The sequence below is a fragment of the Zonotrichia leucophrys genome, chromosome 14 (assembly GCF_028769735.1).
Source record: "Zonotrichia leucophrys gambelii isolate GWCS_2022_RI chromosome 14, RI_Zleu_2.0, whole genome shotgun sequence".
NCBI lineage: Eukaryota > Metazoa > Chordata > Aves > Passeriformes > Passerellidae > Zonotrichia > Zonotrichia leucophrys.
In genome coordinates this window covers 13,595,744-13,715,262 of record NC_088184.1, presented here as the reverse complement: position 1 = coordinate 13,715,262, position 119,519 = coordinate 13,595,744, and the positions used below count along the sequence as shown (strand labels likewise).

The 119,519-nt window shown below is 43.8% G+C and overlaps 2 protein-coding genes across 3 annotated transcripts; one reads left to right on the top strand and one right to left on the bottom strand.

Moving 5' to 3' along the window:
- The first annotated feature begins 5,877 nt into the window (after positions 1-5,877).
- On the top strand, positions 5,878-9,542 carry TNFRSF13B (TNF receptor superfamily member 13B). Its single transcript, XM_064726121.1, has 4 exons — positions 5,878-6,016; positions 6,815-6,931; positions 7,484-7,681; positions 8,543-9,542. Exons 1-4 carry the CDS (start codon positions 5,878-5,880, stop codon positions 8,815-8,817), a joined length of 729 nt encoding a protein of 242 aa, XP_064582191.1. The 3' UTR covers positions 8,818-9,542.
- Positions 9,543-13,226: 3,684 nt separating this feature from the next.
- Positions 13,227-104,833, bottom strand: USP22 (ubiquitin specific peptidase 22). Of its 2 annotated transcripts, XM_064725993.1 has the most exons (14): positions 104,571-104,833; positions 71,641-71,773; positions 61,076-61,189; positions 60,487-60,531; positions 55,762-55,863; positions 37,302-37,471; positions 30,540-30,687; positions 24,554-24,659; positions 22,174-22,332; positions 20,687-20,813; positions 19,261-19,352; positions 17,760-17,822; positions 15,757-15,906; positions 13,227-13,838 (listed from the first exon to the last, which is right to left on the bottom strand). In XM_064725993.1, exons 1-14 carry the CDS (start codon positions 104,694-104,696, stop codon positions 13,796-13,798), a joined length of 1,578 nt encoding a protein of 525 aa, XP_064582063.1. In that variant the 5' UTR covers positions 104,697-104,833; the 3' UTR covers positions 13,227-13,795. The 2 variants fall into 2 exon arrangements, with proteins under 2 accessions (XP_064582063.1, XP_064582064.1); XM_064725994.1 differs by lacking the exon at positions 60,487-60,531.
- Between the last annotated feature and the right edge of the window lie 14,686 nt (positions 104,834-119,519).

Here is a 119,519-nt window from a genome sequence, read left to right as displayed (position 1 = left end):
TGCTGGGTTTTGGCGAGGAGGCTGTTGCAGCCCCACCCTGCTGATGCAGCTCTGGAGCCTGGGTCACCCAGGGCTCACCCACAGCCCTGGCACAGCCCCTGTGAGGGTCAGAGCTGGCACAGGGTGCCCAGACCCCGGTGGGCACTGAGCACCCTTGGGTGATGCCCCAGGGGTGGTGCCAGGATGGGGAGCAGAGGGAGAATGGAGCAGTGTGGGGTGCGAGGGGGGCTCTGAACCCCCCGAATTTGGGGGTGCTGGAATGGAGGTGCCAGGGAGGAGCAGGAGCCAGCCCGGGGCTGCATCCCACAGGGACCTTTCCCACCTGGGCTGGATGGGCCTGGAGCAGCCTGGGCTGGTGAAAGGTGTCCCTGTGCCTGTCGGGGGGGGAACTGGATGGGCTTTAAGGTGCTTTCAAACCCAATCATTCCATAAATTGTGATTCCCTTTGGCCGCGCTGGAGGATTCCGGGTGCGGGGACAGCCGGAGCCAGCGGGAGCCGGGCTGGGCTGGCCGAGGGTGCCATCTCCTGGGGACAGACAGACAGAACAGAGCGACAGACACACAGAACAGAGCAGGGGACAAAACAGAGCCTGCGGAGAGAGCCACAAACCAGATCCTGGGAACAGACACACAGTACAGAGCGACAGACACACAGATCCGATCCTGGGGACAGACACACAGAACGGAGCCTGGGGACAGACATACAGATCCTGGGGACAGACACACAGCACAGAGCGACTGACACACAGAACAGATCCTGGGGACAGACATACAGATCCTGGGGACAGACACACAAAACAGAGCAGGGGACAGACACACAGATCCTGGGGACAGAGCCACAGATCCTGGGGACAGACACAAAGAACAGATCTTGGGGACAGAGCACATCCTGGGGGCAGACCCCCAGAAGAGATCCTTGGGACAGAGCCACAGACCAGACCCCGGGGACAGACAGACACACAGAGCAGACCCTGGGGACAGACAGACACACAGAGCAGACCCTGGGGACAGCCGTGCCCAGGAGCTCCGGACAGCAGTGGGGACAAGGAGCCGCACCCTGGGGACACGGGGATGCCCTCACGAGTAGCAGTGCCACGGCATGGACACGACTCTGCAGAGCCCCCCAGTGTCCCCAGGGCCACACATGGCCCGGTGACAGCGGTGGCAGCCCTGCAGTGACGCTGGGTGCGCCGTGAGGTGACGGTGACAGGACAGGGGAATGCCCCGGGACAGGCACAGCCTGGCCCCGGCGCCCCGCGGGGATTTGGGGTGACAGAAATGAGCCCTCGGAGTGGTCTGAGCTCAGAACGAGCCCTCGGAGCCGGCTGCGCTCAGCCCGACCCACAGTCGGCAGTTTCGGCCGAAAAAGGCTCCTCTTCCCCTTCCCCCAGGGCTCCTCTTCCTCTCCTTCCCCCTCGGCCCCTTTTCTCAGCTCCTGAAGGCAGCAGGTGTGTGAGCAAACCTCCTGCCCAAGGCTCAGCACTGCCAAAAGCAGCCGGGCTGAGGGCAGGAAATCATCCCAGCAAAGCTCAAGAAGGGGAAGGCAAAGCACCCCTAAAACTCCAGAGCCAAACACTGCCCACCCTGTCTGCCTGGGCTACCTGCAGCTCTCCTTGCAGCACTGCCACTGGGGCAAGAGCCCAGCACAAAAATAGATTTTGTTGTCAGGAAAAAACTGGGCTCTGTCACCCCAGAGAGAGTGGGGCACCTCCAGAGCCAGGTGCAGATGGGCCCTGAGGGATGCAAAACCTTGTGGGGGATGCAGGGGGATGCAGAGGGATTCACGGCACTGAGAGGATGCACAGGGAGCTGCTGGTTTGTAAGAATCCTCGTTGATGCTCTGGGGAAGCAGTGAACTCAGCAGAGGAAGGGTTTAATCCAGAAATCCAGAACAAGGGGCGGTGGTGGCTGCCCAGAGCACAGGAACAGCCCCAGGCAGGGCAGGGTGGCAGCCACTGCCTTGGCTGTGGGGCAGGAGCTCATGGGGCACCTCATGGAGGTGCTGGGGAGCCACAGAGCCCTCGGAGGCTGCAGGAGGGGTGAGGGTGTCTGGGGCACTGGGGGTGAGGAAGGGGGCACGCAGCCAAGGAAACGGGGCTCCAGCCCAGCCAGCCCCAGGATTGCACAGCTGAGAGCACCCTGCCTGCTCCCTGCTCAGCCAGGAGGGACAAACCACCCCCAAGTGCTTCTCACTTCCCTCCCGAGGGCTCACCAGGGTGGAAACTGCGAGTCTCTGCTGCTATTTACAGCGGAGAGTTTCCCCTGCAAAACCCCGAGAGCAGCTCAGGCTGGGGCCGCCTCGGCAGGGCCATCTCCTGCTCTGTGCCACACTCACCAGCTCAGGCAGCGCCAAAATCGGGATTTCCCTCCCAGGGGAGGCTCAGCACAGCAGTGATCCCGTCCTTTGTGCCAGGTACAACATGTGGCAGTGTGGCACTGTCCCTGTGGTGCCTCCTCTGCTGCTCCTTGCTCCAAGCCCTGGGGTGCTCAGGATGGTGCCAGAGCTGCTTCCCACCCTCCTTTAGGATCTGGGATCTCACGGGCCACATCCATGAGGTGCTGGGCTCCTCTGGGCTCTGCTCCCCCTGAGCAGGACCAGCCTCCAGTGTCCCTGCAATGGGCACGGCAGCCAAACATCCCCTGGCCTCTCCAGCTGCACGTGGCGAGCACAAATCAGGAGATTTGAACCAAACAGAAGAGCCCTTGGTGCTGCTCCACGAGTGCTTTTAGTAACAGGTATTGCTGCTTCCTTCCTCCTCGAGCTGCTTCTGCAGAAAGGTCCCTCCGGGCTGAGCTGAGTCACGGCTGTGCCACACTGCCAGCACCTCGTGTGCTGCCAAGCCATGCCCAGCATCCCTGCAGGAGCAGGACAAACCCCTGGAGCTGCCAGCAGGGCAGAGGGGGCTCTTTGCCCCTGTGAAAACGAGATGTGCTATTAATGAGTTGTTAGTGTGCTATTAATGAGTTATTAGTGTGCTATTAATGAGTTATTAATGAGTTATTAATGCTCTGTGCCCCCAGCCCAGCCAGGACTCAGCTGCCCATACAGGGCATAGCACAGCCCTCCTGCCTCCCAGACATGGAGGCACCTGAGTAAATCAGTGTTTAAGGCACCTCACCAAAAATAAAAAAATCAGTGTTTAAGGCACCTCACTAAAAAAAAAAAAAAAAAAAAAAAATCAGCGTTTAAGGCACTTCACCAAAAAAAATTTAAAAATCAGTATTTAAGGCAACTCACAAAAATAAAAGAATCAGTGTTTAAGGCAACTCACACGTTCTGTGAAGTGTGAGCAGGAGACACGAGAGTGGCTTGCACTGACCATGCTGGGGACATGGGGAGGATGGAAGTGCTTGATCCTGGCAGGGTAAAACTCCTTTCCTGGCAGGGTGAAACACCAAAACACCTTTCCTGGCAGGGTGAAACACCTTTCCCTGAAGGAAACACCCCCGTGGCACAGGCTGCAGTGGTGGAACCACCCCTGGAGGGATTTTAAAGGTGTTTCAGGGTGGCACTTGGGGACTGTGGCAGTGCTGAGGACATGGCTGGGCTCAGTCTGAGAGGGTTTTTCCTACCTTTATAATTCTGGGATTCTGCTGATGGCTCCCACTGCACAGGGCCCTCTGCAATGTGCCCACCTGGCCCTGTCCTGGTGACACACCAGCCCACAGGGTCCCCACGCTGTCCCCAGCAGCCCAGAGCCAATGCAGGGCTCTGAGTGTGCAGCCAATTTGCATGGAAGGGACGGGGGGAAGCCCCAGGAAGTGCAGAGCCAGGCATTAACCAAATCTCTCTAATAATAACCCTGGGCCAGGCAGGGCTCAGTGCTGCAGCTCCAGGGCCATGGCTGGAGCCCAGGGGGAGTAACCACTGCTGAGAGCCACATGTGAGTGACCCGTGGGGGGCTCTGGGGTGGGATGGGGGGTTTGGGGCCAGGGCTGGGGCTGGGGATGCTCCCAGGGCCAGCAGGGAGGGGAGTCTCTGTTCAGAGCTCCCACCCTGCTGTGGGGCTGGACGGGGAAGCACAGAATGGTTTGAGCTGGCGGGGAGCTGAATTCTCATCCAATTCCACCCCCCTGCCATGGGCAGGGACACCTTCCACTGTCCCAGGTGGCTCCAATCTGGCCTTGTCCCTGTCCTTGTCCCAGTCCAACCTGGCCTTGGGCACTTCCAGGCATGGGGCAGCCACAGCTGCTCTGGGCACCTGTGCCAGGGCCTGCCCACCCTCACAGGGAAGAATTTTTCCTGATAATTTATCTAAATCTACCCTCCTTCAGCTAAAAGCCATTCCCCTCTGTCCTGTGGTTCCTCTAAGCTTGGCATGAGGGGTGTGTGGGGGAATTCGGAGTGTCCTGGTGGTTGAGAGGCAAAGACTCACCTGGCTCTGCTGGAAAATCCATGGCTGAGAATTCCGTGCTGGGAGCACCACGTGTACCTTGGGACTCCCCAGGGAGGGGAAGGTCTGTCCTAGAAGAGACCAAACATCTCCTTGGGGGTGTCCTTGGGCGGGAGGTGCCCAGGCTGCAGCCCCTCAGCTTTAACACAGCCCCAGATCTGTTCCCATCCTTATCCCATGGGAAACCCACCCAGGCCAAGGCTGGCTCAGCCCCCTGCCATCCCCAAGGGCTCCCTGCCAGCCCTGGGGCTGCTCTGGGTGCAAAGCCCAGGTTTGGTCTCAAAGCACCCGAGGGGAGCAGTGGCCTGAGCCTCGCTCTGCCCTGGGGATGTCTCTTTTATATTTTATATAAAATTAAATAAGTCATTATTTAATTTTATAGCAATGTTAATTGAAAGCCTGGGAGTGTCTGGGCAGCATCCCTGGCAGGGCAGAGAGGATTTTCCCCTGGGAATGGGGAGGGTTTCTCCTGTGCTGCCCCAGGTAGGACCCAGCCCCTCTGCAGAGAAGGTTCTGGGTGGGCAGGGGCAGCACAGATGTGCAAAGTGCCCAATCTCAGTCCTGGAGAGAGATCCTGCCAGAGCACAGGGGATTTTCGCTATAAAAATCAAAGTTTTGGCCCTGCCAAAGCAGCAGCTCAGCCTGTGGGCACACAGAGCTGACAATGCAGCTTGGGGAAGCTTTGAGCCTTTGGGGCCATCAGCACCAGCATCTCCCACCCTGCAGGAAAGAGCTGCAGCTCCAGGAGGCTCAGGGAGGGATGAGGCTCTCGGGAGCCCTCTCATGAGCAAAGGGCTCGTGGCCAGCAGTGCCCCCTCTGCTGGGTTTGAGCTTCCTGCAGCTGCAGCCCCTGCGTGTGGCACAGCCCAGGGGCTCTAAATTCCTCTAAATGTGACGTCTGGGTGGTTTTTGTGCTGCTGAGAGCTGCTCCTGTGCCCCTGGCATCACATCCAGTGCACGAGGGCAGCAGAGGAGGGGACAAGCAGCCTGTGACAGGGACAAGAGCACGTCCACCTCCAGCTGGCACTGCTTAAACTGGTGCCTGAAGTCTCCTGGGGACATTTCCCTCCTTCTTCTGTTCTGACATTTCTTATTCATCAGCCTGGTTTCACTATGACACCAGAACACCCAAGAGAAAGGGCGGGAATGACACACAAGGTGGTGATTCTGGTACTTTCAGAAAAGCCTGTAAGGACAGCAATAGTCCCCAGTGCTCCTCTGGCAGGTGCAGGGACCCCCAGACCCCCAGGGCACAGCTCAGGGGCACCTCCAGGCCAGGCTGGGCTCTGTGTGTGTCCCCTGGCACTGGCACAGGACACACACACAGAGCCTGAACAGCAGATTGGGCTGTGTGCTCCTGGGCCCAGAGAGGCTGAGGCACAGCCAGGATCCCCCTGCAGGGTCCCAGCCCCAGAAGGGGACGAGGTGGCTGCAGAGCTCCCCATGGTGACCCCCCACACCCACCTGTGTCTCTCCTGCAGCCATGGATGGGCCACGAGCGGGGCAGGATGCCATGAGGAACTGCACTGACCACGAGTACTGGGACACCCTCGTTGCGCAGTGCATCCCCTGCAGCCTGGCCTGCAGGCAGTCCCTGGCCAGGAAGTGTGATGCTGTGTGTGGTGAGTCTGGGCTGCCGTGCATGGGAGAGCCAGGGATGGGGCCAGCCTGGGAGGGAGCAGCAGAGCCCGGTTTGAGCCCCAGGGCAGCCTCAGAGCCAGCTCAGGCCAAATGCACAGGGGGATGTGACAGCTCCCCACGGATGGGCTGGGGCTGCAGGACCAGGGGCTGCAGCTCTGCTCCCTTCTGGGGTTACCAGGCTGAACTCCAATCCTGTTCTCTACTGGGGAATTCCCAATTCCACCCTCCAAAGGCAGGGATGTGGATAATGACAAACCCCAGCCTGGGACAGGGCCTGAAAACAGCTGGGGAGGAGGACAAGGGACAAATGAACTCTGGTGCCCAGCCCTGTGCCAGCACCCTTCCTGGAGTCACAGGCTGAGGTGGCTTCACCCCTCCAGGGCTCACTCAGCAGCCACAGGTGAACATCTCCTCCTTGAGGACAGGAGATGCCATTCCTGGCTTCCTGAGGCAGGTTTTGGTGTGTCCCAAGGCACTGTGCAAGCCCCAGGGCAGCAGCAGCAGCAGCAGCAGCAGCCAGGAGCCCCCAGGTGAGCCCAGGCTGGCTGAGACCATCCCCTCCCCTCAGCTGCCAGCAGGGGCCTTTCCCCAGCTCTCCACCCCAAATCCCGGGTCTGTCCCCCTGGCAGCCCCACAGGTGCTGTCAGTGCTGGGGGTGCAGGCAGATCCCCCCTGGGCTGCCAGAGCAGGAGCTGGGCTCGTCCTGCCGTGCATTGGGGTGGGATGGATGTGCTGAGGACACCGTGGTCATCTCACTCCCCTCCTCTCTCCTTCCCCAGAGTCCATGGACTGCAACAACAGACCGGGATTTTACTACGATGATCTGGTGAAGAGCTGCATCAGGTGCAGCTCGGTGTGCGGGCAGCACCCCCGGGAATGTGCCCCGTCCTGCGAGCGTGAGTTGGGCAAGGGGCACCAGAACCCCCCCTTGTCTGGAACTGGGGCTGGGGAAAGCAGCCAGGGCCCATTTCCCATTTCCCCCATCCTACCCTGGCCTTCGCTGGTGCTCACAGCCTGGGCAGCTCCCGGGGCAGGGGGGAGTTGGCAGCCGTGGGTCCCACCCGGCTGAGCTGCCCCAGGGAGGGGCAGAAAGAGGGGACAGGTAGAGCCCCAAGATCCCCAAGTCCTACACTGGGGTTGGGGTCCTACACCCACCTGAAGATGTGGGAGGGTGTGAATGGGATGTGGGAAGGGATCTCCTCCACCTTACCATGGAGCCCCAAGATAAACAATTCCTTCCCTGGGGTTGAGAAGATCCCTGAAGATGTGGGAGGGTGTGAAAGGGGTGTGGGAAGGGATCTCCTCCACCTCACCGTGGAGAAGCACCAGCGGGCAGAGGGGACACGGAGCTGCTCCCAAACCCTTTCCCAGCGCAGGGCACAGTGCTGGCAGCTCCAAGGGCTCGGCAGAGGTGTCTGAGGTTTCCCGTCTGTCTGTCCTGCCCGCAGCCACGCCCGCGGCCGTGCTGGAGCCGGAGCCGTGCGCGGAGCAGGAGCCGTGGCTGGCGCTGTGGCTGCTGCTCGGGCTGTGCCTCGCCAGCCTGGGCTGCTCCCTGCTCCTGGGCTGGAGCCACCTGCGCAGGAGGGCAGAGCCCGGACACTGCCAGCCCAGCGCCCCCTGCCACTGCCGGGAGGACCCTGCCAAAGGTGGGTGACACCGGGACAGGGGGCAGACTGGGGGGCAGGCTTGGGCTGACAGAAAAAAGCAGAGATGTTTCCTAAAAGGGAGTGAGAAAAAGCAAAAACAATGAGAGTGAGCATGGGAGAGGAGCAGGACTGAAGCCCTGTGCCCGATTCTCCACCCTGACCCCTCAGTCACTCGCTCCCCAGGCACAGATTCCCTCTTGGAGCTGCTCCACGGGCAGCAAATCTCCAGTCTCCATCCAGAGGCTGAGGGGACAAAAGCCAACCCCCTTCCAAAATGAACACCTGAAAACAACCCAACCCCCTTCCAAAATGAACACCTGCCCCAGAAAAACCCCACAAGTTTTAGTTCTGCAGCCAGAGGGGCTTCACAAGTCCTTGTGTTAGGGAGAAAAAGAGAAAGGATAATGTGGAATAATTCAACATGGAAAAGGTGGTTTCATTCTTCCTCCTTTTCTTCTCTGCTGCCTTTCCAAAGAAAAAATTGCCTACTTACCTGTTTCTGCACACACATCACACACACCTATGTTTACATACACCCACCTCAAAGCCATCAATGTCAAAAATCCCTGAGGAAGACCCCATGAGCCAACGTGACACCTGGAGTCACTCCAGGGACCGCCCCTCAGGCCATTCCTGTCTGCTTTGCTGAAGGACACAGGGATCAAAGGGTGATTTTTAAGATAAGCCACCAGGTTTGGAGAGATTCTCTGGGTGTTCCTGGTGGTGCAGTGAGTCCATGCTGGGAGCTGGGTGTCCTCTCCAGGTCCAGGAGCAGCTTTTCACCGGTTCTAGGGCAGCAGCCCAGAGCATTCCCAGGTGAGAGCTGCTCCTGGGCCCCTCAGCTGATGCATTTATTTGCAGATGGGCTGGTGGAAGCCGCCAGCGTTGCTGAGGGATTCACCAGCATCAGAATCCCAGAGCCAGTGGAAACCTGTGGCTTCTGCTTCCCTGGACATGGCTCTGCTGTCCAAGAGACCAAACCGTGTGCCAGCAGCTCGGGCCACGCTGGGGACGGGGCTGCTCCCTCCTTCTCGGGGATCTGCAGCACGGGCAGCGCCGGGGCCCTGCCCAGCCCTGAGGACGGCCACTTCAAAATCATCTGCTCTCCTGCCCAGGAGAAAACACCCATGGTGTGAGCACAGAGGGGCTCCAGCACGGGATCACAGTGGGGGGATGCTCTCCTGCCCCCAAACCAAAGCTGCTTCACCCTCTGTTGCCTGGCACAGCCTCTGCCCAGCCCGGGCTGCAGGACACAGGGCTGGAGGCTGCACAGAGCTGTTTGCTTCCACTCAGGAAAACAAATTCCCATTTTTCTTGTGCACTCCCAGTGAGAGAAGTCACTTCCCATGTGGCAGCATCTGACTTGATCCTCCAGCTTGACCTGGGTGCATCCCAGCCCTTGGGGACATCTCCTGGGGGCTTTTCCTCCTGGTTCCACCACCAGCATCCCTGCAAAGGATCCCTGCTCTCCTCTCCCTGCAGATTCCTTCATCAATCAGAACAATGTTCAGCACAGCTGAAGACATCTCAAATGTGGAATTGGATCCAAGGATTTACTGGTGAAATTGATAAGGAGCCAGTGTGGGAAGCTCCAGTGCCAGTTCCCAGCCATGGGTGATGGTGAGGCTTTGCCTCAGGACCAGGACACGATGCTGCACATGAGGAGCTGGGACAGGCACCAAAACCCTCAGTGGAACTGGGTTTAAATATGAAAATTCATCCAAGGCTGAGAACTTTCTACAAGACTGGATTTATGTATATCTGACCTGGGTTATTCTGAAGAGCTGGTAAAAGTGAGGAATCAGCTGGAGATAAAGCTGCTTTGAGAGAATATTTTTATCTAACCTGGCTTTGAAAGCTATCACGGAAAAATAGGGGTTTCAACATGTAATTTGAAGTTCTCATTTCCACTAAAGGAGACTGTAAGATTTTTTTTTTTTTTTTTTGCAAAGAATCACTCCTGATAGGAGCCCATCCCTTCCACTGTCTTAAACTAGAGCTTTAAACTTGAAAGAATAAATGTAATTCAATATATGCACACCTTGGAAAGCAGGTTTTGCACTTACCTTGGGGCAGCACCAGCACATCCTCCCCTGGCAGCAGGGCTGGCAATGCCCCCAGCTCTGTGCCCCCTCTGCCCAAACTTCCCAGCAGGGACAGGGAATTCAGGAGAAGGAAAACCCTCAGCATCAGCCAGGGCCTCCCCAGGCTGCCCCTTCCAGCAGGGGAACACCTGGATCCAGGCCAGCTCTGGTGCCCTACAGCCCTTCAGGTGCCACCTCCTGGCCATGGCATTTGCACAGAGATTCAGAACCTTATTTAAAAACAGGACAGAATTAGTGAACACGTGCCACCAGTGCTGCAATTAGGGCATCCCTAAAGGATCAAGAGGTGTCAATTATTCAAATGAGGAGGATTTTAGGGCCATGCCTGTGCTATGAGAGCAGGAGCTCACCCTGTGTGGCACCAGGAGCCCCAGCTGGCTCAGGAGGTCACTCAGCTCACACCCAGGGCTGGGACAGGGCTGCTCCTCCTGTCACCGTGTGGTGTCTCAAAAATTGGGGAAAACACTCAGCAGAGGCCAAGTCCTGCCCAGACACAGGAGGGGAGCATCCCTCACCCTCCCCTCCTTGTGGGAATGGAACTACAATTACCAGCACAGTAAAGGTAACAGAGAGCAACTGGAACAGATTAGCAGGAAAATAACAAACACCCTTAGCTGGAGAGCCAAGAGGAATCAGGGGATTTGGGCATTTTACAGCAGCTCTGAAGGATCATACCTGGAGACATCAGTTCCAGTGTTGGAGGGACACCATGAACAGGACACAGCAATTCCAGATGGTCAAGTCCAACCACATTGGGAATTAAGGGCACTGATTCTGAGCAGGATCCCCTGCCCAGGGTTTAACCAATTCTCACATTTCTGCTTTTTCCATCAGGCACCAGCATCAGGCAAAGCTTTATCTCTACTCCAGAGGCTGAGGGACATGAAAATGTAGCTAAAAGCACTTTCTGGCTATTTTTGTGTCCCCTGTAGAGCCGTGTTCACTGCTGGCAGGTAACAGAACACACCCCACCGTGAGCCTGCACGGCTGCACCACTCTTTGTTTCCAGTCATTTCTGCAAATGCCTCCTCCCAACAGACCCAGCTGTGCCGATAGAAAATGTCCCTCAAAATAAACAAGTCAAGCCCAAAGTGCTCCCCTGGATGAGGAGCTGTCAGTGCTGGCTGTCAGCACTTCAGGGAGCCTTTGCCTCACCCTCCCTTGGGCTGCTCCAGCGTTTTCCTGCAGGCGATGCTGAGGGAGTTCCAGAGGAACCTCCCGGGAATGATTCAGTGCAGGAGCTGCAGGGCTGAAGGGGAGAGGGAGAGAGGGCTGTGTGTGAGAGAAAGCAGCAGGAGGGGTAGGGCTGCTCGTACGCCAGCAGCTGCTCTTCCATTTTTATAGGAAAAGGGAAAATGCTGTCCCCTCCTCTCGGAACCGGCGTGGATTTACTGCTGCTGGAAACAGAACCTGGTGTGACTGGGGCAGGGACACGGGGGGTGGCTGCTAGGGGGGAGAGGGGGTAAGAAAAGAATAATAGACCTTTTAATACCCTAAGAATTCTGCTTTTGAAACCAGAAAGAGAGCCTTGAAAGCTCCCCCCGAGAACCATCTGCGCCGGTGCAGCCGCACAGAGCAGAAGCCTCTCCACCAGATGGGCGGGGAGGAAAAATTAAGGGTGATTTATACGGCTGCCTCGTCCCTAAACAATTTGTTCCTGAAGGCTTTAACAAAGCCGGCTGCGGCAGCTCCGCCGGCTGAGCGTGTGCTGTGCAAAACACAATTCATTAAAAGGGCAGCCAAAGGCTCAGAGCGACAAAGCGAAGGCAGCGCTGGAGTCATCCTCATCCTCATCCCCATCATCATCGTCATCCTCCTCGGCGTTTGCCGCGGGGTGGCAGTCCCGCTCCGGCCGGGATGCAGCGCAGCAGCGCTGGGGATGAGGGCTGGCTCGTTGCTGCCTTCCTCCGCAAGCTGCTGCATTATTAACCAGCACGGAGAGCGCCGCACCGGGCCGTGCCCGCCCGGGGAAGGAGGGGCCCCTTCCTGCGGCTCCTGCTCAGGAACGCTCGGCTCAGAGCGGGCGGCACCGAGCACAAATGGAATGAAATTGTTACACAGGCAGGAACGCGATGGTCTCGGCAGCGCCGGGCACCCCCGCACCACACCCAAGCTCTGGCTCGGGATGTTCCATTTGTCCTCTCCTCCTCCGTGCCCTGTCACAGATGTACAAAACCTCCTCGTACCGTTCCGGTCTGTGTGCAAATCAGAAGAATTCCACCTGTTCAGCTGCTCCTGTAAGATGGTAACTTTAAACCCAAACATTCAATTCCCTTATTTTCGTGTTTATCAGACTGTGTGAGACACCTGTACCTCATTCCTAAAGGCTTAGATCCCTCCCTGCCTTCCCACACTGGCAAAGCAGGGGAATGCCGGGCTGGGGATTTATTCAGAGATTAAAGATCAGAGCAGCTGTGGCTGCCCCTGGATCCCTGGAAGTGTCCAAGGCCAGGCTGGATAAGCAACCTGGGAATGTGGAAGGGGCTGGAACAAGATGATCCTGAAAATCCAACCCAAACCATTCTGTGACTTTTGATGTGACACCAATTCATACGGGGCCCAGCTGACACTTCACCCTCTCCACACGGGAGAACAAAGCTGGTTTTGCTCTTAGCTCTGTTCTGAAGGTTTCCTCTCCCAGGCTGCAATTCCACCCCCAGCCCGAGCTCCTGAGAGTGAGATCCAGCACGAGCAGCTCCTGCTGGTGCCTCCCCACAAGACAGAAGGGCAGGAAAGGCCCCAGAGCTGAGCTGAGAACACCAACACACAGACTGTGCCACTGCAAGAGGAGAAGAGCACGTGAAGAGTTAATCCATGTGGGAGGATGCAAGGAACCAATACCAGCCTAGCACATACCAGGAAAATGTGTTGTTTACTTAGAGCACTGCAGAAGGGCTCAATAGCAGCAGATCCATCCCTCAAAGCTGCCCCAGCAGCGACCATTCCCAACAGATGGTACATTTTTCACCACTGAGGTTCTCTCAAGTGTCAGTTATATATAAATCCACCTTTGGAAAGCAGCAGGGGGGATAAAAAACCAAACCAAAACCAGCAACAACAAAATAAGCACTTTTGAGAAATTCAAACTTATTCACAAGATTAAAAAAAAACCAACAAAACAAAACCAAAAAGAACCAAGACCACTCTTACAGTATAAACACACCAATTCATTCATTTTTACTGATGGTTGCATTTATGAATTTCATTCTCGTGAAAAAAGGGAATAAAAGGAAAAAAATTAAGAAAATAGCTATTTATAGAAAACAAAACAAAAAAGGGCTCAAACAACAGAATCTGTGCTGATGCTTTTGGATGAGCAGTCCGATGGCATTGAACATTACCTGTGCAAGCAGGCATGCTTGAAAACCTGTCTGAGTACTGCAGCTTCAGTCCCACAATCCAGGATTTCTTTTATGGTTGTTGGAAAAAAAAGAGCCTAATAGTTTCATACTGTATTTATTTAATAACTAAAATTCACAAATAAAAAGATACTTGCAAAGTCCTTTAGTTGTCTCATCCCCTCCTCCTCCACTCTACTGCTTTCAGACCCATATGCATAAAAAAATGGGTTTGGATTTTTAATTTTAACTGTTATATGATTGGTCGTTGGAGCTGAAGCACCAAATGGAGAAGATGCTTTATGGAGATGAGGGTAGAATCCTTTGCCTTCCCACACACATTTTTGGAGGAACACAGGAGATGTACCAGTGCCCGGACTCCTCTGCTCCCATTTCCCCCACCCAGAGCATTCCTTTCATTTTATATTTCCTCTGTTAAGTGACTGACTGCAGCCTCTTTTCCCCCTTTCTGTCCTCGTGGGACTGCACACACGTTGGACATTGTTCATTTCTCACTCTCCAGGCTGTGAGTCAGTGTCAAGTAGGTCCTGTTACAGCTCAGTGCGAGTTGGTTTGTAATGGGTCTTTTCATTTCAGGTAGGTTTGTGTGTCGATTCAGAAGGCTTGAGTTGTTTCTTCCTTGTTTACATCTGACAAGCTGCTGGATAAGGCTATTCATACTCCAGGAACTGTTTGTGATAGAACAGCAAATATCTGCAAGAGAGCAGAGGGACAGTGGCAGTTCTGTGCCAAAGCAGATGAGTTTCCATTGATGCAGCCATAAGACACGAGGGCTGTTAATTCTGGTTTTCTTTTCAATTTGAGGCCATTCCAGGGATGAGAAGGAGGGAAGCCAGCTGACATAATTTTACCAGCAACTCAGGGAACTGAACAGCTGTACACCAAAGAGGAATCCCATGGATGCCCCATCCCTGGAAGTGTTCAAGGCCAGGGCCAGGGCTTGGAGCAACCTGGGATAGTGAAAGGTGTCCCTGTCCATGGCAGGGGGTTGGAATGAGACGAGATTTAAGGTCTTTTCTTAGCCAAGCCATTCTATGATTCTATGAAAGAGTCAAACCTTGTAAAATCTACTCAGGACCTGAAAACTCTGGAGGATTGGATTCTGTTGGTGCTCAGACAGGCAGCAACCATTTAACACTGATGTGGCACAAAATAAAGGTGCTTTAAGGTACAGCTGTTGCTTCAGAGTCACACTACCAGAGATCAGACCAGGATTACTGCAAACTGCTCCCATTTACTGGAACAGAAGCAAAATGAAGCAGCAGCCATGTGGGTGAACACTGATGTCCCAGTCAAACAGCTGATGTGTCAATCTGCACTCAAATCTGGTGTTTTAAAGGATGAAGTTCCTCCTGACCCTAATTGCTGTGTGTGCACTGGTACAGCAGGGAGCCCAGCCCCTGAGCAGCCACACAGAACAAGGGGACTGATCTCCACACAACCCTTACCCACCCTGACACAGCCTCAGAGCACTTCTGAGACGTTCCAATTGTTATAATTCCATCCAAGCCCTATGGATTCCCTCACGAGATGCAGAGCTAACGTGTCAGCCTTTATCTGAACCAGGGAAATGCATCAAAGCTCCAACCAGCCTTTATGGGCAATAGCTGTGTTGTACATCCTCTCCTCCTTGCCTCTGGCAGGTCCTTCCATGGGCATAACCCCACCTGAGCACCAGGCATGTGTTACTGAATTACAACAAACTCATTTCTCTGCTCACCTCAAAGCAGAAGTTCCCTGTCAAGTCATTTAACACTAAAATTCAGGTATTATAGATTTCTGTTTTTACTTCCCGATTGAAGTTTAAAAAAAGGAAAAACGGGGAAAATCTATTAAAAAAATTACAACCTGAACATTGTGCCTGCAGCAATCCTTGAAAATGTCATGAATAATTAAAATAAGAATGGTAAAGACTTATCTCTGCAGTACCAAGTCCACAGTGGAAAATGCAAAATGAAGACTTCAGATTTTAAGTTGCTTTTTTCTTGGAACATACACCAGTCCCCAGTGCTTCCCTCAAATGAGGAACACCACAGTGCTTCCTTGAAAGATACTGCTCTGTCCTCCCAAAGCTTGTGTAATATAAATATCAGAAGCCATAATGTCAATCTGAGATTAATTTAAAGCCATGAGCTAAGGAACAGCTCATGTTCTCTACCTGCCTCCCATAGAGCCTTGCTATTCTGGGTCACAGCACTTCCTTCATGGCTTTTCTTCCAATCTTTTACACTCATCATAATCCAAAGGTTCTGCAGGCACAGACTGGAGTGTGTCAGAGGTAAGCACTGCTCCTGCACTGGGAGATCACATCACTTTGGTTTTCAGAATCCCTTCCATGAGCAGCAGTGTGGACACGAGCAGCAGTTCCAGGCATTGCAGTCACCTGATGTCCCTTGTCCTTCCCCTCCCTTTCCTTCAGCAAATCCAGGGTTATAAAGCAATCATGGATAAATGTAACCGTGCAACCTCCATGCTGAAGCACTGAGCACTACAGGGGATATTCAAGAGAGAAATTATCCTTCTCTATGATTTAAAAGGGTTTTTTTAAGTAAGGAAAACCCAACAAAGGTGAAAGTTTGCCTTCCTTTCCCCTTCCCAGGGCACCACTTACCCTTCACTGTCTAGCACATCCTTAATGCTTGCCTTGGTGATAATGGCATCATCACACTTGAACCACTGGTCCTTGTGCTGCCTGATGAAGCTGGTATAGTGCCCACTCTCCAAGGTTCCCTGGTGATTAACTACTGCAAACAAGGAATACCTGGGACAGGAAACAAACCATCAATATGTGCATCAAAAGGGGGAAAGAACAGACATTTCAGACAGGCAGAAACTTTTGTTCATAAGCACACATAGCAATGGTAAAGGATCTGATCCACCATAAAACAGCAGCTCTAACACTAGCTGGGAAGAGGGTGGCCTTGCCCAGGGAAAAAAATAAACATTTTTCTTTTCCTGTCTTGCTATTTATGCAACTCTCCAGTTTGGTGATCACTGTCAGCTTTACCAATACTGGCTACCAAATTTGCTTCTAAAATAGATCAATAATGGTGCATTCCTGAAGAGGAACACTGATTACTTAGTCTGACCTTCTACTTCCCTGATTTACTCTAGTGAACCAGAAAAAATGCATCTGAGGTATGGGAAGGAGGTAATCTTACATATTTCTAATGATAAACTGCTGAACTGATTAACTGCCCTTAATCTGCAAAGCCTGTACTTATTTTGAAATACTGAATATATTCAGCCTCAACTTCCAGCTCTCAGATGCTGCTGTATATTTGCCTGAAAACCTGCAGGCCTACCTCTGTTCCAAAAAGGATACTGATAAGCAAGTTGCTCTCTTTTTTTTTTCCCTTCTCTTTTTTTTTAAAGTGCAAGACTGAAGTCTTTGGCTCTTTTGTTCTAAGGTAAGATTTTGTTTCCAGTCTTAAATACACCAGTGGCTCTTTTTCAAGCATTTTCCACTCTCTTTAACTCTTTCATAAAATGCTGCCCTCACACTTTGTGTGTGATACAAGCACAGCTGCACAATGGTAAAATAATCTCTCTAATCTCACTTGATATTGTCCTACTCAAGTTGAAAATTCACAGAACTCTTTGACACAGTGGTGCCACAACAAGGCACCTATTCACTGACTGCCTACAGAGCCACTGATTTAGAGCCACCCTCTCTAGGGGAGCCCTTGAATCCATCTGGGAGGGACAGCACACTTCAGTCCCAGCTGGAGCCTTCTGACACTGCCCCAGCCCTTCCCTGGCACCCAGATCCCTGAGGAATCCAGAAGTCTCTGCTCTCATTACCTAAATCTGCTTAATTTTCAACAATTTCTCCAAGTTAAGGCATGTGTAAAGCACAAAAGTGATCAGCTGTGTTACCTTCAGACTTTTCTAGCACTACTGAACACCCCGCATTTAATGTCTCAAGCTGTAGGCCCACACAGAAACACCTGCATGGTGACACCTGCACTAAGACCTGGTTAGTTTGATTTTACATCTTTGTGTGATCTCAGTTTCTTACTGAAACTTTTAGTGGCAAATCAAGTGCCTTGAATTTAAATACACAACAGCAGCAATGGAAACTGTAATCTTATTTAACTGAAGAGGTAAGGTTTGTGTGACAATTTCTATTCCCATAAAGTAATGGATACTGGCTTCAGTTACATCCCCTTTACTTTCTTAAGCAAGGCCCACACCAGTCCATCATTTATTCAGACTGGAATCAATATGTGCCCAATAGACCCCAGGATTACTGGGATCATCTACTCCTGACTTTGAGTGTCAGTGTTCTAATTACTTTCCTTGGTCCTCTGGAACTCCCTTTGCCATTACAATAGGAAGAGGAATATTTCAAGGCAACACCCATTCCTTGTAACAAACATTGTGACCACAGCATTTCATTTTGCCCACAGACCATTTGAGGGTCTCATCTCACCCTCAGCTCTGGAACAGAAGGGCAGGAACTGCAGTGAGTGAAGCTTTGCTTTGCAACATTCCAGACTTACTGTGCTGTCAGATATGGAAATGCACTGGCACTGCAGGGTATAAAGCAACACTATCTCCTTCTAGAAGGCAATACCTTTCACAATAGGAGGCATGGAATGTACCACTTACTTATTATCATTGTTTAGACTATCCGTCGGCTGCTGGTACTGCCCGTTCATTCTGCTCTCTTTACTGCAACACACACACACACAAAAATCCAGTCACTTAAAGCAGTGGCTCCCCAAACCCAGGAAATTGCTCTAAAATGACACACAGCCTCTTTGCTGAATCCAGGTCCTTATTCCAGCTGAGCAGCAAAGGGCTGATTAGGATGCTAAAGATGCTTTATTTGCTCTCACAGCAGTGCTACATCACAAACACCATTTCTCCTCCTGGTCAAGGCTCCAGTGCTGCAAACACACATCTGTTTACGTCAAATGTTTTATCCAAAAAGCTTCAAAACAGGTTAAGAAAAGATTTGTATTTGAAACCCGGGAAATTATCTAATTACATCAATCCTTTATCTTGTAATGGGTCAATCATCTTGGCTCTGACTTCTGAATCCATTTTGTGTTTTGACAGCAGCAATAGGATTATGCTGTTGATTTCCTAGCTGGTGAAATTCAGAGTACTGAGTTATGCCTGCTGATTATCCCATCTCTATTCCATTATGCTGGATACCTTTCATCAGCAGAGCCTGTTCAATCCAGGGAGAATTCACCAGAGAGGAACAAGGAAGTCTCAGGAATATATTGGAATAAACCATATATTCTTAATATAACAGTATTTAACAGAGCTTCAGGGCTCTTCTTTCCCTCTTGGTAGAAGCATCTACTTTCTTTCCTGGGTAATAAGGAGTGCAGGCAAAGCTTGAAATTATAAGTAAAATTTCAGCATCAAACAGACTCTCTCTGTTAAGAGACACCATGGTTTGGGGCTTTCTGCACTGCTTCAGATATAAATTAAATCTGAATATCCTCTTGCATATTTGCATGAATGTCTGACAAATAATTTTTAATTAAGCTGATTAAACTCCTTTCATAAAGGTGCATTTATATAAATGCCACGTCTTCCACAAACCTGGGAGGTGGCAGAAGTCTTGCTGTTCCTATTTTAATCTGAACTATGTTTTTGCTTCTTGCAGCATTCTCTAAACAGAAGCTGAAGGTACTAAACAAAAACCCCCAGATTTGCTTATGTGCAGGAATAAAAAGGAAGGATTTTTATAACTTGAGGAATACTGGTTAGGGCTTAGGCTGGCTCTGTTCTGGCCAACTGCACAGGATGGCAGGTGGGTGGGCACTGAGGAGATGGGACCAAAGCAGGGATCTGAAGGCAGGATGGATCTGGGTCTATAAATTGAACAGGCAACCAGAAACATAACACACATTAATTAAAGAACCCCACCACAATGTTTAAATATAAATCCTTTTCAGGCACATGAAACTGAACAGTTTATCTAAAAATGGGTTTAGAGAAGCTACATCTTCCGCAGAGAAGCTCATGGCCCAAGTGCCACCACAGACCCTGTTCTGTACCCTCAGGAATGCTCCTTGTTTTGTGCTGCAGGTGTGTGAGGTGGGAACCAGTTCTGCTCAGCTCTGGGGGGGGTTCTGGGCTGGGAACCCACCTGGAAGCCATGAAAGGTGTCATGTCCAGCTCCAGGGGAAACGAGACATACGTAGTGATCTTCCGCCTCAGTTTGGCTGAGTGTTCAAACCGCTGCAGGCAAAGGCAAGAGGTTTCTTCTTTAGAGAAAGGGTAAATTTTATCTCTTTTATAAATGTCCTAAGCTTAGAAACAATAACATGAAAGCACATTAGCAGTCACTAGACAGGGACAGCCCCAGAGTTTTCCTACCAGCTCTGTGGGAATGTCCATGTAAATAACAACACATTTCTAGCAGGAAAAAAGCCCACCATTTGTGGGCTCAATGTTAACACAGTATTAATTAGATTATTTACCTTGATATGTATGCATACAAACCTATTCCCACCTGACATCACAGAAAAGATATATTAAACAAGGAGAGCACACAGAGCCTTTACCCAAAGCAGTGTTCATTTGCACCAGGGCTATTCAAACCCATGGCTGCTGCCTACCCTGCCTCACAGACCTGGTGATAACAGAGTTTGCCTTCAGATTCACACTCTGATCCACCCATCCCATCATCTCAGGTGACAGGAGTCAAGCCTACACAGTAATGCCCATTCAAATTAAGGCAAAAAATGGTATCTACTAACAAAAAAAAGCCTTGTGCCTCAGCCAAAAGGGGCCTGCAATACCCACCACCCTCTCCTCATCTCCTTCACTGAACATTAAATTGGATCAGGAACAAATACCAGAAAGAGATGAATGAGTTTCTATATAAAGGCAGCTTCCCTTTCCATTTCTCAGAATTTTTTCTCTATTTACACTTCAAGTTAATTATTTTTCAATTGTGATGCTGTAACAATTCCCTAGCAACAGATCCAGATGTGAAAAGCTGAGATTTCTGTAATTCTTATCTTTTGTGTTTCTCTCTTGCGTTAACACACAAAATGAAATTTGCATTTTGCATAGACAGGACAACACAATTACTTAGGAAAAGTAATTTATTTCCCAAAAAATCGTCAGTCATTTGGAATAAGACAAATACTGAACTAAGTATAGCAAAGGAGTGGAGCACATTCACCTTGATTTGCCTCAGAACTTTTCCATGCTTTCCCTTCAATACAGTGGCAATCTTTCAGTGAAAGTGTAAAAATTGTGCCATGTAGGATGAGGGGGTGTAACTGGAGATTGGTTTCTGTGCTGGTTCAGCTTTTGGACCAGCCTTCCATTCTGTCTCTAGATTCAAGCTGGTTAAGCTCCCCCAGACACACTGCAAAGCTACATCAGAGATAATGTAACACTATCTTAATAGAAAACCTAGCTGGCACGGCAAGATGTTCTTTATATTAATTTATATAATAAAAGTTTAGTCAGTGAAAGCCAGAAGACATGTCCAAGAATTCAGCTCATCCTCTCAGAGAGGAAATCACATCCTCTGCTCTGTTGGCCCCCTGTGAACTTACTTTGAGATGAAAACAGGCCACAATGGGTAACTTCTTCATAGTGAGTTGTTTGGTAGATTCTTGGTAGCTATGGCAACCACTACATTTGATTTTGGCACTGCTTCCTAGATGTTCTGGCCTTGTAAACCTAAAAAAATATTGAAAAGCAAAGGAATGCACAAAACAATCAGATGGTTTTTGACATGTGCTGGAAACGCTTTCACTTGTGGGCCACTGGCACCACAAGAGACAAGAGTCAGTGGGTTTCATGTAATTTTGGAAAAACCTGCAATCAAACCAGAATAATGTAAAGTGCCATGGCTCAGATATCCAAATGTGACATGGATCATTGCTCTGACTTGCACTGAAGTGAATCAGTGGCTGAGAAAGGAGCTCAGTGTCAGTTCATCTCCTACAGCAGAGCAGCTCATTTTCATACAGAAAGCAAAGAAAGATCTTTTGTTTTCAAACCCAAAAACATTGATATGGAAGACACTCTTCTGCAACACACTATCCTACCTTGTAGCCCTCCAGGGCTGGGATCAAAGCTCTGAGATGGAAAGGCCTGTAAACACAAAGTTCTTTTGAAAATACAGATACCCTTCTAAAAAACCTTTGTTGACAAAAATCTCTTTCAAAATTTTCAGACAGAACTGCTCAAAGGAGCCATGGGAAGAAACCATTAGGGAACAGGGAAGTGCTCACAGAAAATGGACTACCTCAATGTTCTCACTACAAACTAAAGCAAAATCCCTCTTTTCCAGAAACTCGGCACAGAAAGGGCAGGACCATGGACTTTCCTTTCTCAGTCCTTTCCTCCAAGTTTAGATTTTCAAAAGGCAAATCAACCATTTTAGCTTTTAGGAACATAAGACAATTGTGGCCTCCTCTGCTCTGAAACCAATTGAAGATGAGGAATGGGAGCTTTACCAAGGATTCATTTGTCATATTTGCACTGAAAAGGCAGAAAGGTCAGAACAAGGAAGACTTCATTTACTTCCTCATTTTGGGACCCCTCTCCATGAAAGGGACCACTGACCCATTTCAAGGAGCAAACTGCACATGCTTAATGGCTTTTGAACTAATTACCATATGGAGTGGAGAATGGGATGTATCAAAGTTATGAATATGCATTTGTATTTCGGGTATTCAATACTTGTGTAGATAAAAGGACTCTGTAACCAGCTGTAAATTGTGTATTTGGGAGCTATCCCACAATAAACCCACACTTTCTAACTAAATAGTTAGAGAGTTTTTGGATATTGGTACTAGATCAATATCCATATTGGGAATGGGATGTACCAAAGTTATGAATATGCATTTGTATTTTGGGTATTCAATACTTGTATAGATAGAAGGACTCTGTAACCAGCTGTAAATTGAGGTGTGTATTCAGCAGTTATCTCACAATTAACACACACTTTCTAACTTTAAACTGTTAGAGAGTTTTTGTCTGTCCCAGCTGGTTATCAGTAGCAGATCAATATCCATATTGAATCAATCAGTACCTTCTCAAGCAGTCTGTGAGGGTGGTGGTGCCCGACACGTGGCTTTCCCCGTTGACCACGCTGCCATCGCTGCCCGGACTCAGCGGCCAGAAGGGGGTGGAGGAGCCTGGCAGATCCAAACTGATGTCCCAGAAAGGGTCTATCGTCGTGGAAACGCCACTGGGGGGGACACAAATGGTTCCACACATGTCACCCTCATATTTTCTGAAAAATCCCTTGGCCAGGATTTTGCTCCTGGGAAGCTGAGAAGCCTCAGAAAAAAATGGAAACAATAATTATCTGAATCACTTATCCTGTGTTTTGCTGCTTTGGAATGTGGTTGGAGACTGCTTATAACATGTGAATTATCTTGATTTAATGACCAATCACTGTCCAGCTGTATCAAGGCTCTGGAGAGAGTTACAAGTTTTTCATTATTATCTTTTAGCCTTCTATCTGTATCCTTTCTCTATTCTTTAGTGTAGCATAGTATAGTATTCTTTAATATAATATAATATAGATCATAAAATCCTACATTAGCCTTCTAAGAACATGGAGTCAGATTCATCACTTTTGTTCCTCCCCACATTGGGGGCCCCAGAAAATACCACATACACACCTTTAAAGGAAGCCAAATGAACAGTTTCTCTCTCACTCTGGGGTGCACTCCAGGTGCTTAATTTTAAGGACTTTGGGATCTCCATCACCCCTAGAGGGCACTCAGAGATGACAGAAAATAGAGCTGCTCCTGAGTGTTTGCCCACAATGGATCGTTTCCCTGCATATTTAAAAGCTGTATGTTTGGGGAAATGTAGGTGATGTATTAAATGCAAAATAAAAGTATTTAAGACATTCTGCCACTCACTGGTGCCCTGAGACTCAAAGCATTGATGCTCTGAGACAGAGGCACCACTGACCAGTATAAACCAGTTAACATCTGTGACAACAGATACATGCCATCCAACTAGTTTACAAGCTGGTTGGTCTTGTCTGCTCAAGACATGGAAGATGGTGCTTGAGGCTACCTCAAAAAAGAGGCTTTAAAAATACTCTTGCTGTCCAGCAGTGCACTGAATTCAGCTTTGCAGTTCCTCTCAGCATCTCCTACAGCCTTTGGGATTTGAGAGGCCAAAGAGTAACTGCACCAAGCAGCAGCTCGTGTTCTCCATCAGAGTTCTCTAAAGACAGCTGAAGACAAGTCAACAGCCAGACTGTGGAAAAAGCTGCTCAAAATTTTAACTGCTATTGACTCAAATATTTTCTTCCAGCATCCACATTTTTAAGAGAACTTCAGGGGTTTAGGCTTCTTGTTATGTTTATTTTTTGAGTTCTCTCTTCCCCTAAAACCAGTGTCTTTCAATCTGCGATTTCATTAAGCCTTCAATATTCTGCCTTTTCCCTCTGCTTCATTTGTGCAAAAGTTGTCAATTTCAAAAGGAAACTTCTTTTGTCAAAGTTTCATCAATGTTAATATTGTGTCATAACAAATCAAGCTTTGCATTATCACATAAGGATTCTGTGGCTCTACCAGGCAAAGAACAAAATTTCCTATGTTTTCCTTACAGTAAATCTTTTGCAAATCCCTCCAGGAAACTGAGAATAAAAGCAGATTCAAACAAGCCCAGCCCATGTGCAGGACAGCAAGAATGTGAGGCAGAACAAAAAACAAGAACTCTGACTTCTGCACTATGGCAACACCAAACATCTCCAAGGAGAATTCAACTTGTTCCAGTACAGAGTAGGACAATAAATACATTTTTCCAAACTCTTGTAAAGGCTTTTTTTTTTCTGGTACCTGAGATTACATTAGGCATCAGCCTCTTTGAAACCTCTCCTGATAAAACATGAGGCTCCTGACTGAAAGAAAATGTGGAAATGTGGTTCTATATCAGAATTTTTTTCAAATGTATTTGCAATGATGTATTTTGAAATTACAAGAGATCTTGGAAGCATTTTCTTTATGAACTTGGAAAAAAAACCACCTTTTCCGGACTAGTAAAAGGTTTGTGTGCATAAGCCTGCAGTACTTCCCAGGCAGCTTTTTAGTTATGTCTTAATACATGGCAGTTAACTGGTATCTGATTGCATTTAGCTGTCAGAATTATAGAATTAGAGAATCCCAGGATGGTTTGGTTGAAGAGACCTTAAACATCATCTCATTTCATCCCTTGCACTAGACCAGGCTGCTCAGAGCTCCATCCAGCCTGGCACTGAGCTCTGCCAGGGATGGGGCAGCCACAGCTGCTCTGGGAAATCTGTGCTGGTGCCTCAGGGTGCTGCACCAACACAGTTCTTGTCCTTCTGGAGTTCTGCCAGCATTTATTGGTGTTGAAGAGAGGAAAGGCTCAGTGCACTGCAGGAGGGGTGCAGGTTTGGATCAGGATCAGGAGAAGTGACTTACTGGCAGACTTGACAGGTAACATCCGACTGCAGTCCGCCTGTGAAGATTTGGTCTATGATGCAGTTACAGTGGTTGGGGTTGTTGGCCTTCTTCCCATTATCATCACCTGCAGGAATGCAAACACAGGCTCAGAAGTCAAAAATCCTCTGAGGGAACAGTGGTTTGTCTTGGACTGTGTCTCCAGTAACTCTTTCTAACTCAAACTTATACTGCAAGTTCACAAGGATAATACAGAACCCTGCAGAAGTTGTGCATTGAAGAAAACAAGGAAACAAGATTGGAATTCCTTGAAAAATACAGAAGATAACCAAAAGGTGACTAAATGTAGAGGTGAAGCTTTAAGCCATAGCAGTTCTTAGCCAAACCCTTGCTCAGGGTTATCTCCCTTTGCAGAGGTTTGCTTTGCACTGCCTGGCATAAAGATCAGCTCCTAAGACAAAGGAGTTGCCAAGGTGGTTCATGAAAATTGATATTTAAATTTCACACCAGCAAATGCTACTTTTTTACTTCTATCCCAGTCATCTTCTGTGAGTAGAATGAGGGGAGAGAGTTTGTTAAAACCATTCACCCCTAGCCCACTGCCTCCATCAATGTGCACCTTCCATGCAGGTTTTCATCAGCGGGAAAATGAAAAATGTCCTTTTCTGAAGGGAGGAGGTAATGCTGTGTCCTCCTCCAGCTTCTCCAGAGGCAGAACACATGGCAGTGAACACATTCCCATCTCTGAGGCACCACACACTGTCACTGCAGGGCCCAGGAGGAAAGTGTCATTTTTAGGACTTGAGTGCTGAGATAAGCCAATTAAACTTTCTCACAATAACCAGAGTATTAAATAACCAGAGTATTCAACACTTCTGCACACAGTTCTCAGCTTCCAAGCCCTCTCCCTCCATTCTCCAAGGTGAAGTAGGAATGACACCCTTTTCCCTGGATTTCCAGACTGTCCACTGCTTATTTTCCTTGGGCAGGACAGATGCAACTGGGCTTTGCAATCACAGATGCACACACCAACTACTACACAGCAGCAGCTAATTATTTTTTAAAATACATCTCAAGATGTTTTTCCATCTCCTTCAACAGCAACTGCTACAACAGAATTAAGTTTGGAGAGGTTTCCCAGTGTATTTAACTTACTGGGAAGTATTTGATTTCTGAAACTGAAATGCTAAGACTGAAATACTGAAATACTCCTCAAATCTCTGCTACTTTTCAAAACCAATTATTTTCTACTCAAGAATGTCCAAAAAAACCACCTGAAGAAATGAAAAGTTTTTAAAAGCAGGGCAATAGACCATTTCCATGTATTTAAGGTGCTCTAGCTGGAGTTTTCTTGTAGTAGGAACAGACAGAATTTTTTTTTTCCCAATGAAGCTTCAGAATTATGCTGAAAAGTATTATATAATAATCTGGCAAAGGTTCCACTGGATACTAAGTGTGGAAAAGCAGTCATAGGTGATACCTACTAAGCTGCAATGGGCCACTTGAGTTAATTAGATTCTAAATGCCTCAGGAAAGTTCTCCCTCAGCTGCCAGATTTAGGCTTTAGAAACTTTTGTTTGAATTGCCAAGAAAAGCACATTGTTTCCTTAAAAAGACTCTTGAAGAAAATGCTCTAAAATTAGATTTCAAGTGTATGAGGTTCAAGTTGGGGGTTATCACACCCGGTCTGAGGTGTTTCTTGATGGGAATTTCAGCTAAATCTCACTGAAGGTAAGAGCTTTTAAAGGGCTCAATTATGCTAAGCTAATGAAGAGGGCATACAGGATAGAGACTGGGCAAGGCATCCTTCACCTACACAAAAAGCTTCACTTATATTCACAAGAATTAACGAAAAAAAATTCAAAATAGAATTAACTGGGTTTTAGTCAAAGCTCCACTTTTCCTTTCTAAAGAGCTACCACATCCTTGTAATGTGCCCATTTCAAACATTGTCTCTGCTTTGTTTTGAGGGGGCAGGAGGAGGAAAGCAGTGCTGAGAGCTTTTCCCTGGATCACAGGTACCATCCCAGCTGGACACCTTCAGCAGACAGGCATTTCCTCCCACAGAGAGAGCCGAGCTCTCCCTTTTCAATTACACAAGTCAATTAGGATCAGTGATGAGAGGGTCTCAAATGAATATCCTGCAAGCTTGTTCCCAGCTAAACAGAAGGGTATTACCCACTCAACATTATTTCCCATGACATTTGGTTGGAGAGGAGGGAAAAAAGAGTAAGATTACCACCTACACACACTTGTCAATATGGAACAGATGCTGAGGGGAGGTATATTATGCAGCTGAGAACTAGAAGCTGCTAGATTGTTGTGCTCAAGTTAAGGTTCCCTTCAACATTTCTGTCTCCCAAATGAGGTTTTAATTTCAGATATTTTTTTGGGGTTTAAATCCAGTCCAGGGAAATCAGCAGCTTTTAAGAATGGTCAGCACAGGACTAAAAGCAAACTTAAAAATACACCAATGTACATATTAATGTGATTATGAGAATGGCTGAAAATTGAGTTTAGGAGTTTGCACTCAACTCTCAAAAAACCCCACACAGGTTACTCCTGTGTCTGTGAAATCACTAAGCATGTTAATCTATTTCAAAATAGGTATTTAATATACCACTAAAGGTAAATAATACACAGCAACAGTAAAAACAGCTTAAAAATACACAAGTTTTTAAGACTGCATTTGGTTTTGATATCAAAATACAAGTTTTGTCTCAATCTTTCATTCTGTATTTTAAATGAGAAATGGGAAGTCAGGAATTGTCAGATTTTAAAAGAGGTATTTATCAAAACAAGACATTAATGTTAATATTTCTGCTTTGCTTTGGTCCCTGGTGTTCTGAAGAAGTGCTTGTTATTTCTGACAAAGCAGTGTACACACAAATCTATATGGATCAGAGCAGATGACATGTTTCACAAGCATATGCTCTATCAATTCCTAAGAATATCATACAGAATTCACAGAGCAGGGCAGTGTTTTCCTCCCAAATCTCAGTACACCATTCTTTTTCTGCCTTCAGATTTGTTTTGTAGCACTCCTTGTTAAAGGTGAATGCAAAATGCTTCAAGAAATCCAAATAAATGAGGAATAATCAGCTTTAAGGTACTACTCTCCCTTTTTAAAAACCACTGAATAAAGTCTGGGATAAAAACACAGATTACTTCTATTTTTTATCTCACTTTTTGAACCTTTGTTCATCTCTTGAGTCCTGTTGCTCCTGCAAAAGGTACAGAAACCCCCACAGCAGTGATGCCACTGGACAGAACAGTAATTTCTGACTTGCAGTCTTGATCCTTTTAAGAGAACAGTAATTCTGGCTTGAAGATGTCTGAGACAAAGGTGGGAAACTAAAAAGTGTCTGCATGATTGGAAGCTCACTGGTGTGGAAGTTTGTAGAATCAGAATCTCAAATTTATCCCAGAGCATTTGGGATAAAGATGCATCTGTCATGTTGACTAAAAGCTGACTTAATGCTTTACAACCTGGGCAGAAATACAGATTATTTACACAATTTCTTCCACTAAAATACTACTTTCCTGTTAGATCACCTGCCTCCAGCTGTTGAAATGAAGAAGGGATGCACTGCACAGGCAAGACACACTCAACCCCTTTTATTCAGCAATATTTTCTATTACTCCAGCAGCTCAGAGGAGCCCATTGAGGGTTTAGGACGTGCCCTGCCCAGATGCCACAGCTCAACCCAACAGTGGCAGCACATCCATCACCCCTCAGACAGATTTACACGGACATCAGAGAGGTATCCTGGCCTTCCAAAACTCCACAGATGACACTAAAGCAAAGTATAGATTCAACCAGCATTTAAAACACCAACCAAATCAAAACAAAATTACCTGGGCTGGCCTGCCCACGTAATCATCTCAGGGCACTTGTAGGATTACAAAACTGATCTTTAAATGGGCATCAAAATAATGTATTTTTCTTAGTTTAGGCAGTGACAAATCAACAACAAATATTCACAGCTTTGTCTTCACTTGCATTAAGACATTTCCTAGACAGCTGAGTACACAGAATGGAAAAGGGATAAATGACTAATGGCAGCCAAACAAACATCACTGGGTATTTATACCTAAGGAATACTTTCATTTACTTTGGTGCCTGAAGCCTTGGTGATCATGAATAATGTCCAAAAACTAGAGCAGAATTTCCCCCATGACTTTTATTTTATTTCACTGTGTGTTAATTGTAAAACTTCATTACTATTGACTGGAAGCTTTAAAAGCTTTTTTCGTTCATTAAAATAAATATTTAATATTGGCAGAGGAGGCATTATTTGCTTATTGTAGCTGTAGGACATATTCTCACTATTAGTAATAATATTTTTACATCTCCACTCTTCACATGCAAGTGTGTCTGTGTGGATACACAAGTGGGAAAACTTTCTCATTACACTGAAAACTAGTTCATTCCAAATGTGGTTTTGCATGACTATACTTGAAATTCTGTTTTAGATTAACTTGTTTGGTTCCCACACAACTGCTCAACCACTTATTTAAAATTACCTTGATGTGGTATAGATTATTTACTATGATTTCATAAAAGCCTCTCTATTTCTTCAAAAACAGAAATTTGAAAACCTGGCAGAAGAGATATCAAGGAAGATTCTTAAAGTCAAACCACATTTTTTTTAAAGTCTTTTCAGATTCTTTATCAGTTTGAGAAGAGCTCAGGGACCTTTACTATTGCAAGTTTTTCTTTTTACAATTCTGAGGCAGAAATACTACTTCATTAATTAATGATGTGTAGAAGAAATATGAGCATTATCTTATATCAGAGATGATGAAAAAAGCTTCAAGATTTGTTAGATCAATGGTTCAGAAATTTAACATGAACAAAGAAGTACTTCTGTTTGCAGCTGAATTTATTCAGTGTTAAGAAGTCAATATTTGGTTAGATTTTGTTCCTTACTGGACTTCCACACCAGTTTAATTTGGATTTTTGAAATCCAGTTAGTGGTTGTCAAATGACAGACATTAATTTAACTGCATAGGAACTGCTCTGTGTACTCCTGTCCCTAGCAATACTTTTTTTGGAGAAGATTCTTTTGGAGGCACCAATTCTGGATGTGAACAAGCCCATCTGCTGCCATGCAGGGCTATCACAGATAAAAGCAAGATTCCCAATGGTTCAGAGAAGCAGCAGCAGCCTTCCCTTGGACAGCCCTCTGATAAGCCAAAAAACTAAACCCTAAGTGCTTTTCCTTGAGGAAAGCTGAGTGTTTAAATCTTCTTTTTGATAACCAAGGACTTTTTGTTTGTTCTGTTAGTATCAACTCTTCTACTTTCCCTTGGAGGAACAGTAAAAATTTCACTGCTGCAGGAAGTGAATCAAGTTAGAGCAAACATTGGCAGATTGGGAAATTTTCAGTTCAGCTAACAAACAGAAAATAAATCATTTCATATGATATTACAAAATCAAGACTTAGATACTTCATATCAAAAAGTATGACACTGAATATTTTTATTGTATTGTACAATTACATATTGTTCTATACAGACTAATAAAACAAGATACCACAGCCACCCATTGCTCTTCCTTATTCACATTTCTGTAAGCAATTTGGTATCAGAAATACAACAGAATCATATTTAAGCAGAATAATAGTATTAAGTATTAAGACATAACCTCTCCCCTATGTTATTTTCATCAGTCCCATGACACACTGAGTAAGAGTTCTAACTACTGAAAGTATAAATAGAATAAAATGGCAATTTAAAAGAAAAAGGCAGTGACTCACAACCAATAAGAGAACATCATGATGGTGATTCAAACCAATGTACAGACTTGTCTGCTTCTACCTCTTGGTACTTTTTGACAGTGGGAATGGTTTATCTATTTCTAAATATTTTAAGTCTACCGAACATTTTTAAAGGAATTTGCTAAGAGTGCTGCACTGGCACTAGACTTGGTTTAAGAAGAGATGGTTCTACCTCCTTTGGATGCAATAATCCTGGTTGATTGGAGCCTCAGGACAAGCCTTACCTTTGCAGTGTCTGTGTAGCACATCTAATGCAGCAATGAGGAACTCGTGTGCATCTTGTTGCTCGTACCCTGCTAAATGCCGTGCGTGAGTCCATACCAGGTGCAATAACCTATATGGAATGTGAGGAGATCGGTGCCCAGAGTAAAACTGCTCAAAGCAAAGAGAAGGACATCACTGTTAACAGCTTGCACAGCCTCAGTGCATTGCATTATTAAAAAGTCAAATGAGAGCAATTAGTCAAATCAATTTAAACCGTTTAATTCTGATGGCCTTAATAATAAAGGGTAGAAACAGCTTTTGTCACAGACTGCTGGAGAAGTGATCTCAAAACTGAGCAGCTCAGTTTTCTCCCCTGAAATTCCATCAATTTGTGATGGATTAGCCTGAAAAATGTGGGGGTGCAGGGAGTGGGGTAGGCAGACACAAACATCACTCACAATTTGCTTACTGATACCACTGGCTTTTATTAAAATAGCCTGGGAGGAAAGAAAGGAAAAAAAATCCTGCATTTGAAAAGGAGCAGCAATTTCATTCACAAATTACGTGAATGAAATGCCTCCCCTCATTTCAGAACAAACACTGAAGATGAGAATATTAGATGCTGACTGTCAGCCAATCCCTGACCCGTGGCAACTCTGCATCCAAATGCTGAGCACACTCCAATTTTATGGAAAAATTTCTAAGCAGGGCAGCTGCCTCATGCCAGTACTGGCCTTTCACTGTAAAAGGCTTTAAAAACAACTTTATTGAGCCAGCTGTTTGCAGAGCTGAAGGTCCCCATTCAGGCAGTGATGCCCAAAGCCAGCTGCCATCCCTGCTCCAGCAGGGTGTCCCTGCCTGGGAACCTGGTGCTGGACCAGCTCCTGCATCTGCTCCTTCATCTGCTGCAGCCCAAATCTGATGAGCTGGCTCCAGAGTGACTGAAACTGCCCCAGGTGATTGTGCCAGAAGCACATTAGAGAGTGCACAGATGAATTATTCAGTCAGCACAGCCTGATGTGAAACTCTGCTGCTGCTGCTGCTGAGGGTGACACAGCTGGGGAGGGAAATCAGCACAGGGCAGGAGGACACTGCCCACAGAAACTTTTTTAAATTAAAAACTAGCCAGGTCCCACTTGAAAAAACCCAAACAAACAAAAAAAACCCCAACCAGTCCACCCCCAAAAAACATGTCAAAAAGCCACCCATGCTAAGGGTCTGTGTTTCCCTGGGTTGAGGTTCAGCCCTTCCTTATCCCTGCACAGTAATACCAGTTCCAAAAGCAAAGCAGGGATGCTCATGTTGTCCCTGCAGGAGTCAGAAAAGGCCCAGAAGAGTTTATTCACTTGACAGAGTAACATTTCATTTTTAAGAAGTGAACATTTGTGAGTCATTTTGCCTTCCCTCACCTTCAGCAAAGGTACCTGCCAGTAAATGCTGCCTGCAACACCACAATTATGTTTTCCCAAGATCCTATCAAATCCATGATGGTTTCTTTTCAGTTACTCTTCCCAAACAGAAGACAGTAAGGGGCAAATACACAGAACAAAAACCAAGATTTAAACCCCCAGCAGTATATAATTCTCATCCTTATTGGAAAAGTGAGCTTCTTTCCCCAGCCCTGAATTTCTCCCTGCACAGTCTCTGAGCATTTTATGTAAGTCCAAGCACAGGCACTGTGCTACAAACCTGCTGAGAGAAAACACTGTATTTTAAGGGACAGATTGGCAAAAGGCAGCAGAATCTTAATCTAATCCTCATATTGGTAGAGTTTCCTACATGATTTTAGTGTGTTTCCTCCCACAGAAATTTCTTCCTCACAAGCTCCACTTTTCCCCATCAAGAAGCTGCACCTCTGCAGCCAAACACCACAAATGCTCCTATAAATACAAAGATCAATAGTTACTCTGATGCCAACAAGGATGACACTGAGGGACTGGAGCAGGAGTGTGGTAATTGAAATCTGCTGATGCAGCTGCTGCTCAACATAATTCAGGGAACTGCAGCAATAAAACTTCCCTGTTCTGTCACTCCTTACAATTAGTCCCAGAGCTCTCTGGTCATTTTAACCACCAGCACTCCATGTAATTACTCCACTGCAGACACAAGACCTGCCAGCAGATTTTACATTCTCTGCTGCCTCAGTAGGATGAGAAAGATCTGACGTGAAGCTTTATCAAATTATTAACTATTATCACAATAAACTAGAAACCTGCCTGGTAAGAATGTGGGGTGGGGGGAAAGCTTCACTGCTCAAATAAGTATTAAATATAACAAAGAATCTGAGCACATTCAATAACAATATTTTAACTGGAATGTATAAAACATCCATCCCATCTCTGTCATTTCCTTGCTGCTGGGAAAAGCAGCCTATCAGAGCAGTTCCAGTCCACAAAAAGGAAAAGAGTCCATGTAAGTTTTATTCCAACCTTTTCACTGAAGTGTGCAAATATAAACAATGATGTATCTGCAAGTCACCTTTAAAACACAGCTGTTAAACAACTGTTAATGTTCCAAACACAATTTAAACTTTTTTTTGGTTTAAATTTGTTTTCAATTCAGCAGTATCAGTTGTTTATGTTGGAGAGAACTGGCTTGAGCAATTTCAATGTGCTGGGTAATACACTGCTTAATTGCTATTCCAGGAAAAAAAAGGGAGGAGGGGAAAAAAGGAACAAACCAACCAGGATTCAAAGCCTCCATTCTTACACAGCCCAAGTAAAACTAATTTTGTTTTTCCACTTGAAACACTTGCTGTTGCATTCTAGAAAGAATCTATGGAGGAATTAGAAGACTATAGGCTTTGTAATCTGCAGTATTGTTACAAAAAATATACAGAACACAGTGAGGTTTTAAAACAAAACAAGACCCCACTGCACACATCTGTACTTATTTCTCCTCCTCCTGCCAAAAACATGCACAGAAGTTTCTCAATTATGTGAATGAGCAGATTTATAAATTTGATTTATCCCGCACATGTATCTGCTGAGCAGTCTCTGAGCTTTGTAATTATGAGTTTATAGGCAGAAATCCTGTACCAGGTTCAAGTCCAATCTGAGAATTCAAAAACTCCTCTTGGAAACTGGTTCTCAGTAAAGACTTTACATTTTCTGGCAATTTACAACGGATGAAAGGGCTAGGGAACACATGGAACTCATGCAAGAGAACACCTTCTGGAGGCTTCCCAAAGAACAATGCTTCAAAGAATCACAAAATACATTTTTCTTGCATGAACTCTGTATGTTCTTCACTTCTTTCAGGGAAAAGTACCAGATTTTACTAAACCAGCACAAACTCTATTTTCCATGACAAAATTCAAGCTTCTGTCTATGTCAAGGGCCTAACTGCATTTTCTCCCCTCTGGTACCTTTGTTGTAACTTCTTTTATACAGAAGTCACTTCCACAGTAGCATCTTCAGATATCAAAGCCATAAATCATCTCCTCCTTTTCCCTTTTGGTGCTCACTTCTCAACTCTTCCCCTGCTTGTGCTGTGTGCTGTGCTGGGCTCACAGGGATGAGTAATGATGGGGAAAAGGAAGAGTTTGTTCCTTCCACCTCTGAGTGGATGCATTCTGCTCCACTCCCATTCCATCTATTCCAGTCACAGAGCACGAGACACAGATCTAATCCCACCTTCCTGAGTGCTCATTCTGGAAAGGATTTAGATAAACCTCAGGGTGTGGGCTATCCTGAAATTCATTTTCATTGGTGAAGCAAAACTACAACACAAACACCAGCAGGTAAAAAGGAGTGCCCCAACCCTTTCAGCCAAAAGGCTCAATGAATGGATTGTGTGTGTTCCATCTTCCCCCTGCCCAGATTCACCACTATCTGTTACTCCCAAATCCTTTTCATTCCTTTTCTTATACAGTGTAAGTCATGTCATGATTCTATTGAGAAATGGGTTTCATGTAGCACAAAGAAGAATGTTAATTGATGCAGTCAGATATTTTTAAAACAAACAGAGCTCAATGCTTGGTGTGTCTGCCAGAAAAGCTACCAGGAAAAAACACCTCAGTCCTGAGAACCATCTGACAGTCATTACTCACCACCAACCTACTTCAAGGTGGAAGAACTTTGTGGCTTCCTATTTATCACAGAGAAATCACTCAACCTATATAACTACATGATCTTAAGCAAAAAAGAAATAAAGTGGGATGGGTAACTTCTGTTTAAGAGGCAAAAGAGCAAAACTTGCTTATTTATATATAGTAAGTTTTATTTAATGTTCAAAACAGTCTCTCTTTTCCTCCCTGAGAGCTCCCACTCAGGCACTCTGCAGATCCCCTGGCATTCCATTTGCCTAAGATCACACCTTCAGAAGAGAAGGGTGGAGGGGAGATGAAATTAACCCTTGCCCTGATTGTTTGTCCCTGGGTGAGATGCTTTGGGATAACCACACCAGCTAATCCTGGTGGGAAAGCTGTGTAGAAACAAGACAGAACCTGAATCAAAGTTTCCCTGGTAATTCAATTACAAAGGAATTCTCAGCCATAGCACTGAGATCTCCTGGTTTGCCTTCCTCTGCCCAGACCTCAGCTCTGCAAAGGCAGTGACAGAACCTTCATTACAACCACTGCATAGAGCTGGGACAGTCAGCTCCAAAAATTGCAAGATTTTTGTTTTAATTCTGAAAGCAAAGAAATTAAACTCACTGGGAACAGAACTGTACAATGGGCACTGACAGAGCCAGAAGCACAACAAGGTATTTACTGCTTGTGAGTTCAAATATACCAAGTTGGTTACAGACCCAACAGCTTTGCTTAGGAGGATTAAGCTCCAGTTTTACTTCTAGGAGGTTGAGTCACTTTCTGTGTCCTCCCACAGCACATGGCTGCAGTATTTAATGTGAAATAAGGACAGGGACTATTGCTGTCTGCACAGTCTGGTGTCACAGATATGGCTGTTCCCTCATCCATACACCCTCATGGTGCAGAACATTTAATTAATAGAACTAATGCAAGTGTAGGCATGAATTTGGACTTGAAAATGAAGGCTGAGCTTCCCAAAGTTGTGTATGAAATTAAACTTGATTACAACTGAAACTAACACAATAACACAAATGCTGTGTTTAAGCCCATTTTGGCCTGTTCTTTGTTCCATGCTCACAGTGGAGCAAAAGGCATCCTGAGCCATCAACAGGGCTCCACACACAAAAATGGAAACAAAAATCATTACCTAGAGAGTCTTGATCTTTCCTGCAGCCTCTCAATCTGTAATGTAACACTCATTTCCCCTTTCCCAAGGGATTTTTTAAAAATGCATGTGTAAATAGAGTGTGGTGATGTTCAACAGTGTGAGACTTTATATCACTATTTGCTGAAAGGATATCAAGAATATACTAGTTCCTTATTTTTAAATAAGGAAATAGGTTTCTCTATTAACAGTCTACAGAAACTGGTATTTCTATACCATGACTGATTTTTTTATCTAGGCATTGTGGTATTTCCCCACTTAACTGCACATCTGGTTTCAATAATCCTACAGCTGCTACCTATTGGTCTGCCTGCCTTTTGTTTTTACCTCCTTTCCTGACAGGCTCAGAACAATTGAAAAATAGAACAAAAAATAAGAAATGTAACATACAGCTAATGATTGATTAGCAGAATGAAATGCTGCAAATCCTCAGAAGTCTTGAGTATAAGCAGAAAACAACTTTTGTACTGGAACAACTAAAGGGGCTTTACCTTCTTCTATGTATGTTTAACTCACCTGCAGTGACCAAAAAGAATCATCTCTGGCAAAAAAGGCACCAGAGTAAAATCAAATTGAAAATCACAAGATAAAGGTAAAGCTATTTTAGGTTGGTCCCTGTCAGAATGAACTTCCATGACAGCAAATCCACAGAAAACCTGCTCTGTGTGCAGACATCTCCAGCAATTTTGAATGCTCCATGACAGCATGTACACTACAGCTCTTTCTGGTTTTTTGGTTGGTTTTATTTTACTTACCAAGAAAGCAGATCTACCACTGAGGAACAGGCACAAAACTGGATTTTTTTGGGCAACATCTTAAAACTAGGAGTCCATGTCCACCCACAGTCCTTACAATACTGATGTGGAATTAAGACAGATAACAAAGCTCTTGGACTATTTATTAAGGAAAAGCCTGTGCTCATCTCACACAAAATGAAGCAGACCTATAGAAAAGACACACTGCAAAGCCAAGTTCCTGAGTGGGAAAGGGAGAGAAGTGCAGCTTGTACAGGGAAGACACAAACTGCAGCAACACATTCACTTCTCTTTATCCTCCTTCTTGGCCCTTACTGGGTTTGCACATAAGAGATGACAGAAAAGATGTTTCTGCTGGTGAACAAGCACTAAATTGAGATCTTTAAAATATTCATACAGACCTACATAATCCAGTACCTTAAACCACAAGGATGTACACTACTGCTTTATTCTCACTCCCATTATCACCTGAAGAGCTCGTGACATATTTTCCAGTTACAACTTGCACCTTTAATTAAAGCACACATTCATCTTTAAGACTAAGGATTCCCAGATCAGTCTCAGAAGAACAGGCAGCACTGTAATTATTTCCCATACCAGCTTTGCCTAAACAAGGGTGACTTCACAATAGGACTTAAAAGCCATTAGTTTCCCTTTCAGCAGCTGGGTGTTTTTGACAGCCAGGTCTCAATCTTTACTGCTTTGTTACTACATTTTGAGGGGAAACACCACTTGCATTCCCTTTATATCTGCAAACAGAACACAATTCCTTTTGGGGTAAGCAGCAGCATCTGTGGCAAGGTGATGCTTTGTGGCAAACAGCACTCACCTCCTGAAAGAGCGTAGACATTTCACAGACCAGACATGAGCTGGGGCTTTGCATTTCACATTTGTGCCTGTCGGAGAGGAAGAAATCTCGCAGCAGTGGAGTGTGGGTAAGTGCCTGGACAATACAGTTCATAAAACATGTGTTCCCAAGATTGATTAGCCCTCGTAGACCTATAAAGACAGAAAGGGGGAGGGGATGCATAAGCATTATCAAGTTAAAAAAAAGGTAGATTTGCATTTTTATACACTTTTCACAATATTGCCATGGATTTACTGTCTTACATGCACAGCTCCAAATACAGTTTTATACTGGTTTAGGGAGGCTATTGGTAATTTTGTTCTCAAGTCACAAGAAGCTGCAGAAGCTTTCTGAGCTACACTAGGATTTTTTAAATTCTAGGAAATAAGGAAACCTAGAAGTTCAGCAACACCAATACCATTATTTTGCAATGGCTGTTGTGCCACATGTCACCAAAACATGTCCCTCCCCAAGACTGATACCAAAGTGCAATGACAACAACTGCTAAGTCAGTACAGTAAGAAACCAATACATTTAAAGAAATCGGTGAGTAAGTTTTCAGATTGTTTAAAAAGCTTTGCCCCATGCAGGTCATGAAGCCAGAACAAGGTTTTTGTACTGTTATAATCATCATCTTTCTAAGACAGGCAGCAAAGGAAACAGCCCTGACAAACCAAGTCAGGCTGTGCCATCCAATGCAGACTTCAGAGATTTTAAACCCAAGATCTGAACAGAACAACTTTAAAAAAAGAAACTCTGAACAACACTAATTCCACACTTGTTTTAGGTAAATTAAACATTAATCTACAGCATACATCAAAAAATTCAACTTGGCATAAGAGGATTCATCACACCTTAAGTCAAACGTTCAGTAATGCCCAGAGACGATTCCTTGTGCTCAAGATGCTTAAAGGAAAGCTCTTTTGTTGCACAACAGAAGAGAGGTTAGGAGTGGGGAAAGCTTTTCAGTCATTTTGCAAGGTCTAAGTGAGAAGAAAAACATGCTCAAATCCTTGAGTATTCTTCCAAAATATTAACATAATACCACCATACAGGAGCACTAAACAAGAAGAGCATCAGGTGGCCAAGAATGCTTATTTTTAATCAACAACTTACTTTGAAATGAGATAAAATGCACCGATAGATACAACTCTGGTATTGATTTAAAATCAACACAGTCCTCTTCTGCAATAAAAATAGGATTACTACAGAAACATTGAAAGAAAACACAACAGGATTACTAGTCACAGAACGAGGAATTTCCTTGTCATTCCATGGGATGAAAAAACCTCTCAGCTGGCAGTGCTGTGGTAATGAGAAGCGGTGCAGTTCCCGTGCAGTACAGCAGATAGTGCTCCAAGGGCTCTGTAGCATCCTGCAGCAGGAGGGGGTGTGGTCCAGTTGCTATGTTACCACTGAGAACAGGCACCACAGCAGCCTGAGCTGCACCCAGAGCTGAAGGCAGGGACACAGAGCACTCCTGAATCCTTCTTCCTGTACCTAAAGCAACATCGACCTGCTTCCAACAGCTTCCTGTTCCTTCTGTGTACTCACAGGACAAAGTTCCTCATTATATTACAGTGACTTCTACTGGGCAGAAGCTTGTTGCAATTATTTGCTTGATTTTCATGCTGGGAGGCAATAAGTGTGTGCACAACATTAGCAGAGTGTTAAATAGTTAATTTGTTGGAGCAGCTTGAAATACTGTGTGATGCTTCAGCTTGGTCCACAATCCTATTTCAATTCCCAGTCTGTGTCTCTGCAAACAATGTCACAACAGGAGGGGGCTCGTGCTGTGCAAGTGGAGAAACATTTTGGTACATCTTGCTTACCTCTCCCCTCGTTTTCTGCCATTTAAAATTGACTGGATTTATTTAAATCACAGGCTGTGCTCACAGGAGGTTGGAAGGCTCCCTGACATGCATTTTGAGAAGCAGAAGATTCTATTCTCTCCCTATTTCTCCCTCTGGTTAGCACCAGATTTCAAAGCCAGCCTGTTCAGCACAGAAAACTAGAGGAAAATCAGCAGTAAATCTAGAGATTCCCCCTAGCACTTTTTGGTGTCTAATAGAGCAGTCACAAAAGCAAACACATAAAGGCAGCTTTTTGGAATCATTTATTAAGCATCATTTATTACATGCCTGTGGCTGGACCGTCTTTCCCTGTGACCACAAGAATCAAATCTTCCTTAAAGTTGCCACCAGGATGCATTCAGGCATCAAACTCAGAATGCTCTTGGCTTGCTCTGCTTGCTTGGTCTTTGCTGTCAGTTTTTCATGGATCTAAATGGAGCAATTCATGTGCTGGGACTTCACTTGAATGAACCAAGACAAAGCAACCTGCAAAACAGACAAGGCTGAAATGTGAATACTCCAAACCCCAATAAAAATCAGAAAATGGTGATTTCTAGCAAAACATGAGAACTTACTCAGTTGAAAAGGGAAAAAGGAAAGCAGCACACATCAGTCTTATCCTTGTGGGAGCAATGACTGCAGCTGCTGCTCAGTCTCTTAAACTGGTATTTGAAATGAAACAGGTATGAGGAACTACAGCTCAGGTACTGCATAAGTAATTGCAGCACACTGGAAAACATCAGAATTTGATGTAGGTAAACTAAGGAGCTGACAGAACTCAGAACAACACATCCTCCTGTGCTTAACTTTTATGGGGAATAATGAGTTTTGTTGGAAAGAAAAACAGCTAAAAATTAAAGCCTCTACAGCACTCGGGTCAATAACACAGTGAGAATGTAAAAGCTTTGTGCCTGCCACACCTATTCCCTCCCCTTTAATAAAGCCTGGCAAGGTTTTGCTGGAACAGTCAAGCATTGCAACATGTGGGTCATAAATTAACAGAAAAAGAATGTGCCAAAACCTCACATGCAGCAGTCCATTTGTGCTAGAGCACCAACAGTGGTCTCCACCAGGCTCTAATCAGAACACAGTGTCACAGTCTAAGGATTGTCAGCAGGCTCCAACCTCGACTAATAATAAAGCTCTGGTACTTTGCAAACTTCTGCTGTGCTTCATAGCATTGTCTTTATTTCTGCTTCTTATGAATTGTTTTGAAATGAGCAAGGGCAACCTGTGAGATACTCAATATTTTCTACACATGCATGTGTGTTGTTGTGGTAAATGTACTTCACAGGAAAGAAGTTTTAGCTCTGAACCATGCTGATACAATTGTAAATATTAGAATAAATTAATGTTGCTGAGAAGACAAAATTGTCATGTATGGTATAATCATAAAAGAAGGAAATATCCTTTAATCATCATCATGGAATACAAACAGTACTTTCATTCTGCCAAAAGCTGGGCAGGCAGAGCATAAGCAAAGGCAAGAAATCTACTTTTACAATGCCTTGAGCACAGGGAAACCCATCTGGGAAGTTTTGTACATTTGGTCTCAAGATTGGATTCTGGCTGGCTTACCTTTGTCAGCTTCAATTCTTCCATCTTCTTCCAGGAATGGGTTCTGTTCTTCCAATGCTCAAAGCAGCAGCTCTGCAACACTGGGCAGCAAAGGTGGTTGGGATGCAGGGAGATCCAGAGCACTGGTCCTGCCAGTACACCCACGCAGGGGAGATGAAAAATCCAAGACAAGATAAGGAAATTCCACTTCTCCATGAAATGCAACTCTACAGCTATTAGAGGTGGGGAAGCAGGGAAATGAGAGGACCACACATGAATAGAAAATACAGAAAACCCAATCCTGCCCTCATGGAGGAGGTTCTGTTTGCCTCTAAACCCAGGCTTCGGGCTGGGGCTGGAAAGAGCAAACAAACCAGTCTGAACAGATGTTCCCATGCAGAAACCTGGGATTTAGTGGAATGAAGGTTCTGGAAGGAAGAGCAGCAGTCACTGGACAATGCAGCTTGGTGAGACAACCAGGAGATGATTCAGATGCAGTGAAGCACAGCCAGCCTGAGATCCTCTCTACAGGAAGCCCAGGTTGGCAACACCTTAGAGCAATCCTTGTCCCCTAGCCCAGCTCCCCATCTGGTGTTGATGCTTCCCTGCAGCTCCATCAGACAGTGTCACAAGTCACTGCAAGCTGAGCAAGAGCTCACTGAAATATTTAAAGACAGTTCAACATCACACTTGGAAACAAACAGTGCAGCACAGCAGTGAAGATTTCTAGAATAATTTTGGGTATTCACCCCACGTCCATCCAACAAGAACTAGCAACAACATTTAAGAGCATCTTTCTGAAAGTATTTCAGAAGAGGTCTACCCTACTTCCCAGCACCTAAAACTACAACCAGATTGTCTCTCAGCTCTCAGGTTTCAGGTGTAGAACACATCACACATGACCTGAATGGAGCTGCCACAAACACCAGCCCAGTCAGAGCCAGAGCTGCTGTTCCACCTGCATGCCTGGAGCAGCAGTTGTGCTAATGGGGTTAGTGACAGCAATTATTTTCCAAAGCTAATCCCTTCTGAAATGTTAATACAAAAATACTCATTTCAGAAAGCAGCAGTATACAGATATGTGAAATTACAAGTCTACACAGGAAAACTCATCACATTCTGTGACACCAATGATCACGTGAGTGACCAAAAAAGCCCCAACCATGCAGTTTTGGTTAATTTATTCCCCAACACTTCAGCTAAGCATCCTTTCTCAGGGACTGGAACCCACAGCAACTACAGAAGCAGGAACACTGAGGCAAATGAATCAGAACTTTTTCTTCAGATGTTCTTACAGAACATTTTTTACAAGCTTACCAATAACACATTTGGGTATTAAATCGTTTTGGCAACTGTTTGAGAAAAAGCTACAGAAACTTTTGCCACAGCCAAATTAAATGTAGAAATTTCAACCACATGATCTTAAAGACTAACTGAACAATTCAACTACTTCCAGCAAACACAGAACATGCAATCTACCCAAAATGAAAAAAAGCATCTTGGCAGGGAGAAGAGGAAGCAGAAAATATTGGTTCATCAGTAGATCTTTTTCTCAATAGAGTAATTTTGACAGCAACACCAAGCAAGGGATTACATGACAGATCAAAGAAGTGGAGATGAACACTCAGGGCAATAATCCTCCCTTGTCGGGTTACTGCTGAACCAGGTGAAAACATGCTCATGCTCCCTCTTTTTGATTTTTGTGACTTGACTCCTTTTCTCCAGCTATTCAGGGCTGCCAGGTCAGTCAGTGCTCAGTTTGAATCACTGTAAATCCCTTTGGAAACAAACCACCTTCCTGAGCTGTTCCACCAGCACCACCCAGCCAGCTCTCACCCCCTGAGCTATTCCATCACCAACAGGCACAACCTGGAGAGCTCCACTCACTCTTCTGCTCTACAAGCCTGTTAAATCACAAGTCAGAATACAGTTCTAGAGCAATACATTTTAATTTAGAAAATGAGATCTGCAATACATTTTTCAATTTTTTCTACATATGTTATATTCTACACATGAACATTTCACTGTATCACTCCATTATCTAAAAATATCTCTTTAATAGCATATATATGTGTGTGCATATCAAGATTCATAAGTCATGTTGAATGCTGCAGTTTTGGGAGGCTGAGAGGATGAAAGAGGACATTGTATTTAGATAATATTGTGATGAAAATTTGAGTTTCTTTTTCCTGTTTTAACTATAAGTAAGTATTTTCATTTGTCACTGACAGGACTGAAATAAAAAACAGCCCCTTCATCTATAAGCTCTAATAATCCAGAAGACACTGAGTCCAGAAGCAGTGAGCATAAGACTATGAAAAATAACTCCTGTAAACAGAGAGAAATAAATTATAGGACTATTTTAGATACACTTCATTGTGCACTGCATCAAAACAAACAAGTTTAGCCACCCCTACACAGCAGAAAGGCAAATAAATCAGAACAGGCCTTCTAGAATGAAAAAAAAAAAAAGTCATCATAGGAAAATAAGTATTTGAATTTTAAATGAAACCCCATCTTTAACTTTCCCATTTCCAGCTAAAAGTTTCTGGATCACTGCATTTTTTCTATTGCTTTTGAAGTAAAAGATTGCTCAATAGCAAAAAATTTGCTTATGTGTACAAAAGGAAACTGTCCATGAATTTGTATCCAGTTGGGAACCCTGGAGTCCAAACTACAGGAGCTGCTACACTGGAGGGAAGAAGAATATGCCATGAGTGACACATGTATTGCAAAACCATTAACTGTAGAGAGAAAACAATATAGTCATTATTCCTCCTTGGATGGATCAGCAGCACCAGAAGACAAGGGCTGTTTATAAGGCTGAATCATCAAACCCCAAAGTTCTCAGTCTTGGTGTGTCACTGCCGTACAGAGCTGGAGGAATTCATCCTCATTACTGCCCTGTGTCACTGCTAACACAGCTCTGCCCCGAGGCACAGCCGGCTCAGGCAGACTTTTAAAGGAGAGATCCAGACACAATTCACACTCTACCTGAGCAGCTGACAGCCCAGAGCCAAAAGGGGAATGTGGCCCAGCACTGAATGCAGGCTGGCACCTCAGCCAGCTTGGCATGAACTCACTTTTCCTAAGGTACTCCTTCCTCACCAAGGGTGGTTTTGTTTTTCTAAAAGAGAGTTAATTTCCCACCTTCCAGATTTCAAGTGGTTCAAAATAAACAAAACAACACAGCCGTTCATATTTCCCAGTCTGGAAGAAAAATCTTACCTTATGTGTTTTGATTTAAATCCAATGCTTAAAAGCATGTTCAAGTACTTTATTCAGGCTCATAGGGCAACTTCAAGTCTTTTTTTGGATAATTTCTGGCATATTTGTGTGCAACTGGGCAGTTCTGGAGTGACCTCAGCATTCCTAGGAGACTTTCCAGATTTATTCTTTATGTTGTGTTAGAACTGCCATTCAAAAGTGAATGTTTTTATTCTTTTTCCTCCATTGAAATATCCATAAACCCATGAAAAGTTACCAAATGGCAACAACCCACCAGGAGAGATGCACAGTGAGATTTGCAGCAGTTCAGCAGCAGAGATTAATGCATTTCCTAGCACATCCATGAAGAGGACCTAGTTCATCCACACCACATGGAAACAACAGCACTTACTGAGGCACCAAATATGTTTTTCCAGCATTTAGTTTGCCCCCACCCCTCTTAGTTGACAGGGAATTGATTGCATTCACTATTCTCATTCAACAGCTTCAGTGACATCACATAATACACACTTAGAGAAGGGACAAACCACATCAGGACAGTGCAAATGTAATTGGAAGACAAAACAATAACTCAAGAGCAACTTGTTAAAGGGGAGAAACTATCTGAAATCAATTAAATTCAATAAAAACAATTGTGAAGTAGGAAACGAGGAAAAATTAAGCGGACAAACACAAAATAAGGAGCAATGGCTACAGTAACTCAGCCTCAACATCTTAATCTTGAGCTGTAGTTCTACAAACAGCATTTTGGAACTTAACAGGAACAGGAGAAGGCCTGGAATTCATTCTGCTCTGGTGACAGGTAAACCTCAGTTGCATGATGTCTGGAATTGAGCACCCATTTTAAAAAGAAATTATGCAAAGTCAAGAACACGAGCAAAAATTTGTACGGAATTAATATTTGAGACTGGAGAAACAACTGAAAAATCCACTGGCTGAGTTAATTAATTAAAACCAGATAGTGTTGGTGGAGGAACAGCCAGGCTGACAATTTTCAAGTATGTTACAGGCCACTACAATGAGGACTGTAATTAACTCTTGTGACCTACCAAAGCTATAATAAAAAAAGACTGAGCTCACAAGAAGTAAAATTTAATTAGATATTAAAAATAATTGTCTCAGCTAGAAAACACTGCAATGAGGGAGTTTGGGACTCTGAGTTGTTGGAGTGGTTCCAAAGGCAGCTCTGGCAGCCCAGGGCACCTAACTCAGGAGAGCTGTTTGATATCCTCCCCTGTTTGTCACCCTGAGACTGCTCAGCCACTCAGACTGGCATCACAGCTGGTACCAAGCACAGCCCAGCCCTGGCAGGAAGGTGAGGGCTTTTCCACAGCCCAGCCCACCTGATGCCACCTGCAGAGGTGGTCACAGAAAGGGTGAACTGAACTCACCCCCTGCACACAGCAATGAGTGTCTGAGCAGCTTCACCCAGCTCACAGCAGAGCAGGACACACAGACAGTGCCAGAACAAGAGAGGGATGCAGGAAGTGCCAGAGCCTCCCAAAACCAGCCACCCCTCACCCCCTCTCCTGTAACAAACTCCCACTGCAGGCAGGTGGCTAAAAGGCTGAGCAGGAATGAGATCCTCATTCCTGGATCCCTACTCAACCTCGTGGCTCTGGAAACCAAATTTACCTGCTCTGCTGCCACTCAGGCAAGGCTGGAGAACAGGTAACAACTGCTGCTGGAATGAGGGCTGCTAACTCTCCTCAATGTTATTTTTAGACTGCATAGGTATTCTGTGCATGGGCTTCTGCATTTGTGGCACAGTGCATCACTCTCTCCATTTAGTAATGCACAAGAAGAGTCACAGGATAATGCAGAGAGATCCAGGGGGTCTGGAATTCATTACCTTTGTGTCACACATGCTGCTGTGTGTCAAGGAAAATTTAAGTTTGCACCTAACAAGAAAGTTTAAAATCAATTCTGGAGGAGCTCAATGGAGTCCCTGTATTGTGCTGCACCTTCAATTAAAATCAACTCCATAACACTGACACAACACTGGACCCAGGGTTCAGCATAGGAGATATGTGTTTGTAACTTATTTAAACAAAGAATTTCTAGCAATGACACAGAAACAACCAGCAACAAAAGGAGATGAGATTCAGGAAGGTTGTCCTTTGCCAGATTTAGGAGCAAAATGACATCTCTAAGCAATGACTACCAAAGATGGCATTACTACAGATCCTTCCCCAGAGCAACAGCTTGGCCTTTCCACACATCCTGCTCGGACACATATTGTTGGAAGAACCTAAGGGCAAGTGACATGGTTGGAGCAAACACATCAAACAAGTTACCAAGAGCATGAGCCAACACCAAGTGTACCATTTTATGTTATTACTGCTCAGATGAAACCTCAGAGCCAGAAATGACTCCTGAGGGTGCACAGTGTGCCAGACACACAAAGTACTCTCTATACTCTACTTCCAACATATCTTTGAGCCAGTTCCCACACTGATGATGCCAGAACAGGAGCCTTCCCACTGCCCAGACGAGCTCCCATTCCCTGCCTTAGGGCACATCCCTGAGATTTCATTTCCTGGGGCTGCTCTGTGTGTTCAGCAGCGTGCAAGCACCGTGTTCCTGATTCTCTGAGGGCTACTGCTCAGCTAGGATTGGTTTTATTCCTGTTTCTCCAGGCTAAGAGCACTTCACACAAGGCAAGTGATCTCCTTGGATGGTGTGGGCTGTGAGGTTACAGCCTGTCACTACTTTGCAGTGGCTGCATGCCCAGATTGAGACCAAGCACACAGACAGGACAGGAGCACTTGATGTCCTTTAAGTTCTCCTCCTTCTGATTTGGTGGCAATTGGCTCCTGTGTGCACACCCTCAGCTTGGTAAAATGAGTCAGCAATCCTAAAATATCTGGCAATCCAAACAAACAAACCCCTTAAGGTTAATTTTTCATATGGCCTGTGTAAATAGAGAAGCTGTTTCAAGCAAGACAAGGGACTGCAAGTATCTCTTCCCTCTGAATTTGAATTAAGAAACATGTTTCCAAAACAAAATAAAGTGAGGGGGTTTGACCAAGCCACTGAAAAGTGCATTGAATCTTGCACTAAAATCACAGGAAACAGATGGAGAAGTTCTTGAGATGACACCTGATCTGGTCCTATACCTCAATGCAGAATTAAAAGTACTTGTATTATTCCTGACAAATGTTTCTCTGAATTGTTCTTAAATCTCCTCAGTGATGAGACACTGCAATATTCCCCGATGCCTCCTGTATTCTGAAGTGCTCCAGGGTCTGCAGCAACATTAACATGGAAGATACACACACAACAAGACCTACAGATAAGCTCCCCTAGTGCTAGAGCTTCTGAATGAGAATGAATGTAATGCTGCAAACAGCAACTGCTTTACAAAAGCTCCAAAAATGAGGCAGGAGACAACTTGTCCAAGATACTGGGTTATCACTGTTTTTTTCTATCTATATGGATTTACTGTCTCCCACAGCAAGCTTAAGTTTAAAATAAATGTGGGGGAAAGGAAAAGGGGAGTTAAAGGAAAGGATCTCTGCATTGTGTGAGAGTAGTTTGAAACCTTTTGGTAAATCATTTCACAAGATGAGGACCCAGGAGTACCCTACAAAAAAAGGCTTTTTTTTTCCTTTCAAGGTCATGGAAAATGCCAGTTTTTATATCTGTAATTTTGTATTTCAGCATTTTTATTGACCATCTGCATTGTGAAATTGTTTTTCTCTCTCAGGTGTCAGGAAGAAACCAATGCAGCATGTTCTCATACCCAGAAACCTACACAGCATGTAATCATCCACAGCAACAATCTCTGTTTGATTCTCTCAGCTGAAATGAAGAAAGCTGAAAAAGCCATTAAATTCTGCAGTAGAACTTGAACCAAACTTCTCTGAATTCCTGTCCTGGCATATCAAGACCCACTGAACAAATTTTGCCTGTTGTGCTTCAATTTGATCCAATCTCTGTCAAGATCTCTGAGCATTGAGAAAACACTGGGGAATGTACACACAGGAGAAGGAAACATGTCACTGGAAATAACCACATAATCAAATCTATTATTAAATATCAAAGCATTATATGATCTCTGTAAAATATGAAGATCAGTTGGCTGGAGGAGAAAGACAGAATCATAGAATCCTGGAATGGTTTGGGTTGGAAGGGAGTTTAGAGATCTCAAAATTCCAACCCCCTGCCATTCATTCCACTGGAGATGTGGAAGCATGTCACAACAAGAGCTTCAGAAACAAAAAGGCACCAAGTCCTGAAAAGCAGAAAGAACAACATGAAATGTCACATTTAAGCATATGCATTGAACAAAATGCCTTCATTTGCTGCTGAAGCCAGAGACCTCTCAACTGTGGTGCTTGTTGTATATTCAGATACACAAAGCTGAACAAATTTAAAGTTGAATACAGCTATGAAGAAGCTCTCAAAGCAACCAGGAGCTGCCCTGTCTCACAGACCTTATAAAGTTCAAGACACTGAAGTCCTAAGAACCAGAGCATGGAAATAATGATTATTCCCATAATTGCTGGAAGGTCAGGAAGAATAGACAGAAGACATCCAGCATCAAAAAAGTAACAGCAGCAGGCAAAGAACAGGAAATATGTTTGTGAAAATGCCTGAATGATGGATCCAGAGCTTTTTGACACCGGCCTTTAACAGCCAGTTAAGCTGTAGACCCTTCAAGGTGTTTACCTCTGGCAAAAGAAAAGCCTTTACACAAAACAAAACACTTCAAAAGGTGGCACAGAATAAAATATTCTCTTTGCCCTCCCCCAAAGCAGCCAAAGTTAAAAGCTCAGCGAGCTCTTGTGCACAAGGCTTGCAGAGAGAGCCTTGTGCAGATGGCACCCATAAAGAACAAGAGGTACTCCCACCAAACTGACAAAATAAAATTCACACCCGCAGCCGTCCTTTCCCCCCAATATCACACCATATGCTGCCTACAAGTTTTTACCCTTCCTCCAAACAGATTTCACAAATTAATAACTTAAGGAGCAGGCTAAGTGCCAATGAAATTAAATGCATCCAAATATATTAATATGCACAAATTATTGTTGATGAACTGGCACAGAGCTCGTCCAACAATCCACAACACACAAACCATGCCACATGCTGTTTATGCATATTCCTGCTTGCAGCATATACTGTATCTACCTTCTGGCCACATAAAGCCAACTCTGGAAGCAGACAGGAAAGAGCAGAATGGAAGGTCAGAGTAAATATAATCCAAAAGCAATCCACAAAAGAACAAAACTGAGATGGGGATGATTGGCCTTGTTGAAAACGCCACGCTTGCTGTGCTGACACCGAGTTAATCAGGTGAAAATACAGTGGTAAATCAAGGTTTATTCAAATTGGTGGCTAAAGAGATCTGTGGATGTCCCATCCCTGGAAGTGTCCAAGGCCAGGTTGGACATGGCTTGGAGCAACCTGGGATAGTGGAAGGTGCCCCTGCAATGGCAGGAGATGGAACTGGATGAGCTTTAATGTCCCTTCCAACTCAACCCATTCTGTGATTCTATGATATTTTAAACATAAGAAAATAAAGATTCTCATGTTAAGGACACAGCTCTGCCCATGACAAGACAACAGGCACTTGTCTATAACTACTGCAGCTCCATGGGCTAATTCTCAATTCCATATCTGTAACAACAAATACCTTATCTAAATAAGCTATCTGTTCAGAGGGCCATAATGAAATTCTGGCTAAGTGCTGCTGTTGGGTTTTCCTTGGTAAGAAAATTCAGATTCTGATTAAAACCCATTCAAACACATTACAAAGTCACTGACACCAACTGCATTTTTTATTGAAAGGCTGCTGTTTTGACTGCATACTGAAGTTTACATAATGACTTAGTGAAGAAAACATGGCACAGGAAAAAATTAACTACCAGTAGAGAAAGAGGTAAGACAACTGAGTCAGCAAACATTTTACACTTGAAATCAGCATCTATGAGGGGAAAGAAAAAGAAGGGCTTTTTTGGGTGCTTTTATTCAACTTGATTTAAGTGATGAAGTTTCACCTGAAGAAGTGCAGAGCACATTTTAGAAAAATCAAATCAAAACACTGTCTGTAAACTAAAAATAATGTGTCTGGATAAGTAACAACCATAGATCTACTTCTAAAAAGTCCAGAGCAGGAAAATCAGGTTTCAGTTAGAAGTCTGGAACATGATCCAAGCCCTGGATCAACAGCCTTGTCTTCTAAGGAATTTCCCATTGTGCAAGCACACACAGGATATCTTCCTTTGCCTCCAATCCCCAAGAGCCACCTAGAGTTACAAAATTAAAGTATTTTCTATGCAAGTAGGAATGGCAATTTTCCAAGACAGGATAACTGAAAAATTCAACCCTAACTGCAATTTTCTGATTTCACATACAATTTGTACAGTCTGCAGGGGTTTTAGCTGATGTGAAAAGAAAACATCAACAGAATGGCTCATACACTGAGTGACATCAGCTCCTGATTTTCCTGAAAGAGGGTCTAAAATTCAAACAAATATTGAAGTAACAAGATCAGAACCCCCCTCATTCCTCACTGGAGCTGGCCAGGTGGCAACAAGGCATTCTGAGGAAGTGCTGTTCATCAGTCAGCTCTTCAGATGCTGACTGATCTCTGTCTAACAAAAGTGTCTGCAACAAAAGTTTGCTCATTTTAAGCAGGAAAATGCTGCAGGGACTTCACTGATAACTGTGATGTTCCTAATCTTATTCAGGAACAATTAAATCACAGATAATCAACTGCTGTGCAGATAAACCACACACAGTGACATGACTGCAGTGATGCAAATTGCTTTCTGGCACCAGCTTTGGAAAACCAGGTGACAAGTGCCCAGACAGTCAATACACAAAAAGGCAACTGCAGCATCCACTCTGGAACTTCTCCTCACAAAGCCTTTTGCAGAGGAAAGCTTCTATTTTATATTGATAAAGAGCTAAATTTAGGAAGTTTAACAAGATTTTCAGACAGTACAGCTCTACAAACTTCAGAGAGCAAATCACTACTTGTGTTTTAGAATTCTTAAAATATTCACATCCTTCTAATTTTTCTTGGGAGCTTTAAGAGAAGAGGGCTTTTAAAATTTATTTTTAGGATCAGCTTTATCAATTTTAGACCTAAGAAATGTATTACACAATGGTCAGACATGCTAAGCTCGAGACAAAGTAAAACAGGAACAGAATGCTCTCCCTATTGATATGAAAGTATCTTTTTTTTTTTTATTTTACCAATCCAACCTTTTAAGAAACAATTTTTCATCAAGAAAACCATTTTAATAATGAAGTTAATATAAAGAAAGCCAAAGAGGAAACATTCACCTGAGTAGTCTTAAAGGTGGTTTTCTTTCCTTCATCATACAGCAATCTAAAGGAATTTAAGAATCAGAGATTTCTATTCAGGATGCACTTTGTGCAGTCATAACTTCAAATATCAAAGTATTACTGCTTACAAATCAGTAATTTAAATTTAAAGCCATAGCTAAAAATGTGGTGCTGTACCAAACCATATTTTTCATTCCACTTTTCCACTTGAGCTACCTTAAGTGCCATCCAAGGAGAAAAAGCACACCTGAGCACTGCTGCATTCACAAAAAACATCCAAGTACTAATGCAGCCTTCAACACTTCCAACTTAGAGAAGCAAAAATGCTTCAGCTGGCTTGTCTAGAGAACAGAAATATTTTCCAGGTCACTGTTTCTCTTCCCTTGCCACCTTTACACGGGAGCTCTGCAATATTTATTCCATTTATGCTGCTCTTTGGCCCATCAGCACTGCAGCTGCCAAAGCCACCTCTGATGCCAGGCAGTTTTGGTTTTGCCACCTCTCCGTGCCATCACTCCTGTGAGGAGGATTTGCTCAGTCTCCCCTCTGCCTTTTGGCAGCCCTGCAAACGGGAATCCCGGGTGGCTGCTGCTAATTACCCATGTGCATTGGGAGTCTAATTGTGCCCATTGTTAATACACCCATCTTTAGCCACAAAGTCACTTCATATGCTAATCAGAGAGCAGCTGATCCCAAGCTAATATTTCATATACTCAGGAGAATGGATCTGCTGGGGGTATTAATGACAGCAGAGCAAGATGAGCTTGGAAAATAGTTCCCAAAAGATATTGTATCACTTCTGGTTCAACCCCCTAACAAATAATTTGCTTGTGAATGTGGAGCTTTGTCCCTTCCCTCCCCTGCAGAGGGAGGCCACTTTACAGACAAGAGGAGACTGAATAAATCAGATTTTTTTTTCTCTTACAATGTAAGAATCTAATTTAATAGCTGTTAAGTCATACCTGATTTTTCCATGTAAAAGTTTTTGTGTTTATGGGATGCTTGAAACATCAGTTTCAAGCTAAAATCAAGATGAGCATTTCTATGAATACTGAATAGTCCAGGACACTACCCAGGCGTGCTGCTAAGAGCAAAATAAAATAACTTGGGAAATTTCTATGTTCCCCACAATATGCCAACCCTTCAGTGTGATCTGTGGAAAAAGCTGTGGCAACACAATGAAAAAAATCAACATTCAAGTGTTGGAGGCAGAACAAGGTGTGAGAATGTCTTGAGCTGACAGAGCTTCCACAGAGCACGTTTATGGTCTGAGTGAGCGTGACATTCCTCCTGAACCTCCTGGAATACAGAAGCTCCATCAAAATGTCAAGTCAGGACAGCAGAACATGCAATGTCCCACACAAAATCCACACTGCAAGGATTTCTCATCATGGCTTTTTGCCTGTAGGACAAGTCAGTGTTTCCACTTGGTTAGCAGTGTGTTCCAAGTCACTTTGAAGGTCCTTATGTGCAATATTGGGAACAACCCTGTACATCCCAAAAGACAGGAATCAGCACAGTTTCCACAGCCTGCAGAGGTGCCCAGTGTGAGTTCTCATTTCAAGAGCAATTTGCTCAGTGGCAAAATAGAGATTCAAGTCAAGTTACCTGCACTATCTTCTTACTAGATGGAAAAAGTAGCTATGAGATGGAAACACAGCATTTTAAAGAGAATCAAGGAAAAATTATGGATTTCTGTAAAGTTTTTTTCCTCATTTTTTTGAGGATGTAAATAAGTTCCTTCTTCAATGGGTTTCAAATTGTCACTCAAGTAGAAAAATCAAAAGTTGTGAGTTTTGCACATTATTTCCTCTAGTGAACTCCCAGTTCAAGTCTCCATTATAAGATATTCATCTCATGTCTGAGTATTCTTCAGTTTTAATTCATGGTGCTGATCAAAGACAAAAGATCCTGCAGCTGTACAAAAGTTCAAACAGCTCAAAAAGCAGCAGACACATCCAGCTGTTTTGAGAAGCACCGTGAGATTGCTACAAATCTGGGATAAAAAAATTCCCTTCATGGACCCAGAATGTTCAGCCATGGAGTAAACATCCACCTAAATGAGTGTCATGCACATAATACAGAAGTGACAGGCAACTGCAACAAACATTTTGTACCACCTAAGTGTGGTTTAGATAGGAAAAACATCAAATTTAATGTATTTTATTGTCAAGGCTCAAAATCATATGCAGATCCTTCAAATACAAATTCTGTACATCCTTTCAAGACCACACCTGCCTAGGTTTCAGTCTCTTGTCCCATGTATTTTGGCTGTAACACTGATAAATTGTCTTATACAAATGCTGAAACAAATGTTGGCACAACCACCATTCCAGGTCATGGCAGAGCAACAAAATGTTCCACACCCAAATGATATCTGTGGATCTCTGGGGTAGGACAGAAAACCACAAACCTCCCCCTGGCCTTCCTGTTAAAACAGCTTTGAAAAGAGGATTTTATGCATAAAAGGCAGCTGGTTATGTTTTAACAGACTCTTGTGTAAACAGAAGTGCTCAACAGATGTGCAGTGCCTATCAGAGATGGTTATCAGCACCATTTTCATTTCCAGAACCAATAAAACCGGACATCATGCCTATTCTCTGAGCCATTTACCTACCTCAGAAGATAAACTGGATTCACTAATATCTGCTATGGGATTGATAAAAACCTGATGTAAAAAGAATTGAGTATTAGAAAAAGAGAGAAATGAGACTGTCCAGCTACTGCAGCATTTCAGTCTGCAAACAGGCTCTTCACTGATCTGAAACTGCAAACAGACAAGTCAAAGTGAGGGAAGGGAAGGCAGAAAGACTCTGAAGCAATTTATATTTAGCAGCAGGTTAGGTGGAGAGAAAAGGCTCAAGGACAATGGCAGGTCTTTTCTTCCTTGAGCTAAACCCCCAATGCATTTTTGTAAAGAAAGCAAGTCTTCTGCTTTTAACTGCAGCCCAAAACTGCATTATGGCTCCTGGGTGCTTTGATTTTTTTCTTTACTTTCTAAATCTCAGCACACAGAGGCAGCTGCAGGGCTCAGGAGGAGAACTCTTAAAAGCAGGCCTGCAGAAGTGAGGAGATCAGTCAGAGCCTTGTCCCTGTGCTCCCCCCTTCACACCACCAGCCAGGGCCTTTTTAAACAGCCTGAAAGATCCCAAATCCTCCAAGAGCAAGCAGAGCATTCCTTCTGATTGCAAAGAGAAACACTGAAATGTGCTTCAGTTCTTCACAAAGGTCACGGTAACCTTCAAAATTTTGTCCAACCTCTTCCCCCCTCCCCAGCTCTATTATCTTTACTAATTTGTAATGTTCTTTACAAAATATACTGGAGTTTCTCAGAACACAAACCCCAATGTGAACATGATGCAAGCAATCTTTGCTTAGTTAATTTTTCCTAGGCTGTTTAATGTTTCCAAAGTCCAGATGTTTTTCCAACTGTCTTCCCTGTCCCACGACTGCACAAACATAGGTTCTTTAGAATGACCATTTTATATACATGTTCAACTTACTCTGTGCTTCTCAGTCCATTTTTTCCAAATAAATATACACATACTTTGGATTAAATGACTTACTGCATTAGAAACATGACATTAGAAAACTTTAGAAAGCATGTTCAGTGTGTTTTGACAAATGCAAACGTGCTGAAAGCGTGACATGTTCCATGAAACAGTACAGAGCTTTAAAACTGTGGAAAAAAATTCAGTTTCCTACTTGCAATGTCTATGGCTACACCTCCAACCTTGTACAATTAACAATCACGTACCATTAACCATTTTTTTCCAAACCTCACCATTAAAATGTTATTGTGCATTTAACAGCAAAGGAAAATGCCCAATAATCTTAATTAGAGCTGGTCAGGGAGCTAATTTTAACCCCCTGCTACCCAACCTAAAAACAGCAGGGAAAACATTGGAAGAACTGTTCATTTTTATCACCTTTACCCAAATACTCTCCAGCCAGATGCAGATGCACACATTTCAGAGAATTCTTTGCTCCAGATCACTGAACTCTTAAGCATTAAACCTCTGAGATGCATTTCAAACCTACTATTTGACATCACTGGAGAAATAAAATCACTGTTCAGAGCTCATATGAAATTGAAGAGATCCCATTTAGAGTGTAAAACATGAAGTAGGAATGTGCTGCTTCTGCTAAAAGAGATTTACCAGCTTTGGTTAAGGATGCACCAACTACAGGATTTCCCTGCACATCCCTGCACGGGATGTCTGATGAAGGCTGAGTTGAGATATATCAGTGATTTCTCATTACAGGCATGTTGTCAAAAAAGGATTGTGCTTTGGAGCTGTTACACAGCTCAATCATCAGCAGTACCTGCAGTGACAGAGCAAAGATCCTTCCACAGCGGGGAAAATGTAGTGCAAAATAAACTGACTTTGTTATTCTAAGTTTACAGAAATCCACTACAACCACCAATGGAAAAACAGCACAGAATTCTGAACATACAAATCAGTGACAATTTGGCTCCAGAAGGGATTTCTGGAACTCACCTATGGTGCAGTTTGTGGTTATTTTTCTTCGCTTGGGGTTGTGTCGTAGCAATTCTAACTCTCTCTTGGTCGGCTCCCATGTTGAATACTTCTCTCCAATGCCTAAGCAGATAAAACAAAGTTTCAGGAAGTTCTTTAGTAAAAGGATTGAAAATTCTGTTCAAGTCAAAACTTTCAATGTGCTGTCCATTAGGTTAGATTCAATTTATGCACAAGTTAAGGACACTGACTGCTTTTTACCCCTTCTCAAAAGATAAGGTTTGAAAAGGTATCATCAAATTTTTGAACAAAGAAGAACATACAAAAGAAAACAAAGGTACTTCTTTACTTATAAAGAACATTTAGGCCAATAAACTTTCCATTATTGGATTATCATCCTCCTTTCAGTTAAAAAAAAGAAATTCCAGCACAAGAATAAACTTGCTATTACTCAAAAATACATTGTTTGTGCTCAGAGGAGGTTAAATGACACAACCAGCATTGATGAACTTGCCAAGTTATTTAATAAATCTAAACTGATCCAACTTAATGGACAGATAATCTTTAGAGAACAGCAGAATTTAATAATTCAATATACTGAACAGTTACTACATGTATATGCCATTACACAGAATGACCTCTCCTTATACTATTAATGGATTAGACAAGTTTTGATTTTTGACATTCACTTGTTGACATATCTAATGTTATCTAAAAATGAAATTAGTAGTGGTTTTAAACATCACCCTCCCTCCACCAACCAGTCAAAACTCTCCAAATATTAAACCCTTTCTCATGAGCTAAAATCTGTCATTATCCTTTTTGTAGACCAACACTGCATTTGCAGAAGATTTCTTTTGCTCAAAGGAAAGTGCAGTAGAAATGAGCCAGGTCAGTAGCATGGAGACCAGATTTGAAACCAGCTCAGAGCTGTGTTCAGTGTAAACCTGACACAAGAAAACACAACAGTGAAGACTCACGTGCTGACCAGCTCAATACTGCTGCAGCTTTCTATGTAGCACAGAAATTGCTGTGCAAGGTCAATTACTGTGAGTCACAAAGGCATCTTGGCATTAAAAATAAAGAATTATAAGATGGCAAGCAGTCTATTCTAAAACTGAGAATTAAAGTCAATTAAGAGTTATTTTTCACAGAATGCATGGAGCAGAAGCAGCGCTTTGCTACAGAAAATAAATTATAAATCATACATATGAAAAGGATAGTAGAAAAATATAGCTGGAGGCTTACACATTCTGCATAATATACATTAAATTTTAATAGCTCTTTGATCTTCATTTTCAGAAATAGCTATGCTTGTCAGAAACTACCCTCCCAAAAATGTTCAATTCATAGTTACTACTGACCCTCCAGGTTCTACTAACAGAAGGTCTCATTTTTAGATTCTCAAGGCCTAGAGAATTCTTATTTACACAAATACACCCATCTCTCACTTTGATTCAACAACAGATTATGCAAGGAACTTAAGGAACAATACCAGAATCCCTTTCCTTTATCCAAGGTTCAGCATCAAGCTACACACCCAGGGAAACAGAAAAGGCAGGGAATGACTGAGACTGATGAGATAACACAGCTGCAGTGCTTTGGACACACTGCACATCTCAGAGACCCTTTGGAGATGCACAGATGGACACAGGGATGGAACATTGGCTTCCAACAGCTTTGGCACTGGATGTCTCCAGCAACCCTGGTCATATCTGTAATGCTCCCTCAGGAATTTCTATTGGTAACACCTTGTTAGCAGCAGCAATTGCATTGTGCAGCTGTAAATTGCTGTGTTTGGGTTCACTACAGGTAAAACATGGCCAAACACAGCCAGTCAGTGTGATGAACCCTGATAACAATTAAAAAATAACCCCTTGGATAGGTTTAAATCCTGGTTTAAGTCAAATACAACAAAATTCATACCTGGAAACACATATGCACTTCAGGCATGCAATAGCTCCACATATATCAGCAGCACTATTAATATATATTTATATATATCTATATATAATTATATAGTTTAAATACTGTAGAGGATGGGACTAAAGCATGTCACAAGAGCAACTCTAGGTAAGGCTAAACATGACAGACTGGATTACTTTTAGGGATTCTGGGTGAATGAAATATTTGTTCAATTTAAAAGAAATGAAAGGAAACAAAACACCATGTGCAATTAACGCCACAAACAGAGCAAACCAGACAGAAAACATTCTTGCAGAAGCCTTTCATTAGAAGGAGCACAAGTGAAGTCAGACACAGAAATTAAAACATGTTCCATTCCAGCTATATAACTTAGCAGGAATGCTGAGGTTATATTACTCTTGAAAATTTGGAAAAGGCAGAGCCATTTATTAGGAATGGTTTGATGTTTAAAAATGAAAAACTACAACAAAAAATAACCAAAAGACAAAGAAGGAAAGAGGTTTAATAAAAAGGTTTAATAACACTCACAAGCATGCCAAAAACTCCAATATAAACTACTGTAAACAAAGATTTGCAAACCATGCACAGGTCACCATTTACAATTAAAGGAAAGTAGTGTTAGAGAAGTGAAAATAAGTAACTCTAAAAATGCTGCTATAAAATAGTCAGAGATTCAAGTCAGCGCATGAAATCTCCATCTAAGAAATTATTTTATTGGGTGAAATACTCAAATTGGCATTTCTCTGAGAATTCATCAGGGGAACAGGGATGAGTGAAGGAAAAGGCAATGAAGGCTCAGGTTTATAAAAGTCACAATTTTTCAGTCATTGTTTACTTTGCTAAACTTCAGCAAATTCCAATTTTTCCTCTCCCAAAAATGCAGACATTAATTAGAACAAAGGGCTCTGTGTATTCTCACCTCCCCTGTTATTAATATTCAATACCAAAGGAAAAAATTCTGGCCAAGTTGCACCATTCAGAGTTACATCAGATAACCCTGAACTCCAGCTGGACTGGGGAACTCAGCACACTGGGAGTTGATACTACAGGAGTATGAAATGAATCTCATGATATTTGGGGGTTTTCTTAAAGTTTTTTTTCTCCAGGCATCATGTTGTTATGTGAACATCTATTTAAGTATAAACTAACACCCTTCAAGCACTGTGGAGAGAAATTTGAACATTTCTGCATTTAGCCTTCAGTTTTTAAGCCAATCAGTTTCTGCAGACTGGATTCACTTCTGAAGTGCTTAAAGTTGGCAGCAAGATCTGAGGTAAATTAACTCTGTGGTAGCAATACAAACCCAAGACACTGAGTTTGGGGTTTGTGCTCCTCTTGGCATGCAGTTTGGAGCAAGAAGGGACCTTTGAGATGACAAGAGGGAGGGAGCACAGAGATTGGAACAACGGAGAGAGAAGGAAAAAACCAGACATAGTTCTCCATTATTTTCTCTCATTCCTTAGATAATTTTTTGAGGAAACACGTGGTTTTGTAATAAAAAGACATAAAGAAGAACCTATGCCATGACTTTAAAGAAAAAAAGTCTACATTGCAGACTCTAGTAATTTAAAGTGTTGTTGTCTATTCCTTGATTTTCTGTGTTCACTGCTCACTGCAGATGAGTTCTCCAGGGACAGAAGATGGAATGTCCATATTCACACAAATATGCATTTGTGTATATATATTTAATGTGCCATTTAATAGCCAGTTAATCAGTACAGAGGATTCCTGCCTGGCAGCTCCTCTGGGTGATTCTCTGACCTTCTCTACAGAATTCTGTGGTCCAAGATGACCAGAGGAACAAGCCTGTAGCTTTAATTTCCTGGAATATAAACTACAGCAGGCTGATGTCCATGGCAGGACAAAGTGGCTGCATCTCAGTCCACAAGGCACAAGTGTATCAATTGATAAGGACAATATAACAAAGAAATTACTCTTTAAATCTGCATCTTTAAAAGTAAGGAACTGGGGGAGGTTTTCTCTTCTGTGGAATAATCAAGATCTGTTGTTGTTGCAGCTGATTCATTTGGTGCCCCAAACTCAGATTGAAGGAGTTTCCAGAACAGGTGCTAGTTTGGATGAAAGGTTTTTAAACCTACTCCCATTTTGTCTTGCTTTGAAAACCAGTGCTTTGTGCTAAAAGATTTTGAGGTGTATTTCCTTGTTCTAGGACTCACTATCCTCCTTTCCCCTGACTCCCTTCCCTCAGAGAGGGAACAAGCAGGAAGCAGCCTGGGATCTGTTAGGAACCAAGTGAAGGCAGCTATCTTTTGAGCCAGCAGAAAAGCTCTCGTTAATACCATGTTAGCTGCTATTTTTAAAATTGGAAATGAGGTTAAGAATGGTTTGAAGTCATATCAGCCCTGACTAAGGCTGTCACATTGAAACAGGATGCCATGGATTCCAGAAGAGACATTACTAGACAGAAGTCATCTGTCTTCAAATACAGACTTTCCCACTTTAAGAAAACATACCCCCCAGAGGCCACTGGAAATGGAAGATGACAAGCTTTTAAAACTGATGCTTACAAACTACTCAGTTTAGAATAAATGATATTTCCTTTCCAAACAAAAAACCCAAAACAAAAACCAAAACAAAAAAAAAAGAGAAAAGGTTTGTTTTGGAGGAATTCTATCAAGGATAGAGCATATGAAATCAAGTCTGCTGCAATTATTCAATCACTGGGACATATCCAAACAAGAGGAAAACGATTTGCACGATAAAAGTGGCATTCTTAACTGTGATTCATGTCTAGAATGGCAGGATAATCAGCAAAGGGACGCTTGTTAGTGAGGGGCGTCGCCAGCCCACGCCTCTTACCTGTCATTGTACACTGGTAGTGAGAAACCACTGTTGGGGTGAAGGCTAAAAAAGAAAAAATTAGGGAAAGCAAACTGAATAAAACAAATGTGTGTACATATATTTGTGTGTAAATATTTCTACATAGATACTGTGCGTGTACCCTGAAAGCACAGGTGTGTAAGTAAGCTGGAATGATCTATTTAAAAAAAAAGTTAAAAAAAATCACACACAAGGGTAGCATTTCATGTGAGGGGAACACATTTATTGCCTGTACCACGTAAATAAGCCTAAAGGAGCAAACTGTTACATTCTCTACCTAATACAGATCTAACTTTTGATATGCAAGCTTTTGCAGGATTAATGTCAGATATTTCTGTATTTTTTTTGCAATTAAAGATAAAATATTTTTGCTACAATTAGGTGTGGTGCACGTGTTAAACGCACAGTCTGACTCCTGGAAAGGAAGAACATCTCTCTCCCATTGCCTGCACTACTCTCTCTAAAGAGCTCTTTCTTCCCCTTAGTGTTTTTTTTTTGCCACTGAACAAATGGGAGGGACAGGTATGATTAAAAACAGAAACAAGAAATTCAGGCAGGAAAACCAAACCTTGTAATTTCCAAGCTTTTCGTTGTTCTTCTTTGGCAATTTGTTCCATGTCTTTGTCGTATATGTAATCTTGACACATAAAGCAGTAAATACCCCCATACAAAAGGTCTATGGCTGCAAAACAGAAGGGAAGTTGGGGAGGAGGAAAAAAAGATGTGAGTTCATAAACCAGAAGGCATTTTAAAGCAGGCTTCCAAGTCAGGCACTCCTCCTTCCAAGCAGTCCACAAAAGAAGAAAAATCTGTACCTTAGAATCTAGAAGGGGGAAAAATAAAAAAAGAGAAAAACCCAGACATTTTTCCAGTTTCAGTGTGAGTTATTCAGTTGCTTCTGGCACAGTAAGAAAACTGTGCAGGACAACAAAGCATCAGCTGCCTTCAGGCTGTTTGTAACCCACAATTTACCTTTCCAACACCTGAGTTACCAAGAGGCATCAGGACAGTGACTGACTACAACACACACAGAACCAGCCCTGGGAGAGTTGATCTATCAGTTTGACCTGTCTGTTCCTAAGATTTCAGCCATTTCTCTTCAAGGCCATGAAAATAATTAGGAAGCACCTAGTGAAAATACAGATGAAGGCTCCAACAGAAGACAGCACAGGAAATTCAGAGCTGTTTCTCCAGGGGAAAGCTTTGCCAGGGTAGTTTATGCCACAGGTTACTTCTGTCTCAATTTTTCATTTCACACACCCTTTCAGAATAAACAAATGAACACTGACCAATGTTAAAAATATTTTTCTTGCACAACCTTAAACAAAAGAAAGCCAAGAAACAAAATAAATACCTAACTGAGAAATGTCATTTTACTCCAACATATAGCATGGAAAAAGTGCAAAGTAATCATAGTAAACTGCTGATTTTCAGTACATAGATATGAAAAAAGCCACAATCACAGGAAAGCTAAAAATCTGTGAGCACTAACAAATCTTACTAAAACACAACCTGCACTAGCAAACAGCTAAGAAATACATCACCCTTCTCCCTCAAGTGTAGAGCTTTCATTTATTTTGTTTTTTAATTCCTTTTATTTCCAGATAATAGCATTATTAGAATAGTCTTACTGCAATGGCAACTTGTTTCAAGCACAGGAAACCATTACCACGTTAGGCAGCCTGCAAGAAACAGCATGGAATTACTCTGAAGGGCTCAAGGAGCCAAAGCACATGCCATGCAGCAGGAATTCTGCCATGCAGCAGGAATTCTGCCATGCAGCAGGAATTCTGCCATGGATCCCCGCAGGCAAACACAGGTGAAGTCTCTGTGCTGCCCTGGCAGTGCTTGTGGGGAGGGTTTTTAGCAAAGTTCCTTTCTAACCCCATCTCCTCCATCCTTCACAGCCCTCTCCCCCCTCACAACCTGCTGTCCCTCTCCTTTAGTCTGTTGCAAGCTGCTTTTTTTTCTCCTTCCACTCTTTTAAAATCACCTTTTCAGTGATTATGTCAACTGTTTGTTACTTCCCTTATTATTTCAATAAACCAAATTACTTTAAACAGTTTTCATCTTGCTGATGTGCTTCATTCTTCTGTCTGGCTCACATTCAGTTTGTGGAAGAGGATAAGGACTGTGTTACCTCATGTAGAGTCACAAACTCAGGATTTTCTTTACCTTGTGTAACGTCCCAACACCAGAATATTTCACCCTGATGCCCAGAGGACTGAATAAACTCCTTTGGCAGAATACTCCAAAAGGAGACAAGACTGAGCTATGGTGGAGGATCAGCAACTGCAGGGGTGCTATATCACAACTTCCAGAGTATTAGAGTTCTACAATATTTACTCCATTACTTACTGCATTACCCCTTCTGCACAGCTTTCTACAAAAAAAGCTGTAGAAAATCCAAAATATCGGTCTTAAAGCACAAACCCAAATATTGTTCTCCACATACTTTTAAAAGATCCCAACAGGCCCCTAAATAACAGAACAGGGCTGGCAGAATATTGAATAAAAAGGACTCTGTGAGCACTAATAGTGACAATTTACCATCAGAATGTGTAGGCATAGCTGTGCTCAGAGGATTCCTTACTTTTCCTTTCTTCCTGGATTTACAAGCCTGAGCAATAGAATAGAGATGTCAAGCTCTAAACCAACAAGAGAGCAGAAGGAATTTCTGGTGTAAAGGATCAGAAAGTTCCACAGAAACACTGGTGGAGTTAAAGCTGTAATTGTCCAGCACCTGATTAAGGACTCTTGAGGAAATATCCTCTCTCCAACACACTTATGGGAACAATGCAATTGTACATTTGCCAACACTTCCAATGCCTTTTTAATGACTGCAGGGGGTTTTGGAGAAATTACCTCAAGCACCAGTGCCAAGGCAGCCACACAGGCCCGGCCACAGCACGAGGAAGGGCAGGAATTTCTCATGGAACTGAACAGAGCTGCTCAGGAAAAGAGTCCACTAGGAAAGTCTGGGAGTTAATTGTTTCAGGTTAATGTAATTTATTTTTTTCCCTTGAAATACACTTAAACTTTCTTATTCTGGTTGTCTTGAGGTGAAGAAGAACAGAGGAACCACTGAAGGGGCTGTTTTACAGGCAGAAACTCTACCCAAGCAAGCAATTCCTCAGCACTGACTGAAGTTACCACACCCAAAGGACAAAGTCCACACAAAACTTTCTCCCTCAAAGGACTGGGGGGACTGAAACTAATTCCACCTCATTGTTAGGCTAAATCCTTTTTGTTTTAAACAGAAGTGCCATGAAGCTCTATCCCAAACTGAAACACCTGGCCAGAAAATTCCTTACAAAACATGACAGTGAAGCATGAGAATGCAAACTGCAGCACTGGTATTTGTGTTGATATTTTAGATCACAAAACTAACAAAAAGGCCTCAAATTCATAAAAAGTTTGGGAACTGCCAACCTAGGAATAATGGCCAGGTGTTTGGGATTAACCCAAAGTCTGCCCCACATTCCTCACAATGAACATCTCCTTTAGGGAGCTCCTGTGGAATGGCTGCTGCTCCCAACTTCCAGGATCTGCTTTTCCTAAAACTACTCCAACCCTTCTCTCAGGAAGGTACAGAGGGATGAAATCACTGAAGTTCAGTTTTAGCTTAATACCCATGCAGAATTTATTACCCTTGGAAAATAAAATATACAGCAAGTAGAAATCTACCTTCTTCCACAAGGAAGAACCAAAAGCAATTTAGAAGAATCACAATGTCATTTTATTAAATTTGATCAATCTAGATTCCTGGTTTAGGAATTCAAAATACCTACTTGGTGATCACAGGCAGAGCAATTTAAGAATGAAAAGACCTCTTGGAATGTAACATTTTTCTCTGCTTTTATACCTCCTGTCCTGACAACAAGCTTCCCTTCCTTTAAAGTCTGATCTCCTCAGACTCCTTTACATACAAAATTATAAGCAGCTGCAACCCAAGAGAGGAATGCAAATATATTTTATTTTTCATTAAAAAATAAAACTATCAGCCTGGAGAAACAAGGAGGCAGCACAGAAGATCACGCAGCAACGACAACAACTTTATCTATGGTGCAAGGAACACTAAGTTTTAAAAAACAACAGCTCTGGGGTGAAAGTTTAAATCTGGCAGCAAAAAGTCTTCAAACTGCAGCTGGAGCCAAGTAAAGGGTTTTAGTTAAGCCCAAGGGCTTTATTTTCCAGCTATATCCACTGATGTCCTTGTGAAAATGTTGGAGACCAGAGATGATGGGAATACAGCAAAAGCAGGGAAGTGTGCCACATCCAGAGTGTGAGTATCTTATCCAGGTAAAAACCTTGGATGTTCAGTTTTTGAAAGATCCAGGTGAAAAGAACTGACTTTGCTCAGCTGGGAATGGGATACTTCACAGTAATATTTGATATCATTCATCAGATAGGAGATATTTGTGAATCATGTTGTGGTATCGTCTCCCTTGGATCTCTGGGTGCACTCAAGTAGGAAAAAACCTCCAGTAGCAGCTCAGAATTCAGGTCAGTTTTTACCTGTACTGAAATTAATTCCATTGTGAATTTCTGTGACTCAGTCTTGGCATATTATCAACCTCAAATCAACACTGTCTGTGTTCTATGCAAGAAACCTGCATTTCCTTCAACTTCTGTAACAAAGGAGGCTAAATTTGCAATTCTTTCAGACCATTTCAAGCCAATATCCAAAGCTAATTCATGCTCCCTGATTTCTCACCTTGAGTGTTAATCATTAAACCCATTCCAGGTAATTGGCTCAGGTTCCCAAGAAGTGATTTGTTAAACTTCAGCCAGTTCTCCACTGGATCTTGTCTCTGATCTATCAGCACAAAGCAGGCATCTGATTGCCTTCCTCCTGATTTCCTGGCACCTGGAACCTGCACCACAGCTCAGAATTCCTGAGCTGGTAAGAAGGGAGGAAAAGAAGTAGAAAAGGGACTACTCCTGCTAAATTATCATCCAGCCATTGAGAACTCCAGATATTTACTGTCAGGGAAAAAAAAAACAAACAAAAACAAACCTCAAGCTTCCTGCTGTTGCCAAAATCTTTTAATCCACATTAAAAACTACAGTCATAGTCAAGCATTATCCTTCCCTCTCACATTCAGTATCTTCTCCTAATACTCAAGGTACAACTATTCCATTAGTGCTGCTTTTTCTTTTTTTAAAACAGGAGTCAACAGGTGAGAAGTGTTTTTGTGGATCTGAAGTCTTCAAGATGCCTATTGGCCCCATATGGATCTAGAATTTTAATGTTTAAATTCATTTTGCCTGCAATCCAAACATGGCAAGCACCCAATATGATCCTGCAAACCACTTAACACCAGGAGCCAAATGGGCAGCCCCTGTGCTGTACACTCTGTGATGGTTTAGAATATCATCCTACAACTCCACATGAATCCAAGCCAGGAAAGATAAGATGAAGAAAAAATGTCCTGGAGTCCCTATGGAATCTAGATTGAAAATGTGCTTTTAACTGTTAATTTACAGGAACCACAGTGTGTCAAAGCATTTTATGTTAAGTTGTTATGAGTGGAATATTAATTCCAGCTCCTTGACCCCATTCAGAAATACCTGGATTGTAAGCCCTATAGCAGTGGGTTTTTCTGCAGCTATGAGTGTGTGTGTATTAAAAAAATAACAGAAAATATTCACTCAGAAAGAATACTGAAACTTCATTTGCTGTCTGCCCAGGAATTTTCAGTCCCAGTCAGGAAACTGATAAATTAATCACTGCTGCAGTTTTGAGATGAACTTCATAGTGCCATCTTGTCTTTTAGAGCTGTGTTCACAGACATCTTCCTGCTTCTGCTACTCTGGGACTAAGTTATTGTGTACTTTCCTTCACTGAGCAGCTGCAGGAAAGATAAGGAAGAAACCATCAATTTTTACAAGGATAGAATCCACCAGCAGATTCCCCAGGTGCTGAACCTGATTTGGAAGGATTATTTAGGAGGATGACAGAGTATGTTGATGGCACACATTCATTTAGGATAATCAAAATAAATGCAGAAGGATTTCAGGTTACCTAGCAAATAGGCAATAGCACCAAGAGTGAAACTCCACCCACTAAAGAGGCAGACAAGTAACACCAACCAGAAAAGAAGTTTAGGAGTCCCTGAATTTAAATCTCAAGTAACAATATCAGCTCTGTGTTGAACAGCAGGTTAAGAAGCACAAAATAGAAGTCATGGAAGTATTAACTAAGAATGCAAGTCATTAACAACAGTAAACTGTCTTAATCCAAAGGGCTGGCACCAGAAATGGACACATTAGAACTGGCAAAGTGAAGTATGATATTAAGAATCATACAAGAGTTTCAATAAGAGAAGATAAAAATTGTTCAGGTAGGGAAAAAGAAACATCTGACAGGATCAAAAGCAGGAAAAAATCCCAGAGGAGCTCAGCAAGGACTTTGCTCTCAGCATTTCCCAACTCCTGACAAAGACACAGAGCCCAGGGGGAGCATCAGCCGGTCCTGGAGGCTGACTGGGAGGGACTGAGCAATGCAGGGATGGAAAAAGCAGCTCCTTGGCTGGATCTCACCTCACCTACCCAGCACCCACACCCACAACTCACACAATACATGAAATGAAGCCTGTGAGATCTCAGCGCCTCAGGACTGAGGTGCCGAGTCACTGAGACTACTCTGGGGGAGTTTGAGAGTTTTGGAATGTTGTTAGAAGTGTCTGGTGGCTGGACTTTGATCTTACACAGGAGACTGTCCGGTTTTCGGCTGTTTGAAGGGCCTGGAAAGGCCCGGAGTGGCCTTGGGGCAGCCCGCGTATCAAAGGACGAGAAGAGGCTTCAGTTCTTCTTTCGGTTTTTATGTTTATTAATTGTTTATCTAAAAGATTTTCTTTCGGCCCGACAGAGCTCTGCTCAGCAGCCAGCCATGAGCACACTCTGTCCTGCCCTCCGGGCGGTCACCTATCTTTATACCCAAAGTTACGTGTACAATATTTATCATTTTTCCCCAATCCTTTTTATTCTTATTGCCCAGTGCACTTTCAGTAATGACCAATCCCAAAGTGCCACCATCACCACAGAAGATGGAGGAGAAGAAGAAGAAGAAGAAGGACAGGACACGCCCCAATTCCTCCATCTTACTTCCCTAAACCCCCCTGTACAGAAATCCTAAACCCTGTGTCTCACCCTCTAATTAACTTATCCCTTCACCATTCACCCCGGTGAAGCCCTCATCCTTGTTGTCTCCTGTGTAGGATCAAAGTCCAGCCACCAGACACTTCTGGAACATTCCAGGACTCCCGAGCCCCCCAAGGGTGGTCTCGGTGACTCAGCACCTCAGGACTGAGGTGCTGAGATCCCACAGGAGACGACACCTGTATGAAGATAAGAAGATTTCACTGGAGTGAATGGTGAAGAGATTAGCTAATTAGAAAGGGAAACACAGAGTTTAAGATTTTTGTACAGAGAAGTTTAGAGAAGTAAGATGGAGGAATTGGGGCGTGTCTTGTCTTTCTTTTTTTTCTTCTTTTCTTCTATTTTCTGTAGTAATAGTGGCACTTTGAGATTGGTTGTTACTAAAAGTGCACTGAGTAATAAGGGTGAAAGGTATTGGGGAAAAATGATAAATATTGTACACGTAACTTTGGGTATAAAGATAGGTGACCGCCCGGAGGGAGGGGAGTGTGCTCATGGCTGGCTGCTGAGCAGAGCTCTGTCAAGCCAAAAGAAAATCTTTTAGATAAGCAATTAATAAACACATGTCGGATCTCAAGATCTCAGTCCTGAGGTGCTGAGCCACCGAGACCACCTTGGGGGGCTCGGGAGTCCTGGAATGTTCCAGAAGTGTCTGGTGGCTGGACTTTGATCCTACACAGGAGACGACAAGGATGAGGGCTTCACCGGGGTGAATGGTGAAGGGATTGGTTAATTAGAGGGTGAGACACAGGGTTTAGGATTTATGTACAGGGGGGTTTAGAGGAGTAAGATGGAGGAATTGGGGTGTGTCCTGTCCTTCTTCTTCTTCCTCTTCTCCTCCATCTTCTTTGGCCACGGTGGCACCTTTGGATTGGTTATTACTGAGAGTGCACCCAGTTATAAGAATAAATGGTATTGGGGAAAAATGATAAATATTGTACACGTAACAATGGGTATAAAGATACGTGGCTGCCCGGGAGGGCAGCACAGTGTGCTCATGGCTGACTGCTGAGCAGATCTCTGTTCGGCTGAAAGAACATCTTTTAGATAAACAATTAATAAACATAAAAACCGAAAGAAGAACTGAAGCCTCTTCTCGTCCTTTGATACGCGGGCTGCCCCAAGGCCACCCCGGGCCTTTCCAGGCCCTCCAAACAGCCGAAAATCAGACAGAAGCCCAGCATTATTAATATACATTGAACAGGGAGGCAGATCCAAGAGCACAGGAATCACTGTAAAGTCAGTGCCTAATTCAGATGGCTCAGGCAGGCAGAGACAGCAAGGGATGGATTTAAAACCCCTCTGGAATCTGAGGCTGGAGCCTCCTGGAAGACAGCAGAGCTGCAAACACATCCCTGCCACGCTCAGCCAGCTGTTCCAGCTGAAATCCATGGTATTTCTCACAAAGTGTGCAGCTCCTGCCTGTCTCCATGGAGACTGATGTTGGCTCAGCAAAAACTCACCAAGTGCTTTAAAATAATTCCTCTTCGTTTTGAAATTTCAAAGCACTTAACTTGTTTTTGCCTATCAGATGTTATTTTCCCAACTAAAACTGCAGCAGGAAAAGCAACCAAAAGCACTAGTAAAACTACAAAAATATTTTCAAAGCTGATTTTACATGCAGCTGGAAATTAAACACCAAAATATACATTAAAAAATGGAGAGAAAGGAATCTCCAAAACTAGAAATCAAGCAGTCACTTGCACAATCTTCACATTATGTGTATTTGTGCACCAAGTAATTTATATTTAGCTGCAGAAGAATCCTTTTTGGGATTATTCAGTAAAGTATTTTGTGCTTTGGCTTAATTAACTCTTGCCCTTTTTTATCTAAAGGCTATTCCTTTTGGGACATACCTTTTCTGACACAGCCTTAATTGTCAAATACCAGGACAACAATCACAACAGTCCCTAAGCAAGAGCATTTTTAAGAATCTCCCTCCTCCACCATCCAGTTTTGGTTTTCCTTTAAGGAAACACAAGCTAATTCACTACAGCAGACAACAGCAAATTCTGTCTTGCAAAAAAAATAACCAGAATTTAAGCTTCCCAAATACATAAACAGCAGCTGAGAATGTGTGCAATTATAAAGCTTTTTTAAAAGGTTCCCCATAAATATGGTGAGTTTAGTGGTAAAAATATTACAGTGTTTACAAAGTGTCCACAGATAAACAGGTAAATACTGCTGGCAGTCTCAATTTAGCACAGTATTTTTTAAACCTTAAATGTGGCCATAAACTTGTATTAGCATAAAAGGTTGTTTTTTATATATATATATATATATATATATACACCCACACACCCCTTTTACCAGAAATTCTTCACGTTTACCTCAAATAATTTACACTTCCACATTGGTAGAGATTCCAAAAAAAATTCAGCTAATGAATTGACTCTAAAAGCTCTTTGAGATCACACTCTGCAAAAAGCAATTCGAAGATGTCACACAGGGTTGGGTTGGTATTTTCAGTTTTCAGAGAATGGCTGAGGTTGGCAGGGACCTCTGAGGTCTCCTTGTGCAGCCCCTGCTCCAGCAGGGCCACCCAGCACATCCAGGCTGCCCAGGCCCTTGTCCTGAGAAATTCTGAATAAATCTGGGGATAGACCCTCCACAACCTCTCAGGGCAGCTTGTTCCAGTTTGGGTAATCAGACACAGCTTCCTGTATTTCACTTTGTCCTCTTTGCCTCCTGGCCACCACTGGAAAGAGCCCAGGACACTTTTTGAACCCTCTTTCAGGTATCTGTACCCATTCAGGAGGTTCCCCTGAGCCTCTCCTGGGAGCTGAGCAGTCCCAGAGCTCTCAGCCACACCATGATGGAATTTTCAGGACTATTTTCCAGTATTCTGTTTTTCAAGACATTTACAAACTTAAATTCCACCACTACTGAGCTTCATCTTTTTCTTTCTTGACACATATGGAGGAAGAAATTATAACGATCTGCTGGTTTAAATAATCTTTTCCATAAATAGTAAACTCACACACCCATTTCTTAAGCACAGGAGTACACAGCTCTGTTGGCCTTCTGGAGCTTCTCTGTCTTCATGGAAAATAAAGACAGTTTGTTCCATAAGCACTTTAGGATAAATTAAATTAGGAATGGTGGCCACGCTGGTCAAGAGGAAATTTATGCCATGAAATAATGCCTTTTTTTTCCCTGTTTCTTACATAACCCCACCAAGAATGTATTTTAATTTGGAGAAAAATTATATTCATCCATTTGAAAACAGAATTTTAATATGGATCAGGATTTTGCATTATAACTCAATAATGTTCTGAACTATAAGCAATAGGTAATTTGAAACAAAAACAAAGGCTTTTGGCTTTGAACATGAAATAGCACCAAAGCTGACAGAACAGAACTTCTTGGCCTTGAAATCAGCATTTTATGAGACTGTTGAGGGAAAGGTAATCCATATGAATTAAACTGGTTTGTTACTACTTAGGTTACTGACCCCAACAGAAACAAGAAGCCAACACAGAAAAATGAAGAAACTCCCCCCGCCTCCAAACTTCAGCAATTTAAATAATTCTGATTATTCTGCTACTTGATTAGCCTTCTTTGTGATAGAAATGATGGGTGTTTTCCTCAGCAATAAAAGAAGTGAACATGACCTCCTGAAAAAAAAATTTACTGAAATAAATGTTCTAGTTCCAGGCATCAAACCCACCATTTTTAACACTTAGGAAAAAAAACCCCAAACTCTGCCTCCTCACATTTTTAAATATGACATTAATTCATAAATACCAAGCTACTAAGGAAATTTTTAACTGCAAAGATAAACTGAACAGTGATGCAATGGAAGTTTAAGCACCAAGTTTAGAATAATACCACTAAACTAACCCAAACCCCAAATATAAAATTATCTCTCTGCCTAATGAGGTAGCTACAAGAAAATCTCACTCTGCTGGCCTGGAATGGAGAGGGATAACAGAGAGGATGATGAGCACCACTGGGAGGAGAACTCACCTAAATTGTGTCGCTTTGTCTTCGCGTGCTCGTGAATATGTTTCTTTGTGAAACAGCCAAAGAAGACACAGTAGAGGCAAGAGTGGAGTCTGTTCAGGTGGGCACCACACATATGACAAATGCACGACTTTGCCTGAAACAGCAAAACAGACACAGGTTGTGAGAGCCAGAAACATCCCCCAGCCCAGGCACAGCTCTCATGGCTGCCCTTCCCTCTCACTGTGGGATTGCTGCACAACAGGAGGGAAACTGTTCTGTGCTCATGTGCTAAACCAGCATAACAGGGAAACTGTTCTGTGCTTGTGTGCAAAACCAGCATAACAGGGAAACTGTTCTGTGCTTGTGTGCTAAACCAGCATAGGAAACTGTTCTGTGCTCATGTGCTAAACCAGCATAACAGGGAAACTGTTCTGTGCTCATGTGCAAAACCAGCATAGGAAACTGTTCTGTCCTCATGTGCTAAACCAGCATAACAGGGAAACTGTTCTGGCCTCATGTGCAAAACCAGCATAGGAAACTGTTCTGTCCTCATGTGCAAAACCAGCATAACAGGGAAACTGTTCTGTCCTCATGTGCAAAACCAGCATAGGAAACTGTTCTGTCCTCATGTGCAAAACCAGCATAGGAAATTGTTCTGTCCTCATGTGCAAAACCAGCATAGGAAATTGTTCTGTCCTTGTGTGCAAAACCAGCATAGGAAACTGTTCTGTCCTCATGTGCTAAACCAGCAGCTGGACAGAACACAGGAAACTCCTCCATTTGTCCAAGAGATTTATTCAGATGAACACCAGAGCCCAGGGAAAGGAGCTGCCCAGCAGAGGGGTTGAGGGGTGAAGAGGCAGCAGTTGGGGTGGTGGGACCACAGCAAGAATTCTGCTTTTTCACAGCACCAACCTCCTTGATGCTCTCAAGAGCTGTAATACAACCTGGACATTAAAATGTGTGTGGGTATTTGATATTTCATTGCTCTGCTGAGAGATTCTGCCAGATTCCCTCATTAGATTTTTCTACATTAGTCCAAAGAACAGTGGCACAGTATCAAACCCATCCCAGCCAGAGTTACAGAAGTTGTCTCTGCCATTCTGAGACTGGCTTTGGACCAGGAGCTGAAAGCAATGAAAGTTTCCCCAAAACTGCCCAGAATGGACAGGAGGAAAGTTGCCCTGATTCATTGGAAATTAATAAATTAACACCCCTGATATGACAGTCTATGATAGCAATATATTTCAACAAGTGAATCTTAAGGACTAAAAAAAGTCACTGGAAGGTTAAATTGACTTTTTGACTCCTAATCACATTTGAAGCACTCTAAGCCAACAGCATCTGAACTCATCTCTTAGCATTAAACTAAAGTACTTCAATAATGTGTTTTAATTACTCTGTTTAATAAGAGACTTAAGAGAGTTTTCAGGGTAACTCTTCTGCTCAACCACACTGAAAGCAATTGAGGTTCAATACCATCTGACTGAAAGTTACAGACAGGAGAATTCCTTGCAGTAAATTCACTTTTCATCTCAGAACTGCATTCAGACCTATGTATGAGGGCAACTGAACTTCTGTAACAGCTTAGAGCTACAAAGAACACTTAGAGCTATGTCTGATTTTACAGCCTAATCTGAAAATACTATTTCTTTGCTTGACAATATAGAAGGACCCATTTCTCTTCATACTAAAAAAAATAAGAATTGGGATTACTAAAATCCCAAGATATCATCTAACCCAGGCAGTGCATTTCATCAAAAACAACCCACAAAATTCTTCAGTAATATTTGCCCAGTCTGCCACAACTTAAAATTACTGCTGAATAAATGATGCACAATCTTGTTCTCTAGTCTGGCATTTTTCTCTCAGAATACTTTTGGCTTTTTAAAAAAAAATCATCAAAGCAGCTTGCAATATGTTGCACCATGTAATTTATTTTCATGCTCTTACAAATTAAGACTTAAATTCTGAATCTCACATGTTGTGTATTCAAAGTTATCATAAGTTGTTAGGGGAAAATGTTGAATCGAACTCCACACACCTACAGGAAGAAATATTTTAAAGTTGGGCCAAAAAAAATTCACCACCACCAGCACAATTTCCATCTTTAGAAAAATGCTGCAGAACTGTCAAACTGTTGCCTAACGGCCGCAGAAGCTAAATGGGATCAGCCTATCTGTTAAGATTGCTGCTATGACAACAACTCCAGCAAGCAGCTCTTTTACTGAGCCAGCTAAAAATAAATCTTTTAGCATGAAATGTATTGTAAACACATGACATAACAAGCATGTAAAAGCTGGTCATTTTAGGCTAAAAGGCAGAAAATTTGTACCGTAAAGAGTTTTTATTGCAGTGGAAATTAAAATAAATTGAAGAATGTATAAGGAATTTAGTGAAAGTTGAAAGAGCAGTTCAATGACCTCTTGGAAGGAAGCTGTTTTATCCATATCCTCTGTTTGCTCAGGTTAGCTCAAGGTGGCTTTTCAGAAGTTGTAAGAAAACAAGGTTAAAAGAGAGAGTGAGGAAAGAAATCAATATCAAAAACCACAGTGGCTATTCTTAACCAGATTAGCTGTCTCCTTGTCATCTGTCTGTGCTTTTAAACAATTTGCTAAGTTAAAACAAAGCTGCCACTCTCCTACCCCACCCCAAATAATCAAATCACTTTGTTTCATAATACTCCCACCCTGCTCCCATCTCTTGAGGCTACAGTCTTAAGATGAAACAGAATACTGCAAATGAGTAATGAGAAGCAGTTGGATCCATACAGTCACCAGCTTGTTTTAAAACAGCATTCAACTTTTTAAAAAGGCAAGTTAGGTCTTGCTTATGGCTGGATACTCTGGGGAACTCAACCAGGATTTCAGCTACAGAATCAACCTGTCACTTCTCCTCCCTCAAGATACAGGAACATCCCTTCCTTATCCAAGAGTTTTCCCTTTCCTTCACACTCTCTCCCACTGTTATTCTGCTTCCTTCCTGTATTATCCTCACCCTCATCTCTCCATCATCCACAATCCCTCATCTTCATGTCCCCAACCAGTCTTCCTTCAATCCACACTAAACCTCTGTCTGTTCCCTTTGTTTTTGCTCTGATATTCCAACAAACCACACACAGAAACCAGAGGAGGCTGTGAATGTTTTCCTTCTGGAAGAGTATAATCCTTTTTAAATGATAGGAAAGAATGGTCCTGCACAATATAAATGGTGTGTGCACATACAGAGATTTCCTGACAGTTCTGACAGCATCTCAACTGAGGAATTCCCTCAATTCCTGTACTGCTCCCAGGGCTGGGCTAACCCACAGGCCCAGCCCCAGCAATGGGTTTGGACCCTCTAGAGGAGGTTCAGCCCAGCAGAGGAGGGGGCAAACACCAGAGCCTGACACACCCAGGGGAGCTGGCTGGGATCTCCCCTAAGGCAAGGCAAGAGTTCAACAACTGCTCTCAATGCTGTGAACAGCCACGATATAAAATGAGTTAAAAAAGAAAGCAGCAGGCATCACTAGGACAAAACCTCGAGTGCTGACACTCCAAATCTTGCCAAATTGTCAGAACAGCTTATTACTAGTTTACCATCAAACCATCAGAATAGCAGTGGAGAGAATGAACACATCCACTGATGTTCTGTCCAACAGCTCCTGCTCTGCTGTCCTGGGCCAGCTCAGGCTCCACCTAAAGCAAGGAGGTCACACAGGGCAGGAGCATCAGTTGTTCTAAAAACCCACAAACCTGTCTGAACCTCATGTAATACTGGCTCCTCAAACCAGCCAATGGCAATGGAAATGGAAATAAACCATCCCCACAATGCCAACAGTGCAGGGAAAGCAAGAGGCATCCAGTGACCTGAGCTATTACAAACTCTCCTTCCACATCTGCAGCTATTTCAGAAACAGCTTTAGAAGTACAATTTTTATTTAACTGTATATGATAAGAGGAAAACATCTTTTTAGAAGTTTTCCACTGTGGTACTTAGGAGTCTTGCCTCTTATGCTCACACTAAATATATCAAAGCACTTGGAGAACAGAGAGGTTTTTAGCTACAAGCTTGTAAGCCAAAGACCTCCTACCTTTCACAGTCTGCAAAACATCTCCACCACAAAGGTACAGGGGAAAAGATGGTGGAGGTAACACTAACAAGCCAGTGGGAGGCTTGGGAGGTTAAAAGATCATAAGGAAGGTGTTGCTGCCCTGTAGGTGTTCACAAGTAACTCAAAGAAGCAGATTCTTAAGGCAGTCTTAAAGCAAACACGGGTTATGGATCCCTGAAATGTTTGATCAGGTACAGATTTGTAGCATTAGGAAAGTAAAAGCTTCCCAAATCAAATCTACTTTATTTTTCCAACTTTTAAAGTCTTTTGTGTAAAACAAATGTAATGCTTAGATACATCAGAAAAAAAAAGAGGAAGTATTTAATTTTCTAACATGTTATAATCATTACTGGAAGTTTCTGGTGGGTATCCTTCATTTTCCAGCCCAAACCTTCTTCAGAGACAACTTTATTCTCAGTCTGCACAGATTAAGGTGTTTGTTGGGCAGGTCTACATATGCCTGCCCAGAGAATAGAGTTACATGTGGGAAATTCTGCCTCCATGCCCAAGTTTGCCACCAGAACCTGCTCTGTTCCCCAGGAGCAGTGTTTGTGCTCCACAAGTGTTACCTCAGCTCTGCCAAACTCTTCCTTACAAGGTTGTGCTTCAGAGCACTCGAAAGAAGGTGAAAGCAACACTTGTGTAGAGCCTTAGGAATCTGTGACAGTTCCTGCAATAAAACTTTGCTTTCTCGAATCCTTAATCCCTTACAGACACATGGACAAAAGTGAGGAGACTGAGTTAAGGTTTGCAGTGTTCATTGCCTTAATAACAGACCAGGGGAAAGGAGAAAAAACAAATCCAAACCAGCAAAGTCAGAGACCTTAGACTGAAAATTTTTTAAAATGAAGTGCAAATGCCTTCACTGGGCCATAGATCAAGACACTGAAGGAAAATTTAAGCATTTTTCTCACATATTCAGTGTTCCAGGCCTTAATATTCACATTTTAGGAACAGTCAATCCTCTCTGGGAATTTTTGCCTATTCTATTCCCCTTGCTATGTTTAGATCACAGCCTGGACACAGAGTTTTATTTTTATTCTTATTCATTCATCTTGCAACCAATTCTCTCCCAGATCTGAAGCAGCCCCAGCAGCTCACACTGAGTGATGAACAGTGTGCTTCCCTTGGCCTATTTTCTGAAAGGAAAAAAGGACAGATAATCACAAAGGCCCTGAAACCAAGCACAGCTGAAGATGGAGCCCTATGGCCGTTCCAACAGTGGAGTTTCTCCTGCCCTGTGGGGGACAGAGCCAGTGGTGAAGCACAGCCAAGAGCATTTCTTGCTCCTGAGCATTTCTTGCTCCTGAGTACCTCAAGAGTAACAAAAATGGGTCAAATCTGCCTCACAACAATTCTGTCACTCCTCAGTCTGTATTTACTCCCAGACTCCCTGTGCTGTGCTCCTGACACCAGTCTGTCACAAATCCATCAAACACCCGTGCAGGGGCTGGGACAGTTCAGATATTTAAATCATTTAAACTTCAAAGCCGTGTTCTTAGAGTTGAAGAGACAAAAAGAAGGAATTGATTCTACAGTTCTGCATGATATGGCATATAAATCACTCCTCCACATGCTGATAGGATGATTCAGTTACTCTGAGTCAGTGCACTGCTCTGACACATCAGCTCTAAATAATTTAAAAATCAACTTAAGTATTGTTCACTCACTTCCTGCAACCAAGTCTTAATTAGAAAGATTGGAAATGTCAATTTTGTCTTTAAAAGTACATGCCATCAATATTGTAAATTTTATTTTCAGACCCACTGAGGTCAGGGGTACCCATAAAGGTTATATTTGTACAAGCAAAACTGTGCACTAGTTACAGAATTTTTGAGTTTGGTAAGTGCTCAGAATACCACAGGTAACTTCATAAACTGGGTTATTTTAAATGTTTGTTTAGACAGCAGCAGAACCAAAAAAAAAAGGCAGAGAGGAGATGTCTGCACAGCTCTCCCAGACTGAACAGGACACTTGGCTCTGACCATCTGCTTGAAGTTTGAAGACAACAATATCACAATTTATAATTAAAGATGAAATGGCCTAAGCTGTTAAATAACATCACAGTTCTCAGATGGAGTGTAAATAAAAATATACCATTATGACCATGTGAGCAGCTTGCTGCTGATTCCAGTGAGTCCTACTTCTGTCTGTAACTGAATCAACTGTGGAGGAGAAAAAGGAAACTCAACATGCTAGAAAGCAACTTGAGGAAACTTTTTTCCCTTTTATCTGATAGGGATTACATGCATGGACAATACTCAAAAGAAATACAACATTTATTTCTGAATTCACTCTGAAATGAAGATGTTGTTAAATGAGAACCATGCCATAGCCAAAGTCTACCCAAGTTACAAAAACATGATTTTGGTTCAAGGGCTCTCATCAAGAGAACCCTGCAAGCCAATCTACAACTACATAACCCAGATGAAATTAATAATGATGTCTGGGGGCAAAACACAGAACTGAGTAGGTATCATTAATTCTACACACAGATTTTTCTCCAGCTCTCCTTATTCTGGATGATGTGAGTCATTTCAGGAGATGGATATTGAAATGCTGTGATTTTTTAAAACTTTTTCCATTTTTTGTTTTACACAAAATTCTGCAACAGGTACAAGGCTGAAATGAAACTTGGGAGGAAAAGAGTGGTGCAATTTAAAAGACAGCATGAGCTAGAGGAAAAAATAGGAGGATGCTCTAAAAATGTAATTCTGCTTTTCCTGCACATAGTCACAGTAGTAAAAAGTTGTATTTCAACAAGAACAAAGCAATTCTCTGGAATTCAAATGACTATGCTGAAATTGCTTCTTTGCTTCTCCTTTGGTAGGTGCTCATCCCCTCCACCAGCATTTACAAACCTAAATGATTTCTCAAGTACTTTATAAAAGATGCAGTTAAGAGCCTATTGTGTTTTTAAACCATTTAAATAATGGACCTGATTCAAATTAAAACACGTGTCCTTCTATAGTAAGATTCTTTTAACAGTGGGAAGTCTATTTGCCTTGTGAAAACACATAAGCTGCTTAAGGTTCAAATGCTCTGCTCCTTCCCTGGGTACATCCATAGCATGGAAACATTCTGTGTGTTGATTTTTATCTATTTCCTGCAATGCACCACTGCAGCAGCAAATTCCACACGAGAACAGGGGCCCTGCCAAGACCGCAGCAGTGTGTGCTCACATCAGTGCAGAATCCGTTCCTCTCCCTCAGCATCCCCCACAGCAGCAAATCCTGGAAATGTTTTTAAATGTCCTATTAGGTAACATATTGATCTCTTCTGTGGGCTCAAGGAATGAGCTAAACAGCCAAAGCTGCCTGATGCTATGCAGAGTCTTATTCAACCCTGCCCAGGCTGCAGAGATTCCTGTTCGCCCTGTGGAAAACTAAGAAATGGGATTCTTCCTATGAAAACAGGAATGCTCTTGGGAAGTTTGCCACAGTATTTGGATGGAAATATTCTAGATAGCATCCTTTCAGAAAGGAAAGGAAAAATAGACTTTAGGATCAAAGGCCTAACAACTCCTACAGGCTCATTTGGAAAAGCACACATATTCCAGCTGTCTTTTCTTTAACTGCTCTGTGATAGCCATAAAAATACAGACACTTAATGAGCTCAGATCAAAGCCAGAGCAATTCTGCTGGTAGGAAAGATGGATGGGAGGATGCTACAACACAGATTCTCCACGGTGTGACTTACCAGTGGGACAAATATGGCAAAAAAAGACAAAGGGTAGAAAATGAGCAGCAGCAGAATGACAGAGGGCACCTGGTAGTGACTGCTTGATCTTTAAGGTCCCTTCCAACCCAAGTCATTCCATGATTTTAAAAACCCCAAGGCCACACTGAATAGGGCACATCTATTGTCAAAACTTATTTGAGTTCTTATATATGACACATATATGAAATTAGAAATTCTGCTTGTCTAGTTCCATTTATGATTTTAAAATCAGCACCTGAGTATTTATGTTCAGGAATACTCCAAGCTGAGGAACTGCCAGAGAATGAAAGCAAATCCTCAATGTGCTTGCACAGAACATGACTGATATCCAGTAAGCTGAAGTTTACTGTTTCCTCACACCTCTATACAAAACAAATTAATAATTCATGCTACTAGAGCTAAATAAGAGGTCTTTCATTCACTACAAAACTTTTATGCAAATTTGCAAGCCTAAAGTTATGGAGATAAAACAGAGATAGTCAGAATTGCAATTCACCCTTTAGAGGGCAAGATTTAGATGGATATTCTGAACTCTACAGACAGGTACGTCAGCATAGAAAAAACATTATTAAGCAATATAAGCATAAAATATGTTCTGGAAGAGAAAAGGAGCTTAGATTTTTCCTATTAAAACTGGTAAGATGAATGAAAGCATCTTCAGAAAAACAGCTGGGAAAGAAGCATTCTCATGACAGTGATTTACTCCTTCATCCATTTAAAGAGTTTGCAAATTGCTGCAGTCCCACAATAATATAATAAACATTAATCACAAAGTATTTAGGAAGGTGGGCGATAGATTCTGAGCAAAGAGCTTCTGTCTTTTTCCACAGAGTGCACAGCCAACTGTGTTCTAACACTTGGTGATGTATTTAGAACATTTTTGTTTTGCAGAATATGTGCATTTTACCCTTCTGCCATAGGAATGAACTGGGGAAGGTGCTGATAAAGTGTGAGTGCCTCAGGATCAGGGCACAGGGAATTCTCCCTGCTGTGGATAAGGAGGGCTCAGGGAAGGGGCACTTCCCACACAGAGAACTTTGGAATCACAACAAAAATGTCATCCAATGTGCCCACTGCTATCAGGATTAATAAAGACACCATTTGGTTATTATGTGTTTTAACAAGGTTTCAGCTATAGGAAGAGCTGCAGGATGTAGGATGACAATCATAGAAGCAAGTTCTGCATTCTTTCCTCACTGCACTTTATTGACTACATCTAAAGAGATCTCTGATTTTTTTTCCTAGCAATATCCAAACACTCAACAACACTTTGTTTGTTTGTTTGTTTTCTTAATGTACCAATCACAAGTATTAAGTAGAAATCTATATATTCTTCTCACAGCTGCCTGGAGGCCATTCATAGATTAGTTATATATTAGGTCATTGCTTAGTTCAGGCAGCCTAAACTGACAAATTTCTGAATTGAGATTTTTTAATTGGAGCACACAGAAATTCATCCTGAAATTTTGCATAGTCTCTTCTGTAAATTACTAAAAGGAGTGCTACTAAGTAAAAAAAAAGTGTTTGTTTTTATTTTTAAAGTCACATGAAAAAGTCTACCCTTTTTAAATAGTGCAAATGCAATTATCTGTGTCTTTCTGAGGTGTCATCCTCAGTAATTTTGACTCCAAAAAATTTACCATGATTCTGATCAGTCACAGTTTAATAAACATGAAGCAAACCTGTAAGTGAATGGAGTTGACATCCAGGCCCTAAATCTGTCCACTGACATTTGTGTAAAGGAAAAAATAAAAAAGAGGTCTAGAGCTTCACTGCAATTCAATTCTTCAAAAAGCAGCAAAAAGAACCAGCAAAGAGATTCAAACCTTCAGCCTGACCCCACTCACAGAGCTGCCTACAAGGACCAGAAGAACATTTGTGTGCAGGTCAGATGACACTCACCCTCACAGCAATGGGAGAAGTTCCTGCTCAAAGCAGCTTTGAGCTGTGTGAATTCTCTAGAAGAAAAAAATCTGCCCTTATATCTGTGAGAATAAATATACAAACAGGGTTACAGAGGTATTTTGTTGGTAGTGGTTTTATTATTGTTGTTATGGGTTTGGTTTTTGTTTTAAATTTAATTTCCAAGCAGCTGCTCCATCATATTAAAAAAAGCTCCACTGAAACTAACAGCCAAGCAGGAATTGGCCAGAGCTTTGTATATCTGACGAGTACTATATGAAAAATGTTCACATTCAGCACAAAGTCAGAACAAAAACATTATTTTCCACAAATTCACGGAGAACAAACTTGCACAACAACTCCAGTGTCACTGTTGTAAACATGTAAACAATGATTCATGAGTATTTTGAAACAGATTTTCTATTTCATGTTTTACCTTCTAACATTTCTTCTGTTCATTCATAATTTGGATCAAACTGGAAAGATCTGGCTGAATTTCAGAGTGTTTGAACACTTTTTATCAACTCAAGGTAGCTGCAAGACTGCAGCAACCCTGGAAGTGAAGCCATCAGGAGACTCCAAAGTGCTGCATGCTGATGGCATTCAGCATCACCTCCAGCAAAAGATACCTGTGGGATCTCAGCATCTCAGTCCTGAGGTGCTGAGCCACCGAGACCACCTTGGGGGGCTCGGGAGTCCTGGAATGTTCCAGAAGTGTCTGGTGGCTGGACTTTGGTCCTACACAGGAGACGACACCTGTATGAGGATAGGAGGGTTTCACCGGGGTGAATGGTGAAGGGATTGGTTAATTAGAGAGTGAGACACAGGGTTTAGGATTTATGTACAGGGGGGTTTAGAGAAGTAAGATGGAGGAATTGGGGTGTGTCCTGTCCTTCTTCTTCTTCTTCTTCTCCTCCATCTTCTTTGGTGATGGTGGCACTTTCGGATTGGTTATTACTGAGAGTGCACCGAGTAATAAGAATAAATGGTATTGGGGAAAAATGATAAATATTGTACACGTAACCATGGGTATAAAGATAGGTGCCCGCCCGGAGGGCAGCACAGTGTGCTCATGGCTGGCTGCTGAGCAGAGCTCTGTCAGGCTGAAAGAAAATCTTTTAGATAAACAATTAATAAACATAAAAACCAAAAGAAGAACTGAAGCCTCTTCTCGTCCTTCGATACGCGGGCTGCCCCAAGGCCACCCCGGGCCTTTCCAGGCCCCTCAAACAACACAAAAACCCGACAATACCAAGATCTGACAAGAACATTTTGTGCTGACCAGCCAGGCCCCACTCTCTTCACTCATCTTCTGTGCTTATCAGAGGAAGTGCTAAACCCTTAACTCAACATAGACATTCCCTCCAACAAAGGCTGATCCCTTCAGCTCAGCTCATTCACATCCCACCAGCATTATTTCCACATCTTCCTTTTTAGCAGGCTGCTTGGTTATATAAAGCTACCCAGTGAAAGCAAAAATGAGTAGATTATAGTGTTGGGTTTCATTTCTGGACATTGTGCTTGGTTTGTCATTTAATGTAAAAAGTGTTAGTTTCATTGAAAGCATGGCTATAAAAATTAGTTAAGACAAAACAAATGCAGAGTGCAGCAGCCAGCTGGGCTCAGTGGCCAGGAAAGCTGATTAGGCAAAGCACATGTTTTAGCCAGAGCACACCTCTGCATTCCAAACAGAAATCCCAGCAGGACAGCAAAAGCTTTTGCAACACCAGGATAAGACAAGCAAGCAGAAAAACTCCCAGGCTGTTAATTACAGTCAAAATCTATTTCATAATATCAACAACAGATTTTTCTCCCTATTTTCATTTAAAGGATGGAATAAACCAAAGCCAAGACACCTCCACTTTTTGACTTGCCATATTATAGAGAGAAGTTTGTCTCACCTACCCTCAGCTTCCCAAAGGAAGGGGTTGGAAGGGCTGCAGCAGAAAGGGTCAAAATAAAATTTAAAAGTGCAGGAACTAAACCAAGCCTTCCTTCCTTGATGTAAAGCATGAAAACATAATGTGGGCATTATATAACCTGTCTGTGTAAACACCAGTTTCTTTCTGAATTGATTTGTTCACACGAAATTCTAAAGCTCCTATTAAAATATAAAAGATGAAAAAGGAAGATGATATTTCAGTTGAAGTGCTACCCAGTCCTGGGGAGATAAAAATCCATCTGCCTTTCTACTACCAAATACATCAAATCCTGTGTGTTCAGGAGTGTGTGAAAAGTAAAAAAAAAAACCAAAAACAACCCAAAAAACCACAAAACTCCCACTCAAACAAACCAGAAAGCAGAACAACTCCTTAATGCTGAACCCCACAAAAGATCATCTTACAGAGCAACTGGGCACTTCCAAGAACCATCTCTGGTGGCCAGTTCCAAGCAGTTGTTAGTGATATTTCTAAAGGGGCACAGCTTTAAACCTAAATAATTGAAAATCTGAACTGTAAAAAAATCCTAAAACTATTCCAGCTCAGAGTTGTGCAGAACAGAACCACCAAGGCAGAACACTCAGACACGATGCCACCTCTTCATTCACAGTGCATCAGAACCCATCATGTGCCATTGCCTCACATCCCCACAAAATGCTCTTTAAACCACAATACAACAACTCCACTTACAAGACAGCAAAGCAAAATGTTTAAAGATGTCAAAGAATATCTTGAACCTACATGCAAAGCAAAAATGCTTCTAAAGCTTAGTGACAAAGAGCTGATTTTAAATAGGAACAGGAATGGGTTTAACTCCTGCCCTTACAGGAGCCAGGTCAGGAGAATTCAAACACAACCTCTCACCCTCTGCAAGCCCTTATGTCTGTGCCCTGTCTGGAAGCAAGAAATGTAACATGCTACATAATACATGACATTTTCCACCTTTTTTTTTTGTGAAGACATTAAGGTTCCTACTAGAGATTTAATTTAGTCCACTGCCAAAGAGCTAGAACAGTACTCTGATGTAAAAGACAATTTGCCTGTCAAAGTTAATGAATTAATCCAGTTATTCTTTCATTAATCACACAGAAATTAAGGATGAAATTAAAAGATTCTCTAAGAGAGGGGAGATTTTTCAGAAACTTTACAGGCATGTTCAAGTGGTTTTCATCAGTCCTGCAAATCCATTCCCTGGCACTTCTTCCTCAGTAATGAAGTAATTGAAATTACCATGCCAAAAGACTTAATCAGAGCAGGATTTCCTGATGTCCCATTCCTGATAATCAAGTGATGGCAGTGCTAACTGAGGGGGGGAAAGTGATACCTACACATGTTTAACCCAGAATCTGCATCAGGACTTTCCAGTTCACCATTCCCAGGTAAAATTCATGGAGAAAATATCAGATCTATTAATATTCCACAGGACCCTTTGAACGAGTGTTTGCACAGCAAATTCATCACTGCAGTTCTGCTCGACACAAGTCAACTGACAACACTAAAAAGCAACAAGGAGAAAAAATCCACATGGTGGACATGTCAGGAATATTGTGAAGAAAGAGGGAAAATAGAACTCCACTCAATGTGACAACTTCCTAGAACAAACCTGTTTCAGCCCGTTCAGCTCCCTTTTCTTTCACTGGCTCTTGGGAAATTCTGCATTTTGGAAAGAACTGTTCTTCCTTCTCAAATGAAAATACAATTTATGTACATACACACACAATGTGTTAAAAAGTGTAACCATTTTACTTAGAAGAAAGAAAACAGAATTTGAATCCTAATTTCCTACAAAGATGGTTTCAGAACACAATTTATATACTCTTAACACTCAGCAAATACCAAGTACCAGGGACACATTGCAATTTCAATTAAAAATGATACCTTAACACAAGAATTGTCTGTATAATGGGGAAATACATGGGGTTTTTGTAGAGGCTTTGATCTGTTTATTAATGCCATGGATATTCAGTAGTTCACATTGCATCCTTGGACAGCAGCAGATTCTGTAAGAGCTCAGAGACTTTTAAGAAGAGAAAAACAGAGGGAGAAACCATAATCCATCAGTGGAACACATGCACCTGACAAACGAGGAGCACGAGGCATTTGAGGAGTAGCAGGGCCTGCAGAAGATGCCTGAAAGCAGAGAAGTTGCTTTTGCAGCCCAGGTGATTGCCAGCACCTCCTGGTGCCCGTGATTCACTCACACACCGCACTCAGAGCTGCAGCTCTGTCACGTTTGTCAGGCACAAAAAGACAAAACTGAGATTCTACCTGGAAACAGCAAATACTGAGCCCACACCACGTCCATTAACACTAATAATTAAGATAAGTAGTGTTTCATTTAGCAAAAGCTGCAGACAGCTTCAGAAAAGAATTACTCAGATGTAATTTAGAGCTGATTTTATCAGGGGAGTGTGAGGGTACTTGGTACACGTGAACTTTTGTGCAAAGCAGAACATAGAAAACTTCAGTTGCATAAATATCATCATCATGTGATTTAAATAACTTCTTTGGAAAAAAGAATCATCTATCTGAAGACTCCCAACTAGAAAAACGACACTAATGAAAATTGGAACACACATTGGTGAAACAAATTGCTCTTTAACTCCCATCACAAACTAAATTCATCTTTTAATCAGAGTAAGACAACAAACACCAACAGCCAAACACATCCAAAGAAATTACAAAAAAGGATAAAGGGAGAAAACATCATCCATATGGTCTGGCTCTGCTGCTCTGACAAAACACAGCAGACCTTGAAGCCTCTTTAATTGATCGTTAAATGAGTGAACCTGAGGCTTAAACAGGCAGAGAAAGAACAGATTCTGCACTACACTGGATACCACACACCTTGAGGCATCTCAGTTACCATTCTCCACTTTTCCTGCCCAAGGTTAAGCAAATTACCAGTGACTGTATGTGTGTGGGTTTTTAACATATATACACACACCAAAAACCCCTAATTAAACTTCAAAAAAAAATCCACTGCAATGGTTCTGTGCATTGAAATGAAGGATTAAAACCTCAAAATTCAAACTGAGACTTTCAGAAGTTAACATCTGGAAATGCATTTATACAGGAATAAAAAACCCCAAGCACTGAGCTCCACCCAACGACAACATCACAAAAATGAAATAAGAAAGTGCTCTTACAGGATTCTAAACACCAAAACACATTTTCTCATCTTATTCTGGTCTCTCATGATACAGGATGAAGTTTAATAGGAGCCTGTTGTGAGACACTGGGATTGAAAGAAAGAAATTTCATAACCACTTACAATAATTATTGGCATTTTTAGTGAAACAATAGATGAAGTCACAGTATTATTAACTCTGCTATAACAGAGCAGTGGCTGCTCAGTGGACCAGAACTCACTCATTGAACGCAGACTGACTGGAACAACCTGAGGAACTTTTTTTTTTTTCTTTTATGATTAAGACAATACCATGGAGAATGGTAAAACTTTACTACAAACAACTCCTAAACCAGCCTTTGCATACATTTTTTTACTTTTTAAAATGAATTACTTGTACAATATGTACATATAAAACAGCAAATCAATGTGAGATTGCCTGACAGATGAGACAATACAGTACAGAAAGTTTAATGAGCCACAGACTTGAGAAAGAACCAGCCACACACTTCAAACACACAGACTGCTGGAAAAACTAATAAAATTAATGCTTTGTTTGTTGAATGTACATGAATTACAATTACAGTTTTATTGCTCTGTATTTGTTCAAATATACCCCAGTGTTCCTTTACACAAATCTACGCTTCAAAATAATCAATGGAGTAATTAGAAACACTGCAGAGAATTAGGGCATTGAGTAACATTTCCATAATTTCTCCTAAGAAATGATTAACAGATATTAGATAGCATGAGCAGTGCTTTTGAGGGACTTAAGGATATACTCATTTGGTTTTCCAATTGAAGAAAAGAGTTCTCATTTCCAACTGGCTTCCCATCAGCCAATATGTTCCTTCAAGACTCTCCAAGAATGAGGAGTATTGGTACAACCAAGGAATCTTCCATGCTACTACAGCACCAAGTGAAAGGGTTTTGGGTTTCAGACTGACAGAAAAAGTTTCCTTTGTTATGTGGTTTTAAATTTGAATTTTGACATATGCATTAAAAAAGGACAAAAATCAAGAAGGTGCATCCACAGGAAAGAGCCATAACTTCCCTCTGAGCTGAGTCTGCTCTGCAATTTCTGCTGCCTTTCCAACGTCCTTCAGGGAAATCCCACTTGGCCAACAGTTCCTGTGCCAGGGCCTCATGTTAACAATTGTGGACAGAACACTTTGCTGGGATGGGCAGAACCAGCTGTGCCACCAACACCACCCTGACAGAATCAGCCTCAAATCCCATTTCTCCCTTAGGGTCTGGGGGGATCATCACCCCTGAACAGAGCTCTGGGCTGTTCTACCACACTCCAGTAGTGAATTCCCTGCCATGTCCTCACTGCTCACTATTCAGAGGTTTCCTAAACAACCAACATATTAAAAATACTCTTCCCTCATCATCCCCCACCCAAAACAAAGAGGCTTTGCCTCCAACCCTTCCACATTCCCTCAGTTTGTATGAGATGTTGTACAGGCTTCCATCTCCCATTATTTTCCATTTACTTACTGCCCATACAGAAACAAAGCTTTGCTGTGGCAGAAGGTAATTATTTCAATCAAGCAGGAGACTGAATTCCAGAGAAGCCCAATAAGCAAAGCTCAGACAGCAGCAAGGGCTCTGTGGGTCCTGCCTGCCCTTCTCAATTCCAGTTCTCTCCCCAAAGGAAGGTGGATGGGCTGCTGGAACCCACAGGTTCCCTTCAGCAGGGAATCCATCTGATGCAATCTCAGCAATTACCACATTGCATTCCAACAGGGAAACATCATCACAAGGTAGGACTCCACAAGCTCTGCCCCAAAGCTGTAAATGGCTGAGGTCTGAAATCAATCAGTTCAAGCAAACAGATCAACTTAACACTTCTTGTTTCCCAGCTGAGCAGCTGAATTTGGGAGGGAGCAGCTGGACCTGAAGATCTCAAACAGCAGTCTCACTGGGAAAGAGAGAAGTTATGTATTCATCATTTGCTTTCCTTCTTCCCCATATCACAGTTTTCAGAAACTTTAAATAATTTATTGCCCTTCACATACTAACAAATCTTCTCTGGCAGATGAGACACATTTTTACACATTCTTCCATGGATCTAGCCTGTCCCAGCTTCCAAAACTCAGACTTCCCAACACTTAGGGAAAACATTAACTATATACAGTAGAGCTCATCAAAGCTCCAAATCCCTCATCAAAGTTAACATAGCAGCAGACATTTGTGTGTGCTTGGCATTGCTAAAAAGAAAAAAAAAAAAAAAAAAAAAAAGACATTGTATTTGCTATTAAAAATAACCAGAGTGCAATCTGAATGTTGGTATGAACAGAGAACTCATCTGTCAATTTGTTCTAAACAAATTCCTGTTCCTGCACTCACGGAAACAGTACCAGGAATAAATTCAACATCTATAATGCACAGATTGAGCCTCCATCCATCATTTGGATGTGGCAGTGGAGGCCAGAAACAGAACAGGGAACTCAACCTTTCTCCCTTAGCTCCCAAAGCTGCACAGGCCACCCCAGCAACAGGAACTGCCTGGGCTCTTAAAGCCCCTGCTCATGGGAAAATGAGAGGCTGATACAAACACAAACCACAACAGCAGGATAAAGGGAAACACAGCAACGAGGGAGAAAGTGAATTATAAAGTCTTTTATCTGAACAAAAGCCAGAACTTCCTTGGCATATTGCACTTGAAAAACCAGTTAAGAGCTTGAAGCAAAACCAAGGGATTCTTCAGGAGAGTATTACAATTGCAAATCACCAGTAATCTCACATAGATTAGAGCAGAAATATTCCATGAGAGCCAGTACAGATTTATAGTCCTGATCTCTTGCTTTGTCTCCACAGCTAAAAACATGGGTGGTGTTCTGGGGACAAATACATGGCTTTGTGCTTTACAGCAGGATTAAAAAAGCATTTGAGAGCACTGAGGCCTCAGGCCTTCTCAGAGTACCTGAAATTGCTGAAAAGCTCTCCCTGCCAAGCACAGAGGGGATTTGCTCAGGTCTGGAAGAAGCCCTGCCTAGTTGTGATTTTCAGGGCACAAGGAAAATCCTGTGATCTGGAAGTGCAAAGAACTGAGGCCAAGGAATGAAAAGCAGGGGAGCTCTGCATGACACACAATGTGTGGGTAATAATAAACTCTCCAACACTGCATTTTTACCTGGATTTTGTCCTCTGGGAACACATTCATAATAATATAACTTCTATGGCACCTTCTCTTAAAACACAAAGAGAGGATAAAATTATTGGTGACACAATGTCCAGCCACTGGATATGATGAGATTTATGCTGGAAATACATTGGGAAAAGTGTATTTCTGTCTGACTAAACAGTCAGTAAATCTCACCTCCCTGGTAATCAGACACCACCATGCCCAAAATGAAATGGATACCTTGGGAAAAAAAACCTACATAACTTGCATTTTTCTACAGGACATATATAAGAGCAAATGTTAAGTTGTTACAGGGGACTCAGATCCTGTACCAAAAATCCACTTATTTTCCTCTTCAGGGCTCTACATCTCAGATATAACTAAACCAAACACCATCTTTAGGCCAGTGCTGAGATGTGATGATATCCAGAGTTCACAAAAGTTCTCCTGCTTTTGAAAGATCCTAAGGACACAGATGGCAGGGACTCCAGTTCTTCTGAACTGAGCCAACCCAGTCACTGCCTCTTAGAGAAAACACAAAATTTCCACAGCACCCAACTATGGCAGAGAACCCAACAAACAGCAGGGGAGAAACTGTTAATTTCCTTTTTTAAATTCCCCTTGTCCTACCTTAAAAGCTTTCCTTCCTTTTTATCCTGAACACAAACCAGAACTTCCCTACATGAAAAACCAGAAAAATGAGCCACAATCAGAAGTTCATCCACGTCCTTACTAGTGTTACACAGGAATGTGTTTCAGTATATAATAGTTTTTCCTCCCTGAAGTCAGAGCAGCCATAAAAAGGGGGGAGGGGAGGTTGATTGCATGAGTTCTGCAGCATCTGGCTATGCAATAAGACTCTTGAAATAATTTTCTCTAGTGTAGCATATAGCCAACAAATCTGGCAAGAAGCAACTTTCAGCATGTGTTGCTGTGACAGCAATGAATTATCACCCCAGTCTGCAGCAAGATTAACACTTACAACCTTGGCATGAGGAACAGTCTGCTCAGACTCTGTGGCAGGAGAAGTGCTCCGTGCTCAGGCTCGAAAGGGTGGGCTCATGGTAAGAAATGAGGAGCACAGAAATGCAGACATTTGTCTAAACTGTAAACAAACAGATAATTTCTAGGGGAAGAGGCAGTGTACAGCCAGAGAAGTAGGAACATGAAGGAAAACTCATGGTATGGAAGAAAAAATGAGTAAAGTAGCCATTAAAAACAAGGTGCTGTCTGTTGTAGAGGATTGCTCCAAAGCACAGATACAGAACAAAAATCAGGAAACAATGCACCAGATTGCTCCTGCTTAGCACAAAAATCATTGACAAACTCAGTCAAGCCAAGCTGATGTGAAATGAGAGACACTGAAAGCTTGGTGTGATCACTGAGTCCAACTCAGGACATTACAAAGTCTGCCAGACCTTGTGTGCTCTGCAGCAGAACTCACCATTACTTGCTAAGGGCAGGTTCAAAACCAGCTCTGGCCCCACTGGAAGGTCAGACAGGAAATTACATCAAAACCATCTCTGCTAAGAAGCAGACTCCTGGTCATCCATTCCACTTTTCCAGCTAACTGACCACAAAGAAACCTGGAACCAAAGCTCCTCACCACAAATTCTTAAAGCAAAACTTGAAGAAGCAGCAAAGGACAAAGCTGAAGAACACACAGTGCAATCTCCTTCCTGCTTGAACACTCACCACACTTCAATCTTCTGCTCTGTAGAACTGACAGAACTAAAGCATGACTTCTGCTCTTTGATCTGGTTTGCTGAATTTTTTTTCAATAAACAGTTTGGGAGTTCCACCAATCATCAATTTCAATTCTAAAGCAATCTCTTTGCTTCGTGAACCAGAAGAAAAGTACATTAATGCTGGTAAGAGTTGATTTCACATATTATGTGTTCTACTTTCAAGACCTTAACTTGAAGGAAATACTTTGAGCAGTTAAGCAGTGTGAATTGAAACATATGAATTGGTGAGGTTAAGGGATTTAGCACTGAGGAAGAGCAGGACAAAAGGATTTCATATCTTGAAAGAAAACTAATTCATTAGTTTTATGGATATAAAAGTATTTAAAGTGACAGGAACAGTCTTGCAGGCATCACACTCAGCAAGGGTTTACATAGAACAGAGCTTTCTGCATGACAAAAGGAAAATGTCACAATTTCCTTGAAAAGCTTTATTTCAGATACCTGTAAGTAGATATAACACACCTGCAAAAAAGAGTATTAAGAGAACAGTATGTGTTGAGAATTTTGTAAGAAGCTATTACAAGTCATTTACTACCTTGCTAGGAAATTACCTCCAATTCCCTGTGATTTGAAGCTTCTCCAAGTAAAAAGGTAGCAAAAATATTGTGTAGCAAAGAGGAGCACACACTGAGTAAAAACTGTTCCTGCAAATGAAGGTCACTTTGAAAAAACTACTTTGTAAAGAAATCAGGGAAATGCATCTAAAGCCTTTAAATTATTTCTCACCATACATTTCTTCCCACTGCTTCATTATTTCAAAGTGGTGTGTCCTTCAAGATAGACTCAGCCTTAAATCACTTCCCTTGCTGATACAAGACTGAATGATCACTCCCAAACCTCACTCATGTCCTAACAGATCACAAAAACACCACCAGTCCTTCTTCAAGAGCAGAGATAAATTCTATTTAGGCTGGAATATGGTAACTACCACTTCCTGTGGTCCATCCTCCTTGTAGTTCACTCCTCTAGACAATCATCAGGGCTACAAGGCACATCCTTCCTTCCCCATTCCCACTCACAGCCAGTTCTGGAGATTGTCAGGGAGACTTGACCCAAAATATATTGTTCTTCCAGTAAATCCTTTGTACAAACTATCAAGTTGGGTTTATTACCTTATTTAAATCAGACACTTGAAATATCTGCCCAAAACAGTCTCAAGTGCCTCAGCCCAGGGGGGTTTTCAGCTGCAGTTCTGCACGGGGGGTTGTACCAACTACCTGTGCAGCAAATGCCACCACAGTAAAATCCAGGCTTGGCAGCTATTTTGGGTTCCTGGATTAGAAGTGTGAGCTGCATTAATGGGTCAGTAAGAACAAAGCCTTCTGGGTCAAGAGAGTGAGAAACACTGGGTAGGTTGGTGTAACAAATACCTGTTTGAGCAGCCACCAGGGAATTGGATTCTTCAAAGAGTTTCACCAATTTGTTGTCCTCATCTCCACAAGATGGGACTATTCAAACACATGGGTTTTGTGGGGTACATCTTGGGCAGATGAGATTAATCTACACTAAGATTGTTCTGGAATACAAAAAAACCACAGGGCTGAATACAATGCAGTAACACCAACAACTGATTTCAGTGGTATTCTAAGAAATCAATTTTTTTTCAATAAAAACTATAAAGCCAACTAGGCAAATGAAGGGATGCCTTTGTTTTTGAGCATGTCTGAAGTTGTCATTTCAGACAGTGGAATGAAGGATTTGGGGTTTTTGTTTCATTTTAGTGAAAAAAATATCAGCATTAACAAGCTTTTTCTAGTCTCAGTATCTTATGGATAACAGCATTTTTCAGTAGTGAGGAAAAAAGCAGGACAACACATCAGGAACCACCACACTTAATCAAATTGAAAAAATCTGTCTCAATACCGAGCATCTGTACATGCTATGGAATTGAACATTTCACAGATACAGTACAAAAGCATAAACCAGGAAAAAGGAGATGCTAACACATTGAAAATGTTTAATGGCTGAATATTGAATTATGAATGTACTCCAAAAAAAAAAGCCTGACAGATGCCCTAGCCCAGTCCTTTCCATGGCTGCAGTAGAGGAGTAACGGAGGCAAGGGAAGGAGGACGGCCAGAGGAGCAAGCAGGGAGGCCCCATGGGAGTAAAAGGTAGAGGCCCACGGATACGGCGGGACGAGCCCACAGGAGTAACCGAGGCCCACGGGAGCGAGCGGGGCCCACAGGAGTAACCAAGGCCCACGGGAGCAAGCGGGGCCCACGGGAGTAAAAGCGGGGCCCACGGGAGTAACCGAGGCCCACAGGAGTAACCGAGGCCCACAGGAGTAACCGAGGCCCACGGGAGCAAGCGGGGCCCACGGGAGCAAGCGGGGCCCACGGGAGTAAAAGCGGGGCCCACGGGAGTAAAAGCGGGGCCCACGGGAGTAACCGAGGCCCACGGGAGTAAAAGCGGGGCCCACGGGAGTAACCGAGGCCCACAGGAGCGAGCGGGGCCCACAGGAGTAACCAAGGCCCACGGGAGCGAGCAGGGCCCACAGGAGTAACCGAGGCCCACGGGAGTAACAGGCCCACGGAGTAAAAGCGGCCCACGGGAGCAAGCGGGCCCACGGAGAACGAGGCCCATGGGAGAAGCGGGGCCCACGGGAGTAACCGAGGCCCACGGGAGTAAAAGCGGGGCCCACAGGAGTAACCGAGGCCCACGGGAGCGAGCGGGGCCCACAGGAGTAACCAAGGCCCACAGGAGTAACCAAGGCCCACGGGAGCGAGCGGGGCCCAGGACAGATCTTGCCCAGGGATCCCGGCGGGGCTGCAGAGGCTGCGCCTCTCCACGACCCCGGCAAGGGAAGGGAAGCACGTTTGGCTCTCACTGGAGCGCTGCTGTCTCCATCTGGCACAGCGGCCCCCAGGGCTCCAGCCAGCTGGCACCGCTCGGAACAGCCTTGGGGCTGCTCCACACTGCACAAGGGAGGAGGCCAGAGGAAAACCAGCACCATAAAGAGATAATTTACAGTCCCATTATCCCATCATCCTCAACTACATGCAGCAGGAGCATGATCTAGGCACACGGCCCATGACCACATGCTTTAAACCAACAAAAAAGTTACATCAGCTTAAGAGAGGTTGATTATAAAAGACGGAAATCTTAACTTAGAGACGGGCCTGTTTAAAGAGGGACACGAGTGGCTCATAACTTGATTACTTGGAAAAACACTATTCATTTCATTAAATTAAACATAATATGAAAAGTAGATTTACTGTAATAGCTGATCACACATTACAGGCATTCTACACTCCCCGATTCATTTATTTTTCACAAGGAAACTGAGGTGGCTTATTTGCATACAGGAGTAAGTTCCAACAATTGCAGACATAAGACAAGTTTCATGTATCAGGCTCAGCACACACCTGTGAGAACAGCAGGCACAAGCACAGCACTGCAGCACTAACAGAGGTTCCTTCACAGACGCTTCTGGATGAAGTCAGGATTAGAAACCCTTTACAGAGGAAGGCACCTTTAGGACAACACTCACACAGGGTCTGTCACTGGCACAGTCCAGAGCACAGCAGCAGTTATTGTTCACATGCAGCCTCCCAGTGTCACTACTCAGGTCGGTGAAGTATCAGTAAGAGGAGGAAAAAAAAATTTTCATCTTTATCTGCTCTTTCTGGTTCATGGCACAACCACACAAACATGACACAGCAATGGTACCACAGCAGCAATGTGCAGCCCAGAGCTGGGAACTCCTTACACTACTGAGGAAAGACATTTGTTCACCCAGAGCAGAAGAGCTGGTTTTCACGTTCTTCACTTACCAGTCTTCATGATAATGCACAGAAAGGTTCAAATTTCACATCTCTGGCTTTTCTCTGGTAAATCAAATATTGCCTGTCCTTTGCCTCATTGGCATTCTTCTCACCCAAACCATTTACCAATTCCATCATGTACTTGTGTCTCACTGGAACACATATCTATAAGTAGTTTCCAAATTTCAATTCAAGATTTTAAAACTTGTCAGATTTGCTAACTCACCTTCTCCTTAACATCCTTTTCACCACTGCATAAAACAACTTGCCTGCCAGTTTCAACATACGGATACAACGTGCTTACACAATTAAACTGCTTGCTTTATAAAAATTGCTGTAATAAAGTAATTCTTCAGGTTACTGCAAAATCAGAGTTCTGTTTTTCTACAGTCAGATTTTTGCAGTACACAGCCTAAGGCAGACAAAGAAAATATCTCCTACTTCCCAAAATCTCTCAATAAGGACATAATTATTACCAAGAGATGCAGAAAACAAATTTAATTTATTGGGATAACTCAGAAACTTGCATAGCAAGAAAAGTTCTGAGTAGCAGAACTACTAAGTGACAAGGAAATACATCACGAAGGGCAGTAAGATAAAATTATGCTGAACACAGTATAAGATAAATTTCCTTGGGGAACAGCCTCATCATTACAGAGGAAAGTCTTGTTCCTCTTTATGCACAGAACTGCAGGAACTTGGAAACTATTTTCATGGCATTTCTCACCCTGTTCTCCACATCAAGATCACGCCGCAACCAAAAACACAAAATGTAGTCATGAGTGACCAAAGCACTGAGTGTTCATGGTGCAGATAAACATTTCCCATAATAATCTCTCGGGAGGGGATGCTTGCTGAGAGAGCATGGCAGAATTCAGCAATGCACAGAGGCCAGTGTGAGTGAGAGCTTCACCCTGGCCACCAGGACAGAGATCCAGTCAGGGGCAAAACTGGGCAGTGATATGAAAATAATGAAGCACAGCAAAGAAAAACATAAAACCTTAAGATAAATTTTGCATCTGTCCCTGGAGGGCAGAGGGTCACAAAGGCTCAAACGAGGTTCTGAAATCAGTCAGTTATCTCAGCTGTCTGCACTTACTGAGCTGTCATACATCTGCTGTGCAATAAATCTCACCTTTATTTACCAAGCATATTGTAGACAAGGTCCCTTAAAATCTGACTTGCAATGCAACAACAAGGCTGATTGCAGAGGACAGAAGTACAAACTGTAATTAGACAAACTTTGTGAAATAACATCAGGCTGTACAAAGACACAAGGAGGGAAAGATACTTTTTAAACAGAAGTTGGCAAGGGGGAGGTAGGCAAAAATAAAGCTTATAAACTGCTGCTTTCTTTCCTTGTGCTGATAAACACTGAAGTAATTCAAGTCTGTACTTGATTCAAAAACAAAAGCCCTTTAAAAACAGAAGCAAAACATACATATAAAAGCCCTGGCAGTCAATTCAGTGAGATGAATCCAAAGCCAAACCCTATTTAAAAGAGGCTACTTGGATGCATGAACTTCTGAGTGACAAGCAAGGCAAATGGAACTCGGTGCCACATGGGTGCTTGATCCTCCATCATCCCCATAACTGAACTACATTCAAATGCTGCAGGCTCTTTTATTTTTCTTAAACACATAAAGGGACTAATAACTAGGTGATTTTAAAATATAATATATTTTAAACTATGGATTAATACATGAATGAAATCTTGGTTTAATATACCAGGGAAGAGCTGTAACACAGAACTCCAGAGGAAGGCACTAATGACAAAGAGGAGCTATTCCAATGATCTCTTGAATGAAATGTAGATTAATAATATCTACATCTCAATTCTACACAAGCAGAACTCACTGACTGTATGAATAGTTACATTTTCACATCTTACATGTATGTGCAGAAGAGCTCAGCTGTGTGTTCAAACCAACCATGGCAAAACCAGCACGGTACAAGGACAAGATCATTTAAGCTCAGTCAAATCCCAGTTCTGACTTCAGACTTACTACCCAGCAGTGTCAGTTGAGCTGCCTCTCACCACTACCTGAAATAGGAGGATATTTAATGTATTTGTCATGTTTAATGTCAGAATTTGTGTCAGGATATGAAAATTTGCACTAGCCCTCAATAGTTTCATTTAAAAGACACTACTTTTTAAGTAGCTGAAAACAACTCGTTTCCAATATCCACTTTTTCTCTTTTTTTCAAATTTCACCTTGTCTAAACCCAGTTTTTTTATTCAATGACAAATTTAGTGCACTGTAGATCTTCACAGACATATTTCCCACCAGGGATATGCTGACATCACCAGTGATACTATGCAAGAGGTAGACAAGAAGAGCCACGTTAATTTCAAGCTCCATTAAACACAGGAAAGGAAGAATAAGAGGAGGGGGAAAAGTTCTCTTTAGCAACTTTAAAAGTAGCAGAGACAGGCAAAAAAAAAACCAAAAAAACCCGAGTTTTACATTAGCGTTACTTATCACTGAGAGGTTTTAAGAAGAATAAAACCAAACCTTAAGGAGCATTCTACTTAAGTAGAGAAATGCAAAATGTAAAGTAGAGTATTTGCTGTATTCCACCCACAAAAGAATGTGACAGGACTGCTTGCTGCTAATCAGTTATCAACTGATAAAGTGAATCTCAGGTTACTTTGAGTCAACTGGTGTCTGGTAACAGTTCACTTTACAGATCCTCCAATAGGTCCCGAGACAGATAAAATGATTCTTTCTCCTAAAAGAGAGAGATCAGCACCATGGCAGCACTAAAGTAGACCACGGATTGTTCCTGAGCTGCTGTGCAGTTGCATTATGTGGTCCCACTCCCAGTCAGAACGCAGGTCTGTTCTGCAAGGAGTAACTCCTTCCATTGATTCTATTACCAGCTAATGCAGCAAAGTTCTGAGCTTGAATTAAGCCGAGTGTACATAAAGGAGTGCCAGATCAATAGGTAAGAGAATACAACTACCAAGACAGAGCTTTCATCCAGTCAGAACAGATCTATCAGCTTCCAGAACTGTTTCTGCTAAGGCAAGGCTCCCACTTCAGGCCTCTTGGGTAACATATGGCTCTCCCTACACTCCAACCCTTGCTGACAACACAGTGCAGGATAACAGAATAAACTGTAATGTCATTACAGCATTTCACTCACTTCTCCATTGTCCACAGGTTAACAAGAGACTGGAGACAGTGGCTCTAGGCAGCTCTTTCTGTTCAAGTCTAGAAAGGTTCTAACAATGGCTCTTTGCAGGGTGGGGAAAAAAATAATTTCTTTTTTAATAATGTTTTGAACAGGCCAGTGAGATGTGTATGGGTCACCTTCAGACTGCCTTTCTCCTGATGTATAATAAGAGGACATGTGTATCTCCTCACCTTGGATGCTGCTGCAGGCTACAGACACATTACAAACACTTGGAGAACCATGGGAATATAGGTAATAAAAAGCCCAAACCCACGGTTTTAAAGTAGCTGTCAGTCAAGTGAAACAGAAAGGTGTGGCTAATTAAAAAAAACCAACCTATATCTACCAGGAACAAGAAAGAAACCAGTTTATTCATAAGAATTCATAGATCTGCACATGAACAGGAAAAACTGTGGGTGCTTGGTTTAATGTGGGAAACACAAGGTTTTACACCGAGTTAATGTTTCTCTGGCTAAAACAAATCAGCCACCACTGGGAATCAAACTAACACTTGCAAGAGTATTTCTAACGAAAAAGGATCCCCAGAGTCCATCCCAAAGGAAAACACTTTTTTTTTGCTCAACTCAAGGAGCAGTAATTCAGGAGGAGAGTCAGCAATTCACAAGCAGAAAACTTCCACTACCAGTCAGTAACATTTGCCTCTAAATTTGTTACACCGGTTACTGAAACAGAAAATCCTCAAATGAAAGGAGGAGAGTACAAGGTTTGCAAGCAATTTGCAGCTCTGGTTTCACCTTAACGCCACAGATTAAGGCTTGAAACAAAAATGAGGCTATCACCTAACCTTTGTTTGGGGTTTAAAGCTTTGATGGCTTAAAATAAAGCTCAACACATAGTCCAGCAAATCAAACAAAGCCATTCCACCCTGCTCACCTTCACACTACTCCCTGTCATTTCATTTTAAAAGCTTTCAGCATTAAGCAAATAAAATCGTTGACTGCAGACAAAATTAAAGAGATGCTACAACTACTCTGACAAACAGCTTGGCTATGAGCAAACCTTTGACTGCTGATAAGACTACAGGAAAGAAAAAGAAATAAACCTTCGTGTCCAACATATCCCTATTTTTTCCTTCATCAGCCTGTGCAGATCCATCTTCTTGCTCTACAAAAGGGAACAAATACAAGGAGGAACAAAACTGCATTTATTGTCTCTCCCATCCATGTTAAAAAACAGAAGTCTTGATGGTGCAGATCCCACAATTTAAAAATGGCTATTCACCATCTTCAAGTTCATGGTGCAAGACTAATTCCTAACCTTTGAACCAGAAACCAACAAGTGATTAAAAAAAAAAAAAAAAAAAAAAAAAACCACAATACAGGATACAAAATAGGGCTTAGCACCACTAGGAAGAGGAAGGGCTTGTATTATGTTCTTCAGCACCACAGACACAAGCTCAGTGGAGCATTCTCTACCTGGCACATCCCATGTACACCAGGCTCTGCTGAGTACAGAGCTAAAATCTCATTTCTGGGCATCTCTCACACCAAAGGTCATGTCTTCACACTGAGAGGAAAGAGAACATTACCTTCAGCAGCTCTAAGGACCTTTTCAATCCTTAGTGGTTAAGAACTAAGGAAGATTGCTCAGGTATGAAACTGGAGACCTCCTGAACAATGAAGCTTGCAGCAGACTCTGACACCTCTCATGGGCTTTCAGGGAGAAGGCAGCTCCCACAGCACATGGCAAAGAAGAACATCCTTCCCGAGTCACAGCTCACTCAGGCAGCCACAGCAGAGTGCACAGCTGAAAAAGAGACATGCTTCTTGAATCCTGGACTCCCCTTTCCAGTGCTCCACAGGATTTGCAATCCAGAAGTTTGGTGCACACGCTAAAAACGTTAAAGAAAAACAAGCTAAGATTTCCTCGTTAATTTAAGCATTCCAAACACCAAGGCTGTGAAGATGGCACAGCCTGGTGAGGCTCCTGGCCCCTCTGTTACAGCACAAAGCAAATCAGCTAAGCAGCACCTCCCTGTTCCTGGACAGGTACATGGGCAAGGCCCTTGGGAAGCAAACGTGCCTCAACAGGCACAAGATGAGAAGTTCCACCAGCAGCTTACCCTGAAGACTGCAAAGTCACTTTAGCAAGAACATGACACACTGATTTAGACTGTGAACCACAACACTTACTACTGAAAACATGACACAGCAGTTATCTGCCATGTTATTTTAACCTTTTTAACTTTGAAAGTTAGGAAATGAACCAAAGTCATTTCAGGTTTAAGTCTAAGAATTGATTATCTGTCAAAATATTACAAGGAGCCACACACTGTCACCAGTTCATGGGGGGAATGATACCCGATGAAAAGTCATCAGCTCTAAAAGCAAATGTTTCTTCCTATCTGAAAGGATCAGACAGGGTCCTACATTGGCCTGTAGGACCCATGTAAAGAGAGAATAATGGGAAAAACAAGAGAAGCTCTCAAACAGGCAGAAATATGCCAGAATGCAGCTGCTGTCAGTGAGAGTGCACAGCCCCTGACAGGCAATTATTCTTTGATCTATTGGCTGAAGCACTGAACAAACATTCTGAAATTCCACACAGAACCTTGTGCATATCACGACTGTGGTCACAATGACCAGTTTACTTTTATCATCAAGAGCCTTTTCAGGGCAGTGATAGTAAGAACCATTCAGAATGAGACAGTTTTCCTCCAAGGCGCAGAGTCCAGGAAGAGGGAATTTAATCATAAATTCAGTTGCCCTTCCAGCAATGAAACCATGACTTACCAACTCCTGGACACAAAGATACATCTACATGTGTAATTGCTCACTGATGGGGACAAAAGCTACATTCAGCACTGCAAAACAGATTTTTCTCATCTGTAATTCTAAAGGAATAAGCCAAGTGTTTCAAGTGTGACTCTACAGAAAAAAAAAATGGAAAAAGCTGACATGAAGGTCTGGCACAAGCCTTTTCAGCATCCTCTGTCTTCTCCATAATTCCTGAATGGGGAGTAGTGGTGACAAATTTAAGGACCTCTTCTAGAGTGTTACTTAATTAAGTGTGAGGTAATTTTCAGATCAAAATACTCAAGGTAAAGTCCATGACCTACAGAAACACGAGCTGTGCCATCAGGTTATTAAACAGATTCTAACTACGGCAAATTAAAACTCAAGAGTTACAAGTCAAAGCTCCAACAATGAAAAAGTCAACCCTAATTTTATGTCACTTCACACACAACTGGAGGTCTAAAACCTAGCTCCAACATTTCATCACAATAACTATAATTTCAAGAGTCGGTCTTTGGATTTCTCCTGCTTCTCTTGTTCCACTCTCCAGCGTGACAGCTTTGTCTTTGCTTAGGCTTCAGCACCAGCAACACAATTACACCACGGCAATCCCCGTGCCCAGCACAGCTTGTACAAGTGCTGCACTTGAGTTTGGCCGAGCTGCAGTGAGATGAGGCAAGTCCCAGCCTCGCTCCTCGCTGTGGGCACAACAATGCACCGTGCTGACAGCTCAAACCCCGGCACAGCCAACGCTTCGGGAGCAAACACACTGAAAATCTTCACCAGAATCCCAGCGCCTACAAAGACACGTACGTAATTACCCCCTGCTTCTGACTGAGGATGGAAATACACCTTCAGGAGACAGCTTTCCCACTATAAAGCAGGCTTTAGAGCCATTCTGCTGGAAGCACTGGCTGTAAAGCAAACTGAACCGTGAGCTGGAGCTCGTAAAGGCTTATTCACAGAAAAGGTGCGTATTAAAGCGAACAGCACAGCACTAAAATGGTCTGCCAAGGCAGAACGCAGCCGAGGTACAGCACGAGAACGGACCCTTTCTGCCCCCTGCAGTTCCCACTGCTCCCTGGATTTTCAAGGCAGGCTTAGGAGGGATGGTAGTTACCATTCTAGAACCAGAACCATTTACAGCTGGCTCTCACCATCAGCCAAGGCATTTTTACACCTACCTTCATCTGAGCAGCAGTTAAACTGCCCAGTGCCTTCCATAAAGATCAATTATATATATGGAATGTTTCCTGTGATAAACATATAATGTGACTGTCCATGATCATGCAATAAAAAGAATATCTCTTGCTAATAAACCTTTAATTTAGCCTCATCGTTTTGATGATTAGGATTAAGAAGAATCTTCACCAATGAATAGGTGCTCTTAAGCAGTCACAGCTTGCTCCTAAAATATATATACATATATACATAATATATGTGTATGTTAACTATTAAAGGACAAAGGATTGGTTTTGAGTTATATAGACCATCTAGGTAATTTTATTTCTAGTTATTAGACTATAAATACACCTCCAAACAGAAAACACCCTTTTCCTAATTTTACATGTAAAACTGTCAGGCACACATATGTACAGGGAATTTCAGTGAATTAAAATTCCACAGAAGAAGGTCTCATGTTCATATAGATAAAGGGTGAATAAAGTACCATAACTGTCATTTATAGACTTCCTTCAATCCTTAAAAACATAGACAGGGAATTGAATCCCAATTTAGCTACCCAAAATGTTCCCCCATATTGATCATGCACACCCACATATTTCAGGTGGGCTGGATTCAGACACCCAATTGTTTCCATACTGGCAACCTGCTTAAAAAAAAAGCAGGGGGAAAAGCATTTTTAGCATGTACTAGGAAAACTGGTGTTTTTCCTGGGCTGACAGATAATTTTGAAACAATCCTGTTCGGCTTTATGAGCCTGGCTGTGCAAAGAGGAAGTGAGAACAGATTGATTACAATGGAATATTCTGTATTTTCAGCTGCTTTCTTAAGCAATGATGAACACATCCATGCGTTAGATTTCAGAAGGAAAAAGCTGTTGCAGCACACAGGAGGTATGCAGGTTACACAGGATGCTCCATATTTAGAAAAAGGTAATTCTGCTAATGAAATTTTATTTTCATTCTTCCACATAGCTCTTGCTTTATATTTGTCTGAGACATCTTCATACCTCACTTGCCATTTTTTTCTTCCATAGCACAGACACAATTTTTTCTCCATTTAAGCTGAAAGCACCATCAACTATATCCCAATTTATATTTTAACATGCTATAGGCTAAATAAACCCAGATTTTGACTAACATACTCCATAATATTGACCCGTAGGGAATGGTAAGGTATTTAAAACAAGTCTGGCCATACTTTGCAGGGCTATCAAGTAATTAAATCCATTTAAAACATATTTCTTCTCAGATTCCATTTCTTCCTCTTTAGGTAAAAAAACTGGGAAACTGGATTATCCTGAGAACATGAACTGAGCACAGAGAAATGCTTTGGCACCTCACCCTTTAAGTCCATCCTTCATGCTCTAGTTCTATTATGAATAATAAGCTGAGCAGCTTAATGCAAAGCACTGGGATCACAAAGTTTTCAATGGGTTGTTCCAACACAAACACAATCCGTGCTGTCCCAAACCCCAAGTTTTGCTCCGTGTAGCTGCTGCCTTCCCCTCCTCAGTCACCAATGCGACGACTGACAGAAATCTGCCAAGTCACTTTGAAGTAAAAACTAGTTGATTCTAGGGAAAAACAGTAATTAGTTGCACAGTACATAGAGCAGCCCTCCAGAAGCATACATGTGTATAAGGATGTTATCATAGGAGATAGGTGGGGAAAAGCACTCTTGCTGCTTTTTGCCTGGTTTACAGGGATTTTTCCCAGGCGCCAACCCCTCCTGCCCTTCCCTGCACTCCAGGCTGAGCCAGTTCCTTTCCCCACGCCCCACCAGAGCAGGAATCCCCTTTTCCAAGTGGATTATCAGCACGAGCAGCTTTTTTTTTTTCTTTTCTTTTTTTTTTTTTTTTTAAGGAAAACCACACACACACAACCGAGCGAGCCGCAGCCCCCGGCGCCGGGACCCGCTCCCAGCCATTGTGCTCCGCGCAGCCCCCCGGGCTCGGGCGCGGCCCCGCGGGGCTCCACAAAGCTCCGCCACAGGCCGGACGTGCCCGGTGCCCCGGGCCTCCCCTCCCCCCGGTATTCCGGGAAACCTCCGGGAGGAGGAGGAGGAGGAGAAGGAGGAGGAGGAAGCGGCGGCGCTGCGGAACAGCCCCGCTGCGGAAAAGCCGCCGGGGCAGGTGGCAGGGAGGGAGGCCCCGCCGGGGCTGCTTCCCTCCTCCATCCCGGTGCCCCCCCCTCGCCATCCCGGAGGCACCGAGCGCTTCCTCCTCCCTCTCCCCAGGACCGCGTGCGGGAGCTCGGGCCCACCTGCCCCGTGGGGAGGGAAGGAGGGAGGGCTGGAGGGGGACCGGACCCGTCCCCTCCCCGAGGCGGCGGCGGGTGGGTCGGGGAGGGAGGGAAGGAGGGAGGGAAGGGAAGGGGGGTGGATGCGAGCCGCCCCCGGTACCTTGCGCTTCCTGGTCTCGGCCGAGCCGCTCCACACGAAGCACTGGTAAATCGCCCGCAGGTTCTGCTTCCAGTTCTCCACCTTGAAGCCGGTCACATGGCAGCACCCGGCCGCCGGCGGACTCATGTCAGACCCCCCCACATCAATCCGCCCGCACACGGGCCGGGCCGGCGGGCAGCGAGCCGGCCCCTTCCCCCGCCCCGCAGCACCGACACGGGCCGGGGCCCCCCGCCCTCAGGGGCTCCGGCCCCTCACGCCGCCGCCGCCGGGGAGCCGCTGGCACATAGAGCCGGGGCTCCGCCACGGCCCCCCGGCTCCGAACAAAGCGCGGCGGGCGGGCAGCGCGCACTCCCTCCCGCCCTTCTCCCGCACACACAAAGATGGGGCGCTCTGAGGCGAGGAGAAGGAGGAGGCGGCGGCTGTAGCGGCCGCTGCCGCCCCCGGAGTGGCCGCCGCTCCCTTCTACCTCATAGAGGCCGCTGTGGAAGCGGCGGGCGGAGGGGAAGGGAGGGGATGGGGGCGCTGGCGGCGGCGACCCCGGCCGCGGTGCGAGCGGGCGTGTGTAGGGAAGGGGGCGAATACCCGCCCGCCGCCGCTCCGGCTTCCCCCGCCGGCGCCCGCACGGCTCTTGTCCCTTTAAACCGCCCCCCCGCCTCCTTCGCCGGCTCCTTCCTCCTCCGCCTCGCCCGCGCCCCCCCCGCCCGCCGCGAGCAATGGTCCGAGCCGCTCACTCAACCCAGCCCGCCCGGCCCGGAGTGGGATAGACCAACGGGGAAGGTGCGGGAGGAGCGCCCCCTCTGCCCCGCCGCCCGCGAGGGAGGGAGCGGCGGGGGAAAGGAGCGCGCCGATTGGTCCGCGTACCTGTCAATCCACCCATCTCTAGCATCTCATTGGTTGCTTTCCCTTTCTTCTCTCCCCCCTCCACCCTTCCTACCTAGCATTTCCCCCGCCGGAAAAAGGCGGGACATCCCGGACGATTAACAGCTTATCTGACCAACGGAAATAAAGGGTGGGGTGTATGTGGTGGGAGCGGCGGTGTGATTGGTTGGGCTGGACGTCAGTCACGCTGCAGACGGAGAGCGGATTGGCTGCGTCCGCGATGGGGGCGGTCCCTCCCAGAGCAGCTTGCGCTGCTGTCACATCCGCTGGTGCCGCTCTCGCCGTTCCCTCAGTGGCTTCCTGAGGGGAGCGGGGTCTCCTGAGGGGAGAGCGATCCCCGGGCTCCCGGGAGGGCTCCGCGCCCCGCTCCGACCGGCTCCCAGGACCATATATGGTCCCTCCATACCGCCAGCCTGCATGCTGGTGTTCCATAGGGGAGAAACAAAAGCGGTGTATAACCAGAAGTGGTGTTATTTCAGCTTTTTCCTATACAAGGAAATGGGTGGACAGTGTAAAATGTTGCGATCTGTACATAGTTTTCAGCTTGTATGCCACACACGCTATAGGGTTACATAATGGAGTGAGACAGGAGGGAAAGGATGGGAATTATGCCGTGGTTTCTCAAGAGAGAGCAGAGGCTTTGCAGAGGCTTCTTAGACAATCACTGCAAACACTGTGCCACAAGGAAATAAGTGGCGAAGTGCCACCACATTATTTCACCAATCCCCTTTTTCAGTGCGTGCTAATCCCATTCCTCAGGAGCTGTAACCTTGAACTCTTCAGTTTGCAGATCCCCATATAGTGTCCAGTTTCCTGACCTGCTGCTGCAGCTTGCGAGAAATAAATACAAAAATTTGTGACAATCATCTGAGGACTTTCCGTTTCCTGCAGAGCTGCTGCTGGTTTTAAAAGAAGGCAAGGTAAATAGTAGGAAGGCTGGTTTATGATATGTAGCTAGAAGGTTTGGTGGCAAAGCAGGGCTGAGCAAAGAGCCGGGATTGTGCCCCCAGGCTGGGGCAGCAGCAGGACACGCTGTCCCTCTGCGTGGGACACCTGGAATTGCTGCTCCTCCTGGCTCACACTGCTTATTAACCTCTCCCAGAAATCCCCCTTCCACGCAGTCTGGGGATTATACTCCTGTGATAAACTTGGAATTGCCCCACAGGTGGAAAAATAAAGGTGCCAAGAGCCAGGAGAGGGCCCGATTATCCCGCTGTGTACACAAATTGCACTGAATGTTTCAGAAGATTATGAGTGGAATGTGGAGGGAGGCTGTACCCTCTCTTTGACCCTGTGTAATCATTAGACCTATTAAGTCATCACAGTGCAGCCTAAAGCTCCTTGGAATGGGAACAGGAATTGGTGCTGTATGTCCTTCCCGTGTTAACCCAACTTCCAGGAGAGTTAACCAGTTTTCAAAAGCAGGAGTCAGAGAAAGCCAGGGCCTTCCCTGAGAAAACCACCCTCAGAAAAGAGGGAAGTTAGGGATTGCCAGCTCAAGGTGCATAGAAGGGAACAGGATGGGTGATTAGTGTCCTAACAGCATCTAATAATTATTGTCTGAATATTTCAAATTAAACAAAGCCTCAGATATTGCTACAGTCTAAATACAAGAAGAAAGTTATTCTTATTCTGCACCAACCTACTCTTACTAATCTGGGGCTTTTCTCCATGGCTACCACATCAAAACAGGAGATAAAGATAAAAGAGAGAATTTCTGCCAATGAAATTTAAGTCCATCTCGCTGAAAAAACAGGATACCAAAGAGACAATACATATGTTCAGTGTCCTGCAGACTCTGAAATTTTCACGGAGATTTCTGTGCCACTCTGTCTTGCAGAGTCCCTGTGTTTACTCCCTTTAGGGTGTGCTGTCTTATGCAGAAATAACAAGAATTGTGAGTTTAAACACAATTGCTTTAAGAAACACATTTTTCTCTTTCAAAGAGAGAACCTTTGAGAAAATACTGATCTTTCTCTCTCTGGCCACTTCCAGAACAATTAGCACAGTTACCTACTCCTGTCCTGGAGGCTTCTGACCCTGCTGAGGGTGTGAGGAGCATCCTCTGAGCCACAAAGGATGCACATGGAGCACACCCATCCTGGACCCAACCTGGTGACACCCACTGTCACTTCCCAAAGGCAGCAATGCAGAAATGTAAAGATCAACTCTTGGGGCATAGTTCCAAAGTGTAGATGTTACCTTTCAAACTTAAAGCTCCCCCAGGTTCCCTTGGCACCTTATTCTCCATAAAAGGGATTTATTTATGCTAGAAATTCAGCTTGGGCTTCTTTTGGTAAATTAGAACCAGAGTAAAAATCCACTTTGGGACAGTATAGAAAACAGTGGCTTTTGAGATTTTTTTGAGACCAGCTCCTGATTTGGGGGGCTTGAGGCAAAACTCTACACATGTCATTAAACCCTTTCCTTTCTGTCCTGTGAAGACACCAGAATGTTTCCTATGAAGTATAAAAACTTCCAACTCTACAAACACTTCTTGCTTGTTGCAGCCCACACACTAAAGGCGACACAACAGCACAGAGCAGCAGCCAAAACAAAATAGGAGAGGAAAACAGTGACAACATTTTGTCAGGTAGTAATTGTTAAATCAGGGCCTGCTTGTTGCACACACACACACAAGTTTACAAGTTTGCTGTAGTTTAATTTACTCTTGGGCATAGCTTGGGAATGTTTCTAGAAAAAAAACCTTTTGGTGCAGCAGATAGCTTGGGAAAGGATTTGCCTCTGGGGGCAGGAAATAGTTTCATTCTCTCCTGTGTCTCATGGAAGAATTTTTAATTTTAAAGCATTGATGATTATGCTAATTAGTGCTTACCCTCAAATGCCAGTGGAATATAAATGTTGATAGTAGCTAAAACACATTGCAAATGTGCAGCAAAGTCTTCCTCCAGAGAGTCATCTGCGTTCCAGGATAGCTCAGCTGGGGAGAAGCAGAATTCTTCACATGGAAAAGCAAAAACTGCCTCTTCTATCCATGTCATCCCAAGGTGGCACTTCTGGGCTCCTCTGGATAGCCATGAATCAGCTGTTGGACATGCTGTGCCATGATATGTGTTAAAATGTCCAATTTCATTCTCAGGTAAACAGGAACCTTTCCCTTTGTCCAGGTGTGTGAGCAGCATCAAGGATTTGGGTGGGATTCCTCCCATAACCCTGGATTACAAGTGGAGTTGGCCTAAGTTTGGACCTGCAAGAGGCTGAAGCCCCTTGTTCCACAGTGGATTTGGAGGGGGATGTTCAGGAGCTTTTCTCCTGCAAGCACAAGGGCTCTCCATGCTGATAACCAGTACAGAATACATGAGGATTCCTCAGTACCTCTCCTGCATTTTTTCAGGCACTCTCAAAAATACAAGTTCTTCCACATTCTAAAAGGGAAGAACTTACAGAACTACTATGCTTACCTAAAAACACACATAAAAATATTTTAAAGCCTAAAAAGAACACTGTTACCTCTTAAAAATTACTCTAGTTTTAATCTCCAGGATTTTTTTTCCCCAGAGCTCAAGTCTTTTGTCATCCAAGCATTGTAAACTTCCATGCAAGTAGTACTGCCATTGCTTAATCCACTGCCTTTAAAGCAGATGAGGCTGAATGTGTGGCTGCAGGGCTAAAAGCCCTGGAGATACCAGAGGCAGAATCCATTGTGTGATTCTCCTGAAGCTGATTGCTTCTGAATCCCTGTGAAGTTCAGCTGAGTTACCTCAGACTCCTGAAGGTTTGTAGGGAAACACTGGTACCTGTCATTTATCTCAGGGATGGAGTACTGACCTTGCTGCAAACCCAAAGGGGTTGTAAAGTCACAGCTTCTCTAAAAAGCCTTGTTTTCATCCCAATCCATTGGCAATGGCACCTGGTAGAGCCCAGAGCAGAGATTTCCATATGGCTCAGTCTTGGCACAGGACACAGAGTGGTTTCTTGAATCCACAACATTCCATGACAAAGGATTGGTTCAGCTGAGCAGATCCTGCCAGAAGGATGATTGTCAGTCCAAGGGCTGCACAGATTGGTGGATTTCAGTGGATAAAGCTGAATTTGGACTTGGTAATCAACTCTTGCCATTCTCCCTTGGAATCATGGCCCCCTGTATAGCAAATTTAAAATGCTAACACTAAAATTCCTTGTCTTTGAGATCTTTTGCAGAGCTCTTCAAAGCAGTGCACAAGACTCCAAGGATTCATGGCCTGTGGATTGAAAACAGTCCTAGAAAAACACAATGCCTCTTCTTATTTTCCTGCAGATCACTCGTTAGATTTCCCGTCAGCGCTGTCAGAGGGTGAAATCTTGGCCCCAGCTGAACTCAACAGGAATTTTGCCACTGACTTGAATGGAGCTAAAATGTCACTCCTGCTATTTGTCAAGGCAATTACACCCAGACAATACTTTTAACATCTGGCTTCGAGTGAACACACAGAGCAGTTCACTCCCTCAGTCTCTGAAGACAACACAGGACATTGGCTATCTCCATAAAAAATGCAACATTTGTGCTTGGCAAGCTGCTTGTAATGAAGAGGGGATCCATCCAGTGACATCCAGGAACCAAGGCCCTGTTCCTTAGCCTATAGTTATTGGCAATAGCATCAATAGATTTTCTGTCACTTTCTGGGAAGAATGTCAAAAGCACCCATGTACTGTTGCAAGTCATTCTGTTGTACAAACTTTGTTTAGAACAGCAGATCTGGCCTCATCTGTGGTTTCTCACAGACGAGGGGGGTTTTCACCCAGTTCATCTCCTGTTTCCCAAGGCACTGGAAGGTTCCCTGTTAGGTCAGGGAGCAGCATTTCTATCTAAACCTTTCTCTGAGTATGGTGGTCAAAGGTAAGGCTGAAGGAGAACTGATTATAGGAGAAAAAATGGTGTGAACTCATTTCCTTTTCTAAAAACCCACCTGAGACAAGGCAATATTGATTTATTGCAAAATATGAAGGTTAGGTCAACCTCAAGTGGGGCACACCTTTTCCTGGTAGGACAAAATAAAATCTTATATATAGAATTATTTGATCAGTGGTGATTAAAAAATCTCTTTGAATGGGAAGAATCACAGGATCACAGAATGGTTTTGCCCCTGCTGTGGTCAGGGACACTTTTCACTAGACCAGGTGGCTTCAAGCTCCATCCAGCCTGGCCTTGAACACTTGAACAACACAGAGATGGGGCATCCACAACTTCTCTGAGTCACTGGATGATGTCTGGAAGAACAGAGATGTACAAAGAGAGGGGTTTTTAAGCATCAGGTAGGCAGGGATCTGTTCCCAGCTGCTGAGCTGCTGTACTGCTCACCTGAGCAAAACCAGCTTCCCTTGGTCTCCTTCCATCCCCGGGGATGCAAAGCCAAACTCAGTCACCAGCATCTGATGAGCCTTAATTCCCAGCACTTAAATAATTAGCTTCTCAAATGTACGAAAACAACTCTCATTTTCTGGATTAATGAGGAGAGCTGGGTTCCACTGAGCACAGCTATTATGGAGCTGCTAATGCAGGGCTGGATTCCATGGCTGCCTCTGAGCACAGAGCCCTGGGGAGAGCAGGAGCACGGGGAGAGCAACGCTGCAGGGCAAAGGGGAGCCAGCAGGGGAAACCTGGCACTGCTCTGTGGGTTTATGCAGGGGGAAGGAGAATTTTATTTCTGTGTCTGCTCAGTCTCATCATTGATGATGATGCCACATAACCCAGATGAAGGCTGAAGCTCAGGCACATCCTGAGGGTGGGTAGTTTGCTTTAATCACAGGCCAGGTAAAGGCACTTTCTGAAGCTGAGTAACAAAAATGTGACACAAACAAACCTAAAGCTTAGGTAGGAGTCACACAGCAGCTTCTGCCCAGTTTCTGTAGCCAGAGCAGTAGGGAATGGCAAGGAGCTGGAAGGCTGCATTGGAACTGGAATGTTCTTGTCCTCTGTGTTCATTTGGCTGAGGAGTTGGTAGGAAACTGGTTGCAAAAAGTCAATCTTGCCTCATTTTGGCAGGTACAGGCATCTAAACTCTTCAAAACAAACTTCTGTTCTCTCTTTGGGATCTTGGCACAGGGCTGGCAAGTTTGTTTTTCCCAAATGGAAGGAGAGGGGACTGAGGAAATGCCAGCCTGCAAAGGCTGCCTTGCTCTGCCCTGGGAGGTTTAAACTGGGCCCACATGACATGGACAGCTCAACACTGTTGGGGCTGTTCCCTTCCTCTCTCTGTGTCCCTGCTTCCCTGCCTTGTACATGGAATAGGGAGGAGAGAATAATTGCAAAATCAGGGAATTTGAGAAGCAACTGCAGCCACTCTACAAAGTCATGCAGCTTCTCAGAGAACTGGAGATCAAAAGGCCTGGAGTGTTGATTTCCTCAAATTCTTTGGCCATCAAAGAGCCCTTCAGTACATGTCATTCTCCCCCATCCATCAGTACATCCAAATCAGTGGTCATGCAGCCCTGGATGTGGATTTGGGGCTAAATATCTTCTCACACTGAAGATTCTTCTCCAACAATATGGCCTCGAGCACATGACATCTCTCACATTTGGAAACCAAACCAAAACTTTTGACCCCTGTGAGACAACTCTGAACCCAAGAACCTCGGTGAAGATATAGCAGGAGTTGAGAGGTTAACATGGAAATTCATGGAACTGAGATGGTTTATGCAGCAAAGCTCCTGCTTCATTCAGTGCCAGGCACCAGGGGCACCAGGGACCTGCAGGTGCTCAAGGATCTCAGCACCTTCCCAAAGCAGGAGCACTTCCCTGGAGGTGGCCATTCCAAATTAGCTCCTTTGAAAATGAGTGGATGCTGCTTCTCATGTCAGGGCTTGTTGGACCACTGACTTCAGAGGAGTAATTTAGCTGAAGCAATCAGGAAATAATTATTACAGTGGAGAGTTAAAAGACAGTAATTAAACTGTATAAATAAATAACTGAAGTGACTAAAAAAGTCCACCCAAAGCCTACTTTTGGAGCACTATTTAATGTAAATGAATCACTTAGTGGACAATACAACAATCATCTGTTCAGCTTCTATTCATTATCAAAAACAATACAGAAGGATTGGCAGGGAATAGCCATGTGCCAGAGGGAGCCCTTTAGGAAATACCACAGAATCTGGACTGGCTTTTGTCTGTTCTTCTATTGTGTTCTGACAATGCTCTGCTAATGAATGTCCAACGTCATTTCAGTTGTCTTTTTCTTTTTTTTCCCCCCCCAAAACCAGATCAGTGGTAATCTTGGCCTTCCAGGGTTGCTTGTTCCTGTTGGGAAGTTTCCACACATTATGTATCAGTTCAGCCAAGGTCCAAGAGGCTGAGGATGTGTTGTCTCAGGCCCTCTGGGAAATCCCAGTGTAGCTGATGAGACAAAATCCTTTGATTTGGGCAAAAATCCACCAAGTTTTAAAGAAATCATCACATATCTCTGAAAGATGCAGTACTTCAGTGAGTTGTGTACTCAGTAAATTTGTCTTTTGTTACTCTATTTGAAAGGACAATAACCTCATTCTGAGAAACGAGCTGCTTTTCCATAGGGAGTATTTACACTGATCATTCCCAGCATTATCATGGGAGTTATCTGCAGGAAGCTGCAGGCGAAAGGGAATCCCCATCAGGAATTTTGGGAGCTAAACCCAGCAGGCAGACACCTCTGCTAGAACAAACACAGGTAAGACAACACCAAGCACTAAAATGCTGTTATTGTGCCTCAGAATTGATGATCCACTGACATTCCCACCTCTTAGGAGTTACTGGTTTGGAATAGCTCCAAGTTCCCACCTGAGGGTGCAGCAGGTGCCCAGAGGGGTTTTCTTTTCTGACCTGGCTCCTTGGCTCACTCCTGCATTGCTGCTGCAACTTCCAGCTCCTGCAGCTTTGCTGGTTGGACTCTGTGGAGCCTGCAGTGCAAAATCACTGTGACAGTCTGAGTTAAGAAAAAAGGACAACAGTGATACACTTAAGAAAATAAACAGGCTTTTCTGCTGAGAAAATGCACGTGGAATAGCACCCAGATTTGACTTTTCAGTGCTGTCTCTGAGGTTTTATTTTGTATTAAAGAAAATCTGAGGCTCTGCAGAAAATTTCTGCAGCCAGGGTTTTCTGTCAAATCCAGTGACAATGGAGGATGTGGGTTTCTAGTTAAAGCTATCTAGAATTTGAGATAGAAATGCACACTTCATAAAATCTTGCTCTGAGCTCAGTCTTCCAAATAAAGCAGAGATGGCATCAAACCCTCCAGGGCCTTCTGCCTGCAAAATCCCCACCAAGTTCGCTGCAAGCTTGGTGAGCAATTTGGGAGTTTTACTCACAGCATGAACTCAGAATGCCACTGAAGGTGGGACCTGAGGGTTGCCAGCCCCTCTGGGGGCTCTTTCTGATATTCCTATTTCCAGCCTCTCCCTGTCCTTCATGGAGATCACTGGGGCTGCAGGATGGGTGGCACATCTCTGTGTGTCACCACAGTGCTGGGAATAGCAACAACCTGAAATGATTGCTGGCTTGGATTAATACCCTGGGCTGTGTGTGGGTATTAATCCACAGCCCAGCTGCCACCTTGGGGCAGGACTGGGACCTCTGACAGCGAGCTGGGACAGCAAGAGCCAAAATCTGCCCTCCTAGTTCATTTTGCAAGACCATTGCCACCATTTGGACTAATTGACACTTTTTAATAGTAATCTCTGTTAAAGGACAGAATTTCTCAAGTATGCTTTTGGTAGGAAAAGAAAAGCTGATTATGTTAATGCTCAGTATATTAAAGGCATCATCATTATTTTGGGAGAAAGAAAACCCAAAATAATTACCCTCCCTCGTTTAATAAACTTCCCCTAAAATATATTTTAAAAAAATTATGCAGTAAAGTTCTGTTCCTCGCTGCTCTGGTAAAGAATTCTTTTTGTTAGTCCCTCGAGTGGATGCTTAAGTCAGGTCTCGCTGTAATTACACACCTCGCAGCAGTGCGGGAGACTTAATTAAGAGAGTCACTGGAGGTGTGTTGTCAGACGGATACAACCCAGGGCTGCTGGAGGAGGCACCAGCATCCAGCTGCTGTGGGCATGTTGGGGAAGAAAATTCAAGTTTGCAGAAGATTTCGAGATCCTCCTGCAAAAAAATACCGGAAAAAAGCAGCGTGGACACACCCAGCAGCCTCTGCTCAAAGCCCCTCAACTCCATCATCAGGGAGTCTGTGGTTTTAAAAATCTCTCTGTACTCACCAGGAGACGCTCTGCCACACGGCAAGATTTCAGATTCTCTCCTCCCCTCCTCCCAAAAGTGTGACTCACCAGTTTCAAATGGTGACATTTCATTCCCAAACTATTCCGGGAGCAGCTGGCTCCACAGCACATGGGGATGTGGGGAGAAGGGAGGAGGGAAGGAAGAGCCAGCTTGCACACTGCAAACCACTCATTCTCTCCCCCACACAGGTATCTTGCTTTTACATCTCAGAACCACGTAATTTGGGACACGCTGGCAAATTCCATCGGAGGAAAACAATAAAACAAGCACATTTCGGGGAGAAAAGAAAAAAAAATATCAGCACGCGCCAGTGATGCAATTCCTGGGTCACCAAACCCCTTCCCTGTCAGGCAGGAGGGACTGGGAGAGGGGTTTGCTCTCCAGATGGAGCAGATGTGAGGAAATGTTCTCACTCTCCCTGAACCCCACAGTTCTGGGAGAATTTCTGTGTGATCAGGGTCAGGGTTTAGTCAGCATCAATATCTTAATAACGATGAACAAATGCATGTGCAGTGGGACGCTCACAGGGGAATGACAGAGAAAGCCCTGTCAGCTCCCGCTCCCCAGAGGAGTTTTGTGTCCCTCGCAGTCCGGCATCGCTGTGTCCCTGCTGTGGGGACATCGCTGCCCTGAGCACAACATCCTGCGTGTGAGGAGCGGGGTGCTGAGGGCACACACAGAATTCTGCAGAATCCCAGGAAATTCCGAGCTGGGAGGGACCCACAGGAATCACTGAGCCCGACTCGGATGTGAACGGCCCGTGCGGGGATCGAACCCGCGACCTTGGGGTTGGCAGCAGCGGCCGGTGCGGTGCCGGGGGCAGGAGCGAGGTGTGGGGCTGTGGCTGAGTGCGGCTGTGGGGTCAGAGCGGCCACCAAACCCCATCTCCAGCCCCATCCCCATCTCCATCCCCAGCCCATTCATCGGTGTTCGCCAAAGCGGGGAGGGAGCTGTGCGCGATGGGGATGCCCGCGGGCGCTGGCACAGCCGCCTGGCACCGAGGCACTGGCGACACCGGGCTGCAGGCACCGTCCCCAGGGAGGCGACAGCCCCAGGGAGACGTGGCGGGGGCCCAGGCGCTGGCTGTCCCCGTGTGAGCCGGATTGGAACAGGCTGTCGCAGCCCAGCCCAGCCCCGTGCATGTCTGCACAGGAAATGTTTGATTACAGCTTCATTCATCCCCTCTGCTGCCGTTGGAAAAGGGGACGCTGTTCCTGTGGCTCTCTCAGCAGCCTGGGACCTTGTGCTGCCCAGATCCAAGCCTAATTCCTATTTTTTCCTTGGGGCAGCCCCCCTGAAAGCAGTGCTCCTTCACGAAGAGGAGCTGCTCGCTGCTCGATCCAGGCATGCAGCAGCAATGACCTTGGCTAGGTAACCATCTCCTGAATACAAAGATGGATATAAAAGCAGCAATCCCCTTTTTAAAAAACACCCAGTTTTCTGCTAAGGTAGGGAAAGGCAGTGGTTTGTTAAATAAATGCGTCTGTCAGGGCTGGATTTCTTTCCCAGCTTCCCTAAATGCCCTTCACCAGCAGAGAGGGGGAGGGGACCTGCTCTTTGAAGCCTTTTCCTTATGGGAATAGAAAACACGGAAAGAATTCAATTCTCTGCCACAGCCCAGCAGCGCTGATCCACACTTCAAACCCCAAAGCCCGGGAGCCCGGCGGGCTGGTGGGTGCTCGGAGCCTGCAGTACCACAGATTAGCCTTGTTCGATATCCAGCATCATTAAGTGTCCCCCGTGGTGTTAAAGCACAGAAAAAGAGGCAGGAATGGAGACTGGGGAAGAAAAAATTAGGAAATTCTGTGCAGAAAGAACTGCGGTTATCCAAATCTTTGATCAAAGCACCATCTAGTGAAGAACAGGCTCCTTGCAGCTGGCAGCGCTCTGGGCAGCTGCACCAACATTTGCCTTTCACCACAAGTTTGCTGCTAAAACCCCCCCAAAATCACCCAAATATGCACAGCCCGTGCTGGACCTGAACGAACAGGAACGTGCCCCAAAAATTGCTGCCTTCTCCTTAAATCTTTCTGGGTTGAAACGCGTTCCTGTGCTCCCCTGATCTCCCTCAGCCCCCCGAATCCCGCAGGGAACGAGGCACCACAGGAAGAGAAGGATTTCCATGTTGTAGTTGGGGAGCTAAGGAAAAGAAAAGGTAAGGGAGCGGTCCAAGGTCGTGCAGGAAGCCAGAGGCAGATCCGGGAATAGAGATCAGCCACCCTGGACCCAGGGATGCCTGAACAATAGCACAGCCTCTCCCTCTGCTGTCATTTAACTCCTTCCTGACCCTCCCAAACCCGCACAGGGGTGGGCTCTCCTCTCCTCTGCAGATGTGCCTGCACCTTTACAGCTCTTGGGGGCCCAGCCCTCAGCCTGGTGCTGCTTTTCCCCCTCCAAACCAAGGAGTAAAGGCAGCAGGGAAGGACAGGGCTGTGTATCCTGAGAGCAGTGAAGCTGCAGGTAGGAAATACTTCTGTACAGCTGTCCTCTCATCAATTAAAACAACCACAATTAGCATCTGTTTGTGGAAATGGTGCCTCAGCTTTGCCATTTCTGTGTGTGACAAAACATCACTGTCTCTCCCCTGGAAGCATTCAGCTCCATTAAAGTGGCTGTGGAGTGTGGGGATCTGCAGGAGGAGAGGATATTGCTGCCTCTCCCTCTTCCCCAGCTTTGGGTTGTCTGCAAGGATTGGGGATTTGCAGCACGATCACACATCAGAAATGCAGTTTCACTAAGTCTACACTGTTCTCACACTGAGCTTGGAAATGCTGCAGTGCAGGCTCTGGGGGAGACAGTAATTACAAACAAACCTTATAGAAAATAGCTGGGAAAGAAAAATAATACTCAGGTGGTGGAAAAAAACTGAACTGCAGTGAACTGAACCTGCAGCAAAATTCTCCCAGAGACAAGAGCTGAGAGAAATAGTGACCAAGTACCCAGAAAGTTCTCTGAAAGGAGTTTGGTGTCCTTGAGTCAGAGCCCAGTTCCAAACCAGAACTACAACTGAGGCAAAAGTTAAGAACATTTTCTTGGGTCACTGTCTGGAAGGGACACAGACAAATCTGCAAAGAGCTGCAGGGATAAAGAACTGGAAAAGCCCTGAGAAGCCTTTATTTGTCTGTTTTCCATCCTAGGTCTGGTTTTTTTCCCCTGCCACCCTAGAATGTTTTCATTGACTCCAGTTATGGGAGGATGAGAGTCTGCACCCTTCCATGAGAGGCTGAGACAAGAAAATCTTTAATCCTGCCACAGCCCTTGGAACATTTACATCTCCCAGCCACAGGCACTGTGAAACTGGGAGCTCTCAGTTCAAACCAGTTCAAGGATGTTTTCCCTGGGGAATGGTTTTGTTACCCTGTGGGGATTTCTGCCCAGATTTTTGCTCTTAGGGTAAGCAACCAAAGCTTTTCTTACAGCAAGAAGCTGCATCTTATACTCCTGGAAAAAGAAAAAGTGACAAATAAGAGCCCACAGGAACTAGGGCACAAAATTGCTGCCCTAGAGATTGGGGTTAAAAGGCTGCAGATCTGCACTCAGTGATTGCAGATGTCACCAAACACAAGTGCAAACTCAAATCCTTGAGTTTGGAGATTTTTTTTCTTTTCTCCCCCTCAAGAAAGAGCTCCTGCACTGCAAGAGGGCAGCAACAGAACAGCAGGATGTTTGTCAAGGAAGTGTTAACATGCTAAAAGGATTCCAGCCCTCTGCAGTTGTGGCCTGACAAAATGAGAAAGGAAAGAGATTTGAGTGCAAATAAAACCAACAGACAGAGTTTTACATGATGCCAACATTTACCAGTTGGGGCTTGCCCAGTCTGCAAACCAGTCCTAGATGTGGGGGAGAGTTTTCACTGATGGTTCTGAGAACAAAGACAGGTTGACATCAGTAAATCTTCTAATCCCAGTGCATGATGTATCAATGAGCAGCTTTGAATCAGAGGTGAATTTCTTGCTAATTACATTAGATTAACCTAAGGAAATGGATTCCCAGTCAAAGCAACAAAGTCAAGCTTTACTCCACTGACTTTGCAGCTGCAGCTCCAATCTGAGCCTTTGCTGTGGGACTTGGTTTAAATCAGCTCTGCCAGCACCTGCCAGCCTGGGAGAGAGCATTTGAACAGATTCTTGTTAAATAACCACCTGGGAGATGCCAGGGGAATGAGCAGAGCAGCCTGGGCACAGCTCTCAGCTCACTGTGCACGAAGCTCCAGCTCTTGCTGCCCCACCTGGGTGGGCAAGAAGGACTGAAATGGCTTTTTCCAGCTCTGAACCAACTACAGCTCCCAGAAAGGCTGCCATGACATAAACTACCTTCTTCTGGGTTTTATTTTTCTATTTAATTTGTGTAAACAAAATTATTGATTCTCCCAAATCATTACATATTGTCCCTGAAGTCAAAAAAGTGCATTATCATCCTTCCTTTCAGACAGTAATTTTTAGGAAGATTTTGAATTATTTTCTCATCTTTTCCCTGAAATATTGATCCCTTACTAATGAACCAGCACTGAACCTTTGAATTAATTTCAGTGTTTTCCCTATTAGAAGAGAGGAGCAGAAAAAAGTTACCATAAAAATGGATGATGAAACCACCTTTCAAAGAACTGCTGCAAAAAGCTGTCCTTTATCTCTCTGCTGTGCACAGGGAAAGACATCTGGGATTAAATACCCTTGGAAACATTTCAGTATTTCTGATTCCTCTGTAAATGGAATCACAAAAACCTTCACTAAGAGGAGCTCCCTGTGCCTTTCCTTTCTCAGGGCAAGAATCCTGACACATTTGGACTTTTGGGATCACTGGGGCCGGGTTTGTGCCCTTATCAGTGCCAGGGGATTTACAGCTGCTCACCCAGGCCCTGTTTCT

Excerpts from the sequence above, each read along its gene's own strand:
- TNFRSF13B (XM_064726121.1), top strand. The coding sequence starts at position 5,878 with ATGGATGGGCCACGAGCGGGGCAGGATGCCATGAGGAACTGCACTGAC. Across the intron at positions 6,017-6,814 it reads GAAGTGTGATGCTGTGTGTG|AGTCCATGGACTGCAACAAC; the intron begins GTGAGTCTGGGC and ends CTCCTTCCCCAG. Across the intron at positions 6,932-7,483 it reads ATGTGCCCCGTCCTGCGAGC|CCACGCCCGCGGCCGTGCTG; the intron begins GTGAGTTGGGCA and ends TCCTGCCCGCAG.
- USP22 (XM_064725993.1), bottom strand. The coding sequence starts at position 104,696 with ATGAGTCCGCCGGCGGCCGGGTGCTGCCATGTGACCGGCTTCAAGGTG. Across the intron at positions 24,660-30,539 it reads GCTACACAGACACTGCAAAG|GTGATGATAATGGGAAGAAG; the intron begins GTAAGGCTTGTC and ends GCATTCCTGCAG. Across the intron at positions 17,823-19,260 it reads ACACCTTTCATGGCTTCCAG|TAAAGAGAGCAGAATGAACG; the intron begins GTGGGTTCCCAG and ends TGTGTGTTGCAG.